Genomic DNA, 142006 nt, shown 5'->3' with positions numbered 1-142006 from the left:
GCAGACTAAGGGCTCAGTGATTACCACTGACTGACCGATTCCTCCCTCAGGTAACAAGTACGTTCCGAGAGCCATCCTGGTGGATCTGGAGCCCGGCACGATGGACTCGGTCCGATCTGGACCCTTCGGCCAGATCTTCAGACCCGATAACTTTGTATTTGGTAGGTGACTTCCGCTGAAAGCTACATCTGGTTAGTCGATGTAGCCGGCCCCTCTTCGATCTTGCGTTAGTGGGTGGTTGAAGACGTGGGTCTGAGGGGCGAGTGCTACAGAGAACATTTCCGACAGCACGGAAGACTTGAGATGTGGATTTCAGTTCCCGACACCAAACCATGTCCTTCCGTATGGACAGTCGTAGAGTCCAACCGCTTAATGTCTCAACTGACGGTGATGATCCGAGCTGGGTAACGATTCAGTGGCTGGGTGGGAGTCTGGCCCCTAGTGACTGATAGAGTCTTTTACCCCTACAGGCCAGAGCGGTGCCGGAAATAACTGGGCCAAAGGCCATTACACCGAGGGAGCCGAGCTAGTAGATTCGGTGCTGGATGTGGTGAGGAAGGAATCGGAAAGCTGCGACTGTCTGCAGGGCTTCCAGCTGACCCACTCCCTGGGTGGGGGCACCGGCTCCGGCATGGGCACCCTGCTCATCAGCAAAATCAGGGAAGAGTACCCGGACCGGATCATGAACACCTTCAGCGTGATGCCCTCGCCCAAGGTGTCGGACACGGTGGTGGAGCCCTACAACGCCACCCTGTCCGTCCACCAGCTGGTGGAGAACACGGACGAGACCTACTGCATCGACAACGAAGCTCTGTATGACATTTGCTTCCGCACCCTGAAACTGACCACGCCCACCTACGGGGATCTCAATCACCTGGTGTCGGCCACCATGAGCGGGGTCACCACCTGCCTGCGGTTCCCGGGCCAGCTGAACGCGGACCTGCGCAAGCTGGCGGTCAACATGGTGCCCTTCCCGCGCCTGCACTTCTTCATGCCCGGCTTCGCGCCCCTGACCAGCCGCGGCAGCCAGCAGTACCGAGCCCTGACCGTGCCCGAGCTCACGCAGCAGATGTTCGACTCGAAGAACATGATGGCCGCCTGCGACCCCCGCCACGGGCGCTACCTGACGGTGGCCGCCATCTTCCGGGGCCGCATGTCCATGAAGGAGGTGGACGAGCAGATGCTCAACGTGCAGAACAAGAACAGCAGCTACTTCGTGGAGTGGATCCCCAACAACGTCAAGACGGCCGTGTGCGACATCCCGCCCCGCGGGCTGAAGATGTCCGCCACCTTCATCGGCAACAGCACGGCCATCCAGGAGCTGTTCAAGCGCATCTCGGAGCAGTTCACCGCCATGTTCCGCCGCAAGGCCTTCCTGCACTGGTACACGGGGGAGGGCATGGACGAGATGGAGTTCACCGAGGCCGAGAGCAACATGAACGACCTGGTGTCGGAGTACCAGCAGTACCAGGATGCCACCGCCGACGAACAGGGGGAGTTTGAGGAGGAGGAAGGGGAGGATGAGGCATAACTCGGAACTGAAGGAAATTTCTAGTCAAAGCACGGTTGGGTTCTTGAAGAGGTAGCCTCATGGCTTGAAAGCATGGTCTCTCTAAATGTGTTCTATGGTGCTCTCCGTTGTTGCCTATCACTATTTTTTTTTTATAAGTTTGATTGCATCAATGTAACAATTGTGATACTTCTGCCGTACTGTTTAAATGGCTAAATTCTTCATAAACAACATTTGTGTCCTTAATGATAACATGGCTCTTCTAGTTCTTTCTCCCTCTGCCCCACCCCTACTCTTCTTTTTAACACATTATAGATCGATGGTATTTATTGAACACGTACTGCGTGCAGAGCACGGTACTGAGCGCTTGGCAGAGTACAGTATAACGTTCCCTGCCCATAACAAGCTTACAGTCTAGAAGATTCACTAAACAGGCTTTCTTTAAGAAAGACAGAGCAACTTAAAATTCAAGTGAGCTGATTCGAAAATTGGCCAAGTAGTAGCCACAAGATTGTGAAGAATCTTATCAACTGCCCTCCCTAAGGCTTTAATAATAATAATAATAATAATGTTGGTATTTGTTAAGCGCTTACTATGTGCCGAGCACTGTTCTAAGCGCTGGGGTAGACATAGGGGAATCAGGTTGTCCCACGTGGGGCTCACAGTCTTAATCCCCATTTTACAGATGAGGGAACTGAGGCACGGAGAAGTTAAGTGACTTGCCCACAGTCACACAGCCGACAAGTGGCAGAGCTGGGATTCGAACTCATGAGCCCTGACTCCAAAGCCCGTGCTCTTTCCACTGAGCCACGCTGCTTCTCCATTACGCTGCTTTACATTTCATCAGACTGGGATTTGGTTTTGGGTACGTGTAGTTATGCTCTGACAAGGAGCTTTAACAGCACTGTTACATGAATACAAGTACTTCTGGAAAAAAGGAACTACAGCATCTCAACGGCAGGTGTAGCTGAAATGACAGGGTTTTGGTTTTTTTTGGTTTTGTTTTTTTTTAGAAGTCATTCATTCATTCAATAGTATTTATTGAGCGCTTACTTTGTGCAGAGCACTGTACTAAGCGCTTGGAATGTACAGATCGGCAACAGAGACAGTCCTGCCCTTTGACGGGCTTACAGTCTAATCGGGGGAGACAGGCAGACAAGAACAATGGCAATAAATAGAGTCAAGGGGAAGAACATCTCATAAAAACAATGGCAAATAGAATCAGGGTGATGTACATCTCATTAAACAAAATAAATAGGGTGATGAAGATATATACAGTTGAGTGGACGAGTACAGTGCTGAGGGGGTGGGACAGGAGAGGGGGAGGAGAGGGAAAGCGGGGAGAAGAGGGTTTAGCTGCAGAGAGGTGAAGGGGAAGGGTAGAGGGGGCAGAGGGACAAAGGGGGGAGCTCAGTCTTGGAAGGCTTCTTGGAGGAGGTGAGCTTTAAGTAGGGATTTGAAGAGAATTAGATTGACGGAGGTGAGGAGGGAGGGCATTCCAGGACCGCGGGAGGACGTGGCCCAGGAGTCGACGGCGGGATAGGCGAGACCGAGGTCTTCACCTAGAGTCACGGATCATGACTTTAGTCTGAACTAGAGTTTGGTTCAGACTTGGCTTTCTTTCTAGAAATGAAGTGAAATCTCTCCATAATGACTAACTTGAATCTTTTGGAAGTAACATTTTTCAACGGAAGGGACGGTGGCAATCTTAGTCATGTTAATTCAGATTGAGCTAAGACCTTTTTGTGGTTGCATGAGTGTTAGGAATGAACTTGCTTTGGCAGCAAAGACAACCTGTACCACAGTTGAGAAGTGCTTATATTTGCCAAGAATTCTTGGTTTTGGAAACCCAGAGTAATTATTGCCCTAGAGACCCGCAGGTGAGGTTTCACTCCTTCAGTGCCAGGGTTAAAAATTCATATTAAACAGAGGACTGGATTCTAATCCCCGGTCTGCCAATTGCTTGCTCTGCGACCTGAGGCAAATCACTTAATTTCAGTCCCTCTGTTACCTCTCTGTAAAATGGGGATTAAATCCTCCCTCCAACTAGTCCCATCTGGGACAGGGACTGTGTCTGATCTGATAAATCTACCCCAGCGGTTAGAACGGGGCTTGGCACATAGTAGGTACTTAACAAAAACCATTTAAAAAAAACAAAACAAGAAACAAAACAGATGGCCCTTGAGGAAGGTGCCATATTGGTGGGCTACAGTGGTTTCCCCGGGCTCAATGGGTCCTGCCCCAAAGTCTCTCAACAAATAACCTGTGACTTAGAATGTTCTTTTTATTTGGGTGTAAGTAAAACCTCTCTATAAAATTACTTCCTCACACCTGCCCAGCAAGAGGGGTGGGGGCCCATCTGCTAGGCTTATCCTGGGCTAATGTAGAGACAGAGGGGAGAGTCTTCACTGCCTCCCTTGTAAGAAGGTGACATAAGGCTCCCAGCAGGACTGCTAGCCATTCTGTTAAAGTACCTGCCATCACACAGTGGGACAGCTTGATTTCAGAGGGTAAAATGCCAGACTTCTCATTCAAGCAAATGGCACGGTGCTGCCCTGTTCCTTTCATAAGCCCACATGCTACAGTAATTCAAAATGTTGAAACCTCTAAGAAATCACCAGAATTTCTGGAATGCCTTTTGGGCACAACACACATTAATGAGTAGTAATGGTACTTACTAAGCACCTGCTGAAGGTGACATGCTGTACTCTAATGGCTTAGAAAAGTATAACAGAAGCAGAGGATGCAATTCTCTGCTCACAAGCTCTTTACAATCTACTGGGGAGATAGGCAGCCACACATTGTACACATAACAGAAACCACAGCAAAAGCACAAATACAGTTTACAGATAGAGATAATCAAGTAAATTGAGAAATTAAGTTACACTAATAGATACCAAAGAGCTAAGAAATGACTGAGGTCACCTGACCAGTGAGCTGGGGATTAGTCCAGAAATGTCTCCCTTGGAATGCAATCAGATCTCGGTTTGGCTGGCATGGTACTCTTTCAGTTCATCTATCACTCTGGTTGCTGCTTCTCTATTTCATTCTCTGGCTTCTCTTCTGCTCCTCAATCTCTACTTTTTTCACTCTATGCTACAATCCCTTGAGAAACTCATTCACTCGTTTGGGGACTTCAGCTAATACTTTTCTGTGGACGACTCCCAAATCTACCTCGCTAGCCCTGACATTTTTTGTTTTGCTCAATCTCACATTTCCTCTTGCTTCCCCGATCTCACCTGGATGGTCTGTAAGTATCTCAAACTCAACATAAGAAGCAGTGTGGCTTTGTGGAAAGAGCACAGGCCTGGGAGTTAGGGGACCTGGGTTCTAATCCTGGCTCTGCCACTTGTCTGCTGGGTGACCTTGGGCAAATCCCTTAACTTCCCTGTGCCTCAATGAATTACCTCATATGTAAAATGAGGATTAATAATAATAATGATGATGATGATAATGGTGGTATTTGTTAACTTACTATGTGCCAAGCACTGTTCTAAGCGCTGGGTAGATACAAGGTAATCAGGTTGTCCCACATGGGGCTCACAGTCTTAATCCCCATTTTACAGATGAGGTAACTGAGGCTTGGATTAAGACTGTGAACCCATTGTGGAACATGGATTTCGTCTCTATTCCACCGCTTAGTACAGTGCCTGGCACATAGTAAGTGCCTAACAAATATCATTTTTTAAAAAAATGTCCCAAACTAAAAGCCCTTCTCTCCTCCCAACTTTCCCATTTCTGTTGATAAACACCACCATCTTCCCTTGTCCCTGAAGCCCACAAGCTTGGTGTTGTCCACAACTCTTCAATGACTTTGAGCTCTCATATTTAAGCAACTGCTAAATCCTTCAGAATGGCAGAAGGAGGGGGCATTCCAGACAGGGGGAATTGTGTGTGCAATGAGTCAAAAATGGGAAAACTGAGAGTGAGGTTTAGGCGTGAAAAGTGTGAGCTGGGGTGAAGTGGGGGAAGAGAGTAAAAAAGGAAAGAATGAGGCAGCAAGTGCAGGGAATCAGGAAAACAGTAGATGGAGGCTTACCGAGAACAACATTCACTGAACCTATTGAGTGTCAACTGAGGGCCAGGTCCTGGATCTGGTGCTTGGGAGAGGCAGAGAGTAGTTTGGTTCTCTCTTTCCTTTTCTAATAGGCTCCCAGGATATAGCTTGAGCATCTGGCTCTTTAGTGGAAACAGCACGAGCCTGGGAGTCTGAGGACACCCCTCCATTTAACCCTTTAAGTGAAAACTGCCCATGAAACACCAGGGAGATAATGTTTGGGAAGTTGTGTATTGGGAATCGGTATTGTCTTCATTATTAGCTGTGGGTTTTTATTCTTTATAATTAGTTCTGGCTTAACTCTGTTTTGTTTTGTTTTTCTCTTCCCCATCAGTGTTTTGACATATCTCTAGGGTGAGAGTGGTTTAGCTGTTGCTTGGCACAGAATTAACCCTTTCTCCTCAAGAGAGCAATGCCAGGTTTCCATTTTGCTGCCTGTGGCTGGAGAAGTCAGGTGACTTACTTACTTGGCCTTAGGCTTGCTCTGCAGAGTGTTCTATCTTTCCCAACAAGGTCATCCCCATGGCTTTGACAGAATTACACTCTGTGGTCCAGAGCTCTTCAGATACCACCTCAGTGCCAACCACTAGTCTAGTGGGTAGAACAGAGGCCTAGGAGTCAGAGGATCTGGGGTCCTAATCCCAACTCTACTACTTGTCTGCTGTGTAACCTTGGGCAAGTCACTTCACTTCTCTGTGCCTCAGTTACTTCACCTGTAAAATGGGGATTAAGACGGTGACATGGCCCATGTCCAACTTGATCATCTTGTACCTACCCCTGCGCTTAGTACAGTGCCTGGCACATGTAAGCGTTTAACAAATATCATTAAAAAAAGATTCCTGGGGTTGGTTTTCCCCCTAATGTTCTGGAATACACCTCCACCTGCTTGCCAGTTTCTCGGGGTCGGGAAATCTGCCGGGAAAGGTATCCAGCTCCTGGACCCATTCCTGAGCCAACAATTCAGTAGGAATCCAAGGTCATATGGGTTGGGGGAAGAGAGGGAAAGAGAAAATCTGGAGAAGTGCCTTCTATCAAACTGTTCCCTACCCTCTTCTCAAGCAGATTAAACACACATCTTTGTATGTGGAGAAAGCGAGGGTTTTTTACTGCAGGGTCAAGCCTAGAATCTCTAATTCTGATGTCTAGCTCTGCCAACAGCAGAACACACTTTCTGGAAAGTCAGGGCACCTCAGGGCAACCCAACGGGGCTAGTCGAGAGTGGGACTTCGACCTTCCCAAAGTCAAAGGCCTGAATCATCGTGGGAGTGATCAACCACAGCTGAACCTCCTAAACTTTATGCATCCCCTGAACTCCTGTAGCTTCCCTACTTCTATTTTCTGGGCAGAAGGCTGGGGAAAAGAAGCTCTATTGATGCAGAGGCAGCTTGGTCTAGTAGAAAGAGCACAGGCCTGGGTTCTAATCACAATTCTGTCACTTGCCTGCTGTGTGACCTTAGACAGGGCACTTAACTTGTCCATTTCTCAGTTACCTCATCTATAAAATGGGGATTAAGACTATGAGTCCCACGCGGGAAATGAACGGTGTCCAACCTGATTAGCTTATATCTTCCCCAGCATTTAGTATAGAACCTGGCAGATAGTAAGTGCTTAAAAATATCAGAGAAGCAGCGTGGCTCAGTGGAAAGAGGCTAGGCTTGGGAGTCAGAGGTCATGGATTCGAATCCCAGGTCTGCCACTTGTCAACTGTGTGACTGTGGGCAAGTCACTTCACTTCTCTGGGCCTCAGTTACCTCATCTGTAAAATGGGGATTAAGACTGTGAGCCTCACGTGGGACAACCTGATTACCCTGTACCTACCCCGGCGCTTAGAACAGTGCTCTGCACACAGTAAGCACTTAACAAATACCAACATTATTATTATATCATATTAAAAAGAAAATCCTGGCTCTGCCACTCGCAGGCTGTGTGTGTGAACTTGGGCGAGCCATTTAACTCTTCGGTACCTTCAACTTGTCATCTGTAAAATGGAGATTAAATACTGTAAACCCCATGTGGTGCAGAGCCCTATTCTGAACTGATTGTCTGTATCTACCTCAGCACTTAGCACATAGTAAGCGATTAAAATATACCACAATTAATATTCCCTCCGCTTGTGAGGAATAGAAGGAACCGTGCTCTGGTCCCAACTCCATGCATTTCTGCCGTCCTGGGATCCCCAAGGCCAGGGCCACCTGGAACACTTGTTTGTGTTGCCTGGGTTGCCCTGGCCTTGGGGAATCAATGCCCTTGATATGTACAACAACAGAATTGGTTTTATGCACTAAGGAGAGGTGTGATCAATTGGAAACAGGATCATCTGGAAGTGAGGCATCCTGGACTCTTGTCCCAACTCTGTGTTACCTTGGCCAAGTCATTTAATTCCTCTATGCCTCAGTTTCATCATGTGAAAAATAGGATAATTCCTGCCTCTTCCTATTTGCCTTATGTGCCATCGGGTATGGCACAAGGATAAAATGAGTACATTTTAAAATGAGAAGCAGCTTGGCCTAGTGGAAAAAGCATGGGTCTGGGAGTCAGAGGACTGGGGTTATAAGCCTGGCTCTGTCAATTGTCTACAGTATGACCTTGGACAAATCACTTCACTTTTCTATGTTGCAGTTATCTCATTTGTAAAATGGGGATGAAGACTGAGAGTCCTATGTGGGACATGGACTGTGTCCTACCTGATTATTCTGTATCTACCCTAGTGCTTAGTACAGTGCCTGGCACATAGTAAGCCCTTAACAAATGCTACTAAAAAAAGATTGAAAATAATAATAATAGTTATAGTATTTGTTAAGCGATTACTATGTGCGAGGCATTGTACTAAGCGTTGGGGTGGATACAAGCAAATCCAGTTGGACCCAGTCCCTGTCCGACATAGGGCTCACAGTCTTCATCCCCATTTTACAAATGAAGTATCTGAGGCACGGAGAAGTGAAGTCACTTGTCCATGATCACACAGCAGACAAGCACTTGGGGCAGGGATTGTCTCTGTTGCCGAATTGTACATTCCAAGAGCTTGGTACAGTGCTCTGCACATAGTAAGCGCTCAATAAATACTATTGAATGAATTGAAAAAAGCACTGGGCAAAATAAAAGTGATCTACAAATTCAGTATATCGAGTCCTTGTTTTCATGTATTCTTTCCCCATATTCTGAGGGTGAGGGTAGTATCTTGTGATGCCAGCACTGCCCCTCCAAGTTCGGAAAGCTCAGGGTGAAACAAAAGGCGATGGGTGGGCACAAGTGTTGAGGAATGAAAAGCCTTCCTGAATGAATGTCCTGACCAGCTGATCATTCTCAACCCAGCTGTCGAGGTCGGGCCCAGGAGCCGCTGGAAGGCCAGGGGAGTGGCATCATGACTTCTATTTGGGGAGCAATCGAACACCAAATTATAGCCAACTACATCACCATCGACTGCAATCACATAGAGAATCTGGGACAGCTTATTAAACCACTGACATCAAGAAGGTTCCAAGGAATCTGAGTGCATAACGGCAGTTTAGACGGCTCAAAATCTTAGGGTTTTCAAAAATGCCCATTCATTCATTCATTCAGTCAGTCAGTCAATCAGTCAGTCATATTCACTGAGGGCTTACTGTGTGCAGAGCACTGTACTAAGTCCTTGGGAGAGTACAATACAATAATAGACACATTCCCTGCCCTCAACGAGCTCACGAGAAGGCTGGGAGGCGAGGCTTTCGGTGATATTTGCATTCTCCCGGAAAGTTTCTCATTCAAAAGATCAGATTGAGCCGTGTTGTCATTCTTGAGAACCTAGCCTGGTCTTGTTAACACACTAAAGGGGCTGAGGGGCCTCGTTGCATTTGGCTCAGTTTTACTGGTCATCTTCAACATGGCTGAGATCATAATCTTTCTATTTCCCTGTGACTGACTGTTCTAATGCCTAACCCACTGATAGCTTTGTCTGAAGCCATCTGAAGGTGATTGGATATGTTTGTATTTTTTTCTTTCAAAACACTAAACAGGATAGTAAAACAGATTCTACATTATCAACCAGTTAATGGAGCTCACTGAGCAGACCACTGTACTAAATCCTTCTGGGAGTACAATAGAGTTAGAAGAGATGGCCCCTCCCCTCAAGAAGCTAATAATATAGTGAAGCAGATAGATTAAAAAAAATAATTACAGGAAGGAGGAAGAATAAAATGGAAACTAAGATGAGGAAACTAAGATACAGAGAAGTTCAGTGCCTTGCGCAAGGTCACACAGCAGACTGGTGATAGAACCAGAATTAGAACCTGGGTGTTCTGACTCTCAGGCCCATGCTCTTTCCACTAGACCACACTGTCTGCTGGCTGAATACGTGGATGAGTAAGAACTTAAATCATGGAGTGTGTAGGGAAAGAAAAGCTACTGGAGGTTGTGAATAGGTAATTAGGAAAACTTCCTGGAAGAGGTGGGATTTCAGAGGGGCTTTGAAGATGGGGAGAAATGGTGGATTTGAAGGAGAGAAAGGTCTAGGCAGGAGGAAGAGTATGAACAAGGGGTCAGAGGTGGAAGAGACAAGAACATGGCACCATGAGTAGATAAGCTCTAGAAGCATGGTGAATGTGAGCTGGGGTTTTCTGGGAGAAGAGAGTGGATAACTAAGATGGAGATTTGGAGCCCATGGTCAGGAGTATGTGCTTGATGCAGGAAGGAATAAGGAACCAGTGGAGGTTTTTGAGGAGAGGGGAAAGGTAATCCAAGCAGCAGAGTCAAATATTGTGAACCAGGGTTGGGGAGGGACTATATCTTATCTAATTATCTTTTATCTATTGTAGCATTTAGCACTTAGCACAGTGCTTGACATATAGTACGCATTTAATAAATGACATTAGTAGTAGTAGTAATGATAAGAAGAATGATCTGGAGAGGGGAGAGACTGGGGAGACCAGTGAGGGGACTGATAGTATAGATATGGAAAATGCCTGGACCAGGGCAGTGGCCATTTGGATGGAGAAGAAAGGATGGATCCAGGAAATGGTGTGGATGGAAAAATCAACAGATTGAATGTGAAGGGTGAAAGAGAGAGAAAAGGCTATGGCCTCAGAGACAGAGAGGATGGTGATGTTTTCAACTGCGGTGGGATAGGTGGAGGAGTGGATTTGTGGGGTAGATGAGGTGCCAGCTGGATGCCCATGTGGGCATATCCTGAAAGCAGAAGAAATGTGAGATTTCAGAGGAGGTGAGAGTTTAGTCCTAAGGAGAGAGATTTGGGAGTCATTCGCATAGATGTAGTAGTTGAAGCCAAAGGAGGGTAGGAGCTCACTGAGGAAATTCAGGAAGCAGCATGGCCTAGTGGCTAAGGCAAGGGCCGGGGAATCAGAAGGCCCTGGGTTCTAATCCCTGCTCCACCACTGGTCCACTGTGTGACCTTGGGCAAGTCACTTCACTTCCTCTGTGCCTCGGTTATCTCATCTGAAAATGGGGATTAAAACTCTGAGCCCCATGTGGGACATGAACTGTGTCCAACCTGATTAGCGTGTATCTACCTCAGTGCTTAGTAGAGTGCCTGTCACATAGTAAGTGCTAAACAAGTGCCATTAAAAAATGCATGCAAGGTGAGAGGAGAGGGGATCTAGAACACAGATATAAAGGAAACCCCCACACCTGTTATGAATGGGAAATAGCTAGCGAAGTAGCTACCGAAGGGAAGAGAGGTTTGCTGTCACCAGTCTCTGAGGTACCAGGCTACCTATTTCCAATCTATCCAGCTAAGCCTAACAGTCAGAACAATACAATTGTCCATTCATCCTCGGGGCTGTTTGCCCTACTATTCACTCTCATCTCCCCCACAGTGCAAGTGAGGCTACTTGGCAAAGCTACAAAACATCTTGGGTTGAAAATAGACAGCAGTCTCCCTTTCCTGCTGATCTGGATAGGGCAGCTCCTTGACTGTTCCGATTTATGGTAAGGTTCAAAGCAACCAGTGTGTAGTCAGTTTGGGCAGGATAAAGGTGATGGGGAAAGGCAGGAAGAAAATGAACTGGAGAAGGTATCAGGGTGGAATTGAGCAGTCTGCAGGGGCTTTGGGCCCGTTGCTCATGCTTGTTTCCTCCTCTCTGCAGTTCCAGCTGGTGCCCCACAGTGCTCCCCAGAGAGGTAGAGGGAAAAGTGTGGCCATTGATCCTTCTCCAAGGATTGAGGGCCGGGGATTGAGCGAATGGGAAAGGGAAAAGCCAGTCACCCGGCTCACAGGGCTAAAGCCTGATCTAGAGTATGGGCTGGTGGAAAGAGCCCAGGCTAAGAGTCAGAAAACGTAGCTTCTAATCCTAGTTCTGCCGCTTGCCTGCCTGCTGTGTGACCTTGGGAAGTCACTCAACTTCTCTGCCTCAGTTTCCTCCTTTGTAAAATGGGATTCAATACCTGTCCTCCCTCCAGACTATGAGAGACAGGGCCTGGGTCTGTCCTGATCATCTTGTATCTACCCCAGCACTTAGTACTTGAGAAGCAGCGTGGCTCAGTGGAAAGAGCACGGGCTTTGGAGTCAGGGCTCATGAGTTCGAATCCCAGCTCTGCCACTTGTCGGCTGTGTGACTGTGGGCAAGTCACTTAACTTCTCTGGGCCTCAGTTCCCTCATCTGTAAAATGGGGATTAAGATTGTGAGCCCCACGTGGGACAACCTGATTCCCCTATGTCTACCCCAGCGCTTAGAACAGTGCTCGGCACATAGTAAGCGCTTAACAAATACCAACATTATTATTATTATTACACAGTTTGGCACCTAGTAAATGCTTAACAAATACAACAATTTAGATTCTTCTTATTATTCTTATTTCCTGGAGGAAACAATGGCAAGACTGCTTCAAGCTGGTATGGGGGAGTTGGAGAAGGAGGTGAATGCATACACAGAGAAGAAAGACTCTAGATTGTAAGCTCATTGTGGGCAGGGAATGTGCCTGTTTATTGTTATACTGTACTCTCCCAAGTACTTACACCACAGTAAGTGCTCAATAAATACAACTGAATGAATGAATGAGTGAAAGACAGGATCCTAGTGGTTAATGTATGAGGGGCAGGTCCAAGACCATCCTCTGTGTGGAATCAGAATCCCAAAAGTAGAGAGTAACTTTCCAAAGGGTAAAAGGTAGTGAAGAGGAGGGAGAGAAAAAGGAGGGTGAGACAAAGCCTCTGCATCTCTGGTCTTTGTCCTCAATCAGATTTGGAGCTCTGGTGGAGTGTGGTACCTCAAGGCCCCACAGGCCACAATCTGCCTCCCATCTACATGATTGCGATCAAACTGTGCTTTCTTAGAAGACCGTCTTCATTCATTCATTCAGTCATATTTATTGAGTGCTCACTGTGGGCAGAACACTGTACCAAGTGCTTGGGAGAGTACAATATAACAATAAACAGATACATTCTCTATCCACAAGCTTACAGTTTAAGATCGTGCTTTATGTCCTGCCAACTGGATAAGCTCAAAGGGTTATTTTGAAGGCACGAAATCCAGTGTGATATGGATTCTTCTTACACTAGAGAAGTAGCATGGCCTAGTGGAAAGAGCATGGGCCTGAAACTCATAATACTTGGGTTCTAATCCCAGCTCCACCATTTATCTGCTGTGTAACTCTGGGCAAATTACTTATCTGGACCTACTCTCTCCTACCTAGATTGTGAGCCCCACGTGTGGCAGGGTTTGTGTCCAACCTGATCATCTTGTATCTACCCCAGTGCCTGGTAAAGTGCTTGGTACTTATAGTAAGCACTGAACAAATAGCGTAATAATAATAGTAATAATAAAATAAAAATAATATAACTATCATTATGTGTTATTACATTAGAGATCATGTCCCTCACACATACCACAGTTAAAATCCATTGAAACACTTCTGCTGAGAGTCTTCAGGGTTAAACTCCACAGGGATGGATAAAAAGACATTTTCCATGGTCTCTGGCCTTATCCCTAGAACTCTTTGTTTCATATTTTGAAAGAGCTTGGACATGCTGACAGAGTGAAGGCCACATTTATTTGATGTCTACTCTGGAGGAAGAAACTCAATATGGAGCAACTTTGGGCGACAAATAACAGCAGCACAAGGGTAATCATCGTAAAAATACAGTATTATTAGTTCTGTAAACTTCGTGCTTTGTATTTCTATAGCACTTTTCTTCTGAAGAATTTAAAGTCCTTAATTTACATTATTTTCACTAATTAAAGTCTATATGTATATATGAATCTACATGAGAAGCAGAGTGTCCTTGTGGAAAGAGCATGGAGCTATGACAGAGGACCTGGGTTCTAACCCTCACTGCGCCACTTACTTGCTGCGTGACTTAGGGCAAGTCACTTCACTTCTCTATGCCTCAGTTCTCTCATCTACAAAATGGAGATTCAAACCTGTTCTTCCTCCTACTTAGAGGGAGTCCTCGGTGGGGAATGATGATCTTGTATCTATTCTAGCGTTTAGAACAGGGCTTGGCAGATAGTAAGCACTTTAACAAATGCCACAGTTTTGTGTGGGTCCAGGATCAATCAATCCATCAATCAATTTACCAGGCATGGTAAATACATAATATCTATGCTTCTGTTCAGCCAGTTACCTCTCCTAAGACCCCAGAAGGAGCCAGTGACTGAACTAAAAAAGGAACATAGGAGAATTAGTGCTCATTTTGGGTTTTTAATCTCTGGATTGCCACTCCCTCCAACTTCCTGCTTAAGGTCAAATGAAAAAATATTAGTTGAGAATGAGAGTCAGGCTTTTAAAATAGGACAGAGGGAAATATGATATGTAAATAATTTCTTATCAAATTTCACGTGGTTAGAACTCACCATCATGGAACATGAAACTCTGTAAGCTTCCCAGATTCAGGGGTCACGTCTACTACCTGGATTGCACTCTCCCATGTGCAGCGGCAGGTGATAGGGAGGGTTAGACTTGGGTGGTCGCTAACTTTGCTCCTTCCTGCTTCTGATGTGAGGATTTGACTTCTATCACCAAATACAATCACACTGTCCCCCACCGAAAGGAAGATGTTTCCTGGCAAGAACCCACTTCCTCCTGCCTCCCACCACTTTCTTTCTTAAGAAGCAGAAGCACCCACAGAACAAGCCTTTCTTCTTAATACCCAGTCAGGCTGGTATTTTTGAGCTATCGATCAGGATTTTTGAGCAATCCAGACACAAGTCAGCAACTATCCAAGAGCTGGGGATTGAAACCTCCTGAATCCCCAGAGAGACGATCCCTCTGTGGACTGTGCTTTGGAGCAGACAGAGTCGGTAGGTTTCAGTCAGATTCCTAAGGGCGGCAGGAGATTGCCAGAAGGGGAGTGGCCCATCATGCCTTTCGCTTCTTGTAACTCAGAAGAAATGGCAGGGGTGGGAAGGAATCCCTGCTAGGGTGAAGGAACAGAAAACCTAAGAGTGCCAGCAGTTATAACCAGAGGGTGTCTTAGAACTCGGACAGGCAAAACCACCAGTGAATCCAGGTCAAAATCCACCATCAAAACGATGGGCGTTCTAAAGGTCATGCAGAAATATCTCAGGGAGAATCTCGGCGATGCTGTCTACTTGGGGAAATTAGAGTGGAAATCTGGCCTTTTTTTCCCTTCCTTCCTTCCTATTCATGCAGCAGTTCCGGAGGCTGTGGGGTGGTTACCTAGGAAACTGCTTGCATGAGAAATCTCAGAAAACGTGGTGTCAGACTGAAGGAAATGTGGATTAGAGCTGCTTCTCTGCAAAGGCTGTTCATTTGGGCTTTAGGGGAACACTGGACACTGAAAGCAGCTAAGAATGCAATCAAAAGTCTTTAAATAGCTATTCTCCATCAAAGACCGGGCCTGGCTCCTTATGTCTGTTGGACAGAGGATTCTAGAGTGGGTTCAGCCAATGAAGGGAGCTGTTGGATGTCCTTGGAGGAGTAATTTTACATCTCTGTTTTTTAGATTCACTGTGTGTAAAGTGAAATGAATGATGCTGATTTATTCGTTGTGGTCAGGAAAAGTGTCTATTTATTGCTGTATTGTACTCTCCCAAGCACTTAGTACAGTGCTATGCACACAGTAAGCGCTCAGTTAATACAATCACTCCAATCACTCATTCTATCCCCCCGGATTACTGCATCAGCCTCCTTCCTGATCTCCCCACTCTAGTCCATACTTCACTGTGCTGCCCGGATCATTTTTCTACAAAAATATTCAGGACATGTCTCCTCGCGCCTCAAAAAACTCCAGTGGTTGCCTATCCACCTCCGCATCAAACAGAAACTCCTCACCATCAGCTTTAAAGCGCTCCACCATTTTGCCCCCTCCTACCTCACCTCACTTCTATCCTTCTACAACCCAGCCCGCACACTTTGCTCCTCTAGTGCTAACCTTCTCACTGTGTCTCGAAGTACTAAGCACTTCAGAGAGTACAGTATAACAGAGTTGCTGGACACATTCCCTGACCACAAGGTGCTTACAGAGAGGGAAACAGACATTAAAATAAATTTATATCTAAGTGCTGTGGGGCTGAGGGTGGGATAAATAAAAAGAACAAATCCAAGTGCAAGAAAGACCCAGAAGGGAGAGGGAGTAGAGGAAATGAGGCTTTAGTCGGGGAAGGCCTCTTGGAGGAGATGTGATTTTAATAAGACTTTGAAGGTGGGAACAGTGATCTTCTGTCGGATAGGAAGGGGGAGGGAGTTCCAGGCCAGAGGCAGAAGTGGGCAAGAGATTGGTGGTGAGATAAATGAGAATAAGATTCAGTGAGTAGGCTGGTCCTAGAGGAGTAAGTGTGCATGCTGGACTTTGTAGGACATCAGGGAGGTAACGTAGGAGGGGACAAGGTGATTTAATGCTTTATAGCCAGTGATGAGGTGTTCCTGTTTGATGTGGAGGTGGATCAATCAATCCAGGCTAGGGGAGGATGTGGGAAAGGGGTCAGCGGTGAGATAAATGAGATCAAGGCACAGTGAGTAAGCTAGCACTAGAGGAGCCAAGTGTGTGGGCTGGATTGTAGTAGGAGAGTAGTGAGGTGAGGGAGAAGGGGGCAAGGTGATTGACTGCTTTAAAGCCACTGGCAAGGAGTTTCAGTGGATGGGCAACCACTGGAGGTTCTCAGGGAGTGGGGAAACACGGACTGTATGTTTTTGCAGAAAATTGATCTGGGGAGCAGAGTGAAGTATGGACTGGAGTGGGGAAAGGCAGGAGGCAGGGAGGTCAGCAAGGAGGCTGATGGAGTAGTCAAGGAGGGATTGGATAAGTGCTTGCATCAACATAGTAGCTGTTTGGATGGGCAGGAAAGGGCAGATTTTAGCAATATTGTAAAGGTAGAACCAACAGGATTTGGTGACAGACTGAATACGTGGGTTGAATGAGAGAGATAATAATAATGTTGGTATTTGTTAAGCTCTTACTATGTGCAGAGCACTGTTCTAAGCGCTGGGGTAGACACGGGGGAATCAGATTGTCCCACGTGGGGCTCACAGTCTTAATCCCCATTTGACAGATGAGGTAACTGAGGCACAGAGAAGTGAAGTGACTTGCCCACAGTCACACAGCTGACAAGTGGCAGAGCCGGGATTCGAACCCATGACCTCTGACTCCAAAGCCCGTGCTCTTTCCACTGAGCCACGCTGCTTCTCTGAGAGATGAGTTAAGGATAACCTTCCCACCCAAACTCTATCTTCCCCCTGACTTTCCCCTCACCTTAGATGACACCACCATCCTTCCTGTCCATAACCCTGGCATTATCCTTGACTCCTCTCTCTCATTCAACGCACATATTCAATCTATGGCTAAATCCTGTTGGTTCAATCTTCACAACATTGCTAAAATCCTCCCTTTCCACTCCACCCAAACTGCTATCATGTTAATCCAGGCACTTATCCTGTCCCACTTTGATTAGTGTTTCAGCCTCCTTGCTGATCTTCCTACCTCCCATCTCTCCCCATGCCAGTCCATACTTCACTCTGATGTCTGGATCATTTTTCTACAAAAACATTCAGTCCACGTCTCCCCTTTCCTTATAAACCTCCAGCGGTTGCCCGGCCACTTCCGCATTCGACAGAAACTCCTTACCATCGGCTTTAAAGCAGTCAATCAACTTGCCCCCTTCTCCCTCATCTCACTACTCTCCTACTACAACCCAGCCCACACACTTGGCTCCTCTGATGCCAAACTTCTCACTGTGCCTTGATCTCATCTATTTTGCCACTGACCTCTTGCCCACATCCTGCCTCTGGCCTGGAATGCCCTCCCTCTTCATATCTGACAGACAATTACTGCTCCCTGCTTCAAAGTCATATTGAAGTCATTTCACTTCCAAGAGGCCTTCCCTAACTAAGCCCTCTTTTCCTTTTCTTCCACTCCCTTCTGTATCACCCCGCCTTACTCCCTTTATTCATCCCTCCCTCCCAGCCCCTCAGCACTTACATACATATCCATAATTTACTTATTTATATGAATGTCTGTCTCCCCTTCTAGACTGTAAGCTCGTTGTGGGTAGGGAATATGTCTGCTTATTGTTGTATTCTCCCAAGCACTTAGTACAGTGCTCTGCACATAGTAAATGCTCAACAAATACGATTGATTGACTGTGAGGATGGTGGAACTGCCTACAGTGATGGGAAAGTCATAGAGAGGACAGTGTTTGGGTGGGAAGATAAGGAGCTCTGTTTTAGATAAGTTAAGTTAGAGGTGTCGGTGGGACATCCAAGTAAAGATGTTCTGAAGGCAGGAGGAAATAAGAAATTGAAGAGAATGGAGTGAGATCAGGGCTGGAGATGTAGATTTAGGAATCCGCCACACAGAGATGGTAGTTGAAGCCATGGGAGTGAATGAGTTTTCCAAGAGAGTGGATGGAGATGGAGAATAGGAGACCCAGAACTGAGCCTTTAGGTACTCCCACAGTTAGAGGGTGAGAGGCAGAGAGGGAACCTGTGAAAGAGACAGTGAAGGGAGGAGAGACTGAAAAGTTTTGCTACAATCGAAGAGGGAGTCTCTTTGCAAGATGAGATGGGGTGGCCATGTTCCATAGGAAATGAGCTTTTAAGCATCCATCCATTCATTTAATCAATAAGCAGTTGGGCGAGGGGGGAGGTTTTTGTAAAATTTGCACAGGAAACTAGCTAGCTCAGGGCTTCCAATACAGTTCTCCTTCTTCCCTTCAAAATTAGGTTAATAAGGTAAAAAACTGTGGCATTCATTAAGTTCTCAGTGTGTGCAAGCACTGTACTAAGCAGAGGGGTAGACACAAGATAAGCAGTTCAGACACAGTCCCTGCCTCAAACGAGGCACGGTGTCTAAGTGGGAGGGAGAAGAGCGATTGAATTCTCATTTCAGAGATGAGGAAACTGAAGTATAGAAAAATTAAGTGATTAGCCCAAGGTCACATAGAAAGGAAAGTGGTGAAACTGGGATTAGAACCCATGTTCTCTGACTCCAAGGCCCTCATTCTTTCTGCTAGACCATGCTGCCAAGAAGAAACTCATGAGATACATACCCAATTTTAGAAAGTGCCCAGGCTTGCTGTATGTCTCTCTGGGGCTGCCTGGCCATCTCCAGAAGTACTGAGCTAGCTGCTAGAATAGAAGAACCTGAGATCTAATCCCAGCTCTGCCACTTGTCTGATGTGTGACCTTGGGCAAGTCACTTAACTTCTCTGTGCCACAGTTTCATCATCTGAAAAACAAGACAATTCTTGCCTCTTCCTATTTTATCAGGAATGGCATAAGGATAAAATGAGAATATTTTAAAATGAGAAGCAGTATGGCCTAGTGGAAAATGCATGGGCCTGAGAGTCAGAGAACCTGGGTTCTAATTCCAGCTCTGCCAACTGTCTGCTGTGGGACCTTGGACTAATCACTTAGCTTCTCTGTGCCTCAGTTATCTCAACTGAAAAAGGGAGTTAAGACTGTGAGCCCCATGTGGGACAGGGACCGTGTCCAACCTGATTAGCTTGTTATCTCCCCCAGCATTAGTACATCGTCTGGTACAGAGTAAACACTTAACAAATACTATTAAAAAATGGGTAACTAATGAGGTTTCCTTTCTCCCTTGAGCTTTCATGGATTGTAAAATAGAACCATGCCTCAGTGCAGGAAGGTGATAAGCCTTAAAAGAGCTTAAGAAGCCTTTCCTAAGGCTGAGGGAGGGGTGGGGACTGGAGGGGAGGTACGGCCCCTTCTCCTTCGGTGATCCAGGGAGAATTATTCTGCATTCCTGCAAGCAGCCGGGAGAGGACCTGAAGCATTTGGCAGCTTGGCTCCCAGCACAATCCCAGTCACTGCAGTCATTTTACCTCATGTGCCACAGCCCGGAAAGCAGCCCTGAGTCACCTCGAAAACATCAGGCAGGAAGCATTGCTCACGGACTGGCCGGAGACACATTCCAGATCAGTATCCCCTCGATAAAATCAGTATCCCCTCAATAAAAGGTTTGGAAAATATGCGAAAACGCAGATACAAAACGATGTGTCATAATCATTCCTTTGTCAGTTGCCTTTTGTGAGAGAGTGTGTACCCAAGTCCTGGGAGGGAGCCCCCACCGTGGTGAATTATTAACCACACAGAATGCAGAACCACTGTTCCCTCCCCTTTGCAGCAAAATGTCCCTTCCAAGGCTCCCTAAATCCCTCAGCTCTCCTTTCAAAATGAACAGAAAAGCTTCCTCCCTTTGACCTTATCCTCCTACCAACCACCCACAGGCCCCTAGAAGAGATACTCCAGATGAACTGGGACCCTCTACTCAGTTCTGGTCCCTCCAATTTGCCCCCTTTTCTCCTTACTCCTTTCATCTCACTCTTCCCCCCCTTCAAGGACCAATTAATATCACATCTCCTCCAAGAGGCCTTCCCTGCCTAAGCCCTCAATTTCCCCTCCTCCAGACTGTGCCACCCTTGCACTTGGATTTGTACCCTTTACTCACCCCTCCCTTAGGCCCCACAGAAGTAACCTACATATCGGAATTAATTTTAATATCTCTCCCTCTCTAGACTCTGAGCTCCTGATGGACAGGGAACAGGTCAACAAATCTGTTATAGAATAGAGTGCTCTGCTCAAAGTAAAAATGAAAAAAATATGATTGATCAATTCCTGGAGTAATAATAATAATAATAGTCCTTTTTAAGCATTTATTATGTGCCAAGCACTGCACTAAGCACTGATGATCAGGTTCCACATGGGGCTAACAGTTTAAATAGGTCTGGTGGTCTCTCTCTCTCCTTTTTTCCATCCTGACTGAAGCCCAAAGGGGAAGTTGGAGTTAGGTGACTGCAGTTTTGTACTGTATCTTGTTCTCCATGCTCCGCTTGAGTGTTTCTCACTGCCAGGCAAAAGCTCTTCCCTGGCTTCGCTTGACAAAGCCTAATGGATCAGGTGAGCTCTGCTGCTGGTCCCGAAGACCAACAATTGCAGTCTCCTTTCGAAGAGGAGAAAAAGCAGGTTTCAGAGCCTCCAGGGAAAACAGCCAGTCCCCAGCCTGACGGAGTTGAATCCTAGAGGCTGTTGGTTAAAACTGGCATTAACAAGGCTTTGCCCAGACTAGTCCCCCCACCCACCTAGGTCCCAGAGCCTTCCCTCCCAAGAGAGCTTGTTCAGGAAATTGATGCCAACTGGAGTTCAGTTCCATGAGATATCCTCCAGATCCAATCAAACCCACCCCTCAAACTCTACCAAACTTCCTTCTCACCTCAGGGGTCCCTCCGGGGCCGGCAGGTGGGGACAGTCAGGTCTCTATGGGGTGTTGCCAGGAGAGGTGGGGTGGGAAGTCAGATCTCCATGGGGTGATTTCAGCAGGAACGCTGAATTCTTCTGCTAAACCAATAGTGTGGCTTGACGGTGAGATAAGGGTGCAAAGCAAGGGAAGGGGAGGGGAGAAAAAGGTGAAGTTAGGGCTTAAAATCAAGTAGGCCAAATCAATCAATGGTTTTGACTGAGCATTTACTGTGTGCAGAGCATTGCACTAAACATCTGGGAGAGTACAGTGCAATAGAGTTGGTAGACTCATTCCCTGTACCTGTCCTCACAGGGAGGGGGAGGCAGAAATGAATATAAATTATGTATTTATTATTTGGCAAATGATCAATTACTTGGCAAGGCAGGCCATTTAGTTAGACACCTTCTAAATCAGGTCTGCCTCTTTAACAAGGCCCAGATGGCCTTCTAGAGGCTGGGAAACATAGAGATTCAAACTACTCAACATTCTTAAAAAGTACTAGACATTTTCTCCTTTCTCCCCTCTCCCCTTTAACCCCACCCTCATACTCACATCATCCAAGGGGTCATTTCTCAGCTCCTCCAAAAAAGAAAAAAAATGCTGTGCCTGGGCAAAAAGGGATTTAAGTTCTGGGCAAAACTGGGATCAGACAAAGCAATCACTCTGTCCCAGTGTCAGTCTAGGGCCTTCTGAACATTTGGAGTGAAGATGGATCATGGAATGCTACTTATTCCCCTCCACTCCCACCCTCTTCATTCCCTGAGGATAAAACTACCAAAAATGGGAATACCAAGAAGACACTTGACTGGAGATCTGTATCCAGTGAACCAGAGATGAGACTTACTCTTCTTTGTTAGGCCTTGAAGCGGTTACAGCTAGCATCAATGTTTCAGGGTCAGAAACATACACAGTCTACACTGTCCTATCGGGATATGGCACTTCCAGGAAAGAGGGCAGAAGAGATGAATGTTGTGAACTGTTATTAGCGAGTGTCAATGATGAATGTTCTAGACTTGGAATGGTGTGACTGTATCTAATGCATATGTTCACACATTCTTTATGTTTAAAACTGTAGTAATTCTGTAATGACAAAGTTACCAGATCAGCTACCCCTTCCTTGCAGTGGGGTATTTAGAGAAGGGAACAGATTAAATGTTTCCTCGAACACAGACTGCAACATTCTCTATCTTAATGAAGAGATACTTTTATATAATGCCTGAATATCATTCTGACATTGGGGGAGGGGAAAGGACGGAAAAGGAGAGAGGGAAGGAGATGTTTCTGCTGCTTGTAACTTCGTGTATTTTTCATACTGTCTGACCTTGGACAAGTTACTTAATATCTCTCTGCCTCAGTTTCCTCGCCTGTAAAATGGGGGATTCAGTACCTGTTTTCCCTCCCACTTAGACCTGTGAACCCCCATGTGGAACAGGAACTGTATCCAACCTGATTATCTCCTATCTACCCTAGCACTTCACACAGTGCTTGGCACACAGTAAGTGCTTAAAAAGTTATTACAATAGTTATTATGTTTCTCCCTCTCTCTACCCTAAAGTGCTTAGCCACTGGTGACGGTCTCAGTAGTTATGCCATGGGAACCATATGCTTTGCCTTTAAATACTTTAACCACTTACTATAGTGATCCCCTCTGTAGCTGGGGCAAGTGCAGTTTCTATGTTTCTCCTGGCTTCAACTCCAATAATAAAAAATAAATTGAGGATATTGAAATGTTGCTTCCATCTCTTCAAGATAACCCTTAGTCTGTGATATAGTGTTTATCTTCATTCTTAGGAGATGCTATGATAGCATTACAGGACTATCTCTCCTCTTTTCTGATGCATATTCTTTCTCAGTTTGGGGACAGTCTCTTCCATTTTGGCTTCTCACCATTTGTTGCATTTGCTTTTTTAAGTTTGCTTTATGGTGTCTGTTAAGTGCATAGTATGTGCTAGGTTCTGTACTGTCACTTAATTCGCCTTATAAGTTGACAAAAGCTCCTATATGCCTCTCCTTTGCCAGAGTCATGAGGAGCTGCAAGGTAGCGTCGGCTCAGAACTCGTTTTGCTGCAAGGAGGTTTTTTTTTTTTTTTTTTTTTAACTCTGAGTCATTCTCACTGAACCACTGTTGGTGACTCTGTCAGGCCAAACCCAGTGTCTTGACAGCAGTCTGGTATAAAGTATTGCGTACTAACGCCCATTCGCTGTTTATGTTGGAACCTGATGGGGTTCCTTGTTCCAACAGGGCTGCTGCAGTATTGCCACGGAACCTCTCGCTGATGTCTTTGTTCTCCAGATACCTGACGTTAGCCATCTTGGCAGTTTGGAAGCCACTTCTTGATGCAAAGCCACATAGCCTTAGTCACTGGGAGCTTGTGGCATATCAGACAGTTGCCCGACTGGGGTTCTGCTCCGCACATGGCTGCTGTGAGCCATACATTCCTCAGATCCTCTGCCACAATACGATGTAGTCACTGAGATGCCACTGTTCAGATAGTTGGTGCATCCAAGATGTTTTCCTTTTGTTTGGTAGGCAGTAATAATAGTATTTATTAAGCACTTACTGTGTGCAGAGCACTGTACTAAGCATTGGGAGAAGATACACAGGTGGGAATTAAACACGGTCCCTTGAACGTCATGGGGCTCAAAACCTAAAACACATTAGGTCTCTGGGCTTTGGTTTTCTCATCTGTAAAATGGGGGATTCAATACCTGGTGGAAGGTAGTATTGGTGAACCCAAATCACAGTTACTGAGTAAATGTAAGTCGCTGTTATTTAATTTGCCAACCTCCTTCTGATCGCCAGCACTTTATATGGTCATGGAAAGAGCACAGGCTCAGGAGCCAGAGGAAATGGGTTCTAAACCTGGCTCCGACACTTGTCTGCTATAGGACCTTGGGCAAGCCACTTAACTTCTCTGTGCCTTGGTTACCTCATCTGTAAAATGGGGATGTAGACTGTGAGCCCCACGTGGGACAACCTGATTACCTTGTATGTACCCCAGTGCTCAGAACTGTGCTTGGCACATAGTAAGCGCTTAAATTCCATAATTATTATTATTCTCACAACTTTTTTCTTCACTGTGCAATCTGAGTAGAGTTCCAGTGAAGAATTACAAAATGTTCTTGAATGTTCTTTCTGTAATGCACATCTGTCTAGATCGAACACAATTCACAGATCAGCACAAGGATATATGGTGTGAAAAAAATAGTTGCATACATGCATGCACATTGGTCAAATCCTGTATATTACACTGTAATATGCTGCCTCACTAGCTAATGACATATCCAGAATCACTTACTTGTATAGGACTTCTATTTAAAGGGAAGGGGAAAAGGGTATTGTATTATCAGGAGGGCAGGGAGCTGAGGTTTTTTTTTTCCCCAGTAGAGGTGAATGTTTGTGCAGAGTCATTCATGCTTTCTTACCCATTCCCCAGGGACCAGCAGCAAGCACTGAGAGACTCCAGTGGGGTTAGGGGAAGGCATCTGTGGTTGGAGGATGGAGCATATCTCTGTGTGCCCTTACCAGAGGAGACATAGAAATTAAGGAGGCCGATCAAGTCATGGGCTAAGAGGGATAGAGGAAATATTGCAGGTTATTAGAATCGGGGAGAGGAAAAAACAACATGAGCTGTGGAGTTGGAGGAATTCTCTCTAATTCAGAAAAGTTGTTCTATCCTGTGCCCAGGATACCCAAGGCAAACCTCTCTGGGTGAAAGGGAAGGAAAGAGAGGGTGTACCTCCTCCTAAATCTCCTCTCAGCTCCACAGGGTCCTCCGGCGGGGAGGTAGGGACAGTTGTCTTTGCATCTGGGGGCCAAAGTGGGTGTTCCGCTGTTAATAATGATAATGTTGGTATTTGTTAAGCACTTACTATGTGCAGAGCACTGTTCTAAGCGCTGGGGTAGACACAGGGGAATCGAGTTGTCCCACGTGGGGCTCACAGTCTTAATCCCCATTTTACAGATGAGGTAAGCTGAGGCACAGAGAAGTTAAGTGACTTGCCCACAGTCACACAGCTGACAAGTGGCAGAGCTGGGATTTGAACCCATGACCTCTGACTCCAAAGCCCGTGCTCTTTCCGCTGAGCCACACTGCTTCTCTAATATATGTATATATATATATGTTATATGTTGGGTCTGTTATACTATTGTGGTGCAATCTCCCAAGCGCTTAAAACAATGCTCTGCACACAGCAAGCACTCAATAAATAGGATTCATCGATTGATTTTGAGAAGCAGCATGGTATACTTGATAGAGCACCAGCCTGGGAGTCAGAAGGTCATGGATTCTAATCCTGACTCCACCAACTGTCTGCTGTGTGGCTTTGAGCAAGTAACTTCACCTCTCTCTGCCTCAGTTACCTCATCTACAAGATGGTGAATGAGACTGTGAGCCACATGTGGGACAGAGACTCTGTCCAACCACCCCAGCTCTTATTATAGTGCCTGGTACAAACTAGGTTCTTAACAAATACATTATTATTATTATTGACTTTACACCCTCAGGTCAGTGCTTCCTGGATACTAAATTTCTGCCAACTTTGCCCCCATCCCGCATAGGTTTGGAATGAAAAGTCAACCCCAACGCAAAGGGGGCAAGCATATTTACATATTTCCTTGTCTGGAGCGCCAAGCTGGTGTAAATCAGGATGATAGCCACTGAGAGCAATTAGAGCTTTAATCTAGAGTGAGCCATACAACTGGGAGTGACGGTAGGTTTCCGAGGGGGAGTTTCTTGTCATGAACGAGGTTTGGAAGGCATAATAACCGTGCCCAATAATGTAGTTGGGAAATGCCCCTTGCTAATAATAATAATAATGTTGGTATTTGTTAAGTGCTTACTATGTGCAGAGCACTGTTCTAAGCACTGGGGTAGATACAAGGTAATCAGATTGTCCCACGTGAGGCTCACAGTTAATCCCCATTTTACAGATGAGGTAACTGAGGCACAGAGAAGTGAAGTGACTTGCCCACAGTCACACAGCTGACAAATGGCAGAGCCGGGAGTCAAACCCATGACCTCTGACTCTGAAGCCCAGGCTCTTTCCACTGAGCCACGCTGCTTCCTGCTTGCTAAAGGTGCTTTAAGCGTGCTCCCTTTGCAAGGGTTACAGCTGTTGTAATTTGGGGTTTTATAGGGCACCTGTCCTCCCACAAGTAGGCCACCTGTCTCATTTCATTCTTTCAACATTCTCGAAAAGGGGAAGTAATTACTGCTCCATTTTAAAGATGGAGAAACCGAGCTCCTCTAAGGCGAATGATGTCACCCACAACCTGGGAGAAGCCGGACTGGGAAGCAGGTCCTTGGCAGCAGGCTGGCCGCCAAGGGAAGACGGCCCTGCTTTCAGTGACCTCCTCCTCGGCCTCAGGGCGCCTCCACCCCCCATTCCTACCCACCCCAGGAGGAGCAGGGTAAGGTTGAGGCCCCTGCGGCCAGGCTTCCCCTGTGAAAACCTTGGCTTCAGGGGATAACGGTGATAATTATAATAAAGCTGGCATTCACTAAGCCCTTACTATGTGCTAAACCCTGGGCTCAATAATAATACTATTTGTTAAGCACTTGCTATGCGCCAAGCACTCTTCTAAGCGCCAGGGTAGATACGAGGTCATCAGGGTGTCCCACGTGGGGCTCGGTCTTCATCCCATTTTACAGATGAGGTAACCGAGGCACAGAGACGTTAAGCGACTCGCCCAAAGTCACACAGCCGCCAAGTGGCGGGGCCGGGATCAGAACCCACGACCTCCGACTCGAGCCCGTGCTCTTTCTTTCCACTGAGCCAGGCTGCTTCTCAATACGGAGAAGCAGATCACGGGCCCGAGGGTCAGGAGGACCTGGGGTCTGATCCCGGCTCCACCACTTGCCTGCTGCGTGACCCCGGGCGAGTCACTTCACTCCCTCTGCGCCTCAGTCGCCTCATCTTTAAAATGGCCATTCGGCCTGTGAGCCGCACGTGGGACAGGGACTGCGTCTAACCTGTTTACCTCGCATCTTCCCCAGCGTTTGGGTCGGTGGCCCCGACCTCCCTCGCCCGCACCGGCCAGAAAACGGGCCGGCAAAGGGGGGCGCCAGCAGGTGGCTCCTTCCCTGCCGCCGCATCCCTCCCTTCCTCCTTCCCGCAGCCCCCGCCTCTCTCTGCGCTCATTTCCCTCGGACTCCCGCGCCCCTTTCCGGACTCCTTCTCCTCCCTCCCCATCCTCCTCCTCCCTCCCTCCCTGCCTGCCTGCCATCCTCCTCCTCCCTGCCCCGCTCTGCGCTCCATCCCCCGGGGCTCCCGCGCCCACCCACCACCTACTCCCTTCCTCCCTCGCCGCTGCAGCCAGGCCCGCTGGCGCTCCATCCGCACGGGCCCCCGCTGGCGCTCCATCCGCATGGCTCCCCGCTCCATCCGCACGGCTCCCCGCTCCCGCTCCATCCGCACGCCCCCCCGCTCCCGCTCCATTCCCACGGCCCCCAGCTCCCGCTCCCACTCCCGGCCAGCCCCGCTCCATCCGCCCGGCCCCCCGCTCCCGCTCCCGCCCCCGGCCAGCCCCGCTCCGCTGCCCGGCGCTCGGCCCCGCCCCTGCTCGCCCCCCTTTCTTCGTCATCGCCCCCCCGCCGCTGCCGCTGCCGCTGCCGCTGCCTCCCTTCCCGGCGCGCTCCCGACGTCCCCCATCCTGGCCGGCGCGCGCGTCCGCGGGGGGCGGGCCCCGGGCTCCCGAATGACTCAGGGGGCGGAGTCCTCCGCCCGCCCCCCAGTTGAAAAGAGGGAGCCCGGGGCGCGGGCGCGCAGAACTGCGGGAGCGGGCAGAGCCAGCCGGACGAGCCGCGGAGGAGGTCGCTTCCGAGCCGTCCGCCATGCGTGAGATCGTGCACATCCAGGCCGGCCAATGCGGCAACCAGATCGGAGCCAAGGTGAGGCGGGGGGCGCGCGGGGACCCCTCCGGGAGGGGAAGGGGCACCGGTGCGGGCGACCCCCCTCCCAGCCCAGCCCCGCCCCGCCCCGCCCCGGCTGCGGGTGACCTCACCCTCCGCCTCCCGGCCCCCGCCCCGACTGCGGTCTCCTCCGCGCCCCCCTCGCCCACGCCCGCTTTCAAGTCGACCGAAGCGGCCGATGGCCTTCTCCTTCCTCCCCCTTCTCCTCCCCGACCGGAGGGTAGCGTGTGTCGGGTCAGGCCGAGCCATGCCAGGGGGCCCCGGGGCGCCCGGCCGGTGGCCTGCCCGCTCCTGTCATCGTCGCGCACGGTCGGGGACCGCTGGGCCACCGGACTGCGGACCCTACCGGGTGCTCACCGTGTCGGTTCATCTGGAGGTATTTTCTATCCAAGTGCGGGCTCGGATCCTTTCTCGAGGGTTGCGATCGCGTCAGTAAAATCGGCAGAAGACGACGCCGTAAGCCGAGCCGATGGGTAAGGCGAAGGAAAGACGGGGTTCTTCTAAATCGCCATCGATGCCCAGCCCGCTGCTCCCTTCTCCCCCCGCCCCCCGCCCCCGATTTGCTGCCGTCGATTTGCAATCGATTCCTTGCCCACGGACAAACCGCGGAATGATCCCAGGGCAGTTCCTCACCCTGACCGGCCGTCCACCCACTCCCCGCATGGTGCCCGGAGACCGGCACGGAGGTCGGAGACGTAAAAACGGTGCCGCTTGGATGGGCAGGGTGGGGTCGGGGGCCGAGAGAGACCCATCGTTGCAAGGAAGTAGCAAAATTCCCTTAGCTTCTGGGGATAACGGTGATATCTGTTAAAAGCGCTTACCGAGAGTAGTCTGTGCCGCTCCTCTCACCGGGGTTTCTTAATCAACGAGAGATCCTGCCTTTATGCTGGTCTGGGGCTTCCCTTCAAGTCCCTCCACGATGCGTATAAAAATCAGCCGAACAGGCGGAGCCTTCATCGGTGCAGTTTCGGGGAGCATCCTTACGTGACGGCGCTCGCCGGATGAACCTGCGCCTCAGCCGCCGCCGCCGCCGTTCTCTGCTCAAAATAATAAGAGTGATCACCACCCTCGTCGCCATCGCGAAGAGGAAGCGGGGGGTGGGGGGGGGGGGAAAGTAACGGCCATCTTAACATTTGCCTGGGTGACATTGGAATTCCCGATGCCTGCCTCTCTCATAATTTATCTCAACTTATTTATTTCAGTTTTGGGAGGTCATCAGTGATGAACACGGTATTGATCCAACTGGCAGTTACCATGGTGACAGTGACTTGCAACTGGAGAGAATCAACGTTTACTATAATGAAGCCGCTGGTAACTCTTAGTATATTCTATCCCAAGTCTTCCCTAAGCCAGGAAAATGAAAGTTCATTAGACATACGTACAAAGGCTAGACGTGGGCCCCTTTCCATTCGTTATCGCCGTCCATCGTCAATCCTTGAATCTGACGAGGCTCTGCTGGGATCCGTCGATAGATCAATGTAGTCCTTCTTTTAAAAAAAAAAAAAAAAAAAAAAAAGCCTCCTGTTCTCTTTCTGTGTCTCCTATGTCCGGAGTGACGGAATCTTCCCCAGTGAATCGCGACGAAGAGCCGCGCTCAGCAGAGCCCTTCACTTGCGATCTCTGCTGACTGCGGCTCTGACGCTGGCTCTCCTTCCTCCCACAGGTAACAAGTATGTTCCGAGAGCCATCCTGGTGGATCTGGAGCCCGGCACGATGGATTCGGTCCGATCTGGACCCTTCGGCCAGATCTTCAGACCCGATAACTTTGTATTTGGTAGGTAATTCCCCATCGCTTATAATCCATTATTCTTGAACAAGGTCAAAAATGACCAACCGCTGATGGCATTTAAAAGTCAAAGATCAACCATCTGGTTTGCTTGCAATCACCACCCGTAATCCTTTAATTGTCACTGGAAAACATTTCAATTTCTAATACGGATTCTTTCCCCTGTCCTGCCCCACCCTCCCACAGGCCAGAGCGGTGCTGGAAATAACTGGGCCAAAGGCCATTACACCGAGGGAGCCGAGCTAGTAGATTCGGTGCTGGATGTGGTGAGGAAGGAATCGGAAAGCTGCGACTGTCTGCAGGGCTTCCAGCTGACCCACTCCCTGGGTGGGGGCACCGGCTCCGGCATGGGCACCCTGCTCATCAGCAAAATCAGGGAAGAGTACCCGGACCGGATCATGAACACCTTCAGCGTGATGCCCTCGCCCAAGGTGTCGGACACGGTGGTGGAGCCCTACAACGCCACCCTGTCCGTCCACCAGCTGGTGGAGAACACGGACGAGACCTACTCCATCGACAACGAGGCTCTGTATGACATTTGCTTCCGCACCCTGAAACTGACCACGCCCACCTACGGGGATCTCAATCACCTGGTGTCGGCCACCATGAGCGGGGTCACCACCTGCCTGCGGTTCCCGGGCCAGCTGAACGCGGACCTGCGCAAGCTGGCGGTCAACATGGTGCCCTTCCCGCGCCTGCACTTCTTCATGCCCGGCTTCGCGCCCCTGACCAGCCGCGGCAGCCAGCAGTACCGGGCCCTGACCGTGCCCGAGCTCACGCAGCAGATGTTCGACTCGAAGAACATGATGGCCGCCTGCGACCCCCGCCACGGGCGCTACCTGACGGTGGCCGCCATCTTCCGGGGCCGCATGTCCATGAAGGAGGTGGACGAGCAGATGCTCAACGTGCAGAACAAGAACAGCAGCTACTTCGTGGAGTGGATCCCCAACAACGTCAAGACGGCCGTGTGCGACATCCCGCCCCGCGGGCTGAAGATGTCCGCCACCTTCATCGGCAACAGCACGGCCATCCAGGAGCTGTTCAAGCGCATCTCGGAGCAGTTCACCGCCATGTTCCGCCGCAAGGCCTTCCTGCACTGGTACACGGGGGAGGGCATGGACGAGATGGAGTTCACCGAGGCCGAGAGCAACATGAACGACCTGGTGTCGGAGTACCAGCAGTACCAGGATGCCACCGCCGACGAACAGGGGGAGTTTGAGGAGGAGGAGGGGGAGGATGAGGCTTAAAGCAACCCCTGCCGTTGTCACGCAACTGAAATAAACTCTACACTCCCCAAGCATGGTCTGTCTTATCCGTTTACTATGGTGCTCAGTTTGCCTTGTCAGAAATTAACATTGTCAAGTAATAATGTGGAACACTCTAGAAATGATGGTCGTGTGTATGTTAAAATACTTCTAACTCATAAAAGGCATGTGTTCAAAGCAGTGTCTTGCCTATTTTTCTTCAGAAAACTATTTCCTACTCTACCCCATTAAAATGATAATGAGAAACTTTTTGTATCACCCCAGCTTTTGAGAGTGCAGCTTTGCAGCCCAACTCACCGTTCTCTCCTGACGGAAGAAACAGAAGTAGATCAGCTTCTCCCAATCCAGCCTTAGTTTAAATTGTTTACTGGCACTAATCTCTGGGGCTCAGCAATAAAGAGATGCAGGTAAGATGTCTAGACTGAGCTAGGGCAGTCATGGCCATAAAACTATGTATGCTTTGGATCACCACCTTCATTAGCTTGGGGATTGAGTAACTCCTGGTGGCCCTGTTTACCCAACCATAAAATGGGATACAGTAACATACGTCACAGGGAGCTGGGAAGATCAATGAAAGAGTGTACTCATGACTCTGAAAGCACTGGGAGCAAGATGCAAGGTATTTATTAGTGACCATGTAATGCAGTCATGAAAGGCTAAAATAATCACAAGTTTAAGTTTAACTCAAAAGGAAATGAGAATGATTCCAGGCTCCGTCTATAATTACCTTTTGTAGCTATGGTATAAATCTGTCGTTTAAAACCCAGGCATTTTAAAAGACGTTGCCTCTGAACTTATCTTCCCCATTGCTTGGTACAGACAACCTAGAAAGAGCTTCACTAACACCACTATTATTCATGATTAGGCAGGATCTCATTTCCTTGTTTTAAATGGGCACTGGAACATTGGTGCAGGAGTAAATTTCCAAATGTGGCTCGACATGCTCCAACCATTTGTTCACTGTAGAAAGTCTTCAGCTAATTTGTTGAATTCATCCGGAAAGCATAAATGTAGGTTGTGCTTGGCTTCAGGCATTAGATGCAACCTAAAATGGAAAAGCAGATGAACTTCACCCATTCAGTAAGGCATTTAAAAACTCCCCTCCCCCACCATGTTATAATGTAATAACTGCTCACAGGGGGGAAAATGGTCAAACTCCTGGCGTATTTTAAGGGGAGGATAGAATTACTTTGCACTTCATTAAACTAACGTGCTCTGGCCTGGAAAGTTAGTTGGAGGTAAGGGATATGTGACAATTTGGAGAAAAACGTGTCCCTGGAACTAATAACAGTGCAGCAGAATCAGATTAGGCCCCGTTCAAACAGCAACCCTGTTTACAGCATCACACAGCCTGGTCCCAGAGAATTACTGACTAGAATTTCATATTCTCCCAAGCCCTTAGAACAGTGTTGTGCACACACTTGGTGTTCGATCAATATAGTTAACCGATTATCACATTGCAACCTATGGGGTATTACCTTTGTTTAATAAAAATCTACAGCAGTATTCATTCCTTGGCTATTTTAACATTAAAAGAAGAAATGTTTAAATCGGTTCATCTTAGATCAGTGGCTAAGTATACGTGTAGAGGAGATCCAAGATGAAAACCTGCATCCATTGAATAGTAGTAGGACTGGTATTTATTTAATTGAACATGCATAGAGCTATTATTAGGTCTAGTGCTTCCTTTATCAGGAAGAATCTTAAAAGCATAATTGATGTAGCAGATACAGCAAGATTGTCTAGTATCTACTCCAGGATTCAGTATAGCACTTGACAGTTAAGTGTCAATTATTATTATCAGTTGACAAATATTAACTTCATAAAATCACCCTTTAAGAGTGTAAGGATACATCTAAAATAGAAAGGCGTCATGGGCAACCCTTCGTTCAGTGAGACATTTTTGAACAAAGGACATTTTTCTTAGTAAGATGAATTCAAGGCCAAAAGAAGGCAGTTCTGCATTCTACAACTTGCACCCTTCACCCTCCCTGGAAAACACTATGTGGGAAGGCCTTGTAAAGAAATTCAAGCTGCTAGAGAACATTAAAACTCAGAATTCCTTTGAATCTGTCCTGCTTTATTGTCAACAGAAATCCAATCGTGAAGAGAACGCAGCAGCACAAACAGTTGTTTGTTCTGGCATCTGTTATACTGTGACTTCATGAGGACTTCCTATTATTTATGTTCCTGTAAGAATAGAGTTGTCCCGAAATCTAGACCCAGCGGTGTTGAGAGAGTGGGGCAATTCCAATGCTCTGAGCCCAGCAGGCATGCAGTAAACATTACCCAATGAAAGACTGCCACTTCTTTTCTTAACCAACAGGTAACTCAAGGTACCTAACAGAATGCTGCTGACCTGCCTAATTTTTCCTGAATGTCTCTGCAGCCTAGAGACTCGGTAAAATGAGTTAAATCAACCCCGCCCCTCCTAACCACATCCCAGTTTCATGGAGTATTCACGGAGTAGTATTCAAATAGAATTTACCCAAGAATGAAATTAATAAAAGGCTTTATTTGATAAGGGACTATTTTGCTCTCTTGCAACCTAGGAGATGAAAACCAGAGCACCATTAATGAGTAGGAAGCAGTCTAACCAGGGAATGACTAAGCCTGAGCTTCTTGATTAAAACGAGGTCCTGGACGTAAGCAGGACTCCCATCTGGTTCCAAGCAGAGTGAAGGGTCTTCCCTGAACCGCTCAGCAGGCTTAAGCCTGCCTCTCCCCACACTGCCAACAGTGCTAAGCGCTCAGTACAGTGCTTAGCACGCAGTAAGCACTACTCAATGAATAGGATTGAATAGAATGAATGCCCAATACGGTTGAATACTGGACTATATTGCTCCCTTCAGGCCCACAGCACTTATGTATACATCAGTAATTAATTTTTAAGGTCTGTCTCCTCTAGGCTGTAAGCTCATTGTGGGCAGAGTACATATCTACCAACTCTATTACATTGTACTCATTTATTTATTGAGCCCTTACTGTGTGCACAGCGCTATATCGGGCTCTCGGGAGAGCACATTACAACAATAAACGGACACATTCCCTACCCACAACAGCTCACATCTAGAGGGTGAGGCAGACATTAATATAAAGGAATAAATTACTCATATATACATAGCTGTATGTACTTGTATTTTCCCAAGCACTTGTAATAATAATAATAATGATGGTATTTGTTAAGCGCTATGTGCCAAGCACTGTTCTTAGCGCTGGCTGTAGAGTATGCTTGAACTCTCCCACGTGCTAAGTACAAGGCTCTGCCCACAGAAAGTGCTGGATAAATATGATTGATTGAGGGCAGGGAGTGTGTCTATCAACTGTCCTCTCCCAAACATTTAATTCAGGGCTCTGCACATACTCAGCGCTCACACCCCTCTAGACTGTGAGCTCATCCTCCTAGACTGTGAACTTGTTGTGGGCAGCAATGTGTCTATTTATTGTTATATTGTACTCTCCCAAGCGCTCAGTACCACTGAGCTTTGCACAGAGTAAGTGCTCAATAAACACAATTGAATGAAGGAATGAATTCATTCATTCAATAGTATTTATTGAGCGCTTACTATGTGCACAGCACTGTACTAGGTGCTTGGAATGGACAAGTCGGCAACAGATAGAGACAGTCCCTGCCGTTTGACGGGCTTACAGTCTAATCAGGGGAGACGGACAGACAAGAACAATGGCAATAGAGTCAAGGGGAAGAACATCTCGTAAAAACAATGGCAACTAAATAGAATCGAGGCGATGTACATTTCATTAACAAAATAAATAGGGTAATGAAAATATATACAGTTGAGTGGACGAGTACAGTGCTGAGGGGATGGGAAGGGAGAGGGGGAGGAGCAGAGGGAAAGGGGGGAAAAGAGGGTTTAGCTGCGGAGAGGTGAAGGGGGGGTGGTAGAGGGAGTAGAGGGAGAAGAGGAGCTCAGTCTGGGAAGGCCTCTTGGAGGAGGTAAGTTTTAAGTAGGGTTTTGAAGAGGGGAAGAGAATCAGTTTGGCGGAGGTGAGGAGGGAGGGCGTTCCGGGACCGCGGGAGGACGTGGCCCGGGGGTCGACGGCGGGATAGGCGAGACCGAGGGACGGCGAGGAGGTGGGCGGCAGAGGAGCGGAGCGTGCGGGGTGGGCGGTAGAAAGAGAGAAGGGAGGAGAGGTAGGAAGGGGCAAGGTGATGGAGAGCCTCGAAGCCTAGAATGAGGAGTTTTTGTTTGGAACCTAGTTTTGTAATTTTGTAGTTTTGTTTGGAGCGGAGGTCGATAGGCAACCACTGGAGTTGTTTAAGGGGAGTGACATGCCCAGATCGTTTCTGCAGGAAGATGAGCCGGGCAGCGGAGTGAAGAATAGACTGGAGCGGGGCGAGAGAGGAGGAAGGGAGGTCAGAGAGAAGGCTGACACAGTAGTCTAGCCGGGATAAAACGAGAGCCCGTAGCAGTAAGGTAGCCGTTTGGGTGGAGAGGAAAGGGCGGATCTTGGCGATATTGTAAAGGTGAAACCGGCAGGTCTCGGTAACGGATAGGATGTGTGGGGTGAACGAGAGAGACGAGTCAAGGATGACACCGAGATCGCGGGCCCGAGAGACGGGAAGGATGGTCGTGCCATCCACGGTGATAGAGAAGTCTAGGAGAGGACCGGGTTCGGGAGGGAAGATGAGGAGCTCAGTCTTGCTCATGTTGAGTTTTAGGTGGCGGGCCGACATCCAGGTGGAGACGTCCCGGAGGCAGGAGGAGACGTGAGCCCGAAGGGAGGGGGAGAGGACAGGGGCGGAGATGTAGATCTGCGTGTCATCTGCGTAGAGATGGTAGTCGAAGCCGTGAGAGCGGATGAGTTCACCGAGGGAGTGAGTGTAAATGGAGAACAGAAGAGGGCCAAGAACTGACCCTTGAGGAACTCCAACAGTTAAAGGATGGGAGGGGGAGGAGGCGCCAGCGAAGGAGACCGAGAATGACCGGCCAGAGAGGTAAGAGGAGAACCGGGAGAGGACGGAGTCCGTGAAGCCAAGGTGAGATAAGGTATGGAGGAGGAGGGGATGGTCGACAGTGTCAAAGGCAGCAGAGAGGTCAAGGAGAATCAGAATGGAGTAGGAGCCATTGGATTTGGCAATAAGGAGGTCATGGGTGACCTTAGAGAGAGCAGTCTCAGTAGAGTGGAGAGGACGGAAGCCAGATTGGAGGGGGTCTAGGAGAGAATGAGTAGATAACATTCATCGATGGACTGAACACCTGCCTCCTGGTTTCTCTACTGCACCAATATTGAACTCAGCCCTGAATGAATTTTAAAGAGCCAAAATGAGGTCCTGAAGACAGAGGGGTCAGCTGCAATTGGCTGACCCTTTGGGGCTGCTCAGTCCAAGGCGGGCCACCAAATTCCCAGTCTGGCCCTGTGAACCCCATCAGGGCGCAGCCAATAACACACTAGCCTCTGGTGGACTGAGGCAGAAGTTCATCCTTTGGCCACTCTCGCTGCATCTGGAGCACCAGCAGATGTGAAGAAAAAAAAGTTTGGTACTGTTCCAGTTCCCAAATGGTGATTTTTCTTTCCTCCAAAGATTTTTTAACTCTACAGAGATATGATTATTACTTAACCTTTTGTTTTGGGGAACATCTTCTGGATAAGTCATCTTATTTTCAATCACTCCAGAAGACGTATTGAACTTCTGGTGGGTACAGCAGAGCACTGCACTTAATGCTCGGAAGAGTACAGTTGAATTAATAAACGTCATCTCCATCTTGAATGCTTACTGTTTGCACAGCACTGTACTACACACTTGGGAAGGTACAATACAATCGAGTTGGCAGATGTGATCCCTGCCCACATGAACAGGGGGAGATGGACCTCAAAGTAAATTATTGGACGGGGAAATAGAAGAGTATAAGACTACTCACATAAATTCTCTGGGGCTGAGTATCAGAGTGCTTAAGGACAAGTGCACAGATGCCACGGAGGAAAGAGCAGATATGGGAAATGAGGGTTTAAGGAGGAAATGTGATCTTGGGAGGGTTTAGAAGGTGGGGACAGTAGTGCAAATAAGCACCCAAATATCCCTCACGCTTCATAGCCTACAGACAATCTCCCCACCTTCAAAGCCTTATTGAAAGCACATCTCCTCCAAGAGGTCCTCCCTAAGTCCTCATCTTCTTTTCTCTCACTCCCTTCGGCATCACCCTTGCCCTTGAATTTACTCCTTTTTTTCACCCCTCTCTCAGCCCCACGGCACTTACGTACACATCCATATTTATATTAATGTCTGTTTCCCCCTCTAGACTGTAAGCTTGTTGCGGGCAGGGAACGTGCCTACCAACTCTGTTATAATGTACTCTCCCGCATGCTTAGTACAGTGCTGTGCACAGGGTAAGCGTTCAATAAATGGCTGATTGATTTTGGCTGTTTATATTCTGAAATCCTATGTAATATGTTGGCAAGCCAGGGGACATAACTTACCGAGAACCTTTAACATGTTTGTGGATAAAATCTGCATGGAAGCGAGGAACAAGAGGATCTTTTTCACCATGTAAAATCAAGGTGGGGCACTTAATAAGAGGCAGCAAATGACGGCAAATGTTACCTGAAAAATGAATGGCACCATTTACTTTTTCTTTATTTCTGACATTTTTTAACACATCTACTTTGGGCAATCCTCTCGCCCAAGGTACAAGGATAAGACATCAGGCTCTTCCCAGTTCCACAGTGGGATCTCCTAAGGATTACCTTCAACATTAAGCCAGTCAGTTGGGTGAGTTCTGGATATTCAACAAGGCTTACCTGTGCAGTGGGCACAGAAGCATTTCAAAGTCTCAGGTTTTTCAATTCCTGACTTAGTTTTATTCCCATCCTTTACTTCCCCCCAAACAGAAAGTGATGCTTTCCTTCTGCATCATTCTTCACAGCTGCCTCTTCAAGAATACTGCCTCAGATACATTCTGTTGGAATGTACAAACTTAATAAGCTCAAGGAGAGCATTTTTTAAAGGGTTCTACTTTCACACACAAATACAGATTTTACAAAGAGCACCTAGAAAGTATCCTGCTTTGTGGTGAAAGTGACTATTTGAACAACGATGACCCTGACTCATTCTCTAATGTTCTCTGTATTGAGGGACTGTCATTCCTGATCGTTAAAAGGTTCCAGAATGCCTGCAGAAATTCATTTCTGGATGAAGTGACCTGCATTTGATATTCCGAGTTGCAGATTTGCCCATGACCCAAGTCTGGATACCTGCCTCGTCCCCCTCACTCCACCCTCCCCTCTCTTGGAGAAGCAGTATGGCCTAGTGGAAAGAGCACAGGTCGAAGGATCTGAGTTCTATTCCCAGCTTCACCACTTGCCTGCTGTGTGACCTTGGGCAAATCATTTAACTTCTCTGTGACTCTATCTCATCTGTAAAGGGGATCAAATACTTGTTCTCCCTCTGATTTAGACTGAGCCCCATAATAATAACAAAAGTTATGGTATTTGTTAAGTGCTTACTAGATGCCAATCACTGTTCTAAACACTGAGGCAGATAAAAGGTAATCAGCTGTCCCATCTGGGGCTTACACTCTCAATCCCCACTTTCCAGATGAGGCCACTGAGGCCTGGAGAAGTTAAGTGGCTTGCCCAAGGTCACACAGCAGACAGGTGGCGGAGGCAAGATTACAACCCAAATCTTCTGACTCCCAATCCTGGGCTGTTTCCAATAAGCCACGCTACTACTCCCCATGTGGAATAGGGACTGTGGCCAATCTGAATATCTACCCCAGCTCTTACTGGAGTGCTTTGGTGCATAGTGAGCACATAAATACCAAAATTACTATTCTAGAAACACCAGTGTGGCTCTTCCTTCTATTCATCCACTTTGCTCCGCTTCACTTCTCTACAATGCTTCTGTCTCCTCCCCCTTTCCCATGCCAGGACAATCCAGCACATGTAAAGGACCTCTTTTATTTTTTTTTTAAACTTTTTAAAATTCATTAGCCATGCTACCCCCACCTCCACCCCAGTGGGTCAGACTGCCAAAGCCAGGGCGATGGTAAGAGATTAGGTGGGATGGGGCGAGGGAGGCCCCTCCCAGGCGGCCTCCTCCACTGCCCTTACCCGCCTACCTCCACCAGACCTGGCCTCTCAATCCACAAGCCAGGGGCTACAGGCTGGGGGAGCCGGGGGGGAAGGGAGTTCGTCAGGGAAGATGGTGTGGCTGCTACATAGAGAAGTTCAAAAAAGAAAGGAAAACCCATAGCTAGTTATGGGTGTTGTGCTGGCTTGGAGGGGTTGGGCCAGCTGGGAGAAGCACTGGGGTACCACTGAGGCAGGGCCAGGGCCAGGGGGAGGTGGGGCAAAGCCGGAGAGGGAGAGGAGAGAGGGGGCAGACAAGCCGTACTGGCAGTCAAATAGAATGGACGGTGGGGTAGGGTGAGGCAGGGTGAGGCTTACTTTTCTCAGAAGGAACATTCTTCCCCCAACAGTGCAGCACCAGTTGCTGCGCTGGAGGGAATCCATCTGGAATAACTAATGCTTAGAAACAATAAAGTTTGATTTCATGGGTCACATTCTTTCTTCAGATTCAGGCAAATCCTAATGAAGACACAAGGTCTTCTGTTTATGTTCAAGTTAGAATTTGGACAATTTTCATTCTTTTGCTGCACATACACAGACTCTCATTCACTTGAGAATCTCAAATTTTCAGCTACTGAACACGGAACTCTCCATAGTCTCATTTCACCGAAGAAAATGAGGCCTAGGTTACATGATTTACCCCTGAAACTGGAAACAGAATGCAGTCCTGTCAGGATTCTCTTCTTTGTACCAGACCGTTACTAAAAACATATAATAAAAAAATAACAACAACAATTATTCTGCTTGCACCTCCATTGGTTTTAAGGCTTTGAGAGATAATTCACTTTTGCTCTATACAGAGGCAGAAGCTAGAGTGTTTAGTAAGTAGGTCAAATCTCAAATATGCTGTGATTGAAAATTTATGAAAAAAGCAAACCTTCCTAGTGCGCAATCCATGTGGACAGATTAAAAAAAAAGACTCCTCTGCTGCAATCTGAAAACGAGTTGCCAAAAAAGCTTCAAAGTAAAGACTTGTGTCATTAGATGAAGAAAATAGGGCTAGAGGTGGAAAAAAAGCAGCAGCAGCCTCATAGTCTAGTGGAAAGAGCCTGGGCCTGAGAGTCAGAAGGACCTGGGTGCAAATCCCAGGTCCACTGCTTGTCTACTGTGTCACCTTGGCCAAGTTACTTCACTTCTCTGTGACCCAGTTATCTCATCTGTACAATGGGGATTAAGACTGTGAGCCCACTGTGGGACAAGGATTGTATCCAGCCTGATTAGCCAGCATCTACTCCAGTAATTAGTACAGTGCCTGGCACATAGTAAGCACTTAAATACCATACCATTAAAAAAAAATGTTCCTTAGCCTCAAATCAAATTATGATGGGACTTGATATTACACCACGTAGACTAAAATAACAATGTTTTAAATTTATCAACTTTTCATTTGTAGCACTAGGAATGAGAAGATTCATGAATGTCACCAGGAGATACAGAGAAGTTTTCTATTTTCCATTGCTGGGACTTTTTCTAAGGGATTTCATTCAAAGAACTTCTCTTTTACCCCAAATTCTGCACTCTGCTAGCTCAAGGAACTCACCATCTGGTTGGTCTCTGAACTGCAGTATTCCATCCACCCATCCTTCACAGGTTTGGGCCAAGTACTTATATCCGTAGAGGGCTTCCAGAGGTTTCCTTATTCTCTCACTCCAGTTTGAAACATCTCTGATACCTGAATAAAAATGATATAGAATGTGCACACTGCATTTTTTAGAGAGTGACGAATTATACCTGAACTGGATTTTTTTCACATTAAAACAGTCTAATCAAGCTAAATTTTAACTCACAGTCTGTTCTGCAACCACTTCGGTTTTCTGCACAGAATTTGCGCAGTGAGAAGCAGCGTGGCTTCAAGGTAAGAGCATAGGACCGGAAGTTAGGGGACCTGGGTTCTAATCCTGCCACTTGTCTGCTGTGTGACTTTAGGTTAATCACGTAACTTCTCTGAGGCTATTTCCTCACCTGAAAAATGAAGTTTAAGTATCTGTTGTTCTTGCTCCTTAGACTGATAGTCCCATGTGGGATTGTATCTGACCTGATTACCTTGCATCTACCCCAGCACTTAATACTGTGCTTGGCACATAGAAGGGCTTAACAAATATCATAACTATTATTATTACAGTGTAAAGGACATAAAAATAAGAAAGCACAGTTTGAATTTCATCACCCCGCTCGGGTGCAAAGGACAAATAAGAGGTTTCTAGTTATATCGATAAGAGGTATCACAGGTAAGGGGCAGATCCCCTTTAAAAGTAGCAACAGCAGCAATTCACATTCACCTTTTAAAAACAGTTTTGTTGTTATTAGTATGATTATTGTATTTGTTAAGCACTTACTATATGTCAAGCACTCTTCTAAATGCTGGGATAGACACAGGTTAATACTTATTCTACTTTTTAAGCTACTTCCTTACAAATTATTTTGATCAAGAATCTCGAATAACCACATCATCTAGGAATATATCAAATCTTGCTAACCCAGAGAGCTAGAAGACCTTCCTGTGTAGTATCAGCCTACCATATTTTGCAATGCCCTATTTTACTCTGTCCATAGACACAAATACTAACAAGAATATCTATGCTTCCATTTTCGCAACAAGTTAATCTGAATGGCCGCTGAGAGATGCCGGTCTCTCCACAAAATAGGCGTGGAAATTACATTTCAAATTTAAATTTGAACTAACTACCTGAGCCAATGGGTGGTAGTAAGTTTCAGAAAATAGTAGAGGTAAGATTTGGGCAATTACCAAAGGGAAAGTACAGCAGAGCACAGTATTATGATCGACTCATGTTATTTGGTGTCAGAATAAGCAATTTCTTTTTATGGTATTTACTAAGTGCTATGTACCAGGCATTGTTCTAAGTGTTGCGGTAGATACAAGGTAATCAGGTTGGGCACAGGCCATGTTCCACATGGGACTCAAAGTCTTGATCCCCATTTTACAGATGAGGTTAACTGAAGTACCGAGAAGTTAAGTGAGTTTACCCAAGGTTACACAGCAGACATTATTTTCCCTCTGTAAAATCCCAAGGCAGAGGTCTGGTCCTAGAAGAGCTGAAATGACAGACTGTCATGGATCTAGACTCCTATGAAAAGTCTATGTATCTACTTATGACATTAGCCCACAAATATGTCAACAGAATGGACATTCCTCTAACCAAGCAGAATATAATGATTCATTTTTTTAAAACAAAACGGGAATTCTTCATGTTAGTTTCTTTCCTAAGATGTTAATTCCTTATATCAATTTTTTATATCCCTAGTATCATTAGTGATCCTTTCTCCCAAGAACAACACTCTCTAAGATAAATTCTATAATGCTTTGGGTTTGCATTATATTATTTTCTTTACTAGATTTGTATAATTTTTGCACTGAGGAATAATGAAACCGCATAATGTTACAGCACTGTTTCCACTCTATATTGCACTGTAACTACCCCAACACTTAGTACAGTGTTGGCACACCTTAAAAGTGCTTAGTACTGTGTTTGGTGCACTGTAAAAATGTTTAGCACAGTGTTTGGCATAATGTAAAAATGTTCAGTACAGCTTTTGCCATAATGTAAAGTGCTTAGTACAGTGTCTGACAGTAAAAATTCTTAGCAAATACCATTACAGTTGGAGGTATAAAGGTAAAGTGAATTTTGAGCTGGGATCAAGGTGGGGGAGAGGAAAGGGGGACACCAAAAGTAACAGTTTAGCAACTTACCATGATAAATCCTTTCATCCTCATCAGTAACATAGGCATTTGCTCCCCAAATGACCATCTTGTGAATATAAGTCGGATACCTGGCGGCTGCAATGAGTGCTGTTATCCCGCCATCACTCCACCCCAACAGAGAGACCTTCTTAAAATTCAGCGTCTGGGGGAAGTAATCATAACAATAAAAAAAACGCAAGTTATTGATCTTAATGCTAAAATGAGGAATAGAAGAACTTTAGTAATTACCAATTGTAAGACGATTCAGTCGTAAGCTCCTTGAGGACAGGGTTTGTGTCTACCAACTCTACCATACTTTCCCAAACACCCAGTACAGGGCTCTCCACAATGTAACTGCTCAAAATCAACTGGGATTAAAAAATTTGGCTAACTAGTGATCAAAGAATTCGATTTTGTGACAGTTAATTTTCAGAAGTAAATCAAACAATCAGTGATATTTATTGTGTGCTTCCTGTGTGCAGAACACTGTGCCAGGAAGAGTGCAATATAACAGAGTTGCTAGATATGTTTCCTGCCCACAAGGAGCTTTCAGTCTAGAGGGGGAGATAGACATTCATATAAATAAATTACAGATATGTACAGAAGTGCTGTGGGGCTGAGGGTGGGGTGAATATCAAGTACTTAAAGGGTACAGATCCAAGCGCATAGGCGATGAAGAAGGGAGAGGGAGTAGGGGAAAAGAGGGCTTAAGTGGGGAAGGCCTCTTGAGGGAGATGTGCTTTAAATAAGGTTTTGAAGGCATCCTCCCACCTTTCTCCCTCTTGCCCCTAGTGACCTGGCTACCCACTTTATTGAGAAAACTGAAGCTATAAGGTATGATCTCCCTAAAATCTTCCCTGCTCCTCTCTCATGAGGAGATCTCTGGCCTTCTCTCAAAATTCACCCGCTCCACCTGCACATCTGACCCCCCCAACCCTTTGCATCTTATCAGAACATTTGCCCCCTCTCTTTTTTTTCTCCCTGACCACTATCTTCAATTGTTTCCTCTCTACTGACTTCTTCCCCACCACTTTCAAACATGCTCCCATCTCTCCTAACCTAAAAAAACCTCACTTGACCCCCAAACTCCCTCCTACCATTCCTCTCTAAGCTCCTTGAGTGAGTTGTTTACAACGCGATCTCAAGTTCCTCTCTTCAAATTCTCTCCTTGACCCCCTCCGATCTGGCTTGACCCCACACATTCGATTCGTTACCAAGACCTGCCGGTCTCACCTTTATAATATCGCCAAGATCCGCCCTTTCCTTTCCACCCAAACGGCTACCTTACTGCTACGGGCTCTCGTCATATCCCGGCTAGACTACTGTGTCAGCCTTCTCTCTGATCGCCCTTCCTCCTCTCTCGCCCCACTCCAGTCTATTCTTCACTCCGCTGCCCGGCTCATCTTCCTGCAGAAACACTCTGGGCATGTCACTCCCCTTCTTAAACACCTCCAGTGGTTGTCTATCGACTTCCGCTCCAAACAAAAACTCCTCACTTTAGGCTTCAAGGCTCTCCATCACCTTGCCCCTTCCTACCTCTCCTCCCTTCTCTCTTTCTACTGCCCACCCCACACGCTCCGCTCCTCTGCCGCCCACCTCCTCACCGTCCCTCGGTCTCGCCTATCCCACCGTCGACCCCTGGGCCACGTCCTCCCGTGGTCCTGGAATGCCCTCCCTCCTCACCTCTGACAATCTAATTCTCTTCCCCACTTCAAATCCCTATTTAAAGCTCACCTCCTCCAAGAGGCCTTCCCAGACTGAGCTCCCTTTTTCCCCCTCTACTCCCTCTACCCTCCCTTCACCTCTCCGCAGCTTAACCCTCTTCTCCCCCCTTTCCCTCTGCTCCTCCCCCTCTCCCGTCCCACCCCTCAGCACTGTACTCGTCCGCTCAACTGTATATATCTTCATCACCCTATTTATTTTGTTTAATGAGATGTACATCACCCTGATTCTATTTATTTGCCATTGTTTTTATGAGATGTTCTTCCCCTCGACTCTATTTATTGCCATTGTTCTTGTCTGCCTGTTTCCCCCGATTAGACTGTAAGCCTGTCAAAGGGCAGGGACTGTCTCTATCTGTTGCCGATTTGTACATTCCAAGCGCTTAGTACAGTGCTCTGCACATAGTAAGCGCTCAATAAATACTATTGAATGAATGAATGAATGGCTTCTGTCCCCTTCACTCCACAGAAATTACCCTCTCGAAAGTCACCAATAATCTCCATCTTGCCAAATCCAACTGGCTCTACTCCATCCTAATCCTCCACAACCTCTCAGCTGCCTTTGACACTGTCGACCACCCTCTTCTGGAAGAGATTACAACGGAATTAGCAAACACACTCCCTGCTTGTATCAAATTTACAGTCTTGCTTTGGGTTTCAGGGGTAGGGAGGGTAAAACATTATAGGAGTTGAGTTTGCTCTGGGGAAGGAGTTTGCTTCTCTTAACGCCAATACATTTTGTGAGCAGTTCTTACTGGTAGCAGGAAATTAGAGAAGTTCCATTCTGTTGTTGCAAAATAATCCACATTACCACTATATCACCCCTCCTTTGGACTGTGACTTCCTGTTTCAAATTCAGCTGCCTGGAAATCTGATGTTTTACCAAAAAATAAACCTCTCCTTTGGGGAGGGAGAAGTGAGAAAACTGGCTGATCCAGAGGACAGAGTGGAGTCACTGTAATTAAGGGCAAAAGAAAACGATTTAATCCCTGCAGAGTAATTATTAACTAAAGAGATCAGGAATATACAGGTAAAAGAGACAGCTGCTGAAAATAGCTTGAGAGCTTATTAAACTTAATGGCAAATTTGTTCTTTGAAAATCCTAAATGGATGGACCTAGCTTATGTCTGAAGCAGAGAGCACAGCATTTTGAAGAATTTCATATACTTTCCCCAAAAAAAGAACAGCACTTCAAGATCATTGCTATTATTATGATCAATATTATTCTGGTGTTTGTTAAGCACTTACAATGTGTCGATCACTGTTCTAAGCACTGAGGTGGTTACAAGGTTAATCATGTTGGACTATGCCACCTGTCTATAATGGATCTGCCATTTGCCTGGTATGTGACCTTGGGCAAGTCACTTAACTTCTCTGTGACTCAGTTAACTCATCTGTAAAATGGGGATTAAGACTGTGAGCCCCATGTGGGACATGGACTGTGTCCAACCTGATTACTTTGTAGCAAGGCTTAGAACAGTGCCTGCACATAATTAGCACTTAACAAATACCATAAACAAACACAGTCACAGTCCAACATGGGACTCTCAGTCAAAAGTGGAATCTGGCCTATAGCAAACCATTTCAGTAAAGGGATCTTGCCCTCTAATTAATCTCTTCACTTCTTTCATTTTTGAGGATTATTCTTCTCTAAAGACCTGGGAAAAATGTTTAACCATAGAGTAAATCTACTCCTTCAGTTACTCTGAAAGTGATAGATCTACTGTCCTTGAAAGAAAAGGCAAATACGAAATGACAGAAGAAAAGAGCTAAAGAACAAATTCTTAAGGTGATGTCAAATACAAAGAATATTTTGTTCTTTCTAGGAAAGAAAGTTGAAACAGTTTTCCTTGTGTGGACTCAGAAACCCTGGAGTTGAAATCAATCAAACCATCCATGGTATTTACTGAGTGCTTACTGTGAGTACACTACTGTACTAAGCACTTGGGAAAATAGAGAGAAAGAAAAAGGAAAATTAGAAGACCTCAAATGGTGAAAATCAGCTTGATGACTATGGAGAAGTATAAAAAGGGAGCACAACCTTACACTGTGAAATCATGAAAGACAAAGGAAAACAAGAAATGTAGCTTCAAGAGAAACAAAGAAGTGTTCTCCAACTCTAGAAAGTAAAAGATAATGTAGTCTGCTGAATGCAAAATGTGGAAGGGAGGTTGATAAAATAAATAGACTGTAAGCTCCTTGTGGTCAGTGAACTTGTCTACCAACTCTGTTGTATTGTACTCTCCCAAGCTCTTAGTAAACTCTCTGCACACTGTAAGCACTCAGCAAATACCATTGATTGATAATAGGTGACTCTGAAATGCCCGAGACCATTAATGCTCTTTTAAAAAGATACTTTCTCTTTGGCAAAATAAATCCAAATGTGAAGTGGATGAAGTCAAACTAGAGAAGAGAAAACTACTTAAAAAGACATCAGAAAAAAGTAGAATCAGCTCAATTCTGACAATAATTTTGACTTGATTCAAGAAATTGTCAGTTATTATCACAAAGCCATTAGCTAATACTGAAAACAGGCAGAGGGCAGAGAAGCAGCATGGCCTGGTGGAAACGGTATGGGTCTTTTAGTCGGAGAACCTGGGTTCTAATCTTAGCTCTGCCACTTGTCTGCTGTGTGTATGGCCTTGGGCAAGTCACAATTTCTCCTCTGCCTCAGTTTCCTCACCTGTAAAAGAAACCAAATACCTTTTCTCACTCCTACTTAGACTGAGAGCTCCAAATGGGACAGGGACTGTGTCTGACCTGATTATTTTGTACCCACTCCAGCGATTTGTACACTGTTGGGCACATAGTAGGCCCTTAACAAATACTATTATTATTATTACTGTTATAAGGGAAGCAGTGTAGCCTTGTGGAGAGAGCTTGGGCCTGGGAGTCAGAGAACCTGGGTTCTAAACCCAGCTCTGCCTCTTGGCTGTCACTTAGGCAAGTCACTTAACATCTCTGGGCCTCACTTACCTCAACTGTAAAAGGGGGTTAAGACTGAGTCCCATGTGGGACATGGACTGAGTCCAACTTGATTATCGTGCATCTACCCCAGAGCTCAGTACAGTGCCTGGCACATAGTAAGCACTTAAAAAGTACCATACAAACTGGAAAAGGCAACCTTGGGGCCCGTTTTCATAGGAAATAGAGGCGAGGGTAGTTTAGGTCAGTTAGCTTCAAAATCTGGAAAAATATCAGGGCAAAATCAAGGAGTAAGTAAAAGTAAATAAGATCCTGCTGTGAAAAGCAAAGTGTCAGATTGAATTACCTATTAGAGGCCCAAACCTTTAAATAAGAAGCAATAGCTGTAATAGAATTGAGCTTCAAAAAGCTTAAGTGACAGACTCTGTAACAAACTAAGAAGCTATGGCCTGGGAAGTGAGGAGGAGAAGCACAACCAGGCAAAGAGTCATTTCTGAAATGGAATGGTTGAAGGCTTGAATGTTTGAAATCAAAAAGTATCCCATACAGGGTAACCGGATTTCAAACAGGAAAAATTGGGATACTGAAATCCTGGAGGGGAAGAGTGCTGATATCTTGACAGCAATTCTTCATTGCCCCATTTTAGAATGGTTTATCCTTGACTTCTGCTGGGAGGGTTGTTTTTTTTATTTTTAATGGTATTTATTAAGCACTTACAATGTGCCAGGCATGGAACTAAGTGCTGGAGTAGACACAATTCATGTCCCGCAATGGGTTTACAATCTTAATCCCCATTTTAGAGATGAGGTAGCTGAGGCCCAGAGAAGTGAAGTGACTGGCCCAAGGTCACACAGCCAACAAAGAGCAGAGCCAGGTCCCTTTGACTCCCAGGCCCCTGCTCTTTCCACTAGGCAAGACTGTTTCTCATTCTGCTGTTTTTCACTTTGCAAATAGCAGGAAGAGTTAGGCAGAATCTCCAGCTTTGTTGCATACTCCTTGCACGAAACTTCTTGCGGATCACAGTCCAAACCTGTGCTGGATCTGGGCTGGACTCAGGTCCCCTTTTAAAGTTCTTCCCTGTTGAGGACTTTGAAGGTTGGGGTTAGGTGGAGGCACTTCCTCACCTCACCCTCTACCTGTTTTCAGTATTAACTGAAAACTTTGTGGTAATAACTGACAATTTCTTGAAGGACTGTCACTGGGGCACTTCCATACATATTCTTTCTTATTGTGGGCAGGGAACGTGTCTCCCAATTCTGTAGTATTATACTCTCCCAAGTTCTGTTCGCAGCAACTGCTCAGATATCACTGATGGTGATGTATATTTGAACACACAACAAATTCCCCCTTCTGGTACCCTAGGCTACTACCGTGAAAACTGAGAAAGCTTTAAAGGAGTTGGTGTAACATTGAACTGAGAAGAGACACTTTAAGACTATCTGCAAATACGTGAAAGATTATTACGAAGATTACAGTCATCTCCAGAGGCAGGGATTGGCCTATTGGCATATTATTATGAGAATAATAATAAAAAAGGTAGTTGTTCACTACTTACTATATGCTGTGCACTGTGCTAAGTGCTGGGATAGATAAAAGATAACTAGTCTAAGTAACAGGGAGAATATGTAGATGAGGTAACTGAGGTCCAGAGAAGTGAAATGACTTTCCCAAGGTTACACAGCAGACAAACTGGCAGAGCCGGGATCATAATCCAGGGTCTCTGACTCCTAGGCCAGAGCTCTTTCCACCAGGCCATGCTGCTTCTCATCCTTTCAATTTCTATCATTTCTTAATTTCCAATAAGTCACCTTACAATTCAAACAACAAAAATGGGAACAGAGAACTTTTCCCGATCCCATGGAGTTACCTTCATCAGATCAACAGCATCCTTTGCATCCCTCTCGAAGAAATTCACTGGATAATCCCGCTGGGGAGGGATAGAATGTCCATAACCTCGAGGATCCCAGGCCACTACCGTGAAGCGTTGCTTGTTCAGGTTCTTAAGCTGTGGTCCAAAATCACTCTCCCCGCTCCCTAAAAATAGTCACATGGTTATCCATAGAATGGCTCTTAAATCAATTTAATAAGATACAATTTTCTACTATATAAGTCTATAAAATGGGGAGGGAGAAAAATTTCAAAATTTGATATCTAGCCAGGATCCAATTTTAAGTTTGAAAATGTCTCACAAAGAAAGACTATTCATTTGCCTGGAGTAAATGCTTGTGGATGGGGGGGGTATCCTTTCTCCTCCCTGCCTCTCCTGTCCTCTTCCCCAGACTCTACTGTGTCAAGGGCAGAGTAGTATTAAAACCCCACTCCCAACTGCCTCCCCACAACTTTGGCACTTTAGATGGCCACCCAGCTTGAATAGAAGCAGGTTTATGGACCTAACGTCGTATCAGCATCCTAAAATGATGGTTTCCTTTATTCGGTGACAAGCAGGAGACCCTGCAGTGCCATTTATAATGATGAAGAGAAGAACTCGACTACAAAAAAGCCATGTTTCATCAAAATGGGATGGACTTCATTTTAAACCTTTGGATGCTCTGACCACACAGGGAATCGATTTTCTTATGTTTTGCCAACCACAGAATCTCACAAACAGATTTGGAAAAAAATCTACATGAAATGGGACAGATTTCTACTTAGGTTGAATCATTACTCCTACTATGTAAATTTGTATGAAATCAGGTAACAGGCTGGTAAAAAATTTGAATAGAAATGAAAAATGCGGCCCACAGCACTGTCCCTGCAGTTCTAAGATACAGTAATCATAACGACTTCAGTAAATACAGAGAAGCAGCATGACCTAATGGATAGAGCACAGGTCTAGGAGTCAGAGAGAACTGGGTTCTAATCCTGGCTCTGTCACTTTTCTGGTGTGTGACCTTGGGGAAGTCACTTAACTTCTCTGTGCCTGTTACCTCATCTATAAAATGGTGATTGAAACTGTGAGCTCCCTGTGGAGCAAGGACTGTGCCCAACCTGATTAGCTAGGATCTACAATACCAAATATATAGTAAGCCTTGGTCAAAAATTTAGCAAGGGCTTTCTGGGCCTTTCTACAATGCTGCATTAAGGATCTGAAATAAGAGGTGGAAGATAGCTTAATTTTCCATATGAAAACCATCACTAAAGACAAAAAAAATACATGACAGAAATAAGCAGTCCTTTTGGATTAACAAATAAAACACCTAATGCTTTGGTAGCAAAGTACACTACTAAATACTGTCCTCGCCTTTAGGTGGATCAAATGGTTCAATATTTTTTCTGGTGGGTTAACTTTCTTCAGGATCCAGGGTTCAGTCAATAAATAGCCTCTTTTTTCTGTGACCCCTTCTGATACCCTAGTGACTGGACACAGTAAGCATTTCTCAATATATCTTCCAGAACAATTATACAACATCAAGAGACAGAAACAGATCTGCAAAATATATCAGCAAACACGGATGAGTTTTCTAAGCCACTGAAATTTGCTGTGATATATAAGATGTAATAGAAAAGAAATCTAATATCAGTAGGTATGGAGAGTAAACCATGAAATATTAAGAGTTCTAATAAAGATTCAAACTGCAGACCTAACATTCCAGGAAGCAGCAGAACTGCATGTTCGCCCTCTCCAGTTCGACGATAATGTAGGTGAACACCATTCACTTCCACTTTAGAAGAGGTAATTGAGGTGCTAGAAGAACAGCCCCCAAAAGAAAATTATTCATCAAAGCTAATTTAACATGAAGATTCAGCTTTTTTAAACTATTTTAACTATCAACAACAGCATATATAGATTGTAAAGAGTCACTTTCCATTACACTTAGCTCCCGCTGCCCATCAATCCAGTTCACAACATTGAGTGCTACTGTTAAAACTAAAACATGAATAAGGTGCAAGTTTTTAAATTGAATGCTGCTAACAGAGGATTCACTGTAAGCCTTGCCAGGTGTGGGATAAAGCAAACTTGGTTTTCTCTCGGCTAATTATCAATTAAGCATTATCCCAACACCGGTATTTACTGAGTGCTTACCAGGTACAGAACACTGTACTAAACACTTAGAAAGCACAATAGCCACGCATGATAGCCACAATCTCTGTGCCCAAAGGGCTTATAGTCTATAGGACCATGGTTATGATCACTTTGCTGATTTTGTGAAACAGTGCAGTCTTCTCATGTTCATGCTTCTTCAGCCCAATCATCACCTCCTGTGTGCCTGATACAAGGATTTTCAATGAGTCTCTTTCCCTGAACTGGAAGAGTTTCCCAGATTCTAGAAATTGGATATCGATATGGGCTCCAACATTCCTTGTTTCCTCAAGCACTGCTGAGTAGAATAAATTGCTTAGTACTGGGCGTCAACACACAGCCCTGCTTTGACTTCCAGTATGTTTGAGGTGTCCAGAGATGTCAAAGCATGAGGTACTCAGGTGACTCAGTCGACTGCTGGCATAATGGTTAGACCTGGTTGTTGCACAGTGCTTAAAAAGTGCTTTTGCCTAGAATACTTCTCCTTTGCTGCCCAATGCACTTACCTCCAAAAGACTATAATGGCTGCAATAATAATGAAAATAATATACTTATTAAGCATTTACTATAATAATAATAATAATTATGGTATTTTTTAGGCACTTACTACGTGCCAAGAACTGTTCTAAGCACTGCAGTAATAATTATAATAATAATTACAGTATTTGTTAAGTGCTTACTATGTGCCAGGCACTGTACTAAGCCCTGGGGAGGAACACAAGCAAATTGGGTGGGACATAGGAAATTAAAGATAATCAGATCAGGCACAGTCCCTGATCCCCCTCTGGGGTTCACAGTCTAAGTAGTCAGGAGAACATGTCACAGATGGGACATTTCACAGATTTCACAGATATCCCATTTCACAAATGGGATAACTGAGGCACAGAGAAGTTCAGTAACTCGCCCAAGATGACACAGCAAAAAAGTGGCAGAACCCAGGTCCTCGACTCCCAGGTCAGCGTTCTTTCCACTGGGCTACGCTTCCAGATTTGACACATGGAGGACCCGCCTCATACCAAAAATTCCATGTTGCTGGAACACTTCTTTAGGTTAGCCTCTGGTTGGTCTTTGTACCTTTTCTGTTGGCTACTTCTTGCTCTAGTGCTAAGTTCTCCATAAATGATCAACTGGGACATTCTTTAACCATTTGTCAGTACCCGGTGACTTCTACCCGGTGACTTCACCACCACAGCTGGGCTCTGCCTGTCATGGCCTCAGGGCCCTATGTTCCCACCTGTCTGACAGGGAAACTTCCAGACCTAAAACCCGCACAGAGGAATTGATTGTAGTGATGGTAGTTTGTGCAGAGACACCCACACGCTCTCACCCCTGCCACTCATGTTTTTACCAGAGCACTATTTTACCCCACTGGTAATGCAAAAAGGGTCTGGCAAGGCCCGTCCAATGCAGGCCACCATCACTAGTGTACAGCACTTAGAGAGGTCTTGAGTACCTCGATCTCGCCTATCTCACCGCCGACCACTCGCTCATGTGCTGCCCTGTCCTGGAACACCCTCCCTAATATCCGACAGTGATGCTCCCCGCTTCAAAGCCTTATTCAAGGCACATCTCCTTCAAGGGGCCTTCCCTGACTAAGCCTTCCTTTCCTCTTCTCCTGATCTGGCTCAGAGCTGGCCATAGGGAATTTTGCAAGGTGCCGGGAGGTAACAGGCTACCTCCTGAAGTAGCCCTGTACGACCCTCCCTTGCCTTACACAATTACTTGGGAGCCCTTCGGTCAATGCTTCTCTTCACGCGTCTTCCCCAGCAAAGTTGCCATGAGACCTACATTGTTTCAACGTTGGATCGGTGATCTTGCCTGGGTTACGTTAAGTATACAGGGAATGCAGGAGGCAATGCCCGGCACATTGGCTGTGACGATCCCCAGAATAAGGCCATATGGAGTACACGATGATGGTATCTGTAAAGTGCTTACTATGTGTCAAGCACTGTTCTAAGCACGGGGGTAGGTTCAAGTTAATCAGGTTGGACACGATCATTATCCCATATGGGGCTCACAGTCTTAATCTCCATTTTACAGATGAGGTAACTGAGGCCTAGGGAAGTTAAGTGCCTAAGGTCACACAGAAGACAAGAGGCAGAGCCGGGTTAGGAACTCAGGTCCTTCTGACTCCCAGGCCCGTGCTCTATCCACTAGGCCATGCTGCTTCCCGTGGCCTACTGTTTTCGGTGTGTGCTTGTGGGTAGGCTGCTGTTTGTGGAGTTCCTTTGCTTGCCACTTCGTCCAGGTTTTAGAAAGTTGTTTTTCCAGACAGGGTGTGAACAATGGGATTTGCAAAACTGGGTATCCAAGTTTGGGAAAGCGTATTTTAAGAGATTAAGTGAAATTCTCTTCCAGCGGCAATGGAGAACAATAAATGAATGCTTAAATGTCACTTTCTCAAAATGGAAACGATGGTCACTGTTCCAATCCTTTCACTAGTTATGGAATTTGAAAGGACTCCCATTTAATTTATGGATTTCTTGCCAGTGTGCATCCTTTTCTGTCTGATCCAAGACAGAGCTGAGGAACTGCATGCCAGAGCACAAGCCCCAGCGGTGGGATGCTAACACCAAAATCGGAGAGTAAAGGAAGACCCCAGGAGCCTAGTAAATCATAGGCTCAGGATAAAACGGGTAAAAGATTACAGGGTTTCTTCACCTCTTCTCTCTTATTCCCACCCTAGTTATTAACTATGACTTGAAAAACTGCTTAGACAATGCATTGGACAAAATCCTTGCCAATGCCAGACTATTAAAAGCAGTCAAGTTTTTTTTGTTAAAAAAACAAGAAAAAACAGACAAAAAGACTTAACTCTAAAATAACGTTGAGAGGATATCTCAATCAGTGGTATTTAGTGAATGTTTACTTTATTAAGAGCACTCAGTGAGTGCTCAATAAATTCGACTGAATGAATGAATTCTTGATGACCAATGGGCTTGGTCTGGTTCAGCTTATTCTATTCAGTCACGCTCCAAGAGGCAAATGTAGGATTACACTTCCGCATCTCTGGGAAACTCTTCCCACTCAACAGAGTTCGAACATCGTCCACATTCTTAGAGAATACCATTCCACAACTGTTGTCTGCAGATGTCTCGGTGCCCTAAGAGCCCCGACCCTAGGAGACACATAAATGACTGTCAACCATGTCACTGAATCAGCTAGAAGTACGGACTAACAAAAAGTCTGAAGAAATCTAAAGTGATGTATCAGCCTGCACTGTGAATCCATACACACAACCAAAATTTATAAAGGCAGAGCAGATCTGTCACAGAATCCTATTACCTAGGCAGCACAATGACTAATAATTGACAAGGAAGTAGAATCAAGGTGACCAATATTTTTGGGGGAGGGACTTGTTAAACAGCGTGCAGCAGCGTGGTACCAAAGTTTCTGACCAAACAAAGTCTGAAAAGCTGTGATGTTGCCCAGCTTTCTCTATAGTTGCAAGACCTGGACCCACACAAATGCTTCATCTGACTTCTTGAACAGTTTCCCTAGCACTACTCGAGGGCCAGACGCAATACCACATGGCAAGACATCATCATGAACAATAAAAGTTCTGGAACGTAGTTAATTTCCTGGTATCGAAGCTATGCTCACCTTAACATAGCGATGTTGGGTGACAGCAAGGTACCCAAACAGCTGCTTTATGGAGAGCTGAAATTGGGAAACTGAAAAGCTTAGACTGTACGCCTGTCAAAGGGCAGGGACTGTCTCTATCTGTTACCGATTTGTACATTCCAAGTGCTTAGAATAATGCTTTGCACATAGTAAGCGCTCAATAAATACTACTGAATGAATGAAAACATTTGAAGAACACGGTAGAACCAAGATCAGACAATGCTGTATCCTAACTGAAAACTGGGAGTTAATTGCTGAGGACAGATCAGTATGCTGCACTGCCATCAGGCAAGGAGTGACTCTTTTTGAGCAAAATCCATCACATTTATTGAGTGCTGCGTAGACAGCACTGCACTAAGACATTTGGGAGAGTACAATATTACAGGGTTAGTAGACACATTCCCTCCCCACAAGAAGCTCACAAGCTTCCTAAGGCATGAAAGATGATGCACAAGAGAAAATAGCATGAGGAGCTGTAAACATTAAATGCAAGGGGCAACCTTCTTGAGTGTACAATGTGTCTGAGACTTGGATCCCACATTGGTCTTTTCAGCTACACACACACAGGTGAATTTCACCATCAGCAGTGTCTTCAAACACAATGGGCAACTATGTTTGTGTATAATTTGCTCAAATGCTACACGTACATCTACATATGATCTAGATGCAGTATGGAGAAGCAGCATGGTCTAGTGGACAGAGCACGGGCCTGGGAGTTAGAAGGACCTGGGTTCTAATCCAGGCTCTGCCATCTGTCTGCTGTGAGACCGTGGGCAAGTCACTTTACTTCTCTTGTGCCTCAGTTACCTCACCTGAAAAATGGGGATTAAGATTGGGCTAATCCAATTTGCTTGTATCCACCCCAGTGCTTAGTACAGTGCCTGGCACATGGGAAGTGCTTAAAAAATACCACAATTATTAACTGAATGTAGTCTATGCTCAGGCAATTTTCAAATGTAAAATTTCACTACTGCTCCTTTAACACTGAAGCTTCTTGTCTTTCTATATTTCTCTTCATCCATCTACTTTTATTAAACTGCTCCTTTCTCCAGTAATGTATAACAGAGAAGAGGGAAGAAATGAAACGTGTGTAGTGTAAAGGGATGTTTGGGAGATCTTTGATAAGCTTCTAAAAGCAGGCAGATCCCAACTGATGCACCCCGATATAGTGCATATTTACTATTTACTAAAATGCGGCACTATGATTCTGTAATTTCAGTAGGCCCCAATTATAACAAGCTCTTAAAGAGTACAGTTAGAATGTAATTAGACTTTTCTTTGCATTTTGTCTGCTCAGCCACACTGAGAATCAGGACTGACAGAAGCACTCTAGGTCTATTTGCTCTCCTGCAATTTCTCTTGGTTGTTGATTATTTACTGAAAAGAAAGGAAACCCTAGTTCTCTGCAGTGAAATCTGTGAACCTAGCCACATGTCATCAGGCTGGTTAACTTCCCACAAGTCTTTACACAAAAATGAACACACTTAACAAGCTCAATTAATCATAAGAAACAAATGTGGAGAATGGGCATATCAAAGTAAAGCTGATTAATTTCACAACTGGGGAGGTTTGGATTAAGTAGACAAAAGCTTTGAAGAACTGTGGATTCCCTGTTCCTTAGATTCAATTCAGAGAGTTTCCAGAAACCTGTTCTTTTAGCCAGGAAATGTTTGAACCACAGACAGTAATATGTGTCTAGCACCTATTTCGTTACGATTGTCTTCAACCAAGATTAATTATGGAAACAAAGGTGGCCAGATTAAAAATATTATCAGTACTTTGTTTTGTTTTTTCCATTAAAAAAGATTGAGACCTGACTTCCATGTCTGAGACATGACTTGGGAAACGCTGGGTCCCTGTTTGGCAGTGGACAGAGTAAGGCAGTTTAGTAAAGAACACTCTCCTTAAAATTTATCCTTTCCCAACTGATGTTGGCTCCTCTGCTTCTCTTTTTGTTTGCTGACCATTTTAAGGGCCTTCTTAAGGTTTAACAGCTGGCATGCAGCCTGCCCGGTCCCCACAACGCTAGGACATGGAAGTCATTGTCTGAATCTTTTTTGATTGGAAAACCCCCAAAATATTGATAATCTTACTTACCTTGCCACTTTTGTTTTCATGATTAATCTTGGTTTTTGGGGAATGGTATTTGTTAGATGCTTATTATGTGCCAGGCATTGTACTAAGTACTGGGGTAGATATAAGCAAATCAGGTTGGACAGAGTCCATGTCCCCAAAGGGGCTCACTGTCTTAATCCTCATTTTACAGATGAGGTAACTGAGGCACAGAAATTAAGGGGCAGGCCCAAGATCATACAACAGACAAGTGGTGGAGGATCTGGGATTAGAACCCAGGGCGTTCTGACTCCCTAGATCCATTCTCTATCCAACATGCCATGCTGCTTCTCTCACCTCCCTGTTCACAGAGACAAGGCGTGCAGGCCTCACAGTTCCAAAAAATCCCTGACAGGGAAAGCAAGGCAAGAGAAGCGGTATAGTTTAGCAAAAAGAACTGAGGGGTTGGGAGTCAGAAGGGTGGGTTCACATCTTGGTTCTTCCACTTGCTTGCTCTGTGACCTTGGGCAAATCCCTTGGCTTCTCGGTGCCTTGGTTTCCTCATTTGTAAAATGGGGATTCAATACTCGTTTTCGTTCCCAGTTAGACGGTGAGCCTCATGTGAGCCTGGGCCTCTGTCCAATCTGATGATCTCGTTTGTGTCTTTCCCGGTACTTAGTACAGTGCCTGGCACACAGTAAGCGTACAGAGAAGCAGCATGACTTAGTGGAAAGAGCACAGGCTTGCAAGTCAGAGGTCGTGAGTTCCAACCCCGGCTCTGCCACTTGTCCCCATGTGACTTTGGGCAAGTCACTTCGCTTCTCCGTGCCTCAGTTACCTCATCTGTAAAATGGAGATTAAAACCGTGAGATTAAAATCAGGTGGGACAACCTGATTACCTGGGCCCTACCCCAAGCACAGAACGGTACTTGGCACAAAGTAAGCGCTTAACAAAATGCCATCGTCATCATCACTGAACAAATACCATCAAGATAATAGCCACGAGAAGGAGCATGCAATGGCGCCAAGGACTGGGGATCGGGAGACCCGGGTTCCCAACCCAGCTCTCCCTCTCGCCTCCTGGGTGACCTTGGGCAAGTTACTTAACTTCTCGGGGTCTCAGCTTTCTCCTCTGTAAAACGGGAATTAAACACCATTTTCCCCTAGGATGGGAGTCCCGTGTGGGGCAGTGACCGCGTCTGACCTGCCAGCAGTGTAGCTATCCCAGCTCATGGCACACAGTAAGTGCTTAAGAAATACCACCGTCATGATTATCGTTATTAGGTCCAGTCCGGTGGACCCAGGGGATAAGGAAAGGAGTTGGAGAGGGGAGGATTTACGAGAAGCACCCTGGCGTAGTGGATAGAGCACAGTCCTGGGGGTCGGAGGTTCTAAGCCCGGCTCCACCATCGGTCTGCGGCGGGAGCCGGGGCAGGTCATTTGGCTTCTCTGGGCCCCAGTTACTTCACCTGCAAAATGGGGATGGAGACTGTGAGCCCCATAAGGGAGAAGGGCCCGCGCCCAATTCAGCTGGCTTGTATTCTGTGCCGGGCACCTCGGCGCTGGGAACGGTGCCCGGCCCGGGGTGGGGGGTTGAACAGATGCCCGCACCGTTCAGGATGAGGAGTGGGCACCAACCGGAAGGCGCAGCTGGAGGCGAAGGGGACGGGAGTCGGCGGGGGGGAAAGGGAGTGAGGGCGGGGAGAGAGGGGCCGCCGGGCCGGGGCGCGGAGCGGCGACGTCGTTACCCATAGGCGGCAGCCAGCGCGGCTCGGGGCTCCGGGCTCCGCTTCAGCCAGGGGAGGAGGAGGAAGAGCCGCCGCCGCCGCAGCAGCAGCGGGACCGAGCCCGGGCCCGGCCGCCCCAGCGCCATGCCGGCCTTTCCGGATGGCCCCCGCCTTTCCGGATGGCCCCCGCCCACAAAGCCCGGGCTGGGGAGGCAGAGGCTCCGGGGTCGAATCCCGCCTCCGCCGCTCGGCAACTGGGTGACTTGGGGCAAGTCACTTCGCTTCTCTAGCTCCCTCAGCTGGGAAACGGGGATGAAGACGGTGAGCTCCACGTGGGACAACCTGATCACCACGTATCCTCCCCAGCGCTTACAACTGTGCTCTGCTTGTAAGAGTAAGGGCTTAACAAATGCCATCGTCATCGTCGGCCACGCCCCTCCCGGACACTCCCCCTTGGCGCCGGCCAGAGGGGGAAGGAGCACTATTTCCTAGTGAAAAGAGCCTGGGTTCTAAGGAGGCCTCCGCCGCTTGTCCGCTTTAACAATGTGGGTATTTGTTAAGCGCTTACTCTGTGCAGAGCACTGTTCTAAGCGCTGGGGTAGATACGGGGTAATCGGGTTGTCCCACGTGCGGCTCACAGTTAATCCCCATTTTACAGATGGGGTAACGGAGGCCCAGTGAAGTGACTTGCCCACAGTCACACAGCTGAGAAGTGGCAGAGCCGGGAGTCGAACCCATGACCTCCGATTCCCCGGCCCGGGCTCTTTCCACCGAGCCACGCCGCGCGATCCCAGGCAGTCACTTCACTTCTCTGGGCCTCAGTTACCTCATGGGGATTAAGAATGTGAGCCCCTCGTGGGACAGGGACCGTGTCCAACCTGATTAATTTACATCTGTCTCGGCACTTAGTACGGCGCCTGGCATATCGTGAATGCTGAACAAATATTAAAAAAAAAAGTAGGAAAAAGAGAGGAACCTCAAGGGGTAGATTCCCTGCTTTCCAAAATCTGCCCCTGCAGTCCCAACATTGAAGAGGTAGCTCGATCCTGAAAACCCTGGGTGTTCGAGTAATAAGACGAAGAATAATTGTCATGTTTGAGCGCTTAGAAGTTAAGCCACTTGCCCAAGATCACATAGCAAGAAATGGGCAGAGCTGGGATTAGAACCTTGGTCCTCTAGCCCCCAAACACATGCTCTTTCCACTAAGTTATGCTGCTTCTCAACTGCTTTTCCCATTTTCAGAGCCCTACCAAAATCACATCTCCTCCAGGAGGCCTTCCCTGACTACTGGCCAGTCTCCCCACCCTAATCTCCCTCTGGGGTCAGATAGTTAACTTCTCACCTTAACCGGCTCCCCCCCTACCCCGACCTGTAGCACTTAGATACGTATCTTTTAAACTTTGTTGCTTCCCCCAAACTGTATGGTACTTTAATGTTTATCTTACCCCCTAGACTGTAAACTCGAGAGTAGGGATCATGTCTACTAAACTACTGTACTCTTCCAAGGACTTAGTACAGTGCTTTGCACACAGTAAATACTCAAATATTGCTGTTTGGTTGATTAGGTCCTCACATTGGGAGGCAGTCTTACCAGCTGTAACGATGATCCCCAACGCACCAAATAACATGCTGGTCAGGGTGTGCTTTACAAACATTCATACAAAGTGAATAACAATAATAATAATAATAATGGTTTTTGTTAAGCACTTACTATGTGTCAGGCACTGTATTAAGCACTGGAGTGGATAGAAGCAAATCAGGTTGGACACAGTCCCTGTCCCGCATGGGGCTCACAGTCTTAATCCCCATTTTACAGATGAGGTAACTGAGGCTGAGAGAAGTGAAGTGATTTCCTCAAAGCCACAGAGCAGACAAGTGGTGGAAGAGGGATGAGAATCCAAGACCTTCTGAGTCCACTACACCATCATTAGCTCTCAACGAGGGATCGGCATTTGGCTGGTAATTTGTTTTTGCCTCAGTGAAATACAATAAATACAATTTGACTGATCTCAAAAGAAAGACATGTTTTACTTCTACAGTAAATATATCACTCTAGCCATAAGCTGTTTACTGCATGTTTTTTAAAGACTTTAGGGTTTCACTGATAGGGAATCTAACTCCCTTAAGACTGCTACTATTATTGAAAGACAGCAGGGTTTTGGAACTTTAGTTGCCTCTGTTACTGTGAATTAATATTTACTGAGCACCCTCAGGATGCACAATAATGAAGCAATAAAAATGAATTAGTATTAATAGTGCCTGCTAGATGCTATTATTAGATGCTATGAATATTCATTGTACCTCTAACACCTGCTTCATTTCTTTAAAGCAATTCAAATCTCTGTGCTTTTATGCATGCCCACTTATTTTTGAAGATAAAGCACAACCAAAGGAAGAAGGCAGAACAGCTGACCTATGTTGTCTTTTGAGAAAAGAGTATAATTTCATTGGTCTCTGGTTGAATGATAGCCTTTAAATACACATCTGGAAGGAGCAGTGTTTCAACCCAATCATGCTTCTTTTTCTGGTTACACAATGCCCTGAGACTAGTGATATCACCTTGTTCACATTTTAGAAAAATCATGGGCAGTTAACTTCTGTCCAGGAGGGAAACACTGAAACTTGGTTCCTCTTAGATTAATTCAGGACCATTTTACCCAGGACGGTTTGAGTCTGAGCATCTTCGGTTAGCAGATGTTTTTAGGCTTTTAGGTTAGATTCACCTTGATGTGGCAGGAAATGATTAACTGCATAACAAGGGCTCCTACCTTGTAAATGTTCCCTTCAGATGAATTTTGCTTTTCTTCTGACAGTTTGCAGACTGTCTGCCAAAGTGGAGGAAGGCACTAGGACTGCTAGGAACGTGTGGTCATTGCTGGCAATGAGAAAGGTTTGGGGTGGCAGGTAGGCTTCCGGCAACTTTTTCTCCACTTTAGGGGCCTCATCTTCCAGTGGGTTGAAAGGATGGATGCTGATGGGCGAGATGCTTCCTTAGGTTTGTGGCAGAGTCATTTATATATGTGAACATATATTTGAAAGCGGGGGCCTCACGAAGGTGTGTGTACAGGTTTGTTTCATCTGTGTGTGCAACATGGTTTTGTGATTATGGATTTGAACTCGTGTGAATTTATGTCTGTGTGTGTGTGTGCGTGTATGCATCTGTGTGAGAGCATGTACGCTCTTAAAAGTGATGGTGAGGGAGCAGGGTATGTGAGCAGAAAGGAGGATAGCAGCTCCATTATGGTGAACTGAAAGGGGCACTTACAAGTCAAGAAGGGAGAATAGAGCTAAAAGGCAGTGAGGCACATTCTCAAACAATGTAAAATGGCAGAGAACTGCTGGGAAACCATTAAAGGCAGCTGGCAGTGTGGAAAGGGATTGCCCTCTTTGAGCAGGGGTTCCGTGAAAGACAGGATACCAAGAGGCAGACTCGAAAGCAGAGACCAGCCCTGTATGGAACAAAACTATTAGTGCAACAAGGATTTATCCCCAAGTGCAAACCATTCTGGAGAGTGTGTCAGTCTTTCAATGGCCTTCTCAGTCACACTTGCACACATTCATAAGATCTTACTATCAGAAGCGTTATCTTCTAAAATGAAGACTAACACGTGCACACTCGCTCGCTCTCTCTCGCTCTTGGAATAGACAGAGGTCTGCTGGATTCCTCTCTGGCATCACTGAAACAAAAAACATACAGAGTTTGGAAGCTAAAGATATCAAATTAAAGTTTTATTGTCAAATTTAAGAAAAGATTAAAAAATGAAATCTTCTTTCATATTCCAAACTTATCAATTCAAAGTTATTGCTGATTTGGGCTGCATTCAAGAGACTTTCAATCAGCATCATAAAGGACATTCAGGCAGTGATGGGTAGAGAAAGGGAATCAGAACATCTTTGGTTTCAAGGATCACCATTAAATCCATGGGAAAATACTACAGGGCGCTAAAAAGCAATAACACAGGGCGCTAAAAAGCAATAACACATCTAAGCAAGAACCCCTGGGACACATTACGAAGGTTGGAGAAGAAACGCAATTGAAGGCATTATTGGCAAGTAATAGAAAGTGCTTTGCAGTCATTACCAGTCATTTCTCACATTACATGGGAGAAAGATGGAATTGACATTCCCATTTTACAGAATGAGGAGACTGAGGCATGGAGAGGCTAAACAAAACTGTTCAGACTCATTAGTTAATTACAGGACTGAGTTTAGAACTCAGTAATAGGGTTTGTAATCTCCTACTGTTCCACTTTGTTGCCCACAGTAAAAAAAATCACTCTGCTCTTAGGACAGGCGCCCAGATCTTAAGGAATACCCTATTCATGTATTTGTTAAGTACTTACTATGTGTCAAGCACTGTACTAAGTAAGCGCTGGGGTAGATACAAGTTAATCAGGTGGGACACAGTCCCTGTCTCGCATGGGGCTCACAGTCAAAGTAGGAGGAAGAACAGGTAATTTAGTCCCCATTTTATTACAATTGAGGATAATGGGCCTAGAAGAGTCATATAGAAGAGTCAAAGGCAAATGGCAGAGTTGAGATTAAAACTCAGATCCTCTGACTCACAGGCCTGTTGCTTCTCTCCTTTTGTCCTGCAACGGAAGGTCAGCTTAGTGGTAGGGAAAGTTGTATGGAAAACAGCACAGAACTTGAGGGCCTGTGGCTTCCTTTTTCTCCAGTCCTCTTAAATACACTATTTTTACTTAGTCACAACATTTCACAGATCTAAGGACAAGAAACTATCAGTGAGTGGCACACTTTGAAAGGAGATCAAAAGCAACTGATCCAAACCATCAATTCTCACTCAATACCATATTTGGGATTTAGTTTTTGGAAGTATCTTGGAGAATTATATTTACCACCATGCACATTTTTTCTCCAATACCAAGCCTTCCTAGGTTGCCTGCTCTCTTCCAATCTCCCTAAATTTCATGAGCAGATTGGCAGGATTCAGTCCCTCAACCCAAAGAGGCCTCCTTGACTAGTACAGGCCTCTTTGGCTAGTACAGGCCTCCTTCGTATAGTCCACTTCCCAAAGTGGAAAAAAAAGCGTTTGTATCCATTTCTGCTGGTTTCATCACTTGGGTTGGCTCTGGACCATGCGTATCAAACCATTTAGAAGATCTATCCTCTTGCACTCATAAAGAGCTTTGGCCAGCTTTCCCACGGTGGCCCCTTTATTGCCCTCTCTCATCAGCCACTTCTGGAGCATCTGATACACCTTTTCCTTCAGTCCATCTCGCTCATAGTCGTGGTCGATTTCGTCAATCTGGGCCTCGGTGAAACCCAGTTGACGGGCACAATTTTTCCACTGTTTGGCCAGGTTCTCTCTCACGGGGTGCAGGTGTTCATCAAGCAGACTCGACGGATTCTCTGCCAAAGGAAAAAGGAGAGGGATTCACGGGCCTGGTGTCATCTTAATAATTCCCTGGGGTTTCCTGGAATTCATGAAAATGGGAAGGAAGGGGGGGGGGCAGATCAGAAGGGGGAAGAGGCATGAATAGCAAGGACTTCCTGCCACTTCTGCAGTTCTGCTCCAGAATGGCTCTCTCCCAGATGCTACTCGAAAGAACTAAAGGAACAGAGGGTAACTAAAATAGCTGACACTTCTCAGGCTAAGCTAGACATGCTCTGGATTCTTTTGTTTGTTTGTTTTTAATTCCAGCTCCTCACTGGACTGGACTTTTCCAATGCAATAGGTCTGAACCTGCAAATGGGGTTTCCCCCTGACCTTCCTCCCCCTCCATTCTCAAATTACAGTAAGTCTACTATGCTCTTCAAGTTCACAGTAAGCTCTCAAATACCCAATGATGGAATGATTGACTTGCAGACACTCAGGATACAGTCTTCAAGCGAAAGGCTGTAGAGTGATGGGAGAACAAAAGTGGGCAGTTTTGAAGAGGTACAGAATTATAGGCCTTGTCCTAAATTCACGGAGAAGCAACTTAACTGAAGTAGGAGGGCATGTGTGAGGTGGGAGCCTAATGGTACATGTAGAAAGTTGCATTTCGGGGACTAGTTTGCTTACCAAAGATAGCCCATAACTCTAGCTGTGTCTGAGAGTTTAGATATGTGCTCGCAGGCTGTAAACTCTTATCGTCAATCATCATATAATTGCAATTTCCGATCTGGATGGCACTGCTTCGGGTTATGCTGATTCGTCCCAAGTCTTCTACCCAGAGGTCACGGAAAACAAAAATGACACTAATAAGTAAATGAATACAGATTCAACATGACAGAATACGCTGAGCAGTGCAGAGGGCTACAGAAAGGAGTGCATTGGTTAAGAGGGAACACGGTCATTTAATTTCTGCAGAAAGTGTACAAGGTTTTTCAAAAATGGCTTCAGGACTGACTAGAGGGAAGTAGACAAATAGCGATTGTGTTATCCCTTACTTTTTGACTTTAGACAAACTATGAAGTCGAACATGTTGCTTCTTCGTGCACAAGATTTCCAGGAACCCTTCCTTCTCTTTGCAAATAGCCACCAGGCTGGTCTGGGCACTTGGACTCCTGCACTGGGCCTCTTCACTGAACTCCCTGCCTTCTGCTACTCCCTTATTTAGCTCACACTTCTGCCCAGATCATTTCTCTAAAATGTCATTCTGTACAGAATCTCCACTTCCCCCCAAATTTCCAGTGGTTGCCTATTCTCCTCGGAATCAAGTAGAAACTCCTGGCCATTAACTTTAAAGCACTCAATCATCTCCCTCTCTCTTATCTTCCCACTCTTTTCTCCCACCTCACCCTGGCTCACATTCTTTGTTCCTCTCAAGCTAACCTTTTCACTGTGCCTCGCTTTCACCTCTCTTGTCGTCGACCTCTTGCTCACCTCCTACCTCTAGCCTGGACCTCCACCCTCCTTTATCCAACAGACCACAGCTCTACCCATCTTCAATGCTGGCCCCAAATCTAGACTGTAAGCCTGTTGCGGGCAGGGATTGTCTCTCTTTATTGCTGAATTGTACTTTCCAAGCACTTAATACAGTGCTCTGCACACAGTAAGTGCTCAATAAATACGACTGAATGAATGAAAAAAATCACAACTCCTCAAGGGGGACTTCCTTGATTCATTTCTAATCGCCCCACTTTACAACCCCTAGCTCCCACATCACCATTTTGTGCCATCTAAACACTTAAGGATTTACAGCGCACCTAGCACTTACGTATCCTATTATTTTCTTCTATATGTAATTTAGTTACTGTCTTGTCTCTTGTGCAAACTTGTAAACTCTTGAGGGCTGGGAATATATCTACTAATTTTATAAATACGCTCCCACGTGCTTAGTACGGTACTCTACACGACGAAGAAGTCCAATGAACACAGCTGATTGAACTAAGAAGAAACAACTCAAGTGGTAATGACATGGCAATAGACTAACTGAAGAGAGAACATTGATTTCATTATTTTAAGATAATTTTAATAATTAAAATTGAACGAATATGTCAAAAGAGTAGTTTATTTTTATGCTTGTCTCCCATTGTAGATCCCTTCTTGTGGGCAGGAATCGTGTCTAGCGACTCTATCGTATTGTCCTCTCCCAAATGTTACTGCAGTGCTCCGCACAGATTAAGTGCTCAATTAATTTACAGGATTCCAAGTCTACCAGCATTTTAAAATCCCACTTAAAGACACCAGTCGACGTATAAAAAACAGCCCAGCTACCTAGCAAATCAATCCTCACTTAAACTTTGGCAATAAGGCCCAGACTGAAAAACAGGTTCTAAAAAATAGCAGGGATTACTTATGATAGTGCTGTGTATGAGAGAATATTTATTGTATTCAGCTATGGGCAATGACCTGTATAAAATTCCATGTTCAATTTTCCACCATCTGGGGAGTGCGAAGCAGTATGACCTGGTGGAAATAGCACAAGTCGGAAAGGTCGGGGTTTTGGGTTCTAATCCTGGTTGCTGGGTAACTCTGGGCAAATCCCTAACTTTTCTGTGCCTCAGTTTCCTCATTTGTAAATTGTGGATGCAATAACTGTTCTCTCCCTCCCTTAGACTATGAGCCCATGTGGGACAGGACCGTGTCCTGATTATCTAACCCAGTGCTTAGTATAGTGCTTGGTAGATAGAAAGCACTTAAATACCACATTTATAGTATTATCATTTCATAAAGTCTTCTTGTTCTTCTCAGTAAATGAAATAGACTATAATATTTCTCTCTTGTATTTGAATAACACAATGAATTCTCACAAAACAAGAAGAGATAAATATAGATGAAATTATTATTCCATTCTTCACAGGGGGAAGAAAAAGAGAAGTGAATGAATTACCTAAGATCTTCCACAGAATAGGAAATTAAATCCACATATTCCGACCCTTTGACCAGGGCCTCTTCTATCGGGGCCGTAATAATTCTTATTGGAATTTTAAAAAATGAAATCCTTCAAATGGTGGCTTTGAGGAAATCCACAAAAGTTCACGGTCTATGGCTATGAGAAGCAGCATGGCCCAGTGGAAAGAACATGGGCCCGAGAGTCAGAGATCCTGGGTTCTAATCCCAACTTTCCCTCTTGCCTGCTGTGTGATCTTGGGCAAGTCACTTAGCCTCTCCATGCCTCAGTTTACTCATCTGTAAAAATTGATGAGTAAACTGCACCTGTTTTTCCCTCCCCATTAGACTGTGACCCCAAGTAGGACAGAGACTGTGTCCAACCTGATAATCCTGAATCTACTCCAGAGTAGATTAGCACAGTGCTTAGAACTAATACCACAATTTTCCTTTACTTTTTTCAAAATTCACAAAACAGTGCAAAAGTGAAACCTATAAATAGGCATTGACTAATACCCACTTTCATATTCTTTCCAGAAATGATCCCAAGAAATATTATTTGGTGAAAACCAATAGTGCCTTTTAGGATTACTTCATTGGGAGCATTTTCCCGGGGTGGGGTCCCATTAATTTGAGGGGGTGGGGGAAGCACATTAAAGGGCCGGAATTTCACCCTTCAACCTCTTTTCACCTTCCCCTTCCAACCCTTTCTTTGCCCTATGGATCCTTCTATTACCAGTGTTCAGGATGACTGGCTGAATTAATAATAATTAATAGTTGTGGTATTTGTTAAGCACTTATGTGCCAAGCACTGTTCTAAGCACTGGGGTGGATACAAGATAGCCAGGATGGACACACTCCCTGTCCCATAAAGGGCTCACAGTCTTAATCCCCATTTTTACAGATGAGGGAAATGATGCTCAGAGAAGTTATGCAACTTGCCCAAGGTCACGCAGCAAACAAGTGGTGGAGACGGCATTAGAACCCATGATCTTCTGACTCCCAGGCCTGCATTCTATCCATTAGGCCATGCTGCTTCTATGCATTTGGATCTCTGTCCTTTGGGCACTTGTATTCACCCTACTGTCAGCCCCACAACCCTCACATATATATCCATAATTTATTTATTTTAATGTCTGTCTCCCTCTCTAGACTCTAAGCTCACTGAGAGTAGGAAACGTGTCTATCAACTCTTTTGTACTGTACTGTACTCTCCCACGTGCTTAGTAAAGTACTCTGCACCCATAAAGTGCTCAATAAATATCATTGATTGATTGACTGATTGACCAAACAGCTAATTGTATACCTTTATCGGTGAGCCCTGGGATAACTACTATTTTCTCTCCTTTTCTAGGGCAATCTTTTTCACTAGTCTGCAGTTTTGGATGCCTTCACTTAACTCTGCCCATAAAAATATAAAAAAAGGAGGTGTTAGACTCTTGCCAACAAGCACTTTAAGTTGATTTTAGCTTGTGTTGCCCAATTCCAATGGCCAGTGCAAAGCTTTATGAGTTTCCATGCTGGCCATTCTACCGATTAGAAAAAACAACTTTCCCAGTTGCTCATGCCCTATGTCCCGGCCAGCAGCCACCTTCCTTTCAGGAAACAACTGTAGTTAGAAGAGCAGCTATTAAAAGACCAAACACATCTTGCAAGGAGAAATCAAAAGGCTTGCTTACCTATGGAAGCCAGGCTCTTGGGATAGGAAGAGGTCGGCATGTTGGCCAGCGGATCAAAATTAGTCTCCGGCACAGGTATTTTATGCAGGCCAAACAGAGGGCCTGGGTTTGGTTCGTACCCGTATTCCGTGCTGGCCGCTGGCACCTTTGCGGGTCTTGTTCTGAAAGAAACACTGTGGCTGGCTGGTTCACTGCCCCTCCGTGGCAGTGAGGGAGCGGCACCAGCTGCCGCTGACTGCTGAGACCCAACGCTGGAACCGGCCAGACCGTGGTAAGCGGCAGCCCTGGCTCCGGCAGGCTGAAGAGTCTGGAAAGGCCCGGGAGCCTTTGCGAAGGGGTCGTGAGAGACTCTCCGTTTCCTTTCTTCTTCTATGCCTTGAGCAGCACTGTATTTGTTCTGGAAACTTTGCTGTTTATCTAGGCGTTCGCCAAAGAGATGGTAGTTGGCTTCTTCCTGGAGTTTCTGCTGTAAGCTGGGCTCCTCCGAGGGGGCTTCGGTCTCCACAGGCTGGTTTTCAGGGTAAGGGCTGAACATGGCATCATCTACATAACAAGTCCCAAGGTCCTGGGAGCTGTGCAGTGAATTGGGCTGATCTGGAAAAGGGAAGGAGGATACAACGCTGGAATGAATCTCACCTGGGTCCCAGGCCCGAGTCTTGAAGAAACAACATTTGGCAGGCAGCCACGAAAACTCCATCGTCCTGGGTGAACCCAGAAAATAAATAGGCAATAGGATGTGTAATAGAGACTGAGAGAGTAGGAGGAAGAGTGCCAGCACTCAGAAAGATAGCTTTTCACAGGCACAGAAGATGATAATAAAAACAACTGGGGTAATTGCTAAATGCTTATTAAGTGTCAAGCACTGTAGTAAGCACTGAAGTAGGTACAAAATAATCAGGTCCCTCATGGGGCTCACAGTCTAAATAGGAGGGAGAACAGGAGAGCAGGAACTGAATCCCCATTCTGCAGTTGAGGGAACTGAGGCACAGAGAAGTTAAGTGACTTATCCAAGGTCAAACAGCAGGGAAGTGGTGGAGCAGGGATTAGAACCCAGGTCCTTTGACTCTCAGGCCCAAACTCTTTCTAATAGGCCATGCTGCTTCTCAGCCAAATTTGAGAGTAGGGTGGGCTTGGGCTCAGATCAGCCTTGGGTCTGGTGGAGCCAGGCCCCAAATCTACTGGCCGGGATTGGGTCACCCATACTCTCCCTCCCACCCTCCAAAACCCAACATCCAACATGAGGATCCAGGCAATTCTGAATTTTTAGGGTCATTGTGTGACTCACCATGAGTGAGTTGCTACTGCTGGTAGATCAATAAGGTGGCATTAAGAGACCAGACAAAATATTATCAGAAGTTGGAAAAAGATATTGAAGGCTTTTTTTTTCGGGGTGGGGGGGAGAAGCATTTGTTAAGTGCTCATTATGTGCCAGGCACTGTACTAAGCACTGGGGTAGATATGAGCTTATCAGGTTGAACACAGTCCATGTCCCACATGGGGTTCACAGTAGTAATCCCCATTTTACAGATGGGGTAATTGAGGCACAGAGAAGTTCAGTGAATTGCCCGAGGTCACAAAGCAGCCAAGTGGCAGAGCTGGGATTAGAAACCAGGGCCTTCTGACTCCCAGGCCTGTGCTCTATTAGGCCACGCTGCTTCTCCAAGCCTTGCTGGGGATAATCGGGGAATATGATTCCTTGTGGGATCAGCTCAAGAGGCCTGATGCTAACCTCTTGACAAACAGAGTTGGCCTCTTCATGGGAAGAAAGGAGTCCAACGGCTTGCCCACAATCAGATGGAGGAAGAGCTTGGGTTAGAATCCACAACCCTTGAGGTTGTCGCTTTGCCAGGCTTCAAAGTCTGCTAAATTTTGAAGTACTCTAAGCACTCCTTTCTCAATGGAACTAGTTAGGAGGAATTTCTCAGAGATCTGACATCATTATTCAATAGCACTCTGTACATTATCAATTTTTGTAATCTACCAATAAACTTACCATAATCAATAAAAGTCTAACTCAGCCCAACAACAGGAACCAGGGCCCACATGGGTTTGAAAGAAATTGGGATTCTGTTTGATTTTTGTTTTACACTGGTATTTCTGTTTTGCAGGTCCTCTGCCAAAAGGTCGGGCTGGGATTTCAGCAGGTGAGCCTTTCAAAAATAACATACCCCTTAAATCAGATATTATTTTAGCTGTCCGAAAAAAATATTGTTTATTGCACATTCCCTGCAATACAGCAGAAGTAGTTTACAATCATCCTCCTCATTCAAGATGCACATTCCCTGACTGAGGTGGTTGATATGAAAAAACCCGACCTAAAGCGAAGGTGCGAAATCATGAAAAGTTACCTGGAGGTGTGCTGCTTGCACGGTAGGGTGTTGAGTCGATTTGGAGCGAGTGCATCCTTTGCACGATTTCATTTGGGGCAGGATACTTTTTCTACACATGTACACATGCACGCACGCATAGAAAAACAACATAGGTTTTAGTAAGCAACCAATCGATCAAATCAATATTAGAAGATAAGTCGAGATAGACCTCATCACATGGCTCATAAAATTGCCGGAGGGGAAGGGGTGTAAGCACATATAGCCTAATGACTACTCTGAATCAGAATTTACAGCAGTAATAATGAAAATAACAACAACAATAATAATAATGTCATGTGTTAAGTGCTTACTATATACCCAGCACTATATACTACTAAGTACTGTGGTTAATTCAAGTCAATCAAGTTGGACTCAGTCCCTGTCCTACATGGGGCTCCTAGGCTAAGTGGGGGGGAGAAAGAACAGATAGAGAAGCAGCGTGGCTCAGTGGAAAGAACACGGGCTTTGGAGTCAGAGGTCGTGGGTTCGAATGCCGGCTCGGCCATTTGTCAGCTGTATGACTTTGGGCAAGTCACTTAACTTCTCGGTGCCTCAGTTACCTCATCTGTAAAATGGGGATGAAGACTGTGAGCCCCACGTGGGACAACCTGATTCCCCTGTGTCTACCCCAGCGCTTAGAACAGTGCTCAGCACATAGTAAGCGCTTAACAAATACCAAATATTGAATCCCCATTTTACAAGTGAGGAAACTGAGGCCCAGAGAAGTGAAACGACTGGCCCATGGTCACACAGCAGACAAGTGCAGAATGATCCTCACCACTTAGCTTGATGGTGGAGGTGAACAGATCCACTATTGAGTGCCTAAGTGCGGAGCACCATATTCAGTGATTAGGTTGAATTCTCCCATGGATGAGCCTCGGTCCTGAGACTCGAGGACCAAGTCATTGTGAGAAGAAATTGATTACAGTGCTGGTGGTTTGTACAGTGATGCTCTCACTTTCCTGTTAGTCACGTCTCCACTGGGGCACTGGGAAGTGCAGTGAGTGAGCAGGTGGAAAGGAGGGTAGCAAACCCAGAGGCAAAGGTATTTTCTCTCCCAAATGACCTCGGCATAGTGCCAATGTTGTGCCTTAGTGCCGTGACTCAGAAGACAGTTGCTTCAGTAGCCATAGTGAGCTCTGCCATGAGATGGTAAGCTCCTTGAGGGCCGGGATCATGTCTACCAACTCGGTTGTACTCTCCCAAGTGCTCAGTACTATGCTCTGTACACCGTACATGCTCAATAAATACCACTGATTGCACTGTGGAGGAGGAGCAGCGTGGCTTAGTGGAAAGGGCACGGGCTGGGAGATGGAGGATCTGGGTTCTAGTCCTGGCTCTGCCATGTGCCTTTTCTAGGACCTTGGGCACGACACTTACTATCTCTCAGCTTCAGTTACCTCATCTATAAATGGGAATTCAATACCTGTTCTCCCTCCTACTTAGATTGAGCCCTGTGTGGGACAGGGACTGTGTCTGACCTGATTATCTTCCCCAGCTCTTAGAACAGTGCTTGACACACAGTAAGCACTTAGCAAATACCACAGTTATTACTGTTAATATTATCATTACTGGCCACATTGGTCAGCTGTTTTCCCCAGGATTCTGGATAGGCTTGTCCACCTCTTGGAATGCCCAAGGTCTTTCTCAGAAAGCTTCATCGCTAATAGCATTGTCCCAACAGACGGATCCGAGGATAGAACCCAGGTCTCCTGATTCCCAGAGCCAGAACTCTTTCCGTTGGATCAACAGCAAAGAGTAAATGCCACTGGTTGTACAGCGGAAGCAAAGCTCATGCTCCTTGCCCTTCTGAACAGACTCACAGCTTATGCTCATTGCTTTGACTGTGGCTAATAAAAAGAGGTAGTTAAAAAAATGTATCGAGTATATTACTGTCATTTTCATGTTAGAGATATTGCCCTATTTTGGTTCAAACCATCATTTCTAAGCACCTAGCATTTTACTTACTTTTAAATTAATCACATCTGTCTCCACGTTTTTTTCAAAATGTTTCTGGTAAAAAGGACTGAATCCTTGGTGAATTCCTATAAATAAAAGAATGTTATCAATTCTTTAACAAAGATTTTTTTGGTATGTAGGCAAAAATATTAACCCGTGACCCTTAGAACATCAAATTCTCCTAAATACTACCTGTGGATAGTAAACGTTTTTGAAATAGAAATGAGAACCCAGCATTTAAAAACTTCAAATGATGACTTGGTACTGAAATGATTCAGAGGTATGCACAGAGAATCATTTGATGAGCCAAATGATGGCAAATTAAAACTGAAGAGAGGCCTCTCTGTTATTTCTGGATTTAACCAAGGATCGATTGGGAACCCTAGAAAGAATTGGTAAATCTCAGCCCCAGTGAGATAGCTGGATTCTGCTCACTGTCAGGAGTGGAAAGGAGGTTGATGGATGGTTTTGGGGTTCTGGAGAAAAACAGGGAGACTTGAAAAAGTAAAATAGGTGCAAGGAAGAAGCAGCGGCAGAGTGCTAAACTAGACTGACCAAAAGCCACATAGTTTTCCACAAGAAAGGTGAAAAAGGAGATGTCTGGGTGTTTCTGCTTTAACACCTTTCCCCATCAGGAATTCAGAGATTGATTTCCCTTTCCCACTCACTTTTATTCTGCATCAGGGGCTAGGGCAGTCAACAGCTGGCTAAAGCCTCAATTCTGCTAACTTCCAGCCCACTGAATACAGTGACATTGAGATGAGAGTCCTCTGTCCTCACACTACACTCTCTTCCCCTGTCATTTTCCACCCTAACATTCTCCCCACTTCCCCATTCCAACCAGCTGTTTGGAGGAGGAAGGATTAAATAAGCAGTGGAGAAGCAGCATGGTCTAGTGAAAAGAGCACAGGCCTGGGAGTCAGAAGACCTGGGTCCTAATCCCAGTTCTGCCAAATGCTTGCTGTGTGACCTGGGGCAAGTCACTTAACTTCTCCATGCCTCAGGCCTCCTGTTCTTCCTCCTACTTAAACTGAGAGTCCCATGTGGGACAGGGACTGGGTCCAACCTAATTCACTTCTATCTAACCTAGCGCTTAGAAAAGCATTTGACATATAATAAGTGCTTAACAAATATCATTAAAAAATAAAATAAGGGAAGTTCCTGACCCTATAAATGACCCCAAGAAGTTATTAGAAGGAAGCTGAAGACATGCAAGCAGAGAAGCCGAAGGAGATATTTCTGCTCTGGCTATTCAGAAGAGGTGAAGACAGAAGGGAATAGGATCCAGAGCCAGAAGGGCAGTTCTGGGGATATAAAACTAGGTGGGAGAAAGCATGGGAAAGGACTGGAACAGAAAAGACTTAGGAAGCAAAGGTCTTTAGAAGAGGTTTCCTGAAGACTTGCAGCTGGCCCACAGTGGACTGAGTCAGGGGACTGGTACCACCTTCTGAGAAAAAAGGAAAGAGTAGATTCCTTGGCAATTGCTAGTACCCTTTCCCCACCAACCCACGTGCAGCAGGTGCCCTGGATCATTAAAAGACATGCAGAAACGGGTATGTCTTATTGGCAAAGCAAAACATGGGTCCTGTCTGAGATGGTCAGAAGAGAAAAGACACCAAACAAGGAAAAATAGTGAATGGAGGTGTGCAGGGAAGATACCATCATCAGAAGTCAAAAGGAACAAAGAGTATATAATAAAGATTAATTAAGCAGGGCAAAAGGGGGAAATAAAACAAAAGGTGATTATTGTTTGCTCTGGGCCTAAAGTGACCTCTTTTCGAGGGAAAAATGGTTGAAAAGCTCCAGGATTCTACTTGAAATCAGAAGGAAATTGGGACTTCTTTTTGCTAACTGAAAATTGAACTCCGGTCAGCATCCCACCTGAAAGGGAAGAGAATTCATACCTTCAAATGTTGGTCGGTCTTCTGGGTGGTCCTTCCAGCAGTGTTCCATTAGGTCAATGATTTCCTTTGGGCAGCTCTCCCTGATGTCCTCCACGTTTGGCCTGTTACCATGTATAATGCCCCAGTAAATTTGCTGTTCACAGATAGCATCTGTAACACAAAGAGATGCCTCATCAGGGTCTTCCTCCTCAGGCTTTTCTTTCCCAGAGGTGTTTGTTCCCTCTCGGATTTGATTGCCTGAAGTCTGTAGCTGGAAGCAGCATGGCGTAGTGGATAGAACACGGGCCTGGGAATCAGAAGGTCATGCGTTCTAATCCCGGCTCTGCCACTCGTCTGCTGTGTGACCTTGGGCAAGTCATTTCACTTCCTCTGTGTCTCAGTTACCTCATCTGTGACAAGTACGGGGACTGTGTCCAACCTGATTTGCTTGTATTCACCCCAGTGCTTACTACAATGCCTGGCACATAGTAAGGGCTTAACAAATACCATAATTATTATTATCCCATCCCCAATCTGTTTTAAGGTCTGTATCCCCTGTACACTCTAAGTTCCTTGTGGACAGGGATCGAGTCTACCAACTCTGTTGAACTGTATTTTCCCCAAATGCTCACTACAGTGCTCCGCACACAGTACGTGCTCACTAAATACCACTAATTGATTAACTGACAGGTATCCACACTGGGCCTTTCAGTTGCCCACACCTACAGGTGAATTTCAATGTCATTGGTGTCTAATTATGAAGGGAAACTTTCAATCCTTAGTACTTACTGAACATCCGAGAGTGCTCTGTACTAAGAGCTTGGGAGAGTCCAAAAAAGAGTTAGAAGACATGATTCTTGCCCTCAAGGAGTTTACTATCTAGTGACCAAGAGGTATACTTATACACATGTATGTATGTATATACATGTGTGTCTACCTATCACCAGATAGATATTGTAACTTATGAGCAGAACAGGCTTGAGGGGATGAGTTTACGCATTCCCTGATGGAGACGTCCAAAAAGAACTTGCTTTTTTGGCTGGAAGAGTTCACTTGAACTCTCACCAACTTCCCTGCCCCCGTCTCTCCCCGCTCCAGTCCATACTTCACTCTACTCCCTGAATCATTTTTCTAAGCAAAGTTCAATCCACATCTCCCCACTCATTTCCCATACAGCTCCACATCGAGCAGAAACTCCTTAGTATTGGCTTCAAACCACAGAGTCTGTCCCCACATACCTCACCGATCTCCTCCTATCACTCAGCCCGCACATTTCGTTCCTCTAGCACCAGCTTGCTCACCATGACCCGATTCTCATCTAGCTCACTACCAAGCCCTTGCCCACATCCTTCCTCTGGCCTGGAACTCTCTCCCCCTTCATATATAACAGACCACCACTCTCCTCATCTTTTAAGCCTAACTAAAATCACAGCTCCACCAGGAGGCCTTCCTTGACTAAAATGTTTTGTTCCCTAATCCCTCTCCCTTCTATGTCACCTGTGCACTTGGATCTGTACCCTGTAAGCACTTGATAAGAATAATAATAATGATAATGATGGTATTTGTTAAGCACTTACTATGTGCCAAGCACTGTTCTAAGCACTGGGGAGGGATACAAGGTAATCAGATTGTCCCACGTAGGGCTCACAGTCTTAATCCCCATTTTACAGATGAGGTAACTGAGGCACAGAGAAGTTAAGTGACTTGCCCTAAATTATACAGCTAAGTGGCGGAGCCGGAATTAGATCCCAGGACCTCTGACTCCCAAGCCCTTGCTCTTTCCACTGCTTCTATTGACCCCACCCACCGCCTCATATCACTTATGTACATACCCATGATTTATTATGGATAAATAATTTTATTAGTAATAATAAAAATGATGATAATAATTTATTATGTCTCCTCTACTAGACTATGAACTCCTTGTGGGCTGGGAATATAGCTACTAACTCTGATGCACTGTGCTCTCCCAAGTGCTTAGTACAGTGTTCTGAGCACACAGTAAGCGCTCAATAAATCCCACGGATTGAACCGAGTCTCTACAGCCCCTCAGGAGATCTCAAGAACACAAGCAAGTAGTCCTAGCAATGACTCTGGCTAACTGTAGATTCTGATTCTTTACTTGTTTTTGCCACTCGGCTAAATAAGTCTAAGAACCCACATCAGACATCCTCAGAGAGTTCCCATATACCTAGATTCTCTGGAAAAATTCCACCAAGACAAAGTAGGCTGGGAGTATTATATCCTCCTATCTGACAATTACTCCCCTCAGCCTTCGAAGTCTTACTGAAGGAACATCTCCTTCAACAGCCCTGCCCTAAGTCCTCTTTTTCTCTTCTCCACTCCCTTCTACGTCACCCTGACTTGCTCCCTTTCTCATTCCCGCCTCCCAGCCCCACTGCACTTATGTACATACATATCTATAATTATTTATATTATCATCTGTCTCCCCCTGTAGACCGCAAACTCACTGTGGGCAGGGAACGTGTCTTTACTATCCCAAGCAGTTAGTACAGTGCTCTGCACGCAGTATGTGCTCAATAAATACGACTATTATGTTTTGGTAAACATGATGGCTGATTTCTGTTATGTTCCAATTCTTATCATGCTCCAAGCACTGGACTTATTTTCAAGGCCGGACTACAGTTCTCTGATTTCCAAGGAGGAAATCCTCTCAATTTTACCAAGTTCATTCTCAATGTGGGGGGTGTTGATTTCGTATGAAAAAATTAGTCAACTAAAAATCCCCGCAAACATCTTACGTTCATATGGCTCCTTATTGGCAAAAATTGCCCAGAGCACAATGGCGAAGCTGTACACATCTGATTTCTCTGTGGGCTTGGTGTTGACACTACTCAAGTGCTCGGGGGCCATGTAGAAGAGGGTACCAGCGGCTGCCTCAGGGGCGCTCTTCATTTTCCTCTGCCTATTGTTTTCCTCTTTAGTCAGCTTACTCCATGTTTTGAAGGCGGCAACACCAAGATCGGCTATCTGCAAAACAGGATCAAACCAGAGTGGTGGTACTGCAGGGTGCGAGCAAAATGTGAGTAGGGCTCCACCTGGAATAATAATTGTGCTATTTGTTAAGCGCTTACTATGTGCCAGGCACCATACTCAGTGCTGAGGTGGACACAAGCAAATAGGGGTGGACACAGTCCCTGTCCCACATGGGACTCACAGTCTTAATCCCCATTTTATAGATGAGGGAACTGAGGAACAGAGAAGTGAAGTGACTTGCCCAAGGTCCCACAGCAGGCAGGTGGCAGAGCCAGGATTAGAATCCAGGACTTCTGACTCCCAGGCCTCTACTCTATCCGGTAGGCCACGCTGCTTCTCAAAAAAATCTACAGTGAAGCCAAAGCTGGCATAAATCATAGCCTTCCCAGTACATTTCAGATTCAGGTCTGTCTTCCCAGGAATTGTGAACCACACAGTTTCATGGTTTCCTAGCAACCAAGAGATTTTTTTTTTACCAGAAGTTTCTCCTGAGTTTACCAGCTATTTAGGGGTTTTTCTACGGCCTCTCTTATTTCATAAAGCAACCAAAGGCTGTGAGAAAGCAGAAGGCACATCTGACAAGAATGAAAACAATAACAGGCCATGGCTGGAACTCTAATTAACTTCCATGTTACCGGAAAACTGTCAGGATAATAGTTTCAGTTAAAAAAGCATTCTGCTTTCTTTTCAGGAGACTCGTGCCTGCTTCGATAGCAAATACTGATCAGGTAGGCAGTCTCCCCTGAACAGTTCTTCCATTGGTTCCCTCAAAAATCATTTCATAAGAAGCAATATGCAGCCCCAAGAGTTCCATTAAACAGTCAACACTCTTGAGTACAAGCGCTATAGCACTTCTTGTCTTTTGAAATTGCTGGCCAGGACCTAAGAGGAGGAGAATAGTAATAATAATAATAATTGTTAAGCACGTACCGTGCGCCACGCACTGTAATAGGGTTGGAAGAGATACAAGATAACCAGGTTGGACGCAGTCCCTGCCCCACATAGGGTCCACAGTCTAATAGGGAAGGAGAACAGGTAATTTAATTCCCACTTTACAGGTAAGGAAACTGAGAAAAGTCAAGTGATTTTGCCCCAAGTCACACAGCAGTTAAGTGGTACAGCCGGGAATAGAAGCCGGCTCCCCTGACTCACAGGCCCATGTTCTTTCCCCTAGGGCACGCTGAGAAGGGCAAAATGAGAGGAGGGAGATATAAGGGCTAGGAAAAAAATGGGAAGGGTAAAGAGAAGCAGCTGGGTAGAGCGGTGATGGAGAGGAAAACAAGGAGCAGAACATGCATGAGCAATGCCAAGATGGCCCAGATCGATATTCTATCTTTGCCAGTGGCAAAAAATGTCCAAAATGAGATCGTGAGAAGAAAGCAAAGGTCACAACTCCCTTTCTCTGGGATTGTGGGTATTCATGACACGAATCTTGGTTACTAGAATTTAGAGTAAGGCTCCTCAAAGTGGTCTTTATGAGACTGCAGTAATTCCTGGGAAATCTTTTGTTCCTGACACTGCAGAATTTAAACCTTGGTCCCCTTGCTTTTCACCCTAACCATCAACCGCTAAAACTCTGGAGTACCCACCAAGTGTGAGGATCACCCGATATACACCTAAGTACAGATTGAGCGTATTGCCTCTTTTCCGGGAGTGTACATTCACCTTAATGTGAAAGTCATCATCAACAAGGATGTTTTCTGGCTTCAAGTCTTTGTGGATTACACCTTCTCCATGCAAGTAGTTCATTCCTTCGGTGATCTCCAGAATAGTTCTCCCTTTCACAGACAAGGGGATACTGGTCTAAAACAAAGTGATAACATCTTTTCAAAGACAATAACAATAGGTAAGACAAGACGATGCTCTAGCAAGCTAGTGAATGGATCCCCATTAATTTATCCAATTAACTGTCTCCTCACAGGTGAATTTTCTGTGTTTCAACATCACATTTGCAACCATCAGATACTTCCCTGTTCAATGAAATTGTTTTCTTCTTCTAGGTCCAAAGGCCTTAATCATAGTTTTGGAATTTATTAAGTGTTTACTTACCACATGCCACATACTGGGGAAAGTAATGGGATGGGGCTTTGCAGTCTAAAATCCCCATTTTAAGGATAATAATAAAACTGGGGAATTAAGCACTTACTGTGTGCCACCCACTGTTCTAAGCACTGGAGTTGATACAGTAGAAACAGATCTGACCCAGTCCCTGTCCCACATGAGTCTCACACCCTAAGCGGGAGGGAGAACAGATATTTTATCCCCATTTTAGACATAAAGTAACCGAAGCACAGAGAGGTTAAGTGACTTGCCCAAGGCAGAGCTGGGATTAGAACTCAGGGCCTATTACATCCTGCCAATCTTGGTAATAATTGTGGTACTGGTAAGTGCTTATTTTATAACACTGTACTGAGCACCACGGTAGATACAAGATAATCAGGTCAGTCAAAGTCCCTGTCCTACATGGGACTCTCAGTCTAAGCAGGAGAGACAACAGACATGCAATCCCCATTTTACAGTTGAGGAAAGTGAGGCAGAGAGAAGTTACTGACTTGTCCAAGGTCAGACAGCAAGCAACTGGCAGACCAGGGATTAGAACCCAGGTCCAAATCCCAGGCTCGTGCTCTTTCCACTATTCAACACTATACCGTTGTTAATCCAGGGCCTTCAGACTACATACTGCCACTGGTCTACTGTTTGGAAAGAGGAACAGGCAATATTTTCCTGAAGAAGAATAGAGTCTAATGTGATGGGATTCCCCCATCATAAACTACAGAGGAGCCGCCTCGAGATCAAAGACCTGCAGGAAGATACTGATTATCGTTCTAGTGATGAGCAGTGCTTTAGACACTCTCTCACTCCTGTCCACTACGTATCCACTGGGGCATTGGAGGTGACCAGCAAGTAGGGAAGTTGAGGACTGATTGCTAAGTGGAATTAACAGAATATGATTCACCTGGGAGTATTTCTTTCCTTCAAGTTTTCATTAATAATAATAATTACAGTAATTAAGCATTTACTATATGTCAAGCACTGTTCTAAGCACTGGGGTAGAATCAAGTTGAGCAGATTAGACACAGTCCCTAGATTAGATTAGACTAACTCCGAACATCTAGAAAACAGTCGCACAACGAGTTCTCTACTTACTGTCTTAAGCACCTTCATCAAGTTTCCCTTCTGCATGTATTCCATCACAAGAGAGTAGTTGCCATCTTCCAAAATAAAGCCTAGGAGCTTCACTACCCGACTGTGATTCAGTTTGTGCATTATTTTTCCTTCTTCCAGAAGGGAAGCATTATACCTGTGGAAAGGAAACAGGAGGATGACAAAGCTTAAAAATAATAATAATAATTGTTGTATTTGCTAAGCACTTACTATGTGCCAGGCATTATACTAGTGCTAGGGTGGATACAAGTAAATCAGGCTGGACACATTCCCTGTCCCACGTGGGGCTCACAGTCTTAATCCCCATTTTAAAGTTGAGGTAACTGAGGCACAGAGAAGTAAAGTGACTTGCCAAAGGTCACACAACAGACAAGTAGCAGAGCAAGGATTAGAACCCAGTACAGTTTTAAGACAGATAATCTACAGCTTCTTAACCAAAATTCATTCAGTTCTAGGCCAGGGAGGGCAGAGGTTCACTTTCTCAACCACCGTAAAGAGGAGCCCAGCTGACAAGAATAGTGGGGTCAAAAGGGTAAAAGCAAAATGCAGAAAGAAAATGCTCCTTTGGGGAGCACATGATGGAGTCTACCGGCGAGACTGATGAGTAAGTGTCTGCGCAGAAGAATTAACAGAGCTAGCCGTTTGTGCAGCATCAACAGTGCTTAGACTAAGAGGGCAACGAGCAAGTCAGTGGGAGGAAATGCAAGCCAAAGTTACCCATTTAAGGCCAAAGTGACCACAGCCCAGAGCCGTCTCTGCGGTCTTTGCCGTCCATGGTAGACAGCTACTTTTCAGGATCCTGTTGGACCCGTCCACTACACAGAATGCCCTCGGTGGCTCTCCCGTCAGAAATCTTCACCTCTGAGACGGAAGAGTCCCAACAAGCAGAACCAAGACTAAAATCTTTGCCTCCTGATGGTCACAGTAGTGCTCTTTTCATGGACCAATAACAGGGCTTACAGTCAAGCAATGATTCTAGCGGAAAGGGCCCTGGCCTGGGCCTACTGCTATCACTGGCTAATTATGAAACCTTGGGCAACTAACTGGACAAAGTTAATGAACCGCCTCTACACAAGACTTTATTTTTTTTAAAAAAATGCTATTTGTTAAGTGCTTATTAGGTGCCAGGCACTGTATTAAACCCTGGGGTAGAAGCAAGATCATCAGGCTGGACATAGTCCATGTCCCACATGTGCCTCATTGTCTAAGTCAGAAAGAGAAAGAACTAATCCCCATTTTAAAGGTGAGTAAACTGAGGCCCAGAGAAGTTTAAGGGTCTTGCCCTACCTCACACAGCAGACAAGAGGCAGAGCCAGGATTGGAACTCAGGTTCTCTGGCTCCCAGGGTCAAGCTCTTTCCACTAGGCCATGCTGCTTCTCTATCTGGTACTCTTGGGAGCAGATGCCATCTTTACACTGTGCCTCCCTACCACTTACCTTCAAACTCAGAGAAGAATCCCTACACGGACTTCCGACACCAGTCCGACCTCCCTCTTCTCTAGCAGCTGAAATTGGAGGGAGGTGAGGGAGACAAATCCTCTTACAATCCTGCTAGTGAGTACATATCTTGAGAGCAGGGATGCTCTCTATTATAATAATATAATAGTACCTGTTAAGTACTTACTACATATCAGGTACTGTGCTAAGTGTAAAAGAACTACCAAAAGAACACCCTCCTTATTTTCTTTTAAGGGGAAAGTCTGAACTGCTAGTGGGATTCACTTTGGCCAGCATATTAAAACATAAAAGCACTCTTGCCTAGTGGAAAGAGCAAGGGCCTGGGTGCCAGAGCACCTGGGTTCTGCTGTACGACCCTGGCCAAGTCACTTAACTTCTCTGGGCCTCAGTCCCTCATCCACATGATGGGGAGTCAATACCTGATTAGACTGTATGCCCGTCAGTGGGCAGGGACTGTCTCTATCTGTTGCCGATTTGTATATTCCAAGCGCTTAGTACAGTGCTCTGCACATAATAAGCGCTCAATAAATACTACTTGTTCTGTGGGATCTGATTACCTTGTACCTTCCCCAGCGCTTAGTTCAATTCTTGGCACATAACAAATACCACATTTACTACTATAAAATCAACCCGGCAGGCGGCAACCACGACAGTTACGTACTCATTTCTACCGAAGGAAGACAGAGGAACTCCCCCTCTGCTTGATTCCAACTTACTCGGTGCGCTGCGGGCCGGTGTACACGTTTTTCAGCACCACCAGCCCGTGGCTCCTATGGAAACACAAGGACACCAATCCAAACCCCCCACTGTCGAGCTGTTCTTTCTCCAGGAGGTCGTCACTGCTTATCTGCATCTTGGCCAATGACATGTCTGCACTTCTCAGGAGGCACAGTCTCTCAGCACCCCGCACCTGTCCCTGGGGCAGTCAAACTGTAAAGAAAGGAGAGAACGCAACCTTTTGAATGGGACCCATCAATATCTGAGAATCTGTGCAGCTATTCTTTGAGCACGTATTTCACAGATTTGTTCCTGGCAACAACTGTGAGAAGCAGAGTGGCTTAGGGGACAGAGCACGGACCTGGGAGTCAGAAGGACCTGGGTTCTAATCTTGGCTCCGCCACATAATAATAATGATGATGGTATTTGTTAAGTGCTTACTATGTGCCAAGCACTGTTCTAAGCACTGGGGGAGATACAAGGTAATCAGGTGGTCCCACATGGGGCTCACGGTCTTAATCCCTATTTTACAGATGAGGAAACTGAGGCACAGAGAAGTTAAGTGACTTGCCCAAAGCCACACAGCCAACAAGTGGCAGAGTCGGGATTAGAATCCACTACCTCTGACCCCCAAGCCTACGCGGACTGTGTCCAACCTGATTAACTTGCACCTACCCTAGTGCTTAGAACAGTGTTTGGCACATAGTTAAGCGCTTAACAAGTACCATCATTATTGACTAGGCTGCTCCTAGAGCTTGAGGTATCTTGCCCTGCAGAGAGAATGCTTGGATAAGGAGAGCTGGAAGACATGGGAAGTCACAGGAGCAATGCTGAAACCAAAAAACCATTCTTACCGGCATGTCCGCGACACCATACGTGACGCTGGGCACGCAGCATAATGTGATGAGGTCCAGGCTGGCCTGGAAGCCAACTGCCCGGCCTTCCGCCCAACCCGGCTCCTCCCCGCATCCACCCGTCAAGCTGTAGGTCAAGGCCCATAAGGCTGCAGAAAGGGGCCACTATCCATTTCTCTGCTTCAGCACCTGGAGTGGCCCTCCTAGTGGCTTAGTTGTCTTTTTTTTTTTTTAAATGATATTTGTTAAGCACTTACTATGTGCCAGGAACTATGCAAAAGCACTGGGTTAGAAACAAGCTAATCAGGTTGGGCACAGTCCCACATAGAGTTCACAGTCTTAATCCCCATTTTACAGATGAGGTAACTGAGACCCGGAGAAGTAAGGTCAGTCCACTGTGCGCAGGGAATGCGTCTGTTTATTGCTTTATTGTACTCTTTCAAGTGCTTAGTATACAGCTCTCTGCACACAGTAAGCGCTCAATAAATACGATTGAATGAATTAAGTGTTTACTATGTGCACTCTACTACGCACCTGGGGATTACAACACAGCAACAAACGGACACATTCCCGTCCCACAACGAGATTGCAGTCTGGAGGGGAAGATGGACATGAATATAAATAAATTACAGATATGTATATTAATGCCGCGGGGTTGGGAGGGAGGATGACTAAAGGGAGCAAGTCAGGGCAATGCAGAAGGAAGTGAGAGAAGAGGAGAGGAGGACTGAAGTGACTTGCCCAAGGTCACACAGCAGATAAGTGGCAGAACTGGGATTCATTATTATTATTATTATTATTATTATGTGTCCTGACTACCCACCTTGGTCCCATCTCAACTGAGTCACGCTACACAGGCTTTGATTGAGATAAACACTCCTACAAAACAGATTTTAGACGCTTAATATCTTGACTAGCCCCTTGCTTGCACGAAGCACTCAACGGTTGAGACGACAAGCCTAGTTACTGAGATGATGGTTACAAATGCCCTGATGGACTAGAGACAATTCCTGGCTGGAGGGACATCATCAGACAATCACACACAGCAAAGTGAAAAATCGTTTAAGATGCCATAAAGAGAGAGTCAGACAGAAAACAAGAGAACATCTTCCAAACCATTTCTTCCCTATTTCCTTGTTTCTCCCTACTTTAGTATCACTTTCTCATTTGGATAGCATCACGCTGTCGACAAGCAGACGGGCCACAACTTCCTTCCTATATTACTCAACACCCTGATAAGACTGTTCATGAATGTTATCACTGCCAACCAATTCTATCCTGTGATTCGTTTTTCTAGACTAAAGCTCTTGTCCGAAAATATTGTTCTGCTCTATAATCATGTTTCATTGATAAATGTTTCTTTTTTTTTTTTCCCTTGGCAGAACAGGACTGTTAGACTCATTTTACAAATAGGTAATTAAGAGAAACAGCGTGGCTTAGTGGATAGAGCCCAGGCCTGGGAGTCAGAAGGATGTAGGTTCTAATTCTGGCTCTGTGACCTTGGGCAAGTCATTTCACTTCTCTGTGCCTTAGTTACCTCGTCTGGAAAATGGGGACTAAGGCTGTGAGCCATATGTGGGACAGTTAAACCTATCCTCTGTGGGCCACATCCCCTGCTTACTGCCTCAGCACTTCCAAGCCAATTCCACACTTATGAACCATCCAGAATGTGTCCTAGTGGGGCGAGAACAGCTGGGAGTCAGGTGGCCTGGGTATTCATTCTAAGTCTGCCACTTTCCTGCTGTATGACCTTGGCCAAGTCACTTAATTTCTCTGAGCCTCAGTTTCCTATTTATTGTATGCAGAGAACTTTACTAAGTACGGGGAGAGAATAAACAGGTGAGAATCAGACACTGTCCCTCTCCCTCGGTGATGGGGCTCTGAAAAAAATGGGGATTTAAGACCCGCTCTCCCTCCTTTAGACGGTGCGCTCTGTGTGGGGCAAGGACTGTGTTTGACCTGACGATCTTGTATGTACCTGAACACTTGTACCGAGCACTTGTACAGTGCTTGGGCTAGGGTTATGCTAACCTTCTCACCGTGCCTCGACCTCGCCTAACTTGCCACCGACCCCTCGCCCAAGTCCTTCCTCTGGCCTGGAATGCCCTCCCTCCCCAAATCCGACCGACAGTTACTCTCCACCCCCCAACTTCAAAGCCTTACTGAAGGCACATCTCCTCCAAGACGCCTTCCCTGACTAAGCATCCCCTTTCCTCTTCTCCCACTCCCTTCTATGTCGCCCTGACTTGCTCCCTTTGTTCTTCTCCCCTCCCAGCCCCACACTACTTATGTACATATCCGTAATTTATTTATATTAATGTCTGCCTCCCCCCCCCCCCGACTAAAGCTCGTTGAGGGAAGGGAATGTGTCTGCTTATTGTTGTATTCCCCCGAGTGCTTAGTACAGTACTCTGCACACAGTAAGCGCTCAATAAATACAACTGAATGACTACTTATGGGCAGGGACCATGCCATATTTATTTTGTGGGCTTCCAAGTGCCCAGTATCATGCTCCCTTTACCAGAGCCACCCAATTAATGCCACAGATAAAGAGGATGAAAGTGGCAGGGAGGGCCACAGAAGAAGTGGGAGGGGTGGCCCATATATATCTTGACTTCCCCTCTCCACCCGCACTGCCGGTGCCCCCTCCCCTGTTCACTCTTTCCACCCTCAGATGCTTCAAGTCCACACTTCCTGCTGCCCTCTTCTACTGCCACTTCCCTTTTCTTTCTCTGTGCAGCTCCTCACTTCCCGGCACCACGCTGCTTCTCTTCCACGCACTCCTCCACCAGACTTCTTGAGCCCCGGGAGTGAGTCGTCGTCCCTCCTGGAATCGGGGGACCTGGGTTCTAATCTTCACTCCGCCACTTGCCTCGTTAGACCTTCGGCAAATCACTTAACTTCTCTATTTCTCGATTTCCTCATCTCTCTCCCCTTCAGAGAGTGAGCCCAATAAGGGACAGGGTCAGTAATTGATCCGCTCATCTACCCGAGGGCAGAGTACGGCACCTGGTACACAGCAAGCAGTCAGATGCCACAACTATAATATCATTAGCCAGTATCTCTTCTGTGACCCGCACACGGTAGGGATGATTTAGACGTGGGATTCCAACCCGGGCTTCCCCTCGATTTTCCTAGAATCCTCTCTTCTCCTCCTCCTCCCGCCCCACCTACTGTGCGGCCTACACTGAAAACAGTACAGTGCCTGTCACATAGTAAGCGTTTAACAAATACCATTATTATTAAAATGGCAACCCTCGAGAAGCAGCAACGGTAAGAGCGGCAGCTGTTGGAAGAGGTCGGCCCGGTCCTCCCTCAATAAGACCGAAGACAGAAAAGGGCGAAACAGGAAAGTGAAGGCGGGATACAAAGAAACTGCAGGGCAGGGAGGGAGTGGCCAGGGGACTAGAAAGAGCAGGAACTGACAAGGAGAGGCCCGCGGGGGGTGGAGATGGCTGGTTTGGAAGGGGAGTCCGGGTGGCCAGAAGCGGGGAGATCGGGGAGGGGGTGGGGGGTTGGCCCGGGGTGGTAATGGGGGGAGGATTGGGAGGACGACGGTCGACAGAGAGGCCCAGTTAAGGCCTGCACCCCTCGCCCGGATCGCCGCCCCTTTATTTCCCCCACCCCATCCACCATTCCTTCTCCCCATTGGTTCGGCCGCTGGCCGTCCCGCACTCCTTCCCCTTTCTTTTTTTCTACGGTCCTCGTCAAACTCTGTGCCAGGCGCCGTACCGGGCCCCGGAGTAGATACGAGTTCATCAGGTTGGACCCGGTCCCCGTCCCACACGGGGCTCGCGGGCTCGAACTCCATTTTAGAGACCAGGGGGAAGTGAGACCCAGAAAAGTTAGTCCCCGAATGGGTAGGACCCTCCCCGCGGGAGTCCCGGGATCCGGGTTCTAAACCCGCCTCCGTCACCTGCCTTGCCGTGTGACCTCGGGCAAGTCACGTAGCTTGTCTGTGGCACGGTTTCGTCCTCGGAAAGCCAGGGATTCGATTCCCGTCCTGGCACCCCCTTCCGCTGAGACCCCCGTGGGGTGGGGCCTGCGTCCGACCTGCCGACGGGGTATCTTCCCCGGTGCCTCCTATGGAGTAGGCGCTTAACGACTGGCCCGACGAGCTGCCCCTGGGCCAACTCACCCAACGTGGGGAAAGGGGCTCCGCTTTGCCGGCGCTGTTCCGGGAAGCGGGGGATCGGGGGAGGGTCCGGGGTCCGGTGACTAACGGGCCCGCGCGGCCGGCTGCCCCCCGGACTGACTTAGCGGCAGCCCCCACGCCGCCCGCTCCGCCATAGGCCAGCTTCGTCCACGGCCAAGGCGCTAAATCGGAAGCGGAGCGGGGGGGCGGGAGCAGAGGGACTGGGGCGGGGCTGGGGCGGGAGCAGAGGGACTGGGACAGGGGTTGGGGCGGGAGCAGAGGGGCTGGGGCGGGGATGGGGCGGGAGCAGAGGGACTAGGGCGGGAGCAGAGGGACTGGGGCAGGGACTGGGGCGGAAGCAGAGGGACTGGGGCGGGAGCAGAGGGACTGGGGCGGGAGCAGAGGGACTGGGGCAGGGGTTGGGGCGGGAGCAGAGGGGCTGGGGCGGGAGCAGAGGGGCAGGGGTTGGGTCGGGAGCAGAGGGGATGGGAGAGGGGCTGGGGCAGTGGAGCTGGAAGTCATTTTAAAGCATCAAAATAATCAATAACAATTAAAGATAGAATTAAAATGATAAAATACTTTGTGCTTTCTATTACTTGGGTCAGTGTGGGATGGGGAGCAGGAGGGCCTCATCCGTTTCACCGCCGACCTCTTTCCCATGTCCTGCCTCTGGACTGGAACACCCTCCCTCCTCAAATTCATTCATTTCATTCATTCGATCGTATGTAACTGAGCACTTACGGTGTGCAGAGCACTGTACTAAGCGCTCGGAAAGCACAATTCGGTAACCCATAGAGACAATCCAACAAGGGGCTCACGGTCTCGAAGGGGGAGACGGACAACAAAACGAAACAAGTAGACGGGCATCCAGAGCATCAAAGAACAATCTATTTATTTAGTTAATGAGATGTCCATCCCCTTGATTCTATTTATCATGATTATGTTGTCTTGTTTTTGTCCGCCTCCCCGCATTAGACTGTAAACCCGTCATTGGGCGGGGATTGTTTCTGTTGCCAAATTGTGCATTCTAAGCGCTTAGTACAGTGCTCTGCACATAGTAAGCGCTCAATAAGTACTATTGAATGAACAATAAGAACATCACTCTCCACACCCTCGCACCTAAGCCCTCCTTTCCTCTTCTCCCACTCCCTTCTGCGAGGCCCTGACTTGCTGCTTTAATTCATCCGCACCCTCCAGCCCCACAGCACTTACGTATATATCTGTAGTTCCTTTATATTAATATTAATGTCCGTCTCCCTCTCTGGGCTGTAAGCGCGTTGTGACCAGGGAATGCGTCCGTTTATTGTTATCGTGAACCCTCCCAAGCGCTTAGCCCGGTGCTTGGCCATTTGACAGCTGTGTGACTTTGGGCAAGTCACTTAACTTCTCGGTGCCTCAGTTGCTTCATCTGTAAAATGGGGATTAAGAATGTGAGCCCCACGTGGGACAACCTGATTCCCTTGTGTCTACCCCAGCGCTTAGAACAGTGCTTGGCACATAGTAAGCGCTTAACAAATACCAACATTATTATTATTTGCACACCGTAAGGGCTCACTAAATTCAATTGAATTCAGTTGGGGGTCGTTAATTCAGGCGGGAACAAAGAGAGGACAATGACTGTGGGCAAGTCACTTAACTTCTCTGTGCCTCAATTCCCTCATCTGTAAAATGGGGATTAACTGGGAGCCTCACGTGGGACAACCTGATTACCCTGTATCTACCCCAGCGCTTAGAACAGTGCTCTGCACATAATAAGCGCTTAACAAATACCAACGTTATTATTATTATGATGGGCCCCGGACGCTCGCTCCCCAGATGCCCCGCCCCTCGCCCCGTCAGACCCGCCCCATTTCTCTCAGACTCCGCCCCCTTTCCCACAGGCTCCGCCCCCTTTCCTCTCAGAGGAGCTTTCCTTGCGGATGCAGGAGGGTTGCCGCATGTCGCAGGTTCCGAGGGCGGATGAGGCGGACAGAAGAAGGCCAAAAGGACGGAGGGCGTCTCTTGCAAGCCACCATGGCAAGGTACACGGTAAGCAAAAAACATTCTGAAAGAAAAAAAAGATTACTACTAAGAACTCTGAAGCCAGTAGGCGGCTAGGTCCTGGGTTAGTCATTCATTCATTCAATAGTATTTATTGCGCTCTTACTATATGCAGAGCACTGTACTAAACGCTTGGAATGTACAGATCGGTAACAGAGACAATCCCTGCCCTTTGTCGGGCGTACAGTCTAATCGGGGGAGACGGACAGACAAGAACAATAGCAATAAATAGAATCGAACGCCTTCCTTTTCAAGAGATTTGCGAATGTTTTCCATACAGTCCAGTCTGAACAGCACTCTTTTGTTCCCCACCTCTTCTTTTAGGTCAGGAGAAATCAATCTCTGAAAGATTTTCCTCACAGACTAGCCCTTGGCTCGGGCTCAGTGGGAAGGAGGGGCTCCGGGTTTTCAAGGCTTGTGAAGTCACTCACTGGAGTTAGCGATAGGTAAGAACAAAATGGGTTTCACTCAGGTATCGTGAACAAAAAGGTAAACACCTTGAAAATTCTGTGAGGAGAAAGCCAGCCCTCAGGAAAAGGAGGAACTGAGGGATTTTTGCAAACGTAAGAATAAAATAACCAGAAGGAAAAACAGACGACTGACCAAAAAATAAAGTGCCTCCAAGCCTTACTCTGATGGAAGGAGGCTATAAATTTATGAGTAATTTTTCCTTTTTAGCCAAGCAAGACTATTTTTTTCAGTAATTTCCAAGATGAAATTTCCTAAGCCATGCTTAGTCATTTAAGTCTGTAAACAGACTCTAAAACTCAGTCATACACCTCAAAAAAAATTGCCAACGATTAAGGGCGCAGAAACGTTATCAAAATAGATCATACCATTGAAAAGGTCTCGAGAAATTCCTCTTCGAGAATGAGTGTTTTGGGCAGCTTCTTTTACAGAGTCACTTTTTACTAATGCAATTACAAAACTTACCATGTGTCAAACACTGTTCAATGTGTTGGGGTAGATACAAGTTAATTAAGCTGGACACAGTCCCTGTCCCTCCTTTTTTTTTTCCCCTCTCCCAATTTAATTTGCCGGAAAATATTTTTTTATGACCGGGATCCAGCTCCTCTCGTGGGTACTAAATGTTAACTAAGTTTTTGTCTAGGAGAGAAAGTTACAAAAAATGCAAACTCATGATTTTAAAAGCTAGCTCCTTTGTATTCACCTAATAGAGAAATTGACAATAACTTCTATTCCTCCTCAGTGCCAACTTTGGTCTCAAGGCTCAATGGAATGTTCATCTCAGCTGTAGAAAAGAGGACACGTGGAAATCAGGGTACTGTTTGGGGTCCCAGTCACAACCTCTGGTCTTTATGGCCCAAACTGTGGGAGCAGGAAAAGAGCAGCAGATCCTGACATGGAGTTGTGGTAAATGGCAGGTGGTTTCCCCTGGGGACGGCAGAGCAGGCCACTGGTGATGACTGAACAGAGAGGAATGACGGGGTGCAAAAGGAGATTGTCACAAGTAATTATCCTTGAGTGGACACTGGGGTAAAGGGAGAGTCAGCCTGGTACAGTCACACCTTGTGGGGCTTTTCTACTTCAAAATGTGTGGGGAGAATAACTGTTTCCTCCAGCAGGAGAGTATCATCGGCCTTCTTGCATCAAGGAAGAATGAGGTGAAGTTACAGGTGGAGCAAGAGAACATCCCTGAGTAGTGAAGGATTAGTTTGATTTTTGTCTGCATCATTGGCCTGGCAGCTGTTCCTGCATCTCCATATTACACGGGTAAGCAGGGGCAGCATGGTAAGAGGGAGCAGGAAAATGGGAAGTGAGGTGGTGAGGTTGCAAGTCAGAGCCCTGCCACTAATTGATCCCTGATTCTAAGTGGGAGCATCATTGAAAGGAGCAGTGGAAGGGGATGGGATTCTGGGGGGAGGAGTGTTCCAGGTTATCCCCTCCTTTCCTCTCTGTTTCACCTTCCTTTCTTTGCCTCACCTCGCTCCTCTATTTTTTCCATGCCTCAGTCTTCCCTCAACCTCCCCAAATATTCTCTTAGTCAAACAGCTCCCCCAGATTCCGAAGCAACCATTCCTAAGCAGGTGGACCCAGCTTCCTCTGGAATTCACCAGTCTTCTGATAACCTTCCCGGGACACCCCTGCCTCATCAGTCCTTGGGACCTCCACCAAGGTGGCTCTAGGTCAGTGGAAAAAAACAGTAAGAGAAATCCTCTTTTTTCAAGGAAAAAATAAGTATTCAAGGTAAAGGATTTAGGGAACGGGAGAAAGTATGCATTTTTGAGGGAGGGAGAGTTTAATTTATGACACAAACTTAAGACAATGAAGTCAACTAAATTTGGGTGTTTGGGGAATTTTATTTATGGACCAACTTATTCTGTGTGCTTTTTCAAAAGTGATTTGGTGGAAAAATGAAGATGCAGGTGGAATGAGAGCGCATCCTCGGAAAGTGGAGTCACGTGAGAGCGTCTGCATTGCTGGCCTGGCAGTTGTCCCTGCAGCCCCATTTTGCAGAGGGGAAGCAGGGGCAGCCTGGTGAGGGGGAGCAGGGAAACTGGGTGTGAGAAGGTGGGGACTGAAGGTCTGAACCCCCAGCAGCACTGTCACTAGGTGACCCCGATCCTTAGTGGGAGCACCGTTGAAGGGAGGAGTGGAAGGGTATGGAAATACTGGGGGACTCCAGATTTTCCCCTCTTTTTCCTTTCTGCTCACCCTCCTTTTTTTGCCTCATCTCTCTCCTCTGTTTTTCCCTTTTTCCCATCCCTTTCTTTGTCTTCCCTAAGCCTCTCCAAATACTCTCTTAGTCAAACAGCTCCCCCAAGCTCCGAGGCCACTGTTCCTAGGCAGGTGGACCAGCGTCCTCTCGAATTCACCAGGCTGCTGATAACCATCCTGGAACATCCCTGACTCATCAGTCCTTGGGACCTCCGCCAAGACGTCTCCAGGTCAGTGGGGAATATGATAAGAGAAATCCTCTTGTTTCAAGAAAAAAATTAATGTACAAGGTAAGAATTCAAGGGAAGGGAGAAGGTATGGACTTTTGAGGGAAGGAGAGTTTAAACCTATTTTTCACCTCTGATTCATCTGTGAAAGCAAAGAGAGATATTCCTTTACCACTATTTTAGTGTGATTTTTTTTGTTTCCCTAGCATCTATGCTAGGTAACAGCTAGGGAATCTGGAGGACTTAGGGAATCCCAGATGTAAGCCCAGTGGAGTTGATTTCTAAGGACGATAAAATGTACAGTTAAAATGTATAGTTTAGTTTGTGTGCACTGGGGCAATTAACTTCCCCCTCTCCTCCCCCTTGAATTTGGTGACTCTGTAGCCCTGAGGCCTCCTCTGGTTCCTGGATGTCTCTTAAAGACCATTCTGCCTGTTCTGCAGATGCAGGAAGCTAAGAAGGTTTAGCCCAAGAAGAAAAAAACAGGTAGCCTGTGGGTTATGGAGACCCAGGGCCATTATTTTTAGTAGAAAGCACTTTATGGATGCAGGGAAACAGAAAGAAGGTAGAAAAGTCATAATTCTGTCAATTCTATTGTTTTTCTCATAATATACTTAGCAGTGAAAGAATGACCCATGACCGAGACCCAGCTCCTCTAGTCAGGACTCTCTTTCAGGAGAGAAAATTTAAAAATGCATGCTGATTCTAACACCTAATTGTAAAAGCCAGCTCCTTTAGTGTATAAACATAATATAGAATTGGACAATATCTCCTATTTCTTGGCAGAGCCAGCTTTGGTCTCAAGAGGCTCTATGGAACATTCATCAGCAGCAGAAGGCGAGGACACATAAAATCAGGCAACTGTTTGGGATCCCTGTCAGCACCACCTCTGGTCTTTATAATCCAAATTGTGGGAATCGGAAAAGAGGACTTTGTATCATGCATAAGTCTTCCCCTGCAGCCTCTGAGAAAGAAATCCACACTGGGTCTTCAAGGCCCGAGTGCTTGAAGGAGAGAGCAGGGTCGCCCCCACCTTCTTTATGGTGGGAGGGAGAGAGAAAAGCAAACATAGGGAGGGGACAATAATAATAATAATGATGATGATGGTATTAAGCGCTTACTATGTGTCAAGTACTGTTCTAAGAGCTGGAGTAGATCCAAGGTAATCAGTTTGTCCCACGTGGGGCTTACACTTTCAATCCCCATTTTACAGATGAGGTCACTGAGACCCGGAAAAGTGAAGGGACTTGCCCAAGGTCACACAGCAGACAAGTGGCGGAGCCGGGATTGGAACCCACCACCTCTGACTCCAAAGCCCAGGTTCTTGCCACTAGGCCGTGCTGCTATAAAATTCTATAGCATCCTATCGATTACAATTCACTATTTAAATGCACTAGTCACAATCAAAGGTAAATCTTTCCCTTCTTTCCTCATCATGGTTTAACAATAATAAACTGAATTTTTGTCCAGCCAGTCAGTGTTCAGTGGAAGAATGCTTCCACCAAATTCAGTTCAAATCAAACTGAACCCTCTGCTTTCCTCAAATTCATATTCTTCCAAAGCCAGTAAAGTAATTAAATGTAAAAAAACCCCTCATAGCGAACCCAAAATTCAATGAAATAGTTTAAAGTTAAAATTAGTCATTTAAATATGACATATCAAGAAAGGCACTGTTGACATATAATCATCACATATAACACTCCTTTCCATTGAACATAGATATGTGGAATTGTTTTTACCATGAGAAATCATTCTCTCTAAATTCTGTATTTGGAAGAAAAAATATTGGAAAGTTTAGCTCTGGTTTTCTGGTCATTAACTAGCCTAGTGGCTTTAAGTAAGCAAGTTGAGTGTGATGCAGTCGTCCTACTTAGTTGGAAAAGTTGGCCCCAAATCATTGCAATCAGAACTCTGCATTTGTTTAATTTTTAAAACTTTTGTTCTTTATTGGGAAAATCTTGACCTCTCTTTCTTTAACATTGCACATCTAGTATTTTGTCCTATCAAACATGAATGTCTAGAGGTTCAGTCCATGAGACATAATAATTATGGTATTTCTTAAATGCTTGCTATGTGCCGGGCACTGTACTAAACGCTGGGGTGGATACAAGTCAGTCGGGTTGGGTAGAGTCCCTATCCCACATAGGGCTCACAGTCTCAATCCCCATTTTACAGATTAGGAAACAGGCACAGAGAAGTCAAGTGATTTGCCCAAGGTCACACAGCAGACAAGTGGAGGAGCCGGGATTAGAACCCAGGTCCTTCTGACTTCCAGGCCTGTGCTCTATCCATTATGCCCTGCTTCCCTTGGGCTCAAACTTCCCCACCTGGGACAGGAGGCACCAGGCCCTGACACAGCAGGGGTAAGTGGTCTCCCTTGGGAGCGGCAGAGCAAGCTGCGGGTGGCGCCTGAACAGAGGTACGAGGGAGTGCTCAAGGACATTGTCACGAGTGGTGGGCTCATGGGTTATCCCTGAGGTGGACCCTTGGACGGGGAGACTCAGCCTGGTACAGTCACACCTGCTTTCCCACTTTTCCACTTCAAAATTTGCGGGTAGTTGTTCTCTCCACCAGGAGAGTATCATCGGCCTTTCCGTGTCAAGGAAGAATGAGGCGAAGTTACAGATGGAACAAGAAAACATCCCAGGTTAGTGAGGGATGAGCTATTGGGTGTTAATCCACATCACTGGCCTGGCAGTCCCTGCAGTCCCATATTGCAGGAGGGATAGCAGGGGCAGCAGGAGGTGAGGTTGAGGATCTCTGCCCCTGGCAGTATGCCACTGGGTGCTGGGTGCCCTCTGATCCCGGTTCTCGCCTTTCCTCTTTCTGTCCACCCTCTCTTCTTTGCCTCACCTCTCCTCTGTTTCTTTCCATCGTCTTCTCCTTCCCCTCCGCTTCGGCAACAGTTCTCTTTGTCAAACAGTTCTCCGGGTTCCCGGGCCACTGTCCGGCTTCCTCTAGAATTCACCAGCCTACCGACCACCATCCTGGGACACTCTTACTTCATCCGTCCTCAGGACCTCCACCGAGACAACTCCTGGCCAGCAAAGAAAATGTTAAAGAGAAATCTTCCTGTTTCAAGAAAAAAGTGTACAAGGTAAGGATTCAGAGGAAGGGAGAAGGCATGCACTTTGGAGGGAGGGATAGTTTCTTATATAAACTTAAGATGATATCAACTAAATTTGGTAGTCAGGGAATCTTTATTTGTGAACCAACTTATTGTGCGGCTTTTAAAAATATGATCTGTTGGAAAAATGAGTTGAATTTCCAGGTGGTGCGAGGGAGCATCTGCAGAGAGCGAAGGAGTCTCGTGACTGCGTCTGCACTGCTGACCTGGTAGCTGCCTCTCTATCCCCATATTGCAGAGGGGAAGCAGGGGCAGCATGGTGAGGTGGAGCAGGGGCACTGGTTGTGAAGAGGTGGGACCCAAGGTCTGATCCCCCAGCAGCACTGCCATTAGGTGCCCCCGATCCTTAGTGGGAGTACCATTGCAAGGGAGGCAGTGGCATTGTAGGGAGGGAGGGAGTTATTGGAGGGCTCCTGGGTGTCCCCTAGTTTACTTTTTAACTCACCACTCTTCAATGCTAACCTTCTTTTCCATCCCCTTCCTTCTCTCTTCCTTAAAAAGAAAACAAAGAGCCAAAAGAACTTCTCAGTCAAGCCCAAGGCCAGGATATAAGGAGAGGAGAAAAGGAGCTGACTGCCTGATAGAAAAATATAAGTATCACAAATTGTTTCTGGGATGGAGGATATTCTAATATTATTCTATCCAGTTCTAGCTTTGAAAACCCTGTTCCTAGCGATTCGGAATCTTCTAAACTTTCTCTCTCTGAAGTCAGAGAAATATAAATATGTTAACAGTTTTCCCCCACAGAGTATTTACCCAATCCATTTTCAGTGGAAAAAACTTGTTAGTGCATTTCCATACCTTTCATTTTAGTCAGAGATAGAAGGGAGGTGTAGCCAGCCTGAAGATAATTGCCAGTATGTAACAGATCATAGAATGAGGTTTATAAAAAAGAACTAAATAGGAAATTTAGATTAGATCAAAAGGACTTGTTAGTGTAAATTTCCACAGGAAATTTACTTCATATCACCTTAAACATCAAATATGTTGTATTATAAAATACTGTAATTTTCAAGAGTTTTGTCCCCTGACTATTGGTTTGGGTAACTGTTGTGAGGATTTGGATAAATGTGACTGAGAGAAAAGAAACTTCTACCCTATGGCAATCCTGTAGTGCTGCTAATATGGAGTGGATTTGGAGAAGGAATTCCTTCCCACTCTTGTCTAGGAAAGCGAAGGGGTGGTTTTACTCTCAATCCCAATGTGATTCTTTTCAGAAACTTGGACTGTCAACATCACCTGTGGGGTTTAGGGGAAGCATCATCAGGGTGGACGAGGTCGAGCGAGGAGGGCCAGGTGGAGAGATGCTGACAGCACCCAAGGTAAAAGAAGAGTGAAGAGGTATGGGGAAGGTGACATGAGGGTTACCTGGATTCACTAAGGGGAGGGAAAAGGCGGGGAGTTATCAGATTTGATTTTTGCTTTACATTTAATAGTATTTACTGAGCACCTACTTTGTGCTGAACACTGTGCTAAGAGCTGGGGAGAACACAGTGGAAAATAAACATTTCCTTCCCTCCAGGAAGCTGCGACCAATTGAAGTACAGATTTGGAGAAGATTCTGAAATGTGCTTGTTTTAAGAGAATTACCTCTTAACAAGTTACCTCATCTGTAAAAATGGGAATTAAAAAAAAAAATGTGAGCCCCATGTGGGACAATCTGCTTACTCTGTATCTACCCCAGCGCTTAGAACTGAGAAGCAGCACTCGGAGAAGCAGCGTGGCTCAGTGGAAAGAGCACGGGCTTTGGAGTCAGGGCTCATGAGTTCGAATCCCAGCTCTGCCACTTGTCGGCTGTGTGACTGTGGGCAAGTCACTTAACTTCTCCGTGCCTCAGTTCCCTCATCTGTAAAATGGGGATTAAGACTGTGAGCCCCACGTGGGACAACCTGATTCCCCTATGTCTACCCCAGCGCTTAGAACAGTGCTCGGCACATAGTAAGCGCTTAACAAATACCAACATTATTATTATTATTATTAGAACAGTGCTCAGCACATAGTAAGCGCTTAAGAAATACCATACTTGGCACCTAACTAAGGCCACTGAAAACCAAATTAAGCCAAATTACTCTTTTGGAGGCTTTTACAAAATGATAATCTTTAGTAGAAGTCTGGGGTAAATGGAAACTGGCCTACTTATGCCTAGGGCTTCATAATAATTTGTCAAAGGTGGGAATTCTAGTTGAGCATAGTAATATTTTATCTCCTGGTTCCTTTACTCTTTTGTAGATGGTTGTCAGTTGTCATGGAATGCCCAAAGTAAGACAAGCCAGCCACACCATTCAGACAATGACATAGTCCCTGATTATTATCATGGTAAAATGTATGATCTATGCATTGCTAATTCTGGATCACCACAATCTGTAAATAATAATGAGAGTTTTTCTTTAACCAGGAAATGACTGGAACAAGGATTTCAATTCTCCAAATGGCTCAGATTTTCCATTGGAAAACACACTGGAAAAATGAAGATAGCAAGGAAGACTATGGAACCAACGATCAAGAAACTATCTTAGGACCCAAACAAATTTCCAAAAGTTTATAAAAGCTCCACCTCAGGTCTTTATGACCAAGCCATTCCTGAAATCCAACCACAAGCTTTCAGGAAGTATGGGCAGAAGAGAAAAGTTTCCTGTGATATTTCCTTATAAATAATATGGTATTTCAAGTGTGAAAATTTCTGATGAAGGAAAAGAGGTTTTTGCTTTATGCAATATCAATCAATTACCCCTGGGTTTTTAAGGCCTGGCCTATTAAGAAAATAGAGAATGTTTGAGGATGAAAAGGAGAGATGTACTTCATGCAATTTTTACTCAATTTTCTTTTGGGTCTCAAAGGCCTCACCCCATGAGAGAGCAGAGAGAATATTTGAGGGGTTGAGGGAGAGATTTGCTTAAGATATTTCAATTTCACTTGTCTCCTATGTCTTCATGACCTAATTCATGCAAGTAGAGAGAACATCTGAGGTTAGAAAAGGAGAGATTTGCTTTAAGCAGTGTCTTCCCTTTAATTCTCTTCTGGGCCTTAATGGCCTGAGCAAACAGAAAGAATGACAATATTTGAGTTGGAAAAGGAGAGATTTTCTTCACGCAGTATCTATTTAATTCTCTCTTGGTTCCTTAAGGCCTAACTCTTTGAGGTAGCCGAACAACATTAAAGATGGAAAAGGAAAGATTTATTTCATGTAATATATCTCAATTATCTTCCGGGTCTTAAGGTAGAGAGACTGGAATATTTAGGGGGAGGACAAGGAGAGATTTTCTTTGTGCAGCATCTCTCACAATTCTCTTCTGGGCCTTTAAGGCCTGAGCAAGCAGAGAGAATATTTAATCCTCCAGGAAAAGGAGAGAATTGCTCCTTGCAGTATCTTCTTCATTCTCTCTCTGATATTTTAAGTCTAATTCCTTGAGAAAGGAGAGAATATTAGAGGTGGAAAAGGAGGTATTTGCTTCATGCAATATCTATTTCTTAACTCTCTCTTGGGCCTTTAAAGGCCTCATTCCTTGAGAGCGTGTTTGAGGTGGAAAAGGAGGGATTTGTTTCATGCAGTATCTCTCAATTCTTTTTGGGTCTTTGATACCTGAGCAACAGACAGAATACTTGAGGAGAAAAAGGAGAGAGTTGCTTCATGCGATATCTTCTTAATTCTCTCATTGGTCCTTAAGACCTAACTACTTGAAAGAGCTGGAGGAATGCTTTCTCTCTAACTTAATTCTCTCCTGGGTCTTTATGGACTGAGCAAAGAGAAAGAATGAGAGCATCTGAAGAGGAAAAGAAGAGAGTTGCTTTATGCATTATCTCACAATTCTCTTCTGGGCCTTTAAGGCCTGGGCAAGCAGAGTAAATATTTGAGGAGGTAAATGAGAGACTTGCTTCATGTTGTATTTAATTGGATCTTTAAGGCCTAACTCCTTGAGGAAGTGGAAATGGAGGGTTTGCTTCCTGTAATATCTGCTTCTTAATTCTCTTAGGTCTTCATGGCCTAATTCGACAAGCCCAATAGTATGAGTTTTTAAGTCCTAACTCCTTGAGAGAACAGAGGGAATATATAAGGAGAAAAAGAAGAGATTTGCTTCATGCAGTGTCTCTCATAATTCTCTTCTGGGTCTTAAAGGCCTGAACAAGCAGAGAAAATGTTTGAGGAGGAAGAGAAGAGACTTGCTTCATGCAAAGTCTTTACTTCTTGGATCTTTAAACTCCTCAAGAAAGGAGAGAGTATAAATATAAGAGGTGGAAATGGAGGGATTTGCTGCATGCAAATCTGCTTCTTAATTCTCTTAGGTCTTCATGGCCTAATTCCTCAAACCCAACAGTATGGGTTTTTAAGTCCTAACTCCTTGAGAGAACAAAGAGAATATTTGAGGAGAAAAAGAAGAGATTTGCTTCATGCAGTATCTCATAATTCTCTTCTGGGTCTCAAGGGCCTGAGCAAACAGAGAAAATATTTGAGGAGGAAGAGAAGAGACTTGCTTCATGCAATGTCTATTCTTGGATCTTTAAGGTCCAACTCCTCAAGAAAGGAGAGATAATATAAGAGGTGGAAAGGGAGGGATTTGCTTCATGCAATATCTGCTTCTTAATTCTCATTCATCCAATTGTATTCATTGAGCACTTACTGTTTGCAGAGCTCTGTACTAAGTGCTTGGAAAGTACAATGCAACAACAGAGAGAATCCCTACCTTGTGGCCTAATTCCTCAAACCCAGCATATTGAAAATTTGAGGTGGAAAAGGAGAGATTTGTTGAGTGCTAAATGAACCCCTCAAATGAACACTGAATGTTAGAAGAGATGAGGAGATTTGCTTCTTGCAGTATTTCCCTCATATTTCTCCCTCTAGATCTTCATGGCCTAATGACCTGAGAAATCATAAGGAGTGATGTACTTTATGCAATATCTCCCACTTAGTCCAACTGAGACTTTGAGGCCTAACTTCTTGGTAGAGCAGAGAGAATATTTGAGGTGGAGTGGGACTGACTTGCTTCATGCTGTATTTCCACCTTAATTCTCTTCTTGGTCTTCATGACCTAATGTGAGCTGAAAGAATATTTGAAAAGGGAAAGCAAATATTTGCTTCATATAGTATCTCCCACTTAATTCTCTCCTGAGTCTTTAATGCCTGTCCACTCAAGCAAATTTGAAGGGCAGTAGATAAAATAACTTTCTTGGTAATTCCCCTAATAATTTCTGGAAGAGTTTCTACTCTTATCTTTTCACTTTACCTGCAGTGGACAAGGGCATCAAGGCCCTGGGCTTCTGGGCAAATGAAACAGGTGTGAAAGGGAGGACACCTGGGGATTGTGGGGACAAAGTTTGAAATTCTAGTTTGGAAGTAGCGTGGACTCCAGATCCTCCTGGAGATCATGATGATGTTTGAACCGCTAACATTACGATAAAAGTTTTATTTAAAGCCACAAAACATTGTTATCTAAGGTTTTGCTTAATATATTCTGGACCTATAAAAAAAACTGAAACTTGTCCAATAAACTTGGGGCAATAACTTTTGCCTTTGATTCCCCATGAAAGCCGAAGGAAATAGAGATGTTCCTTTTCCAATATTCTGTTTGGTTTTTTTTTAATTTCCCTAGTAATATGCCCTCTATGTCCACTCAAGTGAGTTTGAGGGGCAGTGGACAAAAAAAGGTTCATGTCAATTTTCCTAATAATTTCTGGAAGAGTTTCTACCTTTATCCTCTCTCTCAAAGGACAAAGGCATCAAGTCCCTGGCCTCTGGGCCAGTGAAACAGGTATGAGAGGAAGGTGCCCACAGGTTGAGGCGGGCAAGGTTTGAAATTCTAGTTTGGAAGAAATGCAGATCCCAGCTGCTCCTGGATGAATTGATTTCTCCCCCTCTTCCCCTTTAAATTGAATGATTGTGTAGACCCTGGGACCTCCCTCTGGTTCCAGCATGTCTGTTAATGACCCTCCTGCCTGTTCTGCAGATACAGGAACTTGGAAGGTTCAACTCCGACTTCTGAAAAGCCTAAGGAGAAAGAAAAAGATAGAGCTTTGGTTGTGGAAATATGGGACCATTGTTTTCAGTAGAAAGAATTTGACTATACATGTTGGGAAAGAGAAAGAATTTAAGAGAAAAATCATTATAATTTTGTCATTTCTATTTTCTCTTTTTTCCTCTTAATTTACATTTGTGGTGAAAAATTGCCTCAAATGGGACCCATTTCCTCTAATTATGGCTGTAAATGATAACCTATTGTTCAGGAGAGAAAGTTATAAAAATATGCATGGTGGTTCTAATTCTTGATTCTAAGAGATAGCTCTATGTATTTATACAACTAATGAAGGATTTGACAATATCTCCTATCTTTCTGCAGTGCCAGCTCTAGTCTCGAAAGGCTCTGTGGACCGTACATCAGCTGCAGAAGAAGAGCGGACACATGTAAATCGGTCCCCGTCAGTACTTCAGGTCTTTATGATCCAAACCGTGAGAGTGGGAAAAGAGGATTTTGCTCATGTTCTAGCCTAGTGTCATCCCCTACAACATCCTAGGAAGAGCCTGGGTGCTGGATGGAGAGAGCGGGGTCGTCCCCACCTCCTTTAGGGTGGGAGGGGGAGAGAAAAGCAAATTTGTAGAGTTTTAAGGGACTGCAAAATTCTATAGTGGCCTATTGATTACAGTTCACTATTTAAATGACTTAGGCACAACCCACTTGTAAATCTTTTCCCTTCTTTTCTAATGTTTTAACAGTATCAAACCCAATTTTTATTCACACATTCAATGTTCAATGGAATGCTTTCACCCAATTCAGTTCAAATCAAACTCACACATCTGCATTCATCAAATTCATATTCTTTTAAAAGCCAAAATAAATAGTTTAAATAAATGCAACAAAACTCCTAGGGAACCCCAAACTCAAATGTTTAAAATTAAAATTAATCATTAAAAGATGACAAAGGCATTATTGACATATAATCATCACGTATAACACTCCAGGTCCATTGAACATGGTATGTGGAATTTTTTATGGTAAGAAATCATTCTTTCTAGATTCTCCTTTTGGGAAAAAAAAAAGATGGGAAAGTTTATCTCTGCCTTTTTGGCCATTATTAGCACAATGTTTTTGAGTAAAAAAGTGGAATGTGACCCAATCATCCTAACCTACTTACTCCAGTGAAAAAGTCAGCCCAATAATAAGAATAATAATAATGATGGCATTTATTAAGCCCTTATGATGTGCCAGGCACTACACTAAGTGCTGGGGTGGATTCAAGGTAATCAGGTAGGGGACAGTCCCTGTCCCACAAAGGGTTCATAGTCCTGATCCTTATTTTACAGATGATGTAACTGAGGCACAGAGAAGCTGGTCACCCAGCAGACATATGGCAGAGCTGGGATTAGAATTCACAGCCTCTGACTCCCAGTCCATGCACTTTTCAATAGGGCATGTTGTTTCTCAATATCTTCACAATTCCAGCTCTACATTTGTTTTATTTAAACACATTTGTTCTTCATTGGGAAAATCATGACCTCTCTTTACCATTGCACATTTAATCTTTTCTCCTAACAGCCCTGAATGTATAGAGGTTTCAGCCATGAGACAGGTGGAGGTTGTTTCCTGCCCAGGGCAGTGAGCACCACACTCCAACTCAGAGCTACGGTAAGCATTCTCCTCCAGGGGATGACAGAGCAGGCTCTGGTGGGCCTGACAGAGTGAACAGAGGAATGAAAGGGTGTGAAAGAAGATTATTGCGAATAGTTATTCCCAGAGTGGACACTGGGGACAGGGGAGAGAGCCTGACAGTGTCATTACATTCATAATGCACATGTTCGGCATTTAGTAAGCACTTAAATATTATTATTATAATTGGACAGGGGTTGCATAAGATTCTTGCCCTGCTTAGAAATGTTCCAGTCTCCATCTTGCCGTAGGAGTGGGACAGACACAGGTGGCTCTAGGAGAGATATGAAAGGCAAGAGTCAACAGATCTTCAGATTGGGACCTGGGACTTGTCTGGATTGCCTCATATAACTGGATCGGGGGTGGGAGGCGGGCACTAGCCTGGGGAAGGGGGAGGTGGGGCCGTGTTCGACTTGGGCTTGGTAGGATGCCCATACAATTGCGTAAGGCAACCAAACACCTCTTCTGCAAATTACATCCCTATCACGGGCCCTTCCCCCTAAGGACCTCAAAGGTTAGAGAAAGCTGTTCTCTGCCCCAGGAAACTTTTTGAATCAGGGGCCACCAGCAGCATTGAGCATACTTCGGTAGCCAAGCAGGAGATGTTGTTCTTCCAAAGGTGACTCTGATGTCTGTCATTGCAAAATGCTTCGTTATTTGACCAGATTAAATACTGAAACACTGCCAAAACACTAAGGAACACAAAAGTTTTGCTGAAGCAGAGGCTGTGAAGTATAAATGCTCCTCGCCATGATCGACGCCATGCCTGAGTGCATAACTATTTCTTCCTAGTCTGAATCTACTTGCTCCAATTTATGGATTGCTTTATATCAGAACTGACCGGTGTTACAGGAAAAACAATCTCTAGTTCTTTTATTGAATTATATTCAAATTATGCGATGAAAACGTGTTATAGCAGAACTCAATGAGGTCAATGAACACAGTTCCTGCCCTCAGTGACCTCACAGTCCAAGTGGTGGAGGATAGACATATAGAAATATACTATTTAGTTGAACAAGGAGACGGTAGCTCAAGTAATAATTAGAGCAAGATAAAATGCAACAATTTATATACAATCTTCAGAAATCATACCACTCTTCATTATTGTCCTGCTTATTTTTTTCAAGCTGAACCAGAGGGGAAATTAACATCCAAGATCTCCTGTCCTACTCCTCTATTTCCACATGACTGGACAAGTGGCTGGTAAAAAGCCAGATCCTCAAATACATTCAGGGAGGTATTTCAATCAACAGTGACTTTTAATCCTACTTTAATTTCAGATAGTGTTAAATCACATTCATAACGCTACTCTTTTCTGGTCAGGCTCGGGTTGTTACTTTTATATAGAAAAGTGACCCATAATGAATGGCACTGAACACTGTGTTTATAAAATGGAACTCTGACTTTCTCCCTGCCTCCCACCTCAAAAAAAATATATTTTTCTAAGGCATGGTATAGTTCACAGAGATGAAGAAATGCTGGTGCTTTGGTTTAGCTGCTATATTCATATAGCAGTTTTATTTCCTGGTATTCAAAGCACTGACCCTTCTTCCTGGCAGTTTTGTGAACTATAAAGGAGGGCATTTTTTGAAGCAGCCGAGGCGCAGGGAGAAGAAATGAATTGACTCATCAGTTGGTGGAACAAGGATCAGGAACAGAAAGCAGTTTATTAGACCCCCATTTTTGTGTTCACACCAAGTCATGCCATCTCCCAAAACCGTGTAATCAAATGAGGTCATTAATCAAAGTACCAGGGTGGAGTGCAGTTGATTGGCTTCTCCTCCCAGATGGTCTCCAGTCTCCGAGCCCAGGATGAGAGCATCTCCCTTCTCCTTTCCTCTGATTCAGTCTCGGGAGCAAAAGAGATCTGAGGAGCAAGCACTTTGAAGCCACAGAAGTGCATCACCCCATGCTACAAAATAGGAATAAAAAGGAAATGGCAGTCATTCTTGCTGACTGTCACTTGCCTTCTCAGGCCAGATCTTCCTCTAGGCCCTCCTCTCCCTCAAATCCCTTTGGCTTCAAGTAACCAGCTACTACAAGAAAAAGGAGTGTTTTGGGGGTTGAGGTTTATTGAAAAGTTGCTTATTACTGACCTGACCTTGCTTTTTTTTGGTCCCATGGTACTTATTAAGCACTTACTATGTACCAGCCACTTTACTAAGTTCTGGGGTTGATGTGAGATAATCATATTGGACCCAGTCCCATGGGGGCCTCACAGTCTAAGTAAGAGGGAGGAGGATTTAATCTCTATTTTACAAATGAAAACTGCAACCCAGAGAAGTTAAATGACTTACCCAAGGACACACAGACAAGTGGCAAAATCAGGATTAGAATCTAGGTCTTCTGACTCCCAGGTCTGGGCTCTTTACACTAGGTTACACTGTTTCCTGTCATTTAAAAGTTTAGCCGTCACTTTCAGTTCTTAGTGAGCAAACTGGGCACAAATCCTGGGGTTTATAATGGAGCAAAGACTCAACTAATGGGTGACCAGAATTTTCACTCCTGAACAACCAAGAGTTGCCTGTCTGCTCAATGGTAAAGGTTGGTTGCTTTCTGGGGAGCGATCATCAAAATTAATGACTAATTTTTTCATTTTTCCATTTTTGAGTTCTTCATTGAGTTCATTTTTGAGTTCTTCATGATCATGTTTGTTAGCCTTTGCCACGGCACCCACCGCCATTAATCCTACATGCTAAGGAAGCTCAAAGCATGTGACAATCTTACACTGGCCTGAGATTAAAATCTTTGTGGCTCAGTTTCACTTTTAGTCTGCTTATTTAGTGAGCATCAGGGACTACTCACTTTTTCTCCCCTTCAGTCCCCTAAAAGATGGTATGACATCTTTATTGCTGAATTGTACTTTCCAAGTGCTTAGTACAGTGCTCTGCACACCATAAGCGCTCAATAAATACTAATGAATGAATGAATCTATTGCAAAGGAGGAGAAGCAGTGTGTTCTAGTGGAAAGAGCATGGGCCTATGAGTCAAAGGACTAATCCCATCTCTGCCCTTGTCTGCTGTGTGATCTTGGGCAAGTCACTTCACTCTGCCTCAGTTACCTTTTCTGTAAAATGGGGATTAAGACCATGAATCCTATGTGGGACAGGGACTGTGTCCAACCTGATTAGCTTGTATCTTCCCCAGCGCTTACTATAGTGTCTGGCACAACATAAGCACTTAAATGCCATTAAATTATCTAAAGGAGGATTGATAATGGGGTTTCCACGTGATCCTGTCACCTGTTTGAAGTAGATTTCCAGGCAGAAGCCCACTGGCTTGCACCCAATTCAAAACCACCTTAGGTTAATTATGCTCCTCTGGACTCACTTTTTCCTGCTCAGGGTGGAGCAGCAGGAGAGGTCAATGGAGATTCCGGGGATATAAGGAAACAAACATTCATACTTTACCTGTAGGGGCCACAGCAGGTAGCGAAAGTCACCACTGGCTCCGGCTTTGGAAAAGTTCTCAGTATCTCCACCAGTGGTAAAAGACAGAAGGGCTGATTTGTTCTGGAATGGCAACATAGAGAGGTTTTTGCAGATTGACTTTGTAATTAAAGCAAGGAGAAATAATGTTAATCTGAAACACTACACAGAATTTTCAACCTTGGAAGGAGAATACGGACACCCAGTGCCCTGGTTACGCTCCTGCGAAGGGGGAACCTGGGCAAGGAATGTGCCTACCAACTCTACTATACTGTACCCTCCCAGGCACTTAGTACGGTGCTTTACACACAGAGCAAGGAAAGACTGTAAGGTTGTCCTCTAGATTGTAAGATCATTATAGGCAGGGAATATGACTGTTTATTGTTATACTGTACTCTCCCAATCTTTTAGTAGAGTGCTTTGCACACAGTAAGTGCTCAATAAATACTGTTGATTGATTAACCTCTCAAGGAAAAAGAAAGGGGAACCTCTCTGTAGGTCAATGTTTCACGGGAGTGTGCAGCCAAACTAAATGGGGACGGGCCCTGGAAGAAAAATATCCAAGTTCAGCTGTTGGCAGAAACAGACAGAACCACACCTGAATGGAAAATGGGTGCTCTGCACACAGTAAGCGCTCAATAAATATGATTGAATGAATGAACGAACCTCTGGCAACAGAAGCACATTGACTATGGATGCCCCAGTGCCAGAAATCATGGAATTAGTATATATTGCCATACAACAGTTAGGACTCTTATTGGTTCCATGAAGATCAAGTGCTAAGCAAAATAATGCTGAATGAAGTTTGGTTCCCCTAGTGAATAATGGAAAGTACATTAATGCATTTCCAAGGTTGTTGTTTTTTTTTAATGATATGTGATATGCACTTATTATGTGCCAGGTACTATATTAAACACTAGGGCAGATACAAGATCATCAAGTTGGAGAGAGTCCCTGTCCCATGTGGGGCTTAAAATCAAAGTTAGAAGGAGGAGGATTAAATTCCCATTTTATAGACGAGGCAACTCTGGCAGAGAGAAGTTAAGTAGCTTGCCCAAGGCCACATAGCAGAGCTGGATTAGAACAGGTCCTCTGACTTCCAGATTCATACTCTTTCCACCAGGGCACACTGCCTTTTCAGGATCTGCCAAATCAACCTAAACAATGGCATACTGTCATCTATGCTAAACAGATGTCATTAATGCTAAATAAAAATGGGCTTTAAATCACTGAAGTCAAAATATTTCAAACCATCATCCGTGGTATTTATTGAGCGCTAACTGTATACAGAGTACCAGGTACTTGGGGGAGCACAGTACAACAGGGTCGGCAGATATGTTTCCTTGTCCCCAAGTAGCTTACAGTCCAGAGGGGGAGACAGACACTAATAGAAATAATATGCAGGAGGGGCAGGTGTCAAATGCCCAAAGTCACAGAACCAAATGAGTAGATGACAAAGAAGGGAAAGTAAGGCCGGAAAATGAGGCCTTAATTGGGGATGGTCTCTTGAAGGAGCTGTGACTTTAACAAAGCTTTGAAAGTGGGGAGCATGGTGATTTGGCATATTTGGAGGGGGAAGGAGTAAGGAAGTACTAAATCCAAGGTATATTTACCTGGAAATGAGAGAGTAGCATAAGAAAGACCAATAGTCACACTTTATCATGAAAGAGTGCTAAAAGAAGAGGGTTATAATGAGAGAATCCTTATAATGGCCAAAGTCCTGATGAAACATTTCTATAAGATCCAGTGCTGAAAGTTAAAAGAAAAAAACAAACTACCTGGAACTTGTCATATCCTACCTGGATTGCTGAATTAACCTTGCTGACCTCCCTGACTCCCATCTCTGGCTCCTCTAGTCCATGCTTTACTCTGCTTCCTGGATCTTTTTTTTCCTTTAAATCATTCTGCCACATCACTCCCACTCCGCGAAAGCCTCCGGTGGTTTCCCCTCCACCTCTGCATCAAAGAGAAACTCCTTACCATCACCTTTAAGGCACTCAATCAGCAATCCCCATCCTACCTTACCTCACTGGTCTCCTACTACAACTCAAACTGCACACTCTGTTCCTCTTAACACTGACCTACTTGCTGTACCTCCATCTCGTCTCTCTCGCCGTCGACCACTTGCTGACGTCCTCCCCTCCTGCTGGGAATTCCCTCTTCCTTCCTGGATCTCACTGAAGATTTTACATATTCACCCTGCATCCCCTTGCCAGTGAGAGATGGCGTGACCGTTTGCCAGAGTGGAGTAAGAGGAGAATGTTAATTACAGAAGAGGAGGTTGGCCCTCTGGGACAGAAGACCGTAATGAAAGATTGAGTAGAAACTGGCCCTCGTCATTGGACTCGGAAAGAAACTTGCTTTAAGGCTTGGATGGGGATACAGAGAGCTGGTTAACCAACCACATCTTTTGAACCTAAAGCGACACTTCCTGGGCCACCGGCTTTGGTTAAAAAGCATTTTACACATTTAGTTTCCCTTCCTACCCTTCCCCCCACGCCGGTACAAGAAGGAGGTGGGGAGGAAGGAAGAAGTGGAAGGGGTCGGGAGGATGTGGTTTTCCTGGCCTCAGATGAGAGAAACAAACCTCTCCTGCTTCTTACCTGCGGACAATGGTCCGGTAGAAGGGACAATAAGTCATGATAATGAATCAGTCCTCAATAATACAATTGAGTGTTTCCTGTGTGCAAAGCACTGCACGAAGCGCTCGGAAAAGGAGGGTATAACAGAGGTGGTAGACACGTTCCCTGACGTGTTTCGGGTGGAGAACCACGAGTCATGCCCCGATGCTATAAGGAGGGAGGCTGAAAGGGACTACTGCCTTGGGCTGTATGCCGACCAAGGCCCAACTCCTGCCAATGGTTCCCTGGCAGATCAGATGACAATATTAGTCATAATAATAATGATACTTGTGGTATTTAAGTGATTACTATGAGCCAAGCCCTATACTAAGCACTGAGGTAGATACAAGGAAATCAGAGTGGACACAGCCGCTGTCCCACATGGTCCTCACTGTAGGAGGGAGAACAGGTATTGAATTCCCATGTTACAGATGAGGAAACTGAGGTACAGAGAAGTTAAGTGACTTGACCAAGGTTCCACAGCAGGCAAGTAATCAGTCAATATTTCAATCTATCTTATTCACTGAGCACTTATTGTGTGCAGTGCACTGAACTAAGCACTTGGAAGAGTAAAATATAACAGAGTCGGTAGACATGTTCCCTGCCCACAACGAGTTTACAGTCTAGATGGGGAGACAGGCATTAATTAAAATAAATTAAGCGTATGTACATAAGTGCTGTGTGGTTGCAGGAGGGGGGATGAATACAGGGTGCAAAACAAAGTGCAAAGGTGACACAGAAGGGAATGAGAGAAGAGGAAATGAGGACTTAGTTGGGGAAGGCCTCTTGGGGGTGATGTGCTTTTAATAAGACCTTGAAGGTGGAGAGAGTGATTGTCAGATACGAAGAGGGAGGACGTTCCAGGTCAGTCAGGATGTGGGTGAGATGTCGGCTGCAAGATAGATGAGATCGAGGTATAGTGCCATAGGTTGATATTAGAGTGAAGTGTGGGGGCTGAGTTGTAGGCAGTCAGGGAGGTAAGGTAGGAGGGGGAAAGGTGATTGAGTGCTTTAAAACCTACGGTAAGGAGTTTTGGTTTGATACAGATTTGAACCACTGGAGATTCTTGAGGGGTGGGGAAACATAGACTGAATGTTTTGCTAGAAAAATAATTTGGGCAACAGAATGAAGTATGGAGTGAGGAGAGACAGGAGGCAGGGAGGTCAGTAGGAGACTCATGCAGTAATCAAGGTGGGATAAATGATTGGATTAATGTGGTAACAGTTTGGATGGAGAGGAAAGGGTGCTGGGGTAGTTACAAGATGATCAGGATGGACACAGTCCCTGTCCCACATGGGGCTCACTGTCTAAATAGGAGGGAGAAGAGGTATCAAGTCCCCATTTTACAAATGAGGAAACTGAGGCACAGAAAACCTAGGTGCTATTTAGTGGGGGTGGGGGTGAGGGTGATAATGAGAGCAGCAGTTAAAATATTTGCTCAGCATCACCCATTAGACCACTGGCAGCGCTGGGATCAAACCTGGAGCTAATGAAATAGAAATTCCTGCCCCTCCCATATGCCAAAATCCTGCCTCCTTTAACATTAACGTCAAACAAACTTTTGGATCTTCCCATATTTGCGAAAATGTACTTGGGGCAAGAACCATTTCCCAGCTAAAATGAGAAAATTTAGACATTTGATCCAACAAGTTAGAAGAAAATGGTCAAACGCTAGTGATGTAGAAATTGTGCATTTCAATTGTTGAGAAGCCTGGTGGAGGAAGCATAAGTCTGGTTATCAGAGGACTTGGGTTCTACTCCTGGCTCCGCCACTTGCCTGCTGTGTGATCTTGGGCTAGTGACTTCACTTCTCTGGGCCTCAGCTTCCTCAGCTGTATAACGGAGATCAAATATCTCTTCTTCCTTCCTCCAGACTACCCCAGTGCATATAATAAGCACTTAACAAATACCAAAATTATCAGAAACCCATCTTCACCCTTAGAACTTAACTGAGTATTATTCCAAACTGAAATCCCACAGCACATACCTTGAGAAAGCCAGTATCATAGCACTTTGGAAACTCAAAGGCAAATCCTTGGGCCAAGACCCTGTCCATCCAACCCTTCATGATGGCTGGCACACTGAACCAATATAAAGGAAACTAAAAATTAAGCAAAAACCTTCCATTAATAAGGTAGATATTCAGAAATAGATTTGCCAACTCAGTGGGACTTCTACACAGCTAGTCGGGTGTAATTTATATCTGCAAAGAGATTCAGGGAGGTTATGACTGGCTCTACCACGTTAAGGTTCCCGCCTTGCCCATATTTTCACAGGGATTTCCTCTTAATTTGATATACCATCAACCCCCCCCCCCCTTTATTTTGTAATGGCGCAGTCTGTGTTTTCACATGGGAGGGAGAGAAGTGGGGTCTGGGTCTGAATTTAATAATAAATTTTTATGAAATTAATAATAAATTTAACTCCTGGGTGAGTGTTGGTTGTAACAGGGGACCATGCTCGGCACAAGAAAGTGCTTCGTAAATAGTGTGAAAATTATTATCAGTCCTATTTTAACATCAGAAATCAGTCGGCGCTCTGAATAATTCTCCTGGATGTTTAATCTCCCATTGGAATCAACAAGAGTTCTGGGAATAAATAAAATGATAACTGGCATTTATTAACTGCTTACTATTTGCCAAACACTGTACTAAGCACTGCGGTAGTTACAAGATAATCAGGTCCTACATGGGGTTCGCAGTTGAAAAAGAAGGTTGAATCTCCATTTCGCAGGTAGGGAACTGAGGCACAGAGAAGTTAAGTGACATACCCACGGTCACACAGCAGATAAGCAGAAGAGCTGGTATTAGAACCAGAACCTCTGATTCCTGTGAGAGGAGATGCATATAAACAGCTAAGATTCTTTGCTCCAGTGTTGGCGAGGCACTTGGAGATCACGATTACTGCTGGACAACAGTTTACCCAGCCTCTCCTTCCTAGCTAGGACAAGAACACACAACTCAGGTCCCCTCGCCAACTCCAGGTTTTGCTACCTTTATAAGTAGCTTGAGTTTAGCTGTAGGAGAATCCCCTTTCACCCTTCTCTCATGCTGTCTTCTGGTGTGATGGAGAAGTAAAATTCCCTGGGGCCTAATTTGGCTGCCAGCAGAAGAGCTTGGTACCCTTAGAGGATACTTAGAGGAAACTTGCCCAAGGTCACACAGAAGACAAGTGGCGAAGTCGGGATTAGAATGCAGGTCCTTCTGACTCCCAGGCCCGTTCTCTAACCATTAGACCATGCTGCTTTGCACTTCTGCTGTTTGAGAGACAGGCCCAGACTCCAGAGTAACAGTTTCACTCTCGAGGCAAGTTGGAGATGGAGCTTATCCCTCTAGACTGTATGCACGTTGTGGGCAGGGAACGTGTCTGTTATATTGTTAGAGTGTATTCTCCCAAGCACTTCCTACAGTGCTCTGCACACAGTAAGCACTCAATAAATAGGATTAATTCATTGATTGAGAAAGGACATAATTCTCTTCTCTGCCTGCCTGTCTGTCCCCACACCCCCTTTTCTCCACCTCCATCTTACCTCTAGAGTTGAACCTTCAAAAGAAAGAAAAAAATGAAAATAAAAGAAAATGAAAAGAAAGGGTTTTTTTTAATTAAAAAAGCACTACTTTAATTCTCTTCTCCACCTGCCTGCCCCATCTCCATAACTGCTCCAGGCCTGCCAGGAGCGGGACTGCATCATGACTTGGGGAGGGGAAAGCCAGGACCCCTATCAGGGCAGTACAACAGCTGCGGCCCAAGTGATCTGAAGGAGTTATTGGAGTCCCCAAATCTCTGTTCGACCAACGGTGAATGGAGTTTCTAACACAGGGCTACGTGTTCCAGCACTGACCTGGAAGATCACTAGATCTGCTTCCTGCACCTTCTTCTGCTCCTCCACCACATCGCTGGCCAAACGCCCTGTCCGATAGGCCTCGTGCATCTCCATTCCATAATTGAAGCTTTCTGGGTTGCTCAGGGGACCTGGGGAGAATTGGATAGGATTCTGTTGCTCTCATCACTTCTGAGTGCGGAGATCCCAGAGATCTCAAGGGAGTGATCCCTACCTGCTTTGGCTCACAGCTGCAGGCTCCGCCTTGGACTATTACAACTGTCCACTTGTTTGGTTTCTTTGTGGGGGGGGAAGGGGCAGGGGGCAGCTGATGGATCTCTAGACTTTTCTTGACCGCAAGATTCACTTTGATGGCTAAGTTCAGAATGGATCACGGACTCCCATTCATCTTCTGGGGGCAAATCGAGTCTTCACTTTCCAGGGACCTGTGTTCTCCGTAGCCCCAATAATGTTGCTCCCATCTGGGTCTCTAATAATTTTGATTTTGAAGATGATGGGTAAGAACAATCTACTCTAATCTTTTTTTATTTCTCTCTCTCTCTCTTCCCTCTCCCCTCCTCCTCCTCCCTTCCCCCAGTCTTGGCACATTTTAGGATGTTGGAAAGCTTTAGATGGGTTGGGATGGGTGATAGCCCCTTGAGCCCCCTACAAGTCCCCTTTACCACTGACTTTTGGGACTCTGAATTTGTCTTTTATGCTCTTTTTGTATTTATATTATTTCATCTTTCCTCTTGTACCTGTCACCAAACCCTTCCCCTCCTTATTCTTCCACTGTGAGCCCCTGGAGAGCCTGGGACTGTGTCTAATTCTCACCCGGATAACCCTAACACTTAGGACAGTGCTCCACACATAATAAATACTTAATTTTTAATAATTAATGATAATTATCATCCTTATTAAGAGTTTACTATGTGCCAAGCACAGTTCTAAGCACTAGGGTAGATACAAGTTAAACAGATTGGACACAATCCCTGTGAAACATGGGGTTCCCAGCCTGAGTAGGATTTAATCCCCATTTTGCAGATGAGGTAACCGAGGCACAGAGAAGTTAAATGACTTGCTCAGGGTCACACAGCAGACATGTGGCAGAGCTAGAATTAGAACCCAGGTCCTCCAACTCCCAGGCTCATGCTCCACCCAGTAGGCTACGCTGCTTCTTTAAATATTGCTAAATAAATACCATAATTACTATGTATACATGAACTAGTTCAGACCTATAGAGTAGGTAAAATCCACCTCAAACCATCAATTTTGGTAAATGCAGGTTTAAATTGTGACAAAGACACAATCTCAGTGAATTCTGCCCACCAGTGAGGTAGTTCCACTTGGCTGCACGGGACAGGGAGAAGAGTAGCCTCTGGGTTTCCACTGGGTTGCTTCTTACCAGAGATATCTTTCCTCGTTGCTCTCGGCTCAAACTCCATTGCGTAAAGATCAGACACGGTGACCCGGCAGCCTTGTTTGCTTAGTACCGTCACTGCAATGTCCTTCAAGGATCCATTCAGGGACTTGGGCTCTTGATGAGCATAGACTATTAGTACATTCTTTCCTGGAGTTTAGAGAAAAAAAAGTTTCTCTGATGGAATTTCTCTGTCACAGTTAAATTTTTCTAACCTTAATTCAATAACGGGGAGAACAAAAAGTGTGAAACCATCTACTGACATCACCAAACCTCAGCAGGATCCATCATCAATAAATCGTATTTATTAAGTGCTTACTGTGTGCAGAGCACTTTACGAAGCGCTTGGGAGAGTACAATAGAGTTTGTAGACATGTTCCCAGGCCACACAGAGCTTCATCTAGAGGGATATAAAAAAATTATGGATACATACATAAGTGCTGTGGGGCTGATGGTGGGGTGAATACAGTCATAAAGTATTTCGTGCAAACCTGGTTATTGTGCCAGGCACTGAACCGAACACTGGAGTGGATATAAGAAAATCAGGTTGGATTCGGTCCACGTCCCACGCAACGGGTGCGATTCACGACATTTTTCCAGGCTTTGTTCTACAGTATGTTATGAAGTGTGATCCTTCAAGATGATCCTGGTTTTTTTTTTATGGTATTTGTTAAATGCTTATTACATATTAGGCACTGTACTAAGTACTAGGGTAGATACAAGATAATCAGATTAGGCACAATCCATGTTCTAATAATCAGATTAGGCACAATCCATGTTCCACATGGGATTCCCAGTCTTAATCCCCATTTTACAGATGAGGTAACTGAGGCACAGAAAAGTTAAGCAACTTTCCCAAGGTCACACAGTACACAAGTGGTGGACCTGGGACGAAAACCCAGGTCCTCTGACTCCCTTTGCACTTTCCTCTAGGCCACGCTGCTTCCCCGGTTTCAAATAGAAACTTTCTTCACGAAGAATTACCCCTTACACCAAATAAGTTCCTAATATACCAAATTGATTCGAGTCTAGGTCATGGTTTATCGACAGTTTTTAGATAACCAACTATGGAGCAGCTAAAGTGTCATTGGTAACTCTTAATGTCCTTTTCTCTAGACGGTGAGGGAGACAAGATCAAGGTCCGGTAAGTAGTGAAGGAAGCATCAGTTTGAATACCTTTTCCTTCCTCTTCCTCCTTTTCCTCTTTGCCTCTTTCTGCCCTCTTCCTTCTCCCCACCCCCAGGACACCCTCAGGCCTTTGATTCTCTACTCCCTAGTTTGTTCCCACACTCAAACCAAAGAGTGGGCCACCCTGCTTCTCACCTGCCATGTTCCTGTTGGCTGATTTTGCCTAGAGGCGCTTCCCTGGCTGAGAGTCTTGTGAAGAAGAGGGCTTCCAATAACCCTGGACCCTGTGTTTAATAGAAGCAATACAGGCAGTCTCTTGGGCACTTAAAAGTGCACTCTGATCTGAAAGAAAAAGCACAAGTTGATGGAGGAAGAGCATGTGATAGGCTGAGGAAAAGGCAGAGTTTTCAAAGGAAGAAAATAATGAGAATTGTGGTATTAAGTGTTTATTTTGTGCTAAGTGCTGAGGTAGATGGGATACATTTAGATCAGATACACTCCCTGTTCCACAGAGGAATCATAGTCTAAGGGGGGGGGGGCGGGGGGGTGAGAACAGCTATTTTATCCCCATTTTACACATGAGGAAACTAAGGCCCAGAGAAGTGATATGACTTGCCCAAGGTCACACAGCAGGCAAGTGGCAGAGCTGAGTTAGAAGACCTATCCCATTTTCTTAGCCTTCCAATTTCTTCTGGATAAAAGCATTTTTAATTCAAGCAAGACGGATCCAGCAAAACCTGCCCCCTTAGTCACTCAGCCTCTGCTATAAACATGTTTACATCTGAGAGCAGAAGCAGGCAAAAGGAAATCTTTGGGTAGTTGTGGTGCAAAGAGGCAGATGAATTTTACCCAGACCCTCTTCCCCATACATGATATGTGTGGCTCATGGCACAGTGTGAGGAAGTTACTAACACAAGGTTGCACCATTGCCAACACCTACTGGGGCCTCTGGGAATGGGAAAAGTGAGGGAATGGCAAGGGAGAAGAAAAGTGGAGAGGAAGGGGAGGGAAAGAGGAGAGAGGATAAAAGGGAACAGGGGAAGGCAAAGAAAGGGGAGGAGAAAGAGAGGGAAGGGGGAAGTAAAGGGGAGGAGAAAGGAGAGGGAAGGATGGAGGAAGGGAAGGACTCCATTAATTCATTCAATCGTATTTACTGACAGCTTACTGTGTGCAAAGCACTGCACTAGGCACTTGGGAGAGTGCAAATACAACAATAAACAGACACATTCCTTGCCAGCGACAAGCTTCCAGTCTGGAGTCGGTCAGTGCCACCTGGCACCAGGGCCCCATCCGCAGGCTCTCTCCAGGTGCACACTTTGGGGGTGCTCTTGGCTCCTGTGCACATCGGGGGTGCTGAGAGCCTCCTTCCCTGCCCGACTCAGCTGGTCCACCTCAGGGATGCCCCCCTACTGCTTGCTGCTGGCAGATAGGTGGCCTGTACCAGGGCTATCAGAACACAATGAGCTCAATTTGACTTCTGGGGGGTGAGAAGGTGGGTGGGCAGGGAGTTGACATTTTGGCTCCTCCTCAGGCCCCTCAGGCCAGGGGGTGGGGCAGCCCAGCTGCTTCCCGCCGAACTTCCTGCCCAGCTTTCTGTTAACAATGTCCCTCTACCGATGCTGAGCCCACAGGCGGGAGCCAGAACACAAGAGCTGCTTTTGATTCCGAGAAGAGCTACACGTAGCTTGCGAGTCACGGGTTCTCGACTCCTGCCCTCAAAAAGCTGTCTACTTTTCTTTCCCTTCGGCCCTGGCACCGTCACTTGTAAAATCCACTCCTGTCGAATGACTGGGCCCCACTCCACCTCACTCATGCCTCCCAATCTAGGCCCCAGAGTAAGAAGCAGCTGGCATTCTAACCTGTTCTGGACAGATTTTCTGGTGATACAGCCCGGCTGCTGCCCGGAGGTGCATGCGTATTGTGTGCGTTTGTGGAAAGACTGCCAGGAAGCAAACCTTTAAACTGTTCTAGACTCACCCCCAGAGAAGCAGCTTCCAAAAGCACCCATTCAAAAGCTGCTTCGGAGATTGTGGTTCATTCCAGCAATCTGCCAATTGGGTTGATACTCGCAGGTCCGGGGTGAGGTGTTGCTGCTTTGCCGCTGCTCTCTGGGCCAAAGAATGTCCTCTGTTGGTAAATAACTGTGACAGAGCGTTAAAAAGCAGCACGATTAGTACTGCCTGAAAATAGACCAGCCTTCTTTCTCCTTGAAAAGGAAGGAATGGCGGCCAGTGGCAGGGACTCCCCCTGCTGTCTGATTTCTCCTCCTCTGCCAACTCACCCCATTTTCAACTCCTTTTGTAAAAAAATGGTATTTGTTAAGCACTTACTATGTGCCAGGCTGGGGTAGATTCAGTTCTAATCAGATGGACACAGTCCCTGTCTCGCATGGGGCTCACAGGCTTTTAGGTCCTGTTTCCCCACTCCTCTGGAAGCTCCAGTGGTTGCCCTCCTTAACCTCCGCGGTTGACCTCCGCATCAAACAAAAAACTCCTCACCACTGGCTTCAAAGCAGTCCATCACCTTGCTCCCTCCTACCTCACCTAGCTACTCTCCTACTACAATCCAGCCTGCACACTTCACTCCTCTCATGCCAACCTTCTCACTGTACCTCGATCTTGTCTATCGCACTGCTGACCCCTCATCCACATCCTGCCTCTGTCCTGGAACACCCTGCCTCCTCAAATCCGACAATTACTCTCCCCCTCTTCAAAAATGTGCGTTATTGAAGGCACACCTCCTCCAAGAGGCCTTCCCTCACTAAGCCCTCCTTTCCTCTTCTCCCACTCCCTTTTGCGTTGCCCTGACTTGCTCCCTTTGTTTATCCCCCTTCTCAGCCCCACAGCACTCATGTCCATATCTGGAATTTATTTCTTTATAGAAATGTCTGTCTCCCTCTCTAGACTGTAAGCTCATTATGGGCAGGGAATGTGTCTTATTGTTATATTGTACAATCCCAAGTGCTTAGTACAGTGCTCTGTGCACACTAAGTGCTCAATAAATGATGAGTGAATGAAATAACCGAGGCACAGAGACGTGAAATGACTTGCCGAAGGTCACCCAACTGACAAGTGGCAGAGTGACATTAGAACCCAGGTCCTTCTGACTCCCAGACCTGTGTTCTATCCACTAGGTCATGCTGCTTCTCATGCTTTCTCACACTCATTGAAGTGCACCCGAACGAAGCAGAATTTCCTAGTGGAAAAAGCATGAGGTTAGGTTCTAATCAGGCAAGCCACTTAATTCTCTGTGCCTCAGTTTCCTCATCTCTAAAATGGAGATTAAGAATGTGTTCTTTCTCCTACTTAGACTGTGAGCCCCACGTGGGACAGGGATTGCATCCGATCTTCATATACTTATCTACCCCAGCTTTTAGTACAGTGGTTGGATCATAGTAAGCACTTAACCAATGTAATAATAATATGTATAGTAGTAATTATCCAATCCAACTCTAGGCTCAGAAAGTCCCAGAGGCCACACTAAGCTTTGGAAACGTATTTCCTGAGGGAAGAGACCAAATAGCAATTCCACAACTAGTGTAGCTCCACAATGGGATTCCTAACCTGCCTGAGGCCATTACTTGGCAGGTGATAGCAGAGGGAAGTATTCCAGACTGGTTCCTTCAGGCTGGCACATAGTAAACACCTAACAAATACCATAATTATTATATAAGTATGTAAGTGTGAGAGGTAGCTGAAGGGAAGATGTGACTTGGGTTTTGGCAGTTAATCAGGGAAGGCTTGATGGAGGAGGTGGCATTTTGGGAAAGCACCGCAGGGGAGAGAAGCTCTAATCCCTTTAGGTTTAGGTGGGAAGAGACTTCTGAATCTAGACTAACCAACTAGACAAAGGGAGAACTTTGGAGAAAATTTCAGCTGCTCCAGGAAGAGCTGGAGGAGCTGTTTGGCCTTTTGGAAAGAGCTTGGGTCTCAGAGTCAGAGGACCTGGGATATAACCCCACTCTGCCATTTTCCTGCCCAGTGACTTTGGGCAAGTGACTTACCTTCTCGGTGGCTCATTTTCCTCATCTGCAAAATGAGGATTCAATAACTGTTCTCCCTCGGCTGGGAGCTCCATATGTGGGACAGGGACCGTGTCCAACTTGATTAACTTGTATCTACCCCAGCACTGAGATCAATGCCTGGCACATAGTAAGCGCTTAAGAAATGCCATTGGAAAGAACTGACTGGACTTTAGTAGCTCCTGTTCGTTCATTCAGTTGGGGTTTCCACAGGTGAGGCTAGTTTGGCATTTGTAGCTCCCACTTACAGAAAATTAAAATTATGCCAACTAAGAAACATTTTTTGGGTGGTCAGGGTAATGTGGTATATCAGTGAAACAAAAGTGAATATAAATGTAAACGACTGGCCCTCTGACAGTGGAAGAGAAGAGAAAAACGGTGGTTGCCAGCTAACATCAAACAGCTCAGTGGCTCAAAATCAAGTGGGAAATTTGCTTTTGACCTCCAGTTTCCTGTTTGAAAGGTTCAGAAGAATATAAATGAATGATAATTCATTTTCAAGGTCCTGGTTGATACATCTACAGCCTGAGTTCTAAGATTTCTTCTGAGAAATCTACCTGGGCTTTGTTATCTTGTGGGAGAGGCAAAAATGATAATAACTATGGTAAGTCTGAAGTAATCACTGTGTGCAAGCACTGTGCCAACTGTCGGCAGGTACAGGACAATCAGATACAGTGCCTGTCCCTCAAGGAGCTCGCAGTCTAAGTCGCAGAGAGAACAGGTATTTTATCCCTATTTTACAGATGAGGAGACGGAGGCACAGAGAAGTTAAGTGACTTGCCCAAGGTCACACAGTGGACAAGTGGCAAAAGGTGGTTTCAGAACCCAAGTCTCTTAACTCCTGCTCCTGTGCCCTTTCCACTAGGCCACACGGCAGAGACTAGATTGAGTGTACACAGATAGAGACTCTTATTGTCTTCATTATCCCACCCGCAACTAAATAGTAGCCCTGTTGTATTTACTTTCCCAAGCGTTTGGTGCAGTGCTTGCGCACAGTACGCGCTCTCTAAATACAATGGATTAATTGACTGACTATATTCCAAAATAGCTCCGCTCATTGCAGCAGGAAACGTCCACTTAGTAGCAAAACTAAGTCATTTCATGCCATCCAGTGGCAATACCTGAGTATTGCTTGGAAAAATGACTTCATTCTGGGTGGGTAAAAGCGTTTGATTTGAAAAAGTATGGGGAAATATGTAATAGAAATCTTAAACTCTCTAGAGCACATGCCTCAGATACTCAGAAATCTTTAAGTGTTTAGAGAGAAAGCTCTAAAACTCCCGGATCCAAAATACGATGATTTCCTTCCTAGAGCTCATAAATTCAAAACTCTGCCATCCCTCAGTTGGACAGTGTTTCATCACATTTTCCTGTAAATGGGAGAGTAGAGAAGATGAGGGAATCTCATGGAATTTCCAGATCACTGCTTCAACACACAGCAGAGATTAGGAATGCTGATTGAGACAGTAATGTTCTTCTTTACTTTTTTTTTTTAAAAGCTATGTGTTAAGCACTTATTGTATATATACCAGGCCCCAAACTAAGCACTGGGGTAGATACAAGATAATCAGGTTTGACACAGTCCATGTCTCACATAGGGAGCAAAGTCTTAATCCCTATTTTCCAGATGAGATAACAGAGGCACAGAGAAGTGAGGCAGCTAGCCTGAGGAGGAGTGGAGGATCAGGATTAGAACCCAGGTCCTCAGACTCCCAGACCTTTGCTCTTTCCACCAAGCCATGCCGCTTCTCATTTGGGTTTTTTTCAAATTACTTTTTCTCCACTAAGAAAGTGAACCGAATACTAAAGAGCTAATGTAAAGGTGTACACGTGTATACTGAATGCTTTTGGAAAGGCAGGTGGAAGAGTGAAGCTCACTGAAGCAGGGACGCCGTATGTTTTGTTTGATTTACCCCAGCTGGTCGACAGCTGGCTAGAGCAGTAAGGGTACACATGTTGGAATAGCATCTGCTCAGGCCTCCTTCCTCCTCCTCTTCCTCCTCTCTGGCTGCAGTATAAGGTGAGAAAAAGAAGCAGTTCTAGAAACAGTGTAGAAGAGGAACTGGTCAGAAAGCTTGCTTGGAAAGACCATCTCAGCTAGGCTGCTTTACATATCCTGATCTAGCTCTTCTTTCCAGGTGGGCTCTGGTCGGCATCTGCTGAGGTTCATGTCAAACCTCCAGGTGAAGTGGTGGAATTCGGGAGCGTACGTTTTAATAATAATAATGTTGGTATTTGTTAAGCCCTTACTATGTGCCGAGCACTGTTCTAAGCGCTAGGGTAGACACAGGGGAATCAGGTTGTCCCACGTGGGGCTCACAGTCTTAATCCCCATTTTACAGGTGAAGTAACTGAGGCACCAAGAAGTTAAGTGACTTGCCCAAGGTCACACAGCTGACAAGTGACCGAGCCGGCATTCGAACCCATGACCTCTGATTCCAAAGCCCGTGCTCTTTCCACTGAGCCACGTTGCTTCTCAGAGCTTCTCTCTTTTAGGGAAAGTACCATCTAGCAAACACCCACCCGTCTCATCTCTTGTCCTTCTGCGGTCTCTTTGCCTTTCCCAGTGACTGCCCCTGTGAGAAGCCTTCTTCTGCTCTCCCTGAGCATTTTAACCTGCCTCAGCCAGGAGAGTCTGTGCAAAATCAATGCTAATATTGTTGTTGAAGTATAATAATAATAATAGTATTTGTTGAGTGCTTACTATGTGTCAAGCACTGTTCTAAGAGCTGCGGTAGATACAAGCTAATCGGGTGGGACACAGTCCCTGTCCCACATGGGGATCGTAGTCTCAGTCCCCATTTTACAGATGTGGCAACAGAGGCACCGAGTGTTCCTCTGGACCTAGGATGGGTTTTTTATGGCATTTATTTAGTGCTTACTATGTGCTAAGCATTGTACCAAGTGCTGATATAGATAAAAGATAATCAGTTTGGACACAGTTTCTTTCCCACACGGGGCTCACAGTCTAAGCAGAAGGAAAACAGGTACTTAATCCCCATTTTATAGATGAGGAAACTGAGGCACAGATAATTTGTTTAATGGTATTTCCCAAAGTGCTTACTATATTTCAAGCACTCTTCTAAGTGCCAGGGTAGATACAAGGTAATCAGGTTGGACACAGTCCATTTCCCAAATGAGGCTCATAGTCTTACTCCCCTTATTGCAGATGAGGTAACTGAGGCACAGAGAAGTTAAATGCCTTGCTCAAGGTCACACAGCAGGCAAGCTGCAGATCTGGGATCAGAACCAAGGTCTTCTGACTCCCAGGCCTGTGCCCTTCCTACTTCCTGTGCCCTACTACCTTGCTTCTCAACGAGTTTTGGGTGTCAAGAAGTCTTAACCATCACTGCCTTCTGAGAGCTCTGAAAGGCGATTCTCGAGCCAGTTTTAGAAAATGAACTCTACTGCCCAGGGAATGGTGATAGAAGGGGACGTGCATGGCCTCTGGTCTGTGAGTTCCTTTGAGGGCAGGGATCGTGATTATCAGATCTACTGTAGTCAATCATATTTATTAAGTGTTTGCTGTGTGCAGAGCTTGAGAGAATACAACACTTTAACAGTCACATTCTAGGCCCACAATGAGCCTACAGTCTAGAGGGGGAGACAGATATTAATATAAATTAGAGATATGTGCATGCGCTGAGCGCCTGGATCAGGGCATCAATAAAGGGAGTAAGGAGACAGCTGAAGAAAAGGAAAAGAGGGTTTAATCAGAGAAGGCCTCTTGAAGGAGATGGGCCTTCAATAAGACTTTGAAGGGGGGAGGGTAATTGTCTGGCAGATATGAGGAAGGAGGACATTATAAGCCAGAGGCAGGATGTGGGTGAAAGGTCAGTGGCAAGATAGATGAGATCGAGGTACAGTGAGGACGTTAGGATTATTATTATTGATAATAATAATAATAAAGATAATAATGATGGTATTTGTTAAGTGCTTACTATGTGTCAAGCACCGTTCTAAGCGCTGGGGTAGATACAAGGGAATCAGGTTGTCCCACGTGGGGTTCATAGTCTTCAGTCTTACAGATGAGGCAACTGAGGCACAGAGAAGTGAAGTGGCTCCCCCAAGGTCAAACAGCAGATATGTGGCGGAGCCGGGATTAGAACCCACATCCTCTGACTCCCAAGCCCGGGCTCTTTCCGCTAAGCCATGCTGCTTAGTGTCCTGGCTGGATTGTAGTAGGAGAGTAGGGAGGTGAGGTAGGAGGAAGCAAGGTGATTGAATGCTTTGATGCGGAGGGGGATGAGCAACCACTTGAGGTTCTTGAGGAGTGGGAAAATATGGTCTGAACGTTTCGGTAGAAAAATGATCCGGGCAGCAGAGTCATATCTACTAATTCTATTATACTGTACTCTCCCAAGCACTCAATACAGTGCTCTGCACACAGCAAGCGCTCAATAAATTGCTTAGATTGATGGATAATCCACTCCTTTATCATGCAGTGTCCCTACATCTTTGTGATTAGCCCAAGATTTGACTATTTATCAAAGATTTCCTCCATCCATAAAAAGTGTGAAGAGAAGCAGTCTTGCCTAATGGATAGAGCACGGGCCTGGGAGACAGAAGGACCCGGGTTCTAATCCCGGCTCTGCCACTTGTCTGCTGGCAAGTCACTTGGCTTCTCTGTGCCGCAGTTACCTCATCTGTAAAATGAGTGAGAGTGTGAGCCCCATGTGGGGCGTGGACTGTGTCTGATTAGTTTGTATTTACCCCAGCACACTCTGGCCCAATCTGGCACAGTGCCTGGCACATAGCAAGCACATAACTGCCCTTAAAAAAAAAAAAGCAAACAAAATCCAAAAAACACAGGTTAAAAGAAGGGTAAAAAATTCTGTTCTATTGTAGAGGATGCAAAAATCCACAAGAGGGTGCCAGATAATTATCGAAGAGGCATCAAACTCCTAAGTGCCATCCCCGGTGACCCAAAGAAGCCCCTCTCCTGCCAATATCAGTGTGATCCTAGCCACCAATTCACTACATAAATAAGCAGAAACACTAACTTTTTTTCATAATCCACTTAATGCGTTGCTCTCCATTCCATAGCCATCACGGCTGAAATAATGAGAGGGTTGTTTAATTCATATCCTTTTTTTTTTAATAGTGAGAAGTAATCTCTTTGATAATAATGTTGATATTTGTTAAGCGCTTACTGTGTTCATTCAATAGTATTTATTGAGCGCTTACTATGTGCAGAGCACTGTACTAAGCGCTTGGAATGAACAAGTCGGCAACAGATACAGTCCCTGCCGTTTGACGGGCTTACAGTCTAATCGGGGGAGACGGACAGACAGGAACAATGGCAATAAATAGAGTCGAGGGGAAGAACATCTCGTAAAAACAATGGCAACTAAATAGAATCAAGGCGATGTACATTTCATTAACAAAATAAATAGGGTAATAAATATATACAGTTGAGCAGACGAGTACAGTGCTGAGGGGATGGGAAGGGAGAGGGGGAGATGGGGGGAAAAGAGGGTTAAGCTGCGGAGAGGTGAAGGGGGGGGGTGGTAGAGGGAGTAGAGGAAGAAGAGGAGCTCAGTCTGGGAAGGCCTCTTGGAGGAGGTGAGTTTTAAGTAGGGTTTTGAAGAGGGGAAGAGAATCAGTTTGGCGGAGGTACTATGTGCAGAGCACTGTTCTAAGCGCTGGGGTAGACACAGGGGAATCAGGTTGTCCCACGTGGGGCCCACAGTCTTCATCTCCATTTTACAGATGAGGTAACTGAGGCACAGAGAAGTGAAGTGACTTGCCCACAGTCACACAGCTGACAAGTGGCAGAGCCAGGATTCGAACCCATGAACTCTGGCCCGGGCTCTTTCCACTGAGCCACACTGCTTCTCCAAGGATGATGAAAGCAGTGGTTTCTCTAGGATTGAGGAGGGAAAACAGATATTTGCCTCAGACCTCCCACTCGGGGGGAGGAGAGGGGAGGTTTTTGCTTCCTATACCACACTGATTAGGTTCCCCGATGGGAGGTCTGCACAGCTGGGGATGTGTAATCAATAAATATTATATAAATAAAATAGATATAGGCAGTGAAGGGAAAGGGGTAAAAGGCAACCCCCCTCCCCAGTTCTGCCCTGAAAAATCACTCAATAATTGATATTCATTGAACACATAGTAGGAGCAGAACACTGAACTAAGCATTTGGCGGAGTATAGCACAATGAAGTTGGTAGACATGATCCCTACCCACAGGAAGCTTACAGTCTAGAGTCTAAGCCCCCAGTCTCCTTCCCTTCTGTGTCATCTAAGCCCTTGAATCTGTATCCCCTAAGTTCTTGATATTCAGCCCATTCTCATCCTTACAGAACTTATGAACTTATCTTTACACTCTGCCATCCCCCCTATCTCTAATTCATTTTAATGTCTGTCTCCCCGCTAGGATGTAAGGTCCTGAAGGCAGGGTATATTCCAGCTCTAGTGTACTGTACTCTCCCAAGCACTTAGTACAGTGCTCTACACACTAAGCACTCAACAATTACCGTCGACTGATTGAAGAGGAGACAGATATTAAAATGTCACAGATGGGGGAAAAGGGCAGAAAATAAGGATAAGTAGAGTGGAGGTAGGATGAGTATCAGAGTTCTTCAAGAGGGGACCAAGAGCTCTGGTGAAACAGAGGGGAGAGCTTTTTGGGGGGTATTGTTAAGAGGTTACTGGGTGGCAGACACTGTTTCAAGTGCTGGGGTGGTTAAAAAGGTAAACAGGTTGGGCACACAGTCCTTGTCCCAGATGGGGCTCACAGTCTTAATACCCATTTTACAGATTAGGTAACTGAGGCACAGAGATGTTAAGTGACTTGCTCAAGGTCACACATAGACAAGTGGCAGAGTCGAGATTAGAACCCAGGTCCTGCTCACTCCGAAGTCCATGCTGTAAGACGGCATGCTTTCTGAGTATGATGCTTTCTGAGTATGAGAGCTTGTTCCACTTTCTCTTTCCCTTGACCCCTAGGAGGACATAAGTCCTCCTGAGGTTCATTCCCTCCTGACTCCCCAACCCTACTCACACAGTTATGTGCTGCAACTAGAAGTAGAAAGGGGTGAGGACCCTGGTTGTAAGAGCCCAGGCTTGAGTTCTAATCCTCGCTCCACCATTTGTCTGTTGTGTGATCTTGGGCAAATCACTTAACTTCTCTGTACCTCAACTACCTCAGCTGGAAAATGGGGATGAAGATAGTGAGCCCTATGTGGGATGGGGACTGTGTCCAACCCAACTACCTTGTATCTACCCCAGTACTTAGTACAGTGCTTGACACATAGTAAGCGCTTAAATGCCATTAAAAAGACAATCAACCAATGGTATTTATTGAGCACACACTGAGTGCCGGGGCACTATACTAAGCAATAAATGTCCTCTAGAAGTAAGCCCACTGTGGGCAGGAAACACGTCTACCAACTCTGTTGTATTGTACTCTCCCAAGCGCTTAGTACCATGTCCTGCACACGGTGAGCACTTAATAAACACGATTGGTTTATAGACTAATAAAAAATAATAAAAATGAATAATTATGGGATTGAATTGCTTACTACGAGCCAAGCATTGTTCAAAGCACTGGGATAGGTACAAGGTAATCAGTTTGGACACGTCCCTGTCCCACATGGGATTCACAGTCTTAATCTCCATTTTTACAGACGAGGTAACTGAGGCACAGAGAAATGAAGTGACTTGCCCAAAGTCACCCAACAGGCAAGTGGCGGAGCTGGGATTAGAACCCACATCCTCTGTCTCCCAAGCCCGTGTTCTTGCCATGCAGCTATTAAGCGCTATTGTAAAAAGGTTTTACTCTCCCCTGGAAGGGGCACGGTGGAGCCATTCAGAGCTCAGCTGTAGGTTTGGGCTGAGCCTCTGCTTTGCTACTGACTCTCTGTGTGACCTCAGAGAACAGAGATTCATTCATTCATTCAGTAGTATTTATTGAGTGCTTACTCTGTGCAGAAGGCTGCACTAAGCGCTTGGAATGTACAATTCGGCAACAGATAGGGACAATCCCTGCCCAATGATGGGCTTACAGTCTAATCGGGGGAGATTCCATCAGACCTGCTGCAGAGCAGCTCAACCAACACCTGAGAGGCCCATGGGAGCTGAGAAATTGAGGCAACTTTAGTTCCATGTTTGGGGATAATAATAATAATAATGGTATTATTTAAGCACTTGCTACATGACATGCACTATTCTAAAGGCCAGGGTAAATACAATATAATCGGGTTGGACCCAGTACCTGTCCCACACAGGGCTCGCAATCTATGTAGGAGAGAGAACTGGTACTGAACCTCCATTTTACAGTTGAGAATGAGGCACAGAGAAGGTAAGTGGCTTGCCCAAGGTAACCCAATAATCAAGTGGAAGAGTCAGGATTAGAGCCCAGGTCCTCTGGTTCCCAGAGCTGTGCTCTTTCCACTTCCTGATGCTGCTTCCTGATCCTCAGATGAAAGGAGCAGAAACTCAGAGTTGTGTAATAATATCTCTTAGTGCATGAAACCTACCCAGAAAACCACCTCACCTTTTTTTTTAAGGTATTTGTTAAGCACTTACTATGTGTTCTAAGCTTTGGGGTAGATACAAGGTAATCAGGTTGGACACAGTCTCTGTCCCGCATGGGGCTCACAGTCTTAATCCCCATTTTACAGTTGAATTAACAAGCACAGAGAAGTGAAGTAACTTGTCTAAGGTCACACAGCAGACAAATGGCTGAGCCAAGACTAGAACCCAGGTCCTTCTGACTCTCAGGCCTGTGCTCTATCCATCAGGCCACACTGCCCCCCAACTCTGGAATCCTCCAGCCTGCTCACCCCAACTAGAGCACATGAACTGAGAATAGCTATGAACCCTGAGTCCATCTTGGAGTTCCTTGTAATTCATTCAATCAATCATATTTATTGAGTGCTTACTAAGCACTTGGGAGAGTACAATATATCAGGCATTCCCTGCCCACAACAAGCTCACAGTCTAGAGGGGGAGACAGGACATTAATATAAATAAATAAACAGATATATGCACACATACATGCCCCCCTTCCAGACTGTAAGCCTGGTGTGGGCAGGGATTGTCTCTCTCTACTGCTGAATTGTACTTTCCAAGCAGTTAGGACTGTGCTCTGCACACAGTAAACACTCAACAAATATGATTGAATGAATGAATGAATGAATGTGCTGTGGGTAAGGGAGGAAGGATGAATGAAGGAATAAGTATGAGCACCACAGAAGGGAGTGGGAGAAGAGGAGAGGAGGGCTCAGTCAGGGAAGGCTTCCTGGAGGAGATGTGCTTTAAATAAAGCTTTGAAATGGGGGAGAGCAACTGGGGGGAGAGTCTGATATGAGGAGGAAGGGCAATCCAGGCCAGAGGTAGGATGTGGGTGAGAGGTCAACAGCAAGATAGATGAGATTGAGCTACCTTGAGAAGGTTAGCACCTGAGTAAAGGAAGTGCGCTGGCTGGGTCATAATAGGAGAGCAGCGAGATGAGGTAGGTGGAAGCAAGGCGATTAAGTACTTTAAAGCCAATGGTGAGTTTTTGTCTGATGCGGATGGGCAACCACTGGAGTTTCTTGAGAAATGAGGAAACGTGGTCTGAATGTTTTTGAAGGAAAATAATTTGGGGCAGCAGAATCGAGTATGGACTGGAGTGGAAAGAGTCAAGAGGCAAGGAGGTCAGCAAGAAAGCTGATACATTGATCAAGGGAGGATAGAATAAGTGCTTGCATTAAAGCCGTAGCAGTTTGGAAGGAGAGGAAGGGGTGGATTTTGGCAATATTGTGAAGGTAGAACTGAAAGGACTTAGTGATGGCTTGAATGTATGGGTAGACTGAGAGAGAGGAGTCAGGGACAATACCAGGGTTATGGGCTTGTGAGACAGGACAGATGGTGGTGCTGTCAATAGTGATAGGAAAGTGAGCAAGAGGACAGGGTTTAGCTGGGAAGATAAGAAGTTCAGTTTTGGCCATATTAAGTTTGAGGTGACAGGAGGACATCCAAGGAGAGATCTCTTGAAGGCAGGAGGAAATGCAAGACTGCAGAGACAGAGAGAGATCAGGGCTGGAGATGTAGATTTGGGTGTCGTCAGCACAGAGGTGATAGTTGAAACCAGGTGAGCGAAAGAGTTTTCCAAGGGAATGGAGAAAAGAAGGGGACCCACAGATAAGGGACACCAACAGAAGAGGAGCCTGTAAAAGAGACTGTGAAGGAGAACCAGGAGAGGACAGTGTCAGTGAACTGAGGTTGGATAATATTTCCAAGAGAAGGGAGTGGTTGACAGTGTCAGAGGAAGCTAAGAGGATGAGGAGGATTAGGATGGAGTAGAGGCCGTTGGATTTGGCAAGAAGGAGATCACTGGTGAACTCTGAGAGCATGGTTTCTGTGGAGTGAAGGGGATGGAAGCCAGATTGGAAGGGTGTCGAGGAGAGAATTGGAGGAGAGGAGCTTGAGGCAGCAGGTGTAGAGAGCTTGCTCAAGGAGTTTGGAGAGGAATGGTAGGAGGGAGATGGGGTGATAACTGGAGGGATCTGTGGAGTCAAGGAGGATGTTTTTAGGATAGGGGAGTTATGGGCATGTTTAAGTGGTGGGGAAGAAGCCATTAGAAAGTGAACAGTTGAAGATGGCAGTTAGGGAGGGAAGATACAAGGAGGCAAGTGTTTTGATGAAGTGCAAGGGAATGGGGACAGATGCACAGGTGGAGAGGGTGGATTTTGAGAGAAAGCAGGAGATTTCCTCTAGAGATATTGCTGGGAAAGATGGGAGAGTTGAAGAAGGGTCAGGAGAAGGGAGGGCCTGGAGAGGGGCAGAGAAGATTTTCAGGAGATCATGCCTGACAGTGTCAATTTTGTTGAAGTAGGTGGCCAGGTCATTGGGTGCATGGGATGGGGGAAGAGCGGGGACAGGAGTCCTGAAGAGGGAATTAAATGTCCAGAACAACTGATGAGAGCAATGGGCATGGGAGTCAATAAAGGTGGAGAAATAGTTTTGGGGGGCAGAGGAGAGGGCAGAGTTAAGTCACAGAAGGATAAACTTGTAATGGATGAAATTGGTCCGATATCCCTATTTCCAACAGCAGTGCCCTGCGGCTTGTGCACAGGAGCTAAGGAGGCAGACTATAGAGGTGATCCAGGACTGAGGGTTAGTGGTACGAGATCAACAAAGGGATAGGGAAGTGAATGAGTTGAATTCAATAGAGAAGATGGTTGTTGAGAGTGTCAATTTGGTCGTCAAGGGTAGGTAGTTTGGGAACGGAGGCTAAATGGGGTGATGATTTGAGAAAATTGAATGGAGTCAAAAGATCGGAGGTATCTGTGGGGAACAGTACAGATTTATGGGGAGGAGGTGTGTGCGAAAGAAGAGAAGGGAGGAGGTTGTGGTCAGATAAAGGGATTTCAGAGTTGTTGAGGATAGTGAATGCTCTGCACGTAGTAAGTGCTCAATAAATACGATTGAATGAATGATTGTGCAGTGGCTAGTGATCTAGCCTGTGACCAAGTTGGTGAGTGGGTGAGGTGGGGTGGAGCTCGAGGTCAGTGGAGTTGAGGAGTGATCGAAGGCGGGCAGTGGAAGGGTCATCAGGAACATCTACATGGATATTGAAGTCCCCAGGATCAATTTAGGCAAGGAAAAAGAAGAAATGCGAGAAAAGGATCCAAATGGTTAAAGAAGTTGGAGGGGGGACCTGAGGGATGATAGATGATTGTTACTAGAATCTGTAGTGGGTGGTAGAGGCAGATAATATGGACTTCGAAGCAAGGGAAAGAAAGGGATGGGAGGAGGTGGAATGGTGCCAAAGCAGAACTGGGGTGTGAGAAGGAAGCCGACACCTCCTCCTTTTCTAGTGAGTCTGGGGAAGTGGAAGAAGATGACACCCCCTCTGGAGAGAGCAGCAGCGGTGATGGTGTCATCTGGGGAGAGTCAGGTTTCAGTGATGGTGAGGAGGAGGAGTGAGTAGTAATTCATAAGTCATATTTATTGAGTACTTATAATGTACAGAGCACTGTACTAAGCACTTGGGAGATTATAAAACAGCAGAATTAGCAGACATGTTCCTTATGCAGAACGAACTTGGGAGCAGGCTAGTGTAGTGCTTTGCACACAGCTAAGGCTCAACCAACCCGGTGCGGCCATTGGCTGAAAAACTGCCAATATTACCCCGTTCCCCAGCAGTCCCTTAATGCATACCATTTCTCCTCGAATGCAAAGCACAAGAATCTGCAGTGCTGTGGCAACTGTTTGAACAAACCTGTTTGAGTCATTAGAAGCAGGGTGGCCTAGTGGTAAGAGCATGGGCCTGGGAGTCAGAGGACCTAGGATCTGATCCTGGCAATGCCCCTTGTCTGCTGGAGGACCTTGGCCAAGTCACTTAATTTCTCTGTGCCTCAGTGTCCTCATCAGTAAAATGGGGATTAAATCCTACTCCCTCCTACCTAGGCCATAGTTCCTCTCATGTGGGACAGGGAGTCTGTCCAAGCTAAGTATCTTGTATCTCCCCCAGCACTTAGAACAGTGCTTGGCACAAAGTAAATGCTTAAACAAATACCATTGTTATTAATATTAGAAGAAGGGGCCAAGTGGCCTAGTGGATAGAGCACGGGCCTGGGAGTCAAAAGGACCTGGGTTCTAATCCTGGCTCCACCACTTGTCTGCTTTAGCACCTTAGACGAGTCACTTCATTTCTCTGTGCCTCAGTTCCCTCATTTGTAAAGTGGGGATTAAGACTGTGAGCCTCATGTGGGATAGGGACTGTATCCAACCCGATTATCTTGTATTTACCCCAGTGCTTAGTACAATGCCTGGCACATAATAAGTGCTTAACAAATACCATTATTCTTACAAATGTTACTTTTACTTGGCATGTAAGATTGTAACAAAGGAGTCACTATAGGGTCTTTTGGGAGGTTGCTACATTTTGGGCAGAATTCCTCTGGTACAGATTCTGTACTGCATGAGATGCCAGGAAATCACCACATTTCCTGCAATTACTTGGGAAGCGTTCATTAATTTATTACTCAATCGATGGAAATCACTGAGCACTTAACTGAATGCACAGCACTGTAATAAGTGCTTGGAGGAGTACAACAGAAATAAGATATGGTCCTCTAGGAGCTCTTAATTTAAAGAGGGAGGCAGATGGACCAAAATAATTTTAAAAATAGGGTTCACAAGGGGATAGAACAGGAAGAATTTCAATTTGGTCAGGATGAAAGAGTGGAATAAGTAATCGAATTTACAAATAAAAATCCAAATAAAAAATATATATATACCTATATGAGTGGTTGAGTTTAGGAACAAAATAAAATACATAATTTGAAAAGGACTGTGGTATTTCAGTGGTTACTATGTTCCAAGTATCGCTAAGCACTGGGGTTTGTACAAGACAATCAGCTCGGTCCCGGACAGTCCCTGTCCCACATGGGGCTCAGAGTCTAAGGAGGAGGGAGAACAGGTATTGAATTTCCATTTTACAGAAGAGGAAACTGCAGCCCAGAGACGTCAAGGGACTTACCCAAGGTCACCAGGTACCACCCAGCACTTAGTGGGGGCATGAATATTCTCCTTAAATTATAACCTTAAAACAGGGAGCACCTGGTTCCTATTTCTGGCCTTAGGGGTATCAGAAAGGAGGAAACTGAAGGTCCCTTGGGCCTTAGCAGGCCTAATTTATCTGAACTTGAGGAAGTATTGTGAGCTCAGAGATAAAGGTTGCAGGGAGCAGAGTAGGCTCCTGTGTCTCTGCTTCCATTCGAGAATAGGGATGGTGTTGCCCTCAGTATATTTAAAACCAGTGATGTTATCACTGGATATTACTTAACTGACCAAGGGAGACAAGGGAGAGTTGTTACAAAATGATCTGAGTGTTTACTATGTGTAGAGCACTGTGCTAAGTGCTTAGGAGAGTACAATATAGCAGAGTTGGTAGACACATTCCCTGCCGAGAAGGAGCTTACAGTTTAGAAGGGGAACTCTTTTCCTCACCCACGCAAGCTAACTGAGGGAGCCTACGCCTAAAACCTACTGAAACAAAGGTATCCGATCTGAGCGCCCCTTAAATTTAAGTTTTAGAAAAGAGAAAGAAGGAGAAAGATGCAAAGAGATTGGGGAAGATAGGTCCAGGTAGAGACAGAAAGAGAGAGAAGCTGAGAGAAACCCAAGGAAAGGGAAAGAGAGAATTAATGGCTAGATGAAGGCTCTTTGAGAAGGCTGCATCTTCTTTGAAACTCAGGAGGCAGAGTGTGAGAGAGAGAAGATTTCCATTTGGCAGCTACGAAACCATGGTATGTGTCACATTAAGTGTATGACTTCGAAGCGGGACTGACTAGTTTTGGTTAAAATGGCAGCATTTTGAGCCCTTGCCCAGTTTTGCAGACATAAAAACAGGAGTAGGAGATGACACCATGGCCTTCAACATCTGGCAGGTCAACACTGGAGGTTTTGGTTGGCTGAAATCTTGTAGGGGTAAAACTCTTATACAGGTTTTTACAGTTTACTTTCTAGAAGGAAACCCCAACTCTGATACTGCTTGTATCAACCTAGTGTCCATTTCAGCGCTTTTGCCTAAACAAAGTTATCCACAACCCTTACATACACACTGATTTTTGTACTCTACAATTTACATTTGCATTTATTCACTTATCCATCTCTGCATAATAACCAATTGAATCTCTCTTTTCCCTCCTAATTGTAAAGTAAATTTTTTTTCTGTCAATCTCCCAGGTTAGAGTATAGGCTCCTTGAGGGCAGGGAGTAATAGTAGTATATTTTGAACACCAACTTGGTATGGTGCGCTGTATTAGACACTTGGAAAATACAGAATAAAGAAGTGGTACGTTCCCTGTCAACAAGGAATTTATTCTCTCAAATGCTTACTAGCCAGTAAGTGCTCAATCAATCCCAATGGTTGATTGACTAGTATGGGGATTCTTTTCATCCCCCCAGCTCAGAGGAAGACAGATGGAGGGAGGAGGAGAAGAAAGTTTTAAAGAGCTGCTTTGAATCTGCCGCCCCCATAATCTTCCTTAAGAGTTCTGAGTTCCAGCCTCTGAACCGTCATAATTGAGGAATTCCTCCCCACTGCTTCTCCACTACAGGACCTCAGGTCCATAATTTAACAGTTTCAGGATCCTTTTTGGGGAGGAAAACAAGCACTGGGTTTCTCAGATCAAGATCTTAGTGATAAGGAAACTTCAATCCCTTATTTAATGAAACTTCGCTTGTGTAAATCAACATGATGTAACAGGTAATAGTTTGGTGATGTCACATGCTATTTTTAGAGAGAGGATTCTGGCTCTTTTAAGTTGAGACAAGATTTCTCTTTCCACTGAAATCTGCTTAGGTGAGGTCAAGGCTATTTTAGTTGGTGCTGAAGCAGAGGTTTCACAATATTACCCAATTTCTCTCTGAAATAAGTTCACCTAGAATGTTGCATACACAATACACACGTACACGTGCACACCTTCACATCTGTACTTTCTACTCTCTGGTTTTTCTTTTAAATGAGAGCCATGGGGGCTACCCCTGTTAGCCACACATCACAGCAGCAATTTCCCTGAAACACTGTGACTAGTCTCCCAGATCCACCACCGCACCTTGCACGTTTTAAAAATCACTTCCTTAGCATACATCTGCTGGGCTCTCCTTCCCCTCTCTCCTCTCCTCTCCCCCTCCCCCTTGTTTCTTCTACCCGGCTAACTCTGAACAGCAGAGCACACAAACAAGTTGAGAAATTTCCCCCGATCCCTTTTTGAATGCACAATGATTCAGCATCCTTTTTGATCATTCTGTTATTCTGGACCTGGGTTTTTCTTGGTCTTTATAGGGACCTTTATCTGTGAGGCTGCCCTGTATGACTGATGTGACACAGGAAGTGCTTGTGTCAGTGATTCAGAGTCGGGTTTTTAGATCCCATTCTCGATTAGTACAGTTCCTTGATCACCTTACATGTGCTGGCTGTACTAGAACTGGTTCTCCTCTTATCCTCTCTCCTACGATGCAGCCGTGGGCTCTGTTCTCCCTTCAAAAGAAGGGAATCCACAGAGGACCAGGGAGGGACCCATGGAACCACGGCAATTCAGCACTGGAGTAACTAAGTGCCCATCGACTCGGGTCCCGAAGTGCCACTCAGCCTCCCTGTGAGTTCAACCTACCCCGTGTGGTGGCAGAAACAATATCAGGTGTCCAGGGAGTCCAGAGGGATGGCATCCAGACATAGGAGCCAGGCCCTTCCTCCCCCTCTTTAATGAAAGACCGGCCCAAACGACTTGAGCTGTTGAAAAAAAGCAGGCCCTCCTTCCAAAATGGACTAAAGACCCAACTGCAAATGCAGTCAGGGAGTAGAACACCTGAGAGGCTATCTTGTCACTGCTGCCTCTGACAGGCTTTGGCAGCAGTAATCAAACACCCACTCTACCATAGATCATGTGTCAAGACTTGGCTCAGTTCGCAGCCCTCAGGAAACCCTTTTCTCCCTAGTGACTGTAGTCTCCGCTCCGCTGTGCAGAGAGGAAGGTGACACAAACAGAAATTTTGCTGTCAGAATGTTTTATGAGGAGATAATTCAATCAGTGGTATCTATTGCGTTCTTACCACGTGCAGAGCATCATACTAAATGCTTGGGAGAGGACAAAATAAAGTTGGCAGTCACATTCCCTGCCCATAGCGAGCTTACAGTCTAGAGGGGGAGACAGACAGCTAAATAAATTATGGATATATACATAAGTGCTGTGGAGCTGAGGGCAGGGTGACTATCAAGTGCTTAAAAGGGTACAGATCTAAGTGCACAGATGAAGTACTAGAATTCCTCCTTTCTAATACTTAAAGATGACAAGGGAAGATTGGTGTGCATGTGTGTGCTAGTGTGTACATGCCTATGTGTGTGTGGGGTTGTGTTTGCACACGGATCCGTGTGTGTACGTGCACATACACATGAATGTCCATGTGTGCACAAGCACACGTGTGTATTTGCCTGGGGGAGAGGGATTAAAGGAAACACATAGTTCCATTTTTTTCTTTCACACCCAATAACTAGATGAAACACTCAATGAATAGCCTTGATAGTTTGGTACTGGTTCTTTAAATGTTTTGTTTTAATTTGGTGGGGATTACTTTTATGGTTTTTACTTTTACCTGGGACATCATGATACTGGCATGTCCTGGTTATGGTTGGGTGGAGTGAGCCTGGCCTAAGGTAAATGGAAATCTGGTTATTGAGTCAGGATGGGAATAAAGAGGGGCAGAGAGGTGGGAGGGGGTCAGAAAGAGGAGAGAAAGGGAAAGGAGAGGAGAGGAAGAGGAGGAGGGAGAAAACAGAGAGGGGAAATAAGTGAGGGGAAGGATAAGAGAGAAGGAAATGGGAGGGGAGAAGGTGGGTGGGGAGACACTTACCACCACTGTCCACCACTGCCTCCCACCATAAATAATAAATTACAGATAGGGGAAGGGGCAGTGAATAAGGAGATGTACATAGGTGCTGTGGGATTGGGATTGGGATGAGGATCATAGTGTGTAAGGGGTACAGACCCAAGGACATAGGTGATACAGAAGGACGGGGGGATAGGATGGGGTAATGAGAGGTGAATCAAGGAGACTTCTTGGAAGAGATGTGATTTCAGTAGGGTTTTGAAGATGGGGAGAGCAGTGTTGTTGCCCAGCCCGCACACTTCACTCCTTTAGTGCTAACTTTTTCGCTGTGCCTCATTCTCATCTATCTCGCTGCCAACCTCTTGCCCACATCCTACATCTGGCCCAGAATGCCCTGGGGTACCACAGCCCAGGTGGTGGATCGCCGCCCCCTGGGCCGAGTCCCAGACCCCATACTGGAGCCAGTACTAAGAGATACCACCTGAATAGCCTAGCAGAGAGTCAGAGGACCTGTGTTCTAATTCAAGGTCTGCCGCTCGCCAGCTGTCAAAACAAAGTTATCAGGTTGAACACAGCCCCTGTCCCACAGTGAGCTTAAAGTCTAAGGGGGACAGAGAACAGATATTTAATCACCATTTTACAGATGAGGAAACTGAGGCCCAGAAAAATGAAGTGATTTACCCAAGGTTGCACAGCAGGTAAATGGAGGTATTAGAACCCAAGCCCTCTGTCAGGCCTATGCTCTTTCCACTAGGCCATGCCATTTCTCCTGCCTCTTTCCCACCTCCCCCAGAGAGACCAGACCACCTTTATAGCAGGGGTTGTCTCATAGCAGAACAGCTTGAATCCCTAACTGAGAATCACATCATGACAAATTCCACACCAAAAGAACTAGCAGTCTTGGGGTCACACAGACAAGAATAAAAATTGCTCAAATAAATAAGAATAAAACCTTGAACAAGAAGGAAACTCACCAACTCTAGTGAAATGGAACAGCAATAAAACTTGCTATTATGGGGGGGTGTCGGGTCCTGAGACAGGGACCAGGTCCACAGCCTTCTTGGGGCGGTCTCTGTCCTAGATAGTGGAGGATTCCAGGTGGGCTGCCTATTACTGACAGACCTCAGGGGGCATTTGGTTATTGACCCCCGATCCCTGGCAGTGATAGGTTTTAGGACGGTTACAGTGGTGTTTCTGTGTCAGTAGCAGCACCGTGCACTTTGGGGCCGGTGTTCATTCAGCAGGATCCCTCCTTAGTCTGAGGCCCGGGGTGGTGTTTTCAAATGCCTGCCCCAACCCCTCACCCCTTCCTCAACTCAAGAACCACACTTTGCTCCACGTTGTAAGAATAACGTCAGATAAATGATACCAAAGTCCTTTGGAAGAATTAAAAAGTGCTATACAAATTCAGGGAACTTCCACTATTACATTTCCTAGGAGGAAGAGACACACAGAAGTAACTAGATCAAGAAAGCAACTGACCAAACTTTGGAAAGAGGAGCATTTACAACAGATAAGTAATTATAAAAATAATAATAATGATAAGTGGTGGCATTTGTTAAGCGACTAACACCATATTAAGTGCTGGGGGTATCTTCTCATGATTCTCATCTTATCTTCTTATCATCATCTTCTTATGATTACAAGATAATCAGGTTGAATAAAGTCCTGTCCCACATGGGGCTCTGATTCTAATGGGGAGGCAGCACTGCTAAGAAAAACAGACATGCTGTTCTTGCTTTTTTTTTAGATCTCTTAATTTTCCTATGCAAAATATGAAAAATAATTTTCAGTTACCCATACCATAGGAAAAACATCTGTAATAGCCAAAAATCAAATGACTTAATGTATAAACTAATGAAGGTAAGCTTTTGAGTTTGTTTTGTCAGGTTTAAGCAATGGCAAATCAATGACCAGTCATCAGCTACAACTTCCTGGTGGCTCTATGTGGCCACTCTGGCAATGACCTGGCTTCTGAGTTTATTGATACTGCAGAATAGCAATCAATTCTATTTATTGAGGGCTTACTGTTGCAGAGTACTGAACTAAGCGCTGGGGAGATTACAGTATAACAGAGTTGATAGACATGTTCCCTGCCCACAACGAGTTTACAGCCTAGAGGGTAAAGCTTCTCAAAGCCACCAGAACCCTCAGAGGTATTTAGAAACAGGACTAGTTAATGATGGCTGAGCTCCCTGGTTGAGCCTATCAAAAATATCAATCAATCACAGTTATTGCATGCTTACTGAGTGCAGAGCACTGTACCAAGTGATTGAGAGAGTACGATATAACAGATTTGATAGATACGTTCTCTGCCCACAGGAATCTTGAAGTCTAGATGGGGAGACAAAGTAAATTATGGATAAGTTCTATGGGACTGAGAGTGTGCTGAATAGAGGGTGGATATCCAAGTGCAGTCTTGAGAAATCTGACATTCCTGTGGCAAGGACCAAGGCACTGCCAGAAATATCCTAAGCCTCTTTTCTTCCTATTCTGGAGCTACAGGAAGACACGGTGTTCTGTGGGAACTGAGTGGAAGACATGGCCACACTAATGATGATATGTGAAAAATGAAGCACACTGAAGAGTCAAATGTGCTTTCAAACTTAGTTTCCGTGAAAGACCACATAGTCCATAATATGCTTGGCTCTCTTGCCCTGACTCATTGGCTGATGGAGGCACTCTCCACTTCCTCCCCGGGCTTTGTTTTTTTCAGGAATTCCTATGTCAGACTATGAGGCACTTGGTTACCTGGAAGGAGAAGAGCTGGGAAATAAATACAACTCACCCTCACCCTAGGACTTGCTCAGTGTAAGAATGCTGTCTTTCTCCTTACTAGTAGTGGGTATAAAATAGGTCCATGATATTTACTGAGCAGTTACTGTGTGCAGGGCAGTATACTAAGTGCTTGGGAGTGTACAACACTGCACAGTTGGTAGACATGCGTAGGTGTTAGATTCATGCTCGGAAGAATTGTCATCTTCAGCAAAGGACAGGGCCCGGGCTGGTGTTGTGTCACTGCTCTGTGGGGGTCATTATCTCTAATCAAGGAAGAGAGGTCATCAGGTTGTGGAAGGTGCATGGGAGTGTGTATGTGTGCGCAAACATGCATGTGGATGAATTCGCACACATCATTCTGGATGAAATTGTGCGTGTCTTTATGAAAGTTTGCAGTTGTAACTTTAATTTCAGCTCTTCGGCTCACTGTTCGACACTTTTCTCCACTTGTCTGAAACTGCATCTAGTTTTTGTTGGAGGAGAAACAGGAAGAGGAGATAATTGTTAACTTCACCTCCACGCTATGGCTCGAAAACAGAAGACCTGACCTCACCTATTACTGTCCTGCTTGGGTTAACGAGCTGTTTTGGAAAGCAGAGACACAGTGATTCATTTGCTTGGTCTAATATAAGAATAATGCACCCTCATTTGCATATTATAAGGCTGTAATTCTCTTTTGGTAATTCTCTCAGAGACTGTATATCAACCAAGCTTTGGCACCTGACTGCTGAGCTGGAATGGTTTGATGGGCCATTAGAGACACACCCCTGGTACTGCTACTAGTATTGCAAGTTCTACCAATCTCCAGTGACATCTAAACCAACTTTTCCTCCTTACCTTTCCAAAAAAAAAAAGGCAGTGTGGGAAGAGCAGAGGTCTGGGAGTTAAGTGACCTGGGTTCTAACCCCATCTCTGCCACTAGACCTGCTGTGTGACTTGGGGCAAGCATTTAACCTCTTGGAGTCTTAGTTTTCTCATCTCTAAAGTTGGGAGATGTTTACTCTTTTTCCATCCTAGTCTGTGAGTCAGTCCCGATCTGATTATCTTGATCTGATTCCAGTGCACAGCCCCCACGCCTGACACATAGGAAGCGCTTAATAAATACTCTCATTAGTGTATCGCTACCCATGAAGCTGATGTGGAGAAGCAGCGTGGCCTAGTGGCTAGAGCACGGGCCTGGGAGTCAGAAGGACCTAGATTCTAATTCTGGCTTC

At 45.6% G+C, this 142006-nt stretch overlaps 5 protein-coding genes and 1 long non-coding RNA gene across 15 annotated transcripts in view; 3 read left to right on the top strand and 3 right to left on the bottom strand.

Annotated features, from left to right (window-relative positions):
- The window catches only part of LOC114805411 (tubulin beta-2B chain), a 3364-nt gene extending 1602 nt beyond the window's left edge, over positions 1–1762 (top strand). Inside the window, exons 3-4 of the mRNA XM_029054030.2 lie at positions 51–161; positions 471–1762. Coding sequence (XP_028909863.2) covers positions 51–161; positions 471–1531 — 1172 coding nt within the window. The 3' untranslated portion in view covers positions 1532–1762. The remainder of the gene's footprint in view (positions 1–50; positions 162–470) is intronic.
- Positions 1763–27965: 26203 nt separating this feature from the next.
- Positions 27966–31361, top strand: LOC114805389 (tubulin beta-2A chain). 2 transcript variants are annotated; one of them, XM_029054032.2, is made up of 4 exons: positions 27966–28109; positions 29333–29441; positions 29794–29904; positions 30103–31361. In XM_029054032.2, exons 1-4 carry the CDS (start codon positions 28053–28055, stop codon positions 31161–31163), a joined length of 1338 nt encoding a protein of 445 aa, XP_028909865.1. In that variant the 5' UTR covers positions 27966–28052; the 3' UTR covers positions 31164–31361. The 2 variants fall into 2 exon arrangements, with proteins under 2 accessions (XP_028909865.1, XP_039766534.1); XM_039910600.1 differs by lacking the exon at positions 27966–28109 and adding an exon at positions 28585–28603.
- Positions 31362–31780: 419 nt separating this feature from the next.
- Positions 31781–59299, bottom strand: BPHL (biphenyl hydrolase like). Its single transcript, XM_029054031.2, has 7 exons — positions 59061–59299; positions 51197–51300; positions 49483–49649; positions 42979–43132; positions 40810–40941; positions 37620–37743; positions 31781–32226 (listed from the first exon to the last, which is right to left on the bottom strand). Exons 1-7 carry the CDS (start codon positions 59183–59185, stop codon positions 32139–32141), a joined length of 894 nt encoding a protein of 297 aa, XP_028909864.1. The 5' UTR covers positions 59186–59299; the 3' UTR covers positions 31781–32138.
- A 3439-nt stretch (positions 59300–62738) lies between these two features.
- Positions 62739–88713, bottom strand: RIPK1 (receptor interacting serine/threonine kinase 1). 5 transcript variants are annotated; one of them, XM_029054036.2, is made up of 11 exons: positions 88540–88713; positions 83547–83760; positions 81355–81508; positions 79873–80010; positions 77973–78201; positions 75232–75381; positions 73337–73413; positions 71348–71438; positions 69000–69593; positions 65068–65211; positions 62739–64412 (listed from the first exon to the last, which is right to left on the bottom strand). In XM_029054036.2, the coding sequence occupies exons 2-11, from the start codon at positions 83696–83698 to the stop codon at positions 64117–64119; spliced, it is 2025 nt and encodes a 674-aa protein (XP_028909869.1). In that variant the 5' UTR covers positions 83699–83760; positions 88540–88713; the 3' UTR covers positions 62739–64116. The 5 variants fall into 5 exon arrangements, with proteins under 5 accessions (XP_028909869.1, XP_028909870.1, XP_028909868.1 ...); XM_029054037.2 differs by lacking the exon at positions 88540–88713 and adding an exon at positions 88318–88496; XM_029054035.2 differs by lacking the exon at positions 88540–88713 and adding an exon at positions 88322–88496.
- Positions 88714–96489: 7776 nt separating this feature from the next.
- LOC120638122 lies at positions 96490–101215 on the top strand. The gene is made up of 4 exons (XR_005659607.1): positions 96490–96579; positions 96754–96818; positions 97111–97931; positions 99005–101215. It is a non-coding gene; the product is annotated as an uncharacterized LOC120638122 (long non-coding RNA).
- A 949-nt stretch (positions 101216–102164) lies between these two features.
- Positions 102165–118877, bottom strand: NQO2 (N-ribosyldihydronicotinamide:quinone reductase 2). 5 transcript variants are annotated; one of them, XM_007669081.4, is made up of 8 exons: positions 118638–118877; positions 116856–117002; positions 115518–115682; positions 114134–114264; positions 112280–112393; positions 107654–107755; positions 105995–106155; positions 102477–102589 (listed from the first exon to the last, which is right to left on the bottom strand). In XM_007669081.4, the coding sequence occupies exons 2-8, from the start codon at positions 116860–116862 to the stop codon at positions 102568–102570; spliced, it is 702 nt and encodes a 233-aa protein (XP_007667271.3). In that variant the 5' UTR covers positions 116863–117002; positions 118638–118877; the 3' UTR covers positions 102477–102567. The 5 variants fall into 5 exon arrangements, with proteins under 5 accessions (XP_039766586.1, XP_007667271.3, XP_039766587.1 ...); XM_039910652.1 differs by lacking the exon at positions 105995–106155 and having other exon boundaries at positions 102165–102589; XM_039910653.1 differs by lacking the exon at positions 112280–112393.
- Between the last annotated feature and the right edge of the window lie 23129 nt (positions 118878–142006).

This window comes from Ornithorhynchus anatinus, chromosome X3 (assembly GCF_004115215.2).
Source record: "Ornithorhynchus anatinus isolate Pmale09 chromosome X3, mOrnAna1.pri.v4, whole genome shotgun sequence".
Classification (NCBI taxonomy): domain Eukaryota; kingdom Metazoa; phylum Chordata; class Mammalia; order Monotremata; family Ornithorhynchidae; genus Ornithorhynchus; species Ornithorhynchus anatinus.
The sequence above is the reverse complement of the archived record's forward strand: the minus strand, read 5'-3'. Positions and strand labels throughout refer to the sequence as shown.

Coding starts and splice junctions, on each gene's coding strand:
- LOC114805389 (XM_029054032.2), top strand. CDS start 28,053: ATGCGTGAGATCGTGCACATCCAGGCCGGCCAATGCGGCAACCAGATC. Junction 28,110..29,332: donor GCAACCAGATCGGAGCCAAG/GTGAGGCGGGGG, acceptor TATTTATTTCAG/TTTTGGGAGGTCATCAGTGA. Junction 29,442..29,793: donor TTACTATAATGAAGCCGCTG/GTAACTCTTAGT, acceptor TTCCTCCCACAG/GTAACAAGTATGTTCCGAGA.
- BPHL (XM_029054031.2), bottom strand. CDS start 59,185: ATGGCGCTGGGGCGGCCGGGCCCGGGCTCGGTCCCGCTGCTGCTGCGG. Junction 51,301..59,060: donor GCGCTGGCTGCCGCCTATGG/GTAACGACGTCG, acceptor CTGTTCTTCTAG/CACCTCAATTACCTCTTCTA. Junction 37,744..40,809: donor GTTCAGAGACCAACCAGATG/GTGAGTTCCTTG, acceptor TTCATTTTTCAG/GTAACATTTGCCGTCATTTG.
- RIPK1 (XM_029054036.2), bottom strand. CDS start 83,698: ATGTCATTGGCCAAGATGCAGATAAGCAGTGACGACCTCCTGGAGAAA. Junction 71,439..73,336: donor CAGATGTGATTAATTTAAAA/GTAAGTAAAATG, acceptor GTACATGTGTAG/AAAAAGTATCCTGCCCCAAA. Junction 64,413..65,067: donor AGAGTTATGGGCTATCTTTG/GTAAGCAAACTA, acceptor TTCCTTTGGCAG/AGAATCCGTCGAGTCTGCTT.
- NQO2 (XM_007669081.4), bottom strand. Junction 114,265..115,517: donor AACGAGGAAAGATATCTCTG/GTAAGAAGCAAC, acceptor AATTCTCCCCAG/GTCCCCTGAGCAACCCAGAA. Junction 102,590..105,994: donor ATCAACTGCACTCCACCCTG/GTACTTTGATTA, acceptor CTTTCTCCTTAG/GCTTTTCAGAAGTCGGAGTT.